The following is a 124,393-nucleotide window of genomic DNA, read 5'->3' on the forward strand; positions in this document are numbered from 1 at the left end:
GTTTTTGAAATCTTTCAGAGTGGGTAGAGCTGTTTCGTCTAAAGCTTTGTGGTGAAAAAGTTGCAGTCGTTGCAAGAGTTGACATTAATTTTGCAATGTTTCTGTTCCGGACAAATTATGGCGATCCATCCACAATTGCAATTCGTGTTGTAACTGGGACATCTCGGTCAAACTTGGATTGGGAGGCAACTGCGGGGTCCGTTGTTCTTGCCAACGATGGTATTCCATCCATCGTTTGTAAGGCACTAAAGCTAGCTTTCGTCCTTCCATTCAATGTCAAGGGTCACGTCTGAGATCTTGGGACTCCAGAGGTCATTTTATCTATCTCCCACGAGTCCCTCCAACATGGTTCCCAATACTCTTTTCAGAAAAGGTCCTAACAACAGAGGCAAAATTCCTCCACGTTGGACCAACATTTTCTTTTGACGAATGGGTATTTTCTTTTAAACCATTTGGCGAAGAACGTGACGATGTTTGCCTAACCATTGTTTCTGGTGTTGAGACAAAGGTATCGTAACTTTCAAGACGTTCAAACAAAATTCGCACGCGGTATCGATCTCATCTTTGGAGGCAGTTTCAATGAGATTTTTTCGAATGGGTGGAGAAGTTTTGGACAGGACGGACAACATGTCCCAATGTTTGAGTAAACGAGGAGGCAGTCCTTTCCTTTTCGTTCCTTTGGGTTTTCTGGAGGGTGACATCTTTCCTTGTTGGCGCAGGGACACTCATTAAAAATATACACTGACGTCGATGACTTAGCACACGCCCTTTAATCTTTTTTTTTTTAAATATCGCTTCGTCAGAAAGGTGACAATGTGTTTTCCGAAATCGCCAAAGAAGCTTCCCGTTTGATTACTCCTCTTTTTGTTTGGACTATGGTGTCGTTTCTTAGGTAACGTCGATGCCTGGCTAAGCGCTTTGTCGGATGACGAGACTGTCCTTGTCTCTTTCCTTTTTGGACAGGAGAATGACGATATTGACGGTGTGCACTTCCTTTTGAGGTGACATCTTTGGGCATTTAGGAGCACACAGACACTGATACCCATACTTTGTCTTAGGTCTTTTTTATACTGGAACACGTCGCCACTGATTGTCTTTACGTTGTATCAATTTGATAACAGACATCACACGTCGTGGAGGGCTTCGCAACGGACATTATCGAGTCAGTTCTTGCTTGGACAAATCCAGTAAACTTTGTAACATGCCCGATCTCTCTTGGAATTTAATTTTGGGAGCAGGTACTTTGTGAGCAGCTGCCACTTCAGTTAAAGAGGAGGAGGGTGTCAGCACTGGATGAGAAGGTCTTGGAAACACGGGTTTCCATGGCATCCTCATCTGAGGACGAACGGGTGTCAAATGGTGTTGGGCAGGCATCCCAACCCCTGCAACGGAGAATTGGAAGAACCTGAGGTTACCAGAGACGCGGTCACTGTCGTTATAGGTCGTGGTTTGCGAATGTAAGGTTGTTTCCTGGCCGAAGTGCCTCTCTTGCGAGTAGAAGCTGTTTACTGAGGGCTTTTCTTTTTCTGAGGGCTTTTGTTTCTCTGGGGACTTTTCGTTTTCTGGGGTTGTTACCTATTCTTGACACCACTGCTGTTTTTCTTCTTTGGGCTTCGTTTGACTTTTTTGGGAGTGATTTTTTCTTGGGGAGAACTTTGGGAGCATTAGTATCCCATTTTAAGAGGGAACGAAGGATGACACCTCCTAGAGTATTGCTCCCTCCAGGTTTCAAAATGATTTGCTTTTTGGTTTGAGTGTCAATGCGGAGATCGGCCAGTTGAGTCAAGGCTACTTTGTTTCTGTCAAAAAGCGTTTGGTTTGATGAGGAATCTGAATGATGCATTGCAGTAATTGGCGTACTGTCACCGTAAACCATCGTAAGACTTCTTTGAGACTGGTTTCTAAGACATGAACATGTATTTGTGGATTTTTTCGCGACTGATGGCATACAAGGCACGAATCAATTTGACGGGAAGATGAGACTGAAAGGACGCCATGTTGACGCTGTGTGTGTCAGACGAAAAGTGTCCGAGGTTTTTATAGATTTTTTTGATTAAATCGACGACGGAGACATGTACAGGACAGGCCCTCCGTCTTGACACCAGTGGTGAAACAAATGGTACGAAATCGCCAATAGTCAGGGGTAGTGGTTTTCAAACCGACGAGTAAATTGGCGTGTGGGGTTTGAGTGACATCGTCGTACGCATGAGTTAACCATGACGTTCCTAACTGTTTGGCTAAGACTTGCACTTACGATTTATCTCTAGGGCTTTTAAACAAGACCACGTAATGAGCATTGAAAATGATGGTGCGATGGGCTTTACTTGGTTGAAACAAATTTTGGGTAATGTAAATAACACTGGCATTACGATGATGCCCTTTGCGCGTAAACCACAGTTTAATTTCTTTTTCATCTTCTCCTAAGATGTAGTCGAAATTGACCAGATGGGTTTGACTGCGGTCAGCCACGATTCCTTCGTCTTCGTTAGGAATGCCTTCCACAAACACGATGGAATCACCTTGACTTTCTCGCAAGAGATTGTACACCGCTTGCCACTCTTTGTAACACCACACGATTCGTTGAGATGGACGATCGATCAAATGATGTTGATGTTCGATCAAACGTTTGACAAATTCGGTGTTGCCTGAACCACTAGATCCATCAATGAGCATGTTAAAAGGATGGCGAAGATACAAGGCCTCCCAATTGGCACGATCTACGTGTTCGTCGATGACTTTGAAAGTGGAGAAAGAGGGAGCAGAGACAGTAGAGTTAACCATAGTGCAAGGAAGGTCACTTGTGACATGAAGACAGACAAGACAAGATTTTTTATACTTTCCAGGACACGTTTATTGAGTTTTTAACAATAAACACTAAATACAAAAATACATGTAAGCCAAAGGGTTAAGTACAACGATATAATACACATAAAAACGATCAGAGTAGAATATAAACAATTCTCTGTACAACATGTTTATGGTAACCAAGATATCCTAGGGACAATGTTTAATGTTCTTACAGACTGTACAGGGGGTAATGTCACACAAGTGTGCTCCCGGAATGGTCTTTCGGGAATGTCTATGACAGTCCTGTCCTGAAGGGAGTGGTTGTCCTCGGTGACGGGTTCTTCTGGCACTGTCACCAACATAGGTTTAAAACTTACTTTTTTCCTAGGACATTGGAATGGAGGATTACAACTCTCGAGCATAATGGATCACTTCTTGTGTCCAAGCCTCAAAACCCCAATTTTTCCAGTCACGTACATCTGTCCAATGGGTGTGTAAGTCACAAGCTACACACACATCCTCATACACATTTTCGGAACCATTAAAAGGAACCACTTTCATGTTATATTGGGTGACAATTATTGTTCGTAAAGAGTCCACAAGGTATCGGCTGGTAAACGAAATCCCAGAAAACAAGTCACCAAGACACATACCACACGACGACTCCAATTGAATGGACACATTTTTCGTAATAAGTGTTGGCAATCTTCCAGTTTGAATATTGTCCTTGATTTCCTTCCACGGAATCTGCTGAATCACTTTTGATAAAAGTTGTGGCATGGTAGTCTGTTTTTATATCACTTTTTGTCGGAGACAATAATTGTACTTTCTGCACAGAGATGCTTTTATTCCAATGCCGAATCTAAATAGTTTAGTCACTAACTTGCACATCAAAAGACACAGTTCAGAAATTTCCTCGTCCACTAAGTTGACGTTGTGTAACAGATTTTGGTAACTCTAACTTTTCCTCTGAAATTCGTTGCCGTAAGTGTACCTTTTAGTACATACAAACAGGGGTAACAAACCAATCCTTCTCGCCCACGTCCAGTTTAACAATATCTGACCACTGGAACACTTTCATCTGAATCAGTCCTTTTATAGCATTCAGGTACCAGTGATTTAAACATCGGTGACGTAACGGATGCAATTGTTCTTTACGTTTCACTTAAATTTTGACCAGTTCTTGGTAAATCCGTTCTGTCAACTCCACGGGCAAGCCACGAATGTTCTCTTGTAAAGTATCCATGATTATGTCATACTAAACTCTCTTTTGTTGAAGGTAATATGTGTACTTTTTCAACAGCATCGGTTTCATTTTAGTTCCGTACCAATATGATCTAGTCACTAACTCACACACCACACGTCGTACAGAAGTTTCCTCTTCAACCAAGATTTCTTGGTGTAAAAGATTTTGGTAATCGTCTATCTCGTCCGTTGGAATTCGGTGTATTATGATCGTCTTGTAAGTAGAATTAGTGTCATTCAAAACTTTATGAATCTCACGAGAATCATCAAAGTCCGACCAATGGAACACTTTGAAATGAATCAGTGCTCTTATACTATTCAGGAACCAGTGGTTTAAACATCGGTGACGTAAAGTGTGCAATTGTTCTTTACGTTTCACTTGAATTTTGACCAGTTCTCGGTAAATCCGTCTCTCATTCCACAGGCAAGCCCAAAATGTTCTCTTGTAAAATATCCATAATTATATACTCCTTTGGAATCACTAGGTCGTGGCCAATAGCCTCGGTTACCTTTGTGACTTAAGTAGTATCCACTCATAATCAGTCTTCTTATACTTTGGAAAAGAGCATACTTTAAAAATCGAGAAATGATTTTGAGTTTGCATTTCACTTGTATTTTGACCAACTCTCGGTAAAAGCGTTCTAACAACTCCACAGGCAAACCACGAATGTTCTCTTGCAAATTATCCATTCAGGCATTACTGATATTGTCTCACTAAAGGTAAATAGTAACAATTCGGGGATCATCCAGCATGTTCCAGGTATGCCGAATCTTGTTGTTCCCACTGGTGAAGTGACACTCAGCAACTGAAGTACTTGACCATATCCACTTCGCCCAAGTAGAAAAATCCGGCTCTGGCTAATCCTTCAGGGGTCTGTCCTCCCAGATAGTCAGGCCATTTTCCATTGAACGATTGAAAACGATTTTCAAAGTCACAGTATGCAGGAAAACGCACAGGGAACGAATAGTCGTCTTTCACAGGTTCGTTTCGATGAGGGTAGGGTGACATCGACAGGAGTTTGCCAAGTGTTGGATGCCATCCGTAGGGTGGTATTCGTGAAGGTTGACATCCACATTGAACACCAGTAAAGAATCAACGATAACGAGTGGCATCGCTTTCGCATCCGTCAAGTTTGACACGCACAGCATCACTTTCTATGGTAGGTGTAGTGATAGTAGTAGTAGTAGTAGTAGTAGTAGTAGTAGTAGTAGCGAGAACAAAGTTCCCATGATGCTTTACTGCATAACTGAGGTCACAGCGTGCAGCATCGCTCTCATCGCAAGACACAGGATCGTACTCCGCAACGCAATTACAATGGTAACCGCATGGATACTTACAGTTTCCTTCCGGACATTTTCCGTCGCAATGCATGGGTCTTATCCATCCACTACTAGTCACACTATGGAAAGGTAAATTACTGTTACAATCCTCGGACTTAAATGATGTCTGTTTACAAGAATTCATCTTTCTCGCTTGGTCTTGGTAGCCACTATGAATTATCAATCTTGCATATTGTCCCATTTTATATGCTGACCAATATCGATGTCACCGTACGGTAAAGTGAAGTGATTGTAAAGCCACACTCTCTTCTGGTACACGATCTGATACATTTTTTCCAAAGGTCAACAGACGATTTGGTGAGTGGGTAAACGTACAATCTTGTTCAGTTGATAGGTGGTCACTTTAAAGTTTCCATCTTCTCCAGACTGCAATGCTTCTTTCAATACACCAAAGTTCACCACTTGACTGGTGCGATAATTGAGGGTCCTTTCACTTTACACTCCGTTTGCACCTCTCCTTGTTTGTCCCGGTATTCGTAGCCGTAATGTTTAGGACCACCACATGCAAAATTTAGAATCTTCTCGTCGGGGTTTTCTTCTGTCCAGGCTCCTAAACTGTCTCCTTCGATGCCAGGGTGATGTTAACCCGGGCGATCGATGTAGATGCAACTGTCCGTGTCAAAGTACAAGGCACGATCCCCTAACAGTTCTAAAGCTTCGTACAATTTTAAGCGAGCATGGGATGTCACGTAAGCCGCAATGATGACATTTCCGAATTCGTCGGCTTGTACAAAGTCCAGATCTTCTTCGTAATTGACTAAGATCAAATCCTCACGAACGACGTCCACGTGTTTCATATATTTGGAAGGTTCTGTCAAATACTCCGTCTTAGGTAAACACGGCCCTTGTGCCATTTTGCTCCACAAGCAATTTAACATCACTTTGGTAAACGATCGCATACCTTCGTTTTTCTCGATGTGTTCTAAGGTGATGCCTTCCTGTTCCCAGTATTTCTCTTTGAATGTTTTTTCATCTTCGGGAGTATGGGTCCAGGAAGGATAGCCAGTGGCTTCTTGCTTCAGTTTCAAAAAGACATCCATGTAGTCATAGAAAATGCCTTTCCAAGTCTCGTCTCATTGTGGTATTTTTCTGTCTTGGGAAAGTTGTAAATTTCGTACACTTCTAACAGTTGGTATCCCATGTCCAGAGCTTTGAACAATTCCACGCTGACCCACGTTCCCGTCAAGGCGCATTATTCCTGTGTGTGCTGACAAAGTTGGTCTTGGTTACACGTTTCGGCACAAGTACGGCACAAAGGAAACATCAGTTTGCCTTGGCTATGGTGAGGTAACACGGGATGGTAGGAGGCATAGTTTCGCACTTGATCAAACCTTCACACTGTCGAATGTTATCCAAGTCGATGTGTTATGTCAGCAATTGCGGATGCCCAGTAGGAAAGCGACAATATTTGCACACGCAACGATACAGTGAACACACGTACAAGTATTTGATTTTCTCTTCTTCTTCCTTGTCAGCGTGGTATAGCAATCAGGTGGCATTCGTCCGTCCTCCGTAGAAATTATCCCTCGGGTTCAGTGGGTCCATCAACTTGTAACTTTCCATGATACGTTTAAACTCGGGATCAGTTTTCAAACGGTGATCGTATTCATGTTCCCACATTTCCACCACTTGGTATCCTTGCTGTTCTAACTTCAAGCGTCGCTGACAAGTGGCCTGGTACAAGTCTTCCATGGTTCGTTGTAAAAACTGATTTTTAGTGCCACGTTGATGGTAACAGATGTTACATCCGTGAAATAATCAGGTGTTAAACTCGTACACGATCTTGGGGTTTTCTAAGTCCTAGCCATCCACAGACTACGTTCCGATAGTCTTTTCGCCTCCTCCGTTGCGGGCGTGCTGAATCCATTTGTCTTCCTTGTCGCACAAGTAATTTAACCAGTGTAGGGATTTCACCGAGTATTTACGTTTGACAAAGTTGGTCGTTTGGGGGCTGATGACAGCCACGGTGTTTTCAGGCATGAATAGTTGGAGGTACACTAAGTAACACGCTTTGGCAATGGTGCAGGCTTCTTTTAAAGGATCGACCCCTCCGTGTTCCATGAATAGTTCTCGAAATTTTCCACAGCAGCACCGTAAAATGTCCACGTCGGAACGATAATACATTAACACTTCTTCCTGAAAGTTGAAGGTGTCTGAAGCGTGAGCCTAGTGCCAAGCATATAAAGCTTCTCATTGTCGGGTTCGTAGTCGTGAGCCTCAAGCAAATGGGTTAGAACGACATGTTGATTGGCTTCGGTATTGAAAAAGTGAGGTAAATAACCTTTAGCCATTTCTGTCATTCCAAACGTTTTAGGCATACGACTTAAAGGCATGGCAAAGTAGCTTATCGAATCTTTAAACTGTACTTGTCCCACTTGCATATAAATGATTTTGGCTCCGTTCAAAGTAACTTTAAGACGCGCGGTGACTTGTTCCGTATAGTATCTCCAAAGAAACCGTCCATCGTATGCCGAGAAATTGTGAGCCATCACTGTGGCTTATCGATGACAATCTCCGTAACGTTCGGTGTCCTCTTGGCTCCACGTTTCGTCAATGGTCTAAGATCCATTGAGCGAAATCAGCAAACATGTTCGGTCCCAGAAATATTTTTTTACGTGCGCCAGGATTCTTGCTACAGTGAGGACACTGACTAAAGATAGGTTCTTGGATGCACTTTTTGCACGCTCTATGAGCCACGCAGAAATTAGGAATGTGAATGCCGGTCTCTTGCATGCATTCGAAATCGAAAAAGATGAAATTGCCTTTCTTCGTGTCATCTTCCTCTTGTTGGGGTTGGTATTTTTGAATGTAGCATTGATGTTCCAAGTCCACGATTTGGTGATAAATGTGACATCGTTTCTTTCCTGAACATACGTGTGCCTTGGCATTATTGGTAAATATACTTTATCCACAAGTAGGACACAATCTCAGGAGTTGACAAGCACTTTTCTTCTGTGAACCTTGCTTCTTCAAATGTTGTTGGTAACAGGCAGGGCTGACAAAAGATCGCTGACAAGCAGGGCAATGCACTCGTTCTTGTCCTTCTTCCAGACAGGGTTGAGAGGCCAAACATCCTGAGCATTTCGCTCCACAATATTTGTGTTGCTCTCGATTTTTATAGCCATAGTGACATTTCTCACAGTAATAACCATATACCGGGAATCCGGTGATACTGGTAATGAGATTATAATGCACATCATGGTAATAGACGTGAATGTATTTTCTGTCTTTGAAATCTTTGCCTCGAAACAACAGAGGCCGGCCCACTTCTTGTGGGTGCACTTTCAATGCATAACGTAGAGCTAGGACATCTTGCAATTTTTGCATTTCAGGAATGTCACAGGTTTTTTTTTGGATAACCCCGCTTGATGTAACAGGAGTTATACTTCATTTCGTTGTTTGGCTCGATTCGATTTTTGAATTGCTTGCCACCCTCTTTTCCATTCTGCCGTGTCGTTCTTGTCGGCATGCGTTCGTCCAACCACGATGGCGCGGGCTAAACACATCTGGTCTTGAGGGTTGTTAATTCGGATGATGCTCGTTTTGCTGCTGCGAAGGTCGTCCGCCAATAAAATCTTTTTGCGTCCTGTCCCTTGGGGAAGAGAAACGTGGGTCATCAACAGTGTCGCCTTTCCATCGGGGATGTGAAACTGGTCGTTGGATTGTTGTACGTGTTGGATCTTGTCGATGACTTTGGATGGTGTCAATTCTGCTGGGCTGCTAAACTCGATCCAAACGGGTGACTTCAAACCGTCGTGATGAATGGAAAGTCTCAAGCGATCGTCTTCTTTGGCTTGACATTGGCGTTTCAGAGTGGTTAACAAAGAATCCCACACCTCGGTGATGAAGCCCTATGCTTTTTCCAGAGGTATGTTCTAAATTTTGTAGTGGAGCGCTTTTCCGTCTCTCCAATGTGATAGCATTTGTCAGGGTTTACTAATGGTGGTGAACTTTTTCTGGGTGTAGACTCTCTGGGTCTGAATTCTATTTCACTCATGTCATCTTCAAAATCACTGGCATGAATCTGAGCCAAAACTTCATCTACTGTACGAGGCGATAAAGCATGTTTCTGCCTCTTACTTTCATCTCCTTCCTTTGCGAATTGATGCGATCGTTTCATCTTGACTGCGAAAAGTCAAATGACTGCATTTTAAACACCATGGGTCACTTGATATCCATGGCAGACCAGCGCATATAAAACGGGTGTGTGACTTCCCTTCCCATATTCATTTCACTCTCAACCCGAGCAGAACGATGGAAGAGCCTACACATATAGAACTTTTGATCAGAGCTTTGCGAGGTGTCATAAGAAAATTTTCTTTAGACAGGCCGACGAACTACTGACCCTCCTTTCGAGATAAAAGTCAAGATACTTGCTATATCTGTAAGAAGAAAGGACATTGATCTTCAGAGTGTCCCGACCGTCAAAAAAGCAAAACAGGTGTTAGAAGAGACAAAAGTCATGATACCTGTTATCATTGTAAAGTAAAAGGACATGTGTCTAAAGATTGCCCTAAGAACAGGAGCAAATAATAGAGCGGGGTGCCAAACAGGAAGAAGAAGAGGTACCCTCCCCAATGGAAGAACCCAGACACGTTCAGAAAGAGAAGCATGAAAAGAAAAGAAGACGAGGAGAAAGTGAGGAAGTGGAGAAAAACCTGTGAAAGTGAAAAAATTCAACAGCAAAAAAGAAAAAGACAACAGAGAGAGAATGAACACACAGAAGAAGCATATGAACTTTTTAAAGTGTTAGGTTGTGTTGTGAATTGGATTGTAAAATTTGTACCAAAATATACCAGGCATAAAACGTAAGTTTCTCTTGGTTTTGAGTTTAGAAAAAGAACCTACACTCACTCACTCACACACGTATATCATGGGTATAAGAGGGTTTTTGAGTTTTAATTGAATTTGGCAATTGAGATAGTATCTCTTTTCGAGAAAAGTGAGTGGCCGTGAAAAGGACCTTTGGGTATTTTCTTTTTAAAACAAACTCAGGAATGGGAAGCAATCAGCTTTAACTGCCTTAAGCCTTAGTCACGGCCAAGGCCTACTTCTGGACTGCCTCCTTCGATGATGATTTGGTCGAAATCACTAAGGGTGGTATGACAGGCGTAGTAACAGGGTTGGGTTGTTTGGCTCGGGAAGGTCTTTGTCTCTTCGGTCGTAATAAAGAAGTCTGATACATTTGTTTCCGACTTCATAACTCTGCTAAAATGTCTAAAGGTATTGTGACCGTTTGACTTTCATTATTCTCTCTTAGACCTTATTTCTTTTCTGCTTCTTCTTCCTGTCGTTTCCTTCTTGCCTCTTCTTCTTCTCGCTGTCGTTGAAGAAGAGATTGTTCTGCTTCCTTTTGCTGCTGTAAAAAGTGTTCCAATTCTTCTTTCTGTCTCTGTTTAAAATCCTTCACATGTGGTAAAGAAGAAGGTGGCGAAGGTACTGGTACCGGAATAAATTCTAGCTAAGAGGAAAGAAAATCGACAAAATCCTAATTAAAATCAACCTCTTCTGGAAGTAGGCATGTGTTGACTTGGGTAGTCGCTGCTATTCCATCTCTTCTCGTCTCCACAGCCGGTGCACCTCAAATCATCCTCTTCTTAGTTTCCGTCATGTTTGAAAACTGTGTCGCATGGATTGACTACGCACAGACGCTAACGCCTCTATATAGGGAATGTGACGTCACAGACTGCTCTCTTCGGATTGGAAGACTGACTCCGTGTTGTGACTGAATTTTGTAACGCGTGTTTGGATTGGTGAATTACCTCAATCCGTTTCGATCCTCTCTTCCCCTACAAATAATCGCAGTTCACTGCATTCCATTCACCTGTTCTCGTCACAAGATGTAGACCAACGTAGAATCCTCTACTCTCGTATCGTCAATGCTGTTCCGTACGGAATTACCCATGTATGTCAGATCATCGTGGACTACTGTCAGGATGACAGATACAAGCCTTTGGAAGAGAAGAATTTACGTCGAGAATCAAGGTTGTTTAAAGAGGGTTTTAATTTACGGCCCAGAAGTGAGACAAAGTTTAAGGAAAAGAAGGAGACCTAAGCAATGCCATCTATGTTAACATGAATAAGGTTAACATAAATCCAAAGGCCCTTTTCAGGGCCATTCATATGCCTTGAAAATAAATTGACTTTCTTGCCTAATTTCTTTTTTATAAAAAAAAAATGTCTGTTGTCTGTGTTATATCCATCTCCCATGTTAAATTCCCCTTGACGCTATACAGTCCCACGATATATTGTCATGTTTAATTTCCCTTGACGCTATACAGTCCCACGATATATTCCCATGTTGAATTCCCCTTGACGCCAAAGTGACGGTCCTGTATTCCCATGTTAAATTTCCCTTGACGCCAAAGGGCAAACTCACTATTTTAACGTTCAAGTCCCCTTGACGCTGAATCGTCCCATACACTACTGTCGGACACTATAGCGTGGATATATATATAGTCAACGGGTCGGCTTTAAACCGTCCTCATCAGTTTGATAGAAAAATATAACAGAACGGTAACATTTAACCTGTTTGGAAACTACTGAGAATTTTGTTTAAAAAAAATACCTCTTTAAAATGAACCGTAAACCGTTTATTCTGGATGAAGCACAATACGTTTTATCCCTAAACATGCTATCCATATGATTGCCAAATGTGCCCAGGGCATGTTTTCTTGTAGCTGAAAACACTTGACTTACTTGGTCCTTATCCAGTTTCTTGTATTAATATTCTGAAAACATTAATTTCATATTTGTTTGATAAAGGGGAAAAGATCACCGAATGTATTGTTTTTTAACTTTTTCATTACGCGACTTTATCCGCAAACAAAGCCTAGTCTTGTAAGGATTATATCTGAAACAGAAATAAGATGAATACCTATTACACCCCTTTTTAATATGGTCTTAACGTTTGTTTTTGTCTGATCGATTTATCACAGGGTTAGGGGCGATGCCCGTAATAAAATTATCAATGCTTTTGAGGTACTCAACTTTTCACCTAGCTGTTCTCTTCGTATTTATTAATATAGAAAGAAAGTAATCGATTTTCGTCTTATAATAATAATAATAATAATAATAATAATAATAAACAGAAGAAGAAGAGAAGAAGAAACATCAGAAGCTCTAAGCACTTTACCATATCAGATAACACAAAGACATATACATGTACAACGACAAGATAACAAAAACAAACACTATGAAATTACAAAGCAAAAACATGCTGACAATAATTAAGGAAGTAAACATAATTAAGTATTTAAGTTCTTCTAGTCGAAATAGGTGAGTTTTAAGAGCACTCTTAAATGAGATAAGAATGTCATTGTGTCTAAGACCTATGAGCAATTCGTTCCATTTATCTGGTCCTTAATATGCCAACGAACGTAGTCCGTATGACCTATACATGACATGTTTGTGTAATGAGAGCGCACGGTCAAGAGTGACACATAGGTTTCGTACTGACTGTAAATTTAATGTTGGCATTGTTGATACTTATTGTTTGAGGTAAAGGATATGAATGAGACAGTCTTTGTTTGATCGATCAATCAATATTCATCTTGCCAAACGTTCTTTAATTTTTCTTTTCCTTGAAAACGTACAAATTAAAACGAAACAAATACTAATTTTTGCAAAATAAGCAAAGAATCAATACAATTATCCACTTATTAATATGTTAGGTGCGAAGGAATAAATTTAATACGGTTTTTGTGCTTCAAGTTAGAATTGCAAATTAAAAATATATCTCCGAAATCACACACAAAATTCATACCATTACAATTCATAATAATGTCGAAATAGCGTCTTCTTCCTTTCCGGATGTCTCTGATATTTCTTCATAAGCATCGGTCCATTCATTATCATAGAGTTCGGAAAATTGCTCGACCAATTTAGTTGGTCGATTCTTGTCGTTTAGATTTGTTATTCTTGGATTTCCACTCTGTAACGTCGCGCTAGCCTTCTGACTTAGCCTTCCAAAAAAAAAATCATAAAACATTTAAAGCGATATAATTAAAACCAGGATTGGTTGCGGAATAATATTGTCAACATCATCAATCGCTGAGAGAGGATATTTTTTGCAATGTATTTTTTTACAGTGGGTTGTTTTCCCTACAAATTTTCATATTAGTATATATCAACGAAGCCATGACTGAAATAATATATGATGAGTCAGAAGGCAAGCTTAAGTCTGAAGAAATGTCCCAAAATATTTTCCTTAGCTCATTGTCCTTTTCTCTCTAAACATTGTCGAACAGAGAATAACACCTTTTTCAAAATTCTTATTTCCAGTCTAAGATGTTCAGTGCCTTCTGTTACTTCTGTCAACCTTGCAAAAGAAGACCAGACATAGTTGCATACATGTAATATATCTGATATAATATATTTCTATTAAATGCAAGCAGACACAAGACTTGTAATAAATTACTAATTATAGGTATCTTATCGTTACGCGTTATTTTATCGTACATGTTTAGCTTTGTTAATTTTCCTACTGTTAAAGGTGTTATTTTGTCACTGAAGATGACTGTTTATAGATCAAAGTATTGTTCGTTACCTTTCATTTGGATAAAAAAAATTAATCATGTTTTTTATTTTCAGATACATGGATACTGACAGGAAGTGGTGTTACTTAAATAATCCACTAGGCTCTGGAATATTGGAATATAAACGGGAACTATATAAATATATATATATATATATATATATATATATATATATATATATATATATATATATATATATATATATATATATATATATATATATATATATATATATATATATATATATATATATATTGGACGTGATCGTGTTTTTGCTAGTTATACATTTATCATAATCTCATTAGAAAAAAAATTAGTTAAGTTATTGCAACCTTTTAAATAAAGTTACCAGTTGGATGACTGTGATCGTTTCGTCAACGTTTGTTCCTGCACCATACCAGTACCATCGCTCTGCGTGCCCACCGATATCATTAACTCTCTAGCTGTTGGATTCGGCATAGACGACTTTGACATATTCAACGAGGTTATTGTATTGTCTCCTTGTACATTTACATAGTCAACAATGTTCTGTCCACGTGATGAGGAGCTTTGATGTTTTTGTCGTGTTCTTCTTGCAGACATTGTGGCCCGTGAGCTGTCTCTGTGTAAAGAACTTTCTTTTGTAGTTTGTTTCGTATTGGCTGATTTGTTTGTGGAAGTTTTTCCATTGGTCCTTTCCTCATCAAACAAAAATAGTACACGATTACCCTGCCTTAGTTTCTTCCCATGTGGTCCTTTTGTATGGGATGTTCCACTACTATGTTTTTCTCTTTCCCTTGTGTTTAAACGGTTGACTTCTGTTTTCGGATTTAAATCATAGTTCAACATTTCTGATTCCTGGCCCTCAGAACTCTTCATTGCATTTTGAGAGTCAATATGTGTATCTGCAATTAGATTTAAAACGTAATTTTTTTACAGAAGTATCAGTATTGTCCCCTTCAGGCCATATTGTTTCATCGCGTTTGTCTGGTTCATGATCTACCAATGTTAAATTTGTACTTTTTTCATTCTTTTTAAAATCCTTTTCTGAAACATGTATATCTTCCAGCTGTTTGTTCATCTATTCTCTCCTTCGAATTTTCCTCGTACAATACCGGATGTTTCGTTTGATCCACTAGTTTCTTTCTTTTTATGTTATTATGTGCAACTTTTGTATCTTCGCTTTCCTCGCTGTTTTCATGTCCTAAATTTCGCTTCAACACATCAAAAAATTTAGGAGAACTTGACTTCATTTTAGGATCTTGTGGTGGGTTTTTATTAAATTTGTCTAAATTTGCTTCCATACTTGAGGATGCTCGGCGATCAGATTGGAGTATAGTTTTTGCGGTCGTTGTACTTCTATGACTTGAATGGGAAACCTTTGAAACAATGTTTGTTTTGGCAGAATGGCTTGATTTCTGGCGAACTGAACGAACTAGTGTTGCAACCTTTTTAGAAACATCACCGTCAGAGTAAAAACAAGACGTTCGCTAGATTTGTAATTTGTATGGCTCACTTTGCTGCTATCACTGCTCGATGTACTGTCAGGAAGTTGGTCTTTCTGTGACAAAATACCACCAAACAAAATAAAAAGGTCATTATGGCAATGTTTCTAACAAATTAAAAATCAATAGCCAGATGATATCGCTTTTAGACAAAATAAAATATAAAACACATACCAATGAACAAGTTAATAGATTCACGTTTAGAACTGTGTTCATTCTGAAATAATATATGCGTTCACTTTTTTAATCTAGCCATTACAAATGTTCGAAACAAATTTCCCAAACTATTGCGAAATAAAGACTGCATATAAAATAAATTCCATAACTTTGTATAGGTTTCCTTTCGCTATTCTAACCATCATAAACATTACCAGCATTGCAAATACTACTAATACATTAATAATAATTATAATAATAATAATAATAATAATAATAATAATAATAATAATAATAATAATAATAATAATAATGATAATAATAATAATAATAATAATAATTATTATTATTATTATTATTATTATTATTATTATTATTATCGCCATTGATGATGAAGGTGATGGTAATGTTGAATTGTATGCATTTCATTTATAGGACACACGGTACTAACGATATGGAAAAATTGTAACCAGCCTGGAAATGGGTGAACATAAAATAGAGTATATATGGGTTAGGCTGATCAGGATTGGTTAATAATGTAAGTTATGTTTTAGGAAAAAATAATCTTTTGACAGCTTATCCTAGCTGTAAGTGAAACAAAAATAGAGACATTGTTTTATTGATCGGTTTTCAGTCATTTAACAGTCTAGAGTTTGGAACACTCATTACTAGAATTAGCACCTGACTCTTTGGTGCGGAAATGAAAGCACATGGTTCTAACACATGCATGTCCAGAAAATGACGCGGCTCATGTTCTTTTCTCTACACAGAAGCTGACATCCAGTTTTCATCTATACTCAAAAACTTTTAAGTTACTGAATTTTTAATATCATGGTGTTTGCACAGGTTTATGGGAACTGAATTAGTACCGTGAATCCTCTATTATCAATACGCAATTGTTAAGCGATTATAATGACATTTGGAGTTACCTCCCTTGTACTTGATTAACAATCAAAGGGAGGCAAATAAATGTTCAGCTTTTGCATATGTTTCTATTTGCCAAACCTTCTATAATCTGAGAAAAGGAAAGCGGAATCAAAATAAGCCAATCTCGACCTTAGATCATTGCTATTGTTAATATTATTTCGTTATAAAATAAAACATTTGAGTAAGCGATAAACAGGATTATATTTGTACAATTGTTGGAAAATTATATTCAGTAGCCATACCTTCTTTCAAACCTCATTCCTTTCTTAATCTCTTGCATTGCCTCATTCGAGTATTTCAAGAATATTTCCATCTTATCTCTTGATGTTCTGTTCGATGTATTCTGAAAAAATGCGGCCAGCAGGTCGAAAAGATTTTTTATTGTGTCCAAGTCGTTTCTGTTCACCAGGCCCACACCTGCAACGGCATCCAGTTCTTTCTTTGCCTTTTTTACCCGTTCCATGTTTATATTATTGTACCTCTTTTAATTGATTCTTTCATGATGTTCTCTGTGTCAACCAGCTCGAACATTGGTGGAGAAAAAATATATATTATTCATTGAATAACTCTTGGAATTGCCTCCCTTCTCCTTGATAAACAATCAAAGGGAGGCAAATCAATGTTCAGTATGGATTATGCAAATACTTAGTATCTGTAGTGACGAAATGTTAGACTTAAGTAATAATTAACATAATATGCATATATCATTTTTATCAAATTTGTCCCAAAAATAAAAAAATAGTGAAATAAGAGAAATGTAAAATTTCCAAAATACCATTAGAAGAGCATTTGTCTACATAATAGGATACGAAAAGGAGGAAATTTTAATAGTGCATTTATGCAATTATTTTTCAGCTATATATCTTATGTAAATTATGAAGGCTGGCGTTATTGTTCTAGGAAATTTGCTGATGAAGCGAATATACAAAGGATTACAAACACAAATAATATTATTGGTTCTGTGATATGCATTTCTTCTAAAGTACGTACTGCTGAGTAGGGTTTCTTTGGGGGTTGGGTTAAACCATATTTTTCAGCACATGATAGGCGATACATATCAGTCAGTATATTAAGTGATGGAAGAACCCAGGAAGAACCACCGATACATGCCAAGCTTTTTCACATACCCGTTTTTGTCGAACTGAGACCCGAACTCAAGCGGACAGCGGTAATATGTGTGAGTGTAAAGGCAAGCGCCTTAAATCACTCGGCTACCCGAGACACTCGTATTTGCTCTCTGAACAAGATGTGATACTAATACATGCTTTTGAATCAAACGAAAGGTATAGTCTAGACGTTTATCAAAATTCTATCTAAGAGTTAGCGTATGCTGTTCGAGATTTAGATACGCTACTGAGCACGATACATCAAATCTGATTAGTTAATGGCAATCATGTTCTTTCTGCGGCGGTTTATGGTATCACGGTACCAATTGTTTTTCCATATACCTCAATGCTAATGTTCTGTGAAATAAATATACTTTCTGTCCTACTTGGGCATGCATGTCACACACTGCCATATAGAACAATGCTAGATTGACAATTTGACAATGACATAACCAAGGTACTCCATTGCATTTAAGAGAGATAACTCTACTGGAACTAGACAGGGGTAAGAGTTATCTAGTCACAACAAGCACATTTTCAGCCATGTGTACCATATTTTAAAAAAAATCATAAAAAATACAAAATATGATCTAGATAGAAATTAACACAAACTCACATGTTGCCAAGAGACTCAACATTTTTTTAAGCCAAACAGAAAGTACAACTCTTACATAATGCACCAATCACAGCTAGTGTTGTTCTTTAATTCTGAATACAATGTTCCATACACCTTAAGCTTCGCCCACCTGGACTTGCGCAATTGGTACCGTTATACCTTATAGCGACGCATGTACAGTCTGGTGCAAGTGATATGACGTCAAAGGAAGGTAAATTTTATTTCCTGTCTGCATTGTGGTTGTCAGCGCCATATCGTATGAAATATTTGTATCGTTGTGTCCTCTTATGCCAGGGGGTAACTTATTGACTTCTGAATTTATTTGATTTTTTCCCCCAAATATAAAAAATAATATTTATGGTTTGTATGGAGACAATTATTAGTATCGAGATTTATTGCAGTTTTTCCTGATATGAAATGATTTTCCGCATTAAAAATGTAGTTACCATGAGAAGTCAAATACAAAGGACAGAAAGATCCTGACCCCCAGCCTACCCACCCACACGTTCTCACATTATTAACCAATGATGTTTAAACTGTGGGGACCACGTGAATGTGTTCTCCGTTCCTATTACCGTAAATTTATATGCTTACATCGTTATCTGTCGCAAAGTGATGGCGTTTTAAGCGGGAACTTCGTATGTTTATTACTGTTTATAATTTCATTCTTGGAAGATACACAACTTGATTAAGTCTGTACTTACCACCAGCAGTGTTTTTCTTCGCCAGAATTTGATGTCAAAGAAACTCATGTTTTATAAGTCAGACTGTATGATGCTAGTAACAATTTCAACTCATTTTCAGATTGTACATTATCTAGGATTATTACTGGATAACTTCCATGGTCGTTTCTATTAAATTATGAAGTACTCTTTGAAACTCGTTTAGTGTAAAATATCTTTTCATTCGAAGCCAAATCAAAGGACATGCCTAGTGAACAAAAACAAAACCCTTTCTTGTAGTCGATATGAGAAGTCGTTTGTGAGACCAATATTGCTCCACTTTTACTCCACTATATATAGAGTGATTTATGTAAACAATTTTTCTATATTCCTTGGACTAAATTAATGTCTATCAGTTGGATGCCATGTTGGGAATGATATAATTACCAGTAAAATGATAACGTTTGACTTAAAAAATTATAGTACATATAGACTTGATTATTCTAAGAAAAAATGACAAATACAATTAAGAGGACGAGACTCGCGAGGGGAGACAGCGATCGATAAACAGCAAGTCTTATTGATAAGTAACTTGGCACATACATAGATAGGTAGATCCTATAGAGTTGGCCTGGTTAATTGATTGGCAGGATGATTGAACGGATCCATGAAAGAATATATATATATATATATATATATATATATATATATATATATATATATATATATATATATATATAGAGAGAGAGAGAGAGAGAGAGAGAGAGAGAGAGAGAGAGATGGCGACTTCAGTACTTGAGAGATTATTATAATTAAAATGTATAAATATGCCTTAGAGGGATAAAACACACACACGCACACACACACACGCACACACACACACACACACACACACACACACACACAAATATATATATATATAGTGATAATTATGTAATTGAACTACAGGTTGAAGAAAAGATGGTAACATCACCAACGAACATTGTTTCCACTGACTTTTTTTTTCTATATTAAACATTCCAACGGATCAGATCATGCAAGATTTATGAAATCCGTTCATCTGTTATTAAGATATTCACATTTCTTAAGGATATAGGTAGATATAATCATTCTTTTACCAAACTGATGAGGTTCATAAGAGTATTGTCTTTATCATCGAGAATAAGTGCATATTAATATCATAACCCTTGAAGACGTTTGTCTTAATGTATACCACAATTTGTATCCAATGTCAACAATTGTATTTACAAGTTTGGTAATAATACCAACATTTTAGCTATACAGTCAATTGAAAAGCAACAAGCAACAAAAACTAGTAGAGAGACACATATACAATTCTATAAAATAATATTGTTTAAGGCGTTCCAAAAACTTATACATTTATCAATCTTAACTTAATTTTCTTTGGAAAGATCCTGAAGCATACAATGTAGGTCAGGGGTACCTCTTTTTTATTATGTAAGTAGTGCCATGTTAAACGAATATACGCAACGTTTCATGACTGAGTCAAAAGTGAATGCACTTAATGTAGTCACTGTAGCGAACAAGATTGGTCACTATGACATCATTCTTCCTGTCATGAGCAGCACTGTTTCACGATGAATACAACCATTCAGTTCACGACTGCGGATAAAACAGAATCAGATAAACTAAGCATAACGTTCACGCATACGCTAACAAGAACTATAATAGCAGGAAAGGGTGCAGGAGAAATGATACTCAATCATGCCCATGCTTCTCAGGTACGGTAGACGAAAGCGGAGAGTACCTGGCTCATCATTTTCTCTGTGCGATCCCTGTATTCAGGACATCTTATTTCTGAATTTTTTTAAAATATAAAATGTCGCCATTTAGGAGCATATATAGATAAATAGATAGATAGATAGATAGTCTCAAGATAGAAAATTATATATATATATATATATATATATATATATATATATATATATATATATATATATATATATATATATATATATACACAGGGAAGAAACAACATGCAACATGAATATTTATAATTAAATTTATTTTGTTTTGTACAATAAAAAAATCAGTTATTGCATCTGAGCGATTCCTTCATCTAACAGTGGTCCGTCTGCATGTAGATATAAGCACGGCCATACACAATATTTCACAATAGGACCCGATCGCGTGTATGATCTGAATTTGTCTTGATGTGCTATGCCTGGTTCACATTTAAACAAGTACATCGGAGACTCTTGAATACACATCAACCAAGTAAGTTCGACACATCGTTCAATGTACTGGAAGAGTCTACTGTTTTGGTTAACAGGTGATACGATATTCTTTTCTATGTGCCTGACAACCATCTGCAAAGACGTTTAAAATATGATGACGTAAGACAAAGTTAAGCTATTTGAATTGTAGAAAATACGAAATGTAAGGGAAAAAATAAGAAAGAAAACAATTTTAGCTGACACAGAAAAGCACCACATATCCCTAAACAATTACGTAGCCACTGTAGATTCGACCCCGTGCCCCGAACATAAAAATGGCACCGCAGGAAAGTTTCATCCCTACCTCTCTATTCTTTTTTTATAAAAGAGTAATCCAAAAATAAAATGGGAAAGTTAATAACGACGAGTTCTAACTCATTTAAAGTAAACAGCTGAGCAAATGCACAGACTCTCTTGTCAGTGTTTAGTTATTTCGATATGCATTAAAGTTTTGTCGTTCGACTGCATTTCATGTGAATGTCTCGTCGGTCAATTCAGTTGTATAATAACATTTGTGAATATGTTTAGTGCTTGCTGAAATAAATATTGGATCCATGCTAAATAAGAGAACGAATAATTAAATAAAAAATGAAATGATTTACCAATCGACCTCAATATAACACATTATGTAATGAAGTAAAACTGAAGTTTTAAGGCAACAGCTAGTTATGCTTAAATATGGATAAACTGTTTACATATCATTTTGAAATTAAAAAAATTGACCAGTACTGGCATGGTCTTCTTTTCTTGGTTTTCACTGAACGACATGTTTAACTACAATCAGAAGACGTAGCTTTTAAGAAAAGCAATTATTGTATGGTTGAAAATGGCCGAGACTACTTGTACAGATACTGCTCAATTAATACTGAATCCAAAAGCAGATGCAAAATTAAAAAAAAAAAATAAAAAAAATAAGTATGCACAAGTCTATTTCTATCTTACTTTTATCGCAAGAAATATGAATGATGGTTACACCGATTCCACCTCCTTTACAAAAGAATCGACCTTTTCTTGTTTTTATTGTAGAATAGGAAAGGAAGACTGGGCACTTACCGGTATCAATGCCGGTAACGATGTATGAGCTACTTCTTGCCGTAGGTTTCTTAGCGTTAATAGAGCATTAGCTATGGGGTCAAAAGAATTCACTTTCTCATTATTTCCCTGAAATAATGTTATTTTTTAAAGCTTGAATCATGTAATCGTGTATGTATCATTTCATACAACAAACATTATTCCAAAGACAATTAATATCAACAGTGTATCTTCTATTATCTTTCAAGGCAAAACATATATATATATATATATATATATATATATATATATATATATATATATATATATATATATATATATATATATATATATATAGTGACACAGATTTGATATTTTGTGTCGTAGTTTTGCACATAACTTGATTCATTTATTATTATTGAATTGTTTTCCTAGAGACATACTTAACGAACACTAATGCCACACAGACTTTTTAAAAATCCGATGAGAAAATGTTGTTCTCTTTCTCTCAAAATATGACCGCTCCGGCGGCCCAGTGGTTAGAGCGTTCGCCTTGGATGCGGGAGGTCGTGGGTTCAAACCCGGATCCAAACATATCAAAGACATAACAAATGCTACTAATCGCTGCCTCGCTAGGCGCTCAGCATGAAGAGCTTAGTGTTAGGACTGGTCGGTCTGGTGTCAGGGTGTAACATCGTGCTACGTGTCGGAGTCATGATACCCCAGTGCTAGACATCACTATAAACTGCCACACTGCATACATCTTAGAGATATGACTGGACAATTGTTAAAGCTACGTTAAAAATCCAAGTCACACACACACACGTTGTCTCAAAATCTGATAAGATATATTTGCTCTCTTTTGAACGATAAAAACTTCAGTATTCATAGGTGGACCTTCATGTGTAAAACATTATTAGTTTCATCAGTGCTGTTTGATGTATTGTCAATCGTAAAACGACGACTTAAGAATGCAATGTTAGCAAATGTTATTGCCTAATGCTTTGCATTAGACTTAGTAAAATCTACCAGATAGGTTTACATCTCATGGCATTTCACTTATTTGTTTTGTTGCTACTTTATAATGATAACAAAGTTCTAATAATCTTAAAGTATTTATCTTACTTATTTATCATCAACATGTATTATGTTTCCATGTAAGATGGACTTGATGCATTGTGTTTGTTATTGCGGATTGATGTCCAGTATGATATATATATATATATATATATATATATATATATATATATATATATATATATATATATATATATATATATATATATATATATATATATATTGTTCAATCCAGTGTAAGGTCTTTTGAAAATTCTATCAAACCATTAACTTCCACAGCAGCGTCGTAGCATGGTCTGACAATGTCCATTTGAGGGACGTTTTCTGGTATTCTCAGTTCTATCTGACAAGTTAAACAGTGGATACAGGAAATGATTGGTACAGTTTGATTTCGTCTTACTGCCCATTTTAAGCCGTTGAATGAAGATGTTAGTGTTGTCGCAGTTCTCTCTCATTTTGAAACGAAACCACATAATAATTGTAAGTTGTGTCATTGAGTACGACAGATAATATCATAGCCTCGTACGATACTAATATTTTCTGTATTATGTTCTAAAATGCTCAACTTTTGATATAGGTCTACCTTGTGCCTATTTAAAATATCGGATATATTTGTGTAGAATATTAGACGATTCACTTTCAGGATTCTGTAAGCTGTAGTTTGTTTGGTTTATCAGAAAGTCATACAAGTACGACCCGCTATGAGATGCTAAATCTTATTACGTCGCAATAAACAGGAACATATTAAAAAGACTCGACACGATACTTTGATAGATCAAAATCATGAGGTCTGGCGTTGCTAAAACTAAAATAGTCAAACTTCCAACTGAAGCGAAAACTATAAATAACTATGGCAACAAAACTCCTACCAAAAAATGGCTTTTGTTGCCTCCAGGACGATTTTTTAAATAATTCTTTTTCATTAAAAGCAATATTGAACATAAATGTGTCATGACATCTCATGGTGTGGATGCTGTTTGATGGGTATTGAAGAACCGTAACTACGAAATATATCAAAATATATGAACCTGTGTGACAACTTTAGAATCATTTGGAAACAAAATTTCTCTCTTAAATGCAGTTTCGAGGTTTTTCATCTGTCTCTTCGCTGTCTTTTCACAATACTGAAATGCGTACTGAAAAGAACAACATTAATGTAGATAACAGTTAACATTCCCACAAACAAAGTATACAGAAACAACTGCACCAATGCGATTGATACTGAATGTGTATTTATATTTTCTTTTTTTTATCTTTGTTTATGCATTATGAGAATGACATTTACGCATAAGCTGTAAATTTATTTTATTTTAGTAATGAAGTCAATATTTCTTTGCGACAGATACATTTTAATTGTTTGCTATCTCTTGTTTTGCAGTATATTTCTAAATGACAATGATAGTAACTGATTATATAAAATCCCGCATATATTACATTACCATTACAATATTCAGTAATTTAGAAATTATTTCCTCCTCGGACGGTACTCTCTCGGACAGCTCCACAAAGGCATCCATCCATTGGCTCTGATAAAGCTGTGAAAACTCTTTCTTCAGATTTGAGACCTCCGGTCTGATAATAGTGAGACGTTTTACTTTGTCACTGTGCACATCGCTTTCTTCACCGTTATCTGATAGTCTGAAATTTTGAATGGAACAAAATATATGCCTTCATGGTTCGATTAGGATTTACTTTTAACTCAAACAAAAATTTGTGTTATATGTACGTACATCTATGTAATAAACTGCAATAAATATTATTCATTCTTTCTTTTACAGTGACAAGAATTCGCCTAAAGTTTCAACGGCAAATTAGTGAATATATATATATATATATATATATATATATATATATATATATATATATATATATATATATATATATATATATATATATATATACTTTTCGTAGACATTGTCAAAGTATAAGCTTATAAAATTTGCACAAAAAATATTTGCTATAGTGAAAACGCTTACCGCTTTGCCGAAGACGCTTCTAGAGTGTCAGCCATTGGTTCTTTGTCTTGTTCAATTAATTTGGGTCCGCTATTGTTCGTAGTTCTCTTCTCTGATGGAACCCGGCTGCTTCTAGTTGAATCCCCTAAGGATGACAGAGGTGTAATGTCTCTAATAGCAAGGCATGTTTCCTCATCATTTTTCGTTCCCGCAACGTCCGTAGAATGGTCCTGTTTGTTCTTTTCAATCCGGGATTTACCAGAATGCAAAGCATTAGCATATTTCGAGTGATCTTCACTTCTCAACAAAGGCAAATGTGTAGATATAATTGAAGATACATATAATTTATCGCTAAAATTAACGTGTTTCTCCCTCTTTACTTCTGCAGTCTTTCCTTCCTGTCCTTGAGATATTTCTTCACTCACGTTTTCCTCTGAAAATGTATCAGAATCACTAAAATCAATGCAGAAGCGAATATTACTCGATACGAACATTTATAAGAAAATCCCAACGAGTGCATTCTCATTAGTATCTGATAATTATCCCTTAAATTCGGCTAGATGAAGAATACCCTTAAATGGATCTACCAAATACTGTGTAATTCTGGGGATATAATTAAAATAATTTTTATTGTTAGGTAATAGAAACATGATCCGGAGAACACAAATAGTGAACGGTTTGACATTTCTCATCTTTCATATTTCAAACTCGCATGTTAAATCTTCAATGCCAAAATATTATTACAACATTGCCAAAGACCTTTACATGTATTACTCACATGGCACGTGAAAACTGCTAACTTGAACGTTAGGATTAGCGTCAGGCTCTCTATTTCTAACTTAACAGATCTGCACACATTATCAGGTCGGAAGTCGTGTTGAAGCACTGAAACAGTATTATTACCTTCATTATGAACACTCAGTCACTTGTTAAACATCTTAGCTAATTCAAATTATAGTTCCAATGTTTCATTGTTTCCTTTTACTTTAAGGAGTTTTTATATAATATTCTTGAGAAGCACATAAAACTTCATTTTGTTTACTGTACCTGCATCATTCGACCTGACACAGCTTTCTTCTGGGTTTCTCGTTATAACTTTAACAGTTTGCTTTACAACTGTTTTGTTTGACTCTCTTCTAGTTTTTCCTACATGCCGTTGACTAAATTCATATGTCTCAGCAAGCAGATCAGATTCATTTCTCGCTCTTTTCCAAGACAATCCAGGCATACCAACGACTGTTGTTTTCGTTGTGGGTGAATTCGCGGGACCTTTATGCACTTTGGCTGCCTGCAACAGACGGGTAAGAACTCTTCTACAACGATCGTAACGAAACTTGAAACAATTATTAAATTATGTCCTTCCAGCCATTTAAAAGCTAAAATATTTGCAGATATCTTACGGACAAACCAATTCATGTTTGATTTTGCTGCGATAAATATTTTAGTTCAACCGTAACATTTGCGAAGAAAGATGTTCAGATAGTATGTGAATGTACTGTTGCTTCCAAGTCAGTACTAATACTAACACAAGTTATCGAAGTGACAAGATTGTTAGAATAGAGTATGAAACAAATCTGAGACTATAATGCTATCAGCACGACTCGTGAAAGTTTCCTTTATTATATTATTTTTAATTCAGTCGTATTTTTCTACTTGTTGCATGATTGAATGTTTCCACGTTTAAAACTATTATTGTAAATGATTTTGGTTATGTCTGTCATACATTAATGACAACCTTAAGAACGTATCATATTTGCCTTACACTGGTTGAGTGAAAATATCAAAAGATGATACTGATTCCCCCACCGCACCCCTTTACTATAACTTACCTGTTTTTCTTTATACCTATTCAAATCTTCCTTTAAAGATTCGTATGCTTGCATGGCGTGCTCTACATGGATATGCAACCGAAGCCTTGTACTCTTATTGCTTGTGTCCTCGAAAAATGACCATATGATATTCAATAATTCTTCAATGGAATTTACATCTGATTTTTTCACATGTACTTCTGATAATGCCCAAGTCAGCTCCTTCCTTGCCTTTCGCAATCTTTCATAATGTAGATTGTTGTATTTTCGTGCAGACACGTCTTTTAGGATCGCTCCTGTTTCCTCCATCTTAAACGATAAAGTTAGATAATCGGGCTGCTAAAGAGGCGTTTATGTGTGTGATTTATTTTTATCGTTCGTTTAAAAGAGATTAAAACGCCAATTTAGAATCAGCAGAAAGCAGATTGACCCGAATAAATATATCTCTGCGTTTTCATCGACATGGAGTGAGTACAAAATAATACACGTTTGCAGGAAAACTTTGAGCTGAAATAGCTGTGTCAACTCTACTACAACAATTACTAATTTTGTAAGACTGCATTTTCACCGCATCTTGCATTGCTGTAATTTAAATTTATATGTATTTTTATATTAAAGCAAATAAAGTTTTCGGAGTGTGAAGTTGATGGATATATGAGTGACATTTAAAAGAATACGAAGTAAATATGAGGAAAAAGAGGAATATATCTGAGTTTTAATTATAACAGAGACACGAGTTGCTAATTGTTCCGTTAATTCAAATTCATTGCCATTATTTAATAACTAATTGGCACAACCCTGAAAACTTTTAGTACCTAAAAGGGATACTTTAATGTGGAATCTGGCTTTCCATACTTTCCAACAATAGTGGTGATTATTATTATTATTAGTATTAGTGGTAGCGATAGTAGTTTGTAGTAGTAGTATCAGAAGTGGAGGTAGTATCACAAGCGGTTAATTAAGCTAGTAAATAGTAAATTTTCCTTTACGACCCTCGAAGATACGGCACTGAAACCTGTTAGAAATATATTTAAAAAAACGACAGAATCAAAATTTTCTAAGTGATACTAGTATAAAGAACTATTAGGGGTGAGGTTTTAAAAAAGAAAGTGAAGTTAATTTGCCAATAAAAACATTGAGATACATTTCCTGCCAGTTCTTCTACTTTGTTTGTCAGTAAAATGAATAGGCTGTATGTTTTTGTAAAAGTAAATTGCTTTCTTTGTGCGCATTACTAATCATATAGTTATTAAATATGTAACCTAATAATAACTGGTATCGTTAGTAAATATACTTTAGGTAGTTGCTAATATCTAATCGTTAATTGCTACATGTATTTTTAAAAAACTAACTTGAAAACCTACCAGACCTCCAAACATAATTTCCTATTGACGCTCTTTCTATTCAGACTCCTTCAAATACATAAAGAATCAATAAAACTTATGTTTAAAACAATAAAGCACTGAATATTTAGCCTTGATTCTTGTGTACACAAGGAGCATGTAACCGTGATCAGCTTGTAGCATTCGAGAAGTGGTCGTCCTTGCCTGTAAAATGAATTAACCTCATCCCCACCTCCCCCATTAAAAAGTTTAGCCGCCCTAAATTGTTTTAATTGAGGAGTAAATCATATATCATTTCAAAAACATATCAATAACATTATAATAAAAACCCACAAAATAAAATGTCTTTACAATAATAGGTGTTAAAATATACTTACCCTTGTTTGTATCGAAGATTCTTTTTTTCCTGATGTTTTTAGAACAAAGATGTTTGAATTTGAAAGTATTATCCCGATCTTTAACAGTTGTTATCAAGAGTTTCGCTAATATAATAATTAGCGATGTAAACGAATCTATACTTAACATTTAGCGTAAATATATAAACTGGACTTATAGCCGAAGTGAACTATTATACTATTAATACACGTCTGTAACGTGAACTCCTTAAGTTGTATCAATGCTGTGGACTTTGTATTGAACGTAGCTACTGGGGCTTTCAGTACACTACCAATTTGAATTTCAACTTAAAACAATGAAAGATTCTTTTCCATTGAAAACAAAAATAACTGAATGAGTTTCCTTTCAACTTGGACAAGCAGGTAACCTAATACACATACGGTCATAAAGTTAACGGTGCGGAATTCATCCCGCATGAAAACACGAGGCACATATATGAACACTTCTGTACTAGACTTGGACATTTTACATAAATCGAACACAAACGCACCACCGCTATCGTGCCAACGGCACATAAGTGTTTCGTAACATGATCTGAACATTCACAGCGTAATTTGTTACGAAGCTTTTTTCTCTTGATTTACGAAAAGTTGTTGGAACTTCAGGTAACAAATAAATGAGAGTTAGGAATCAAAAGAAACTAGCACCGAAATTTGGATATCCTATGCGCTACATATCCTCTTCACATGAATTGATACAGTACGAACTTTTATGGAAGGAGCTAGTGAATTACAAAAATGGGTTCATGAGCTAAGTAATAAAACAAACACACATAATGGGAAAAATTAACATTAAGGAGGAGGGCGTTAGAAAATGTGTAGCTATTTTCTCAGTTTCCGGTTTCAAGTGGTTAAGTATTCCGTGTCTTAAATCTCGTACAGTCTAGAGTAGACGTCTACCAGTTTTCATCGATTAAAGTGTCTCTCTCTCAAGGTCAGAAGTCAGTTTCATGTTATACTACCGTCCAAAACATGATAACCTTATCTGATAGAGACTGTCGTTTCTATATATATATATCAAAATCGTAACGTAGGAGAAACACCACGGTAAAGGACACATAAGAAATAAAGTCAACACAACGGCGGGATTAAAACTCATCAACTTTGAGTTCTGACTCAACAGCATGAGCTACTAATTAAAGCTGCATTGCATCCTATCTTTCGAGGTCTCTCGCCAAAAGTATATATACGTTAAAGTTTAGGTTGGACACTTCCTTTTCCTTAGAACGGCCCACAACTCGTCTATGCACGACATTATTAGCTTCAAATTCGATGAAACTGATTAAGTAAACGATTTTATTGGAGTCAACCTCGCTCGGCTATGTAAGGTAAGATGTAGTAAACAGACATACCCCACAAAATTACGAACATTACATTCATTCCGATCAGCTTGTGTATCATATATAATTATAATGAGATTTTGAGAGTTCCGGCTTGTTTTGTTTTGTTTTGTTTGTTTGTCTGTTAGGGTGCTTCTATGATTTAGAGTTTATCGTACCGGACTCGCTTTCTAAAAGTCACAGGTTATAATCATGCCTTGATTAGCCCGTGTCGTCTGCTGTGGCGTGTATCAGTGTAAAGAGCTTGACTCAAATTGCCGTTGCACTATATACACTTGCATGTGGTTATGTGTTGCTAGACCCCCAAAACAAACTTGCTGTTTTGTTTGTCTGTTTGTTTGTGTTAATGAAGTAACAGGGTTGCAACTATTGTTCATTAGGGACACACGGTACTAATAATACTGAAGAACTGTGAACCAGTCTAGAAATGGGTGAAAAACAAATAGAGTATATTCGATTAAAGTGGTCAATAATTGGTTTATAATGACAAATAAAATTTTAGTTGTCTTTTGAGAGCTTATCCTATCTGTAATTTAAAAAAAAAATAGACAAAATTTTATTGATGCAAATTTTTTTACAGACCTTTCATAGGAGTACTCAGTAGTGAGAGTACCACCTGATTCATTTAGTGCAGAATGGATAACATGTGTTTCATGTAGATCGAAAAAATGCCGCGGCTCATATGGTGTTCTCCACAGAGAAGCTTGCACCAAGGATAGTTCTGCATGAAGAAATATAGGTCTGATCATTAGGATCCATAAATTTTAAGTTATTGAATTTTGAATATCATGGTGTTTCCATATGGTTACTCTGGGAGTTGAATTAGTATCGTGAGTCCTTTAATCACACTTTATATTATAAATATATTATTTACATCGAAATACTCTTCCCAGTGGCACGACAACTATGTTTTTATTGCTTGATTCTGTAACTTGTATTTCAAAGTACATTAAAGGACACCATTCATTGTTGAACCGTGTAGTCATATCGATTATTTAGGACGCGTGAAATTGGGCACAATAGTAAATAAGTCGCAAAATGAAATCAGTACTTGCGCAGAGGTTTGTATTCGTTCCCCTTACCCGTTATGTGTTTTCTACGTGGAATATTATAGATACGGCGCCGAACGTAGCTTTCTTCCGTCTTTTTGTGCCATATGTATAAAGTCATATTTATATCAACTCCAATGTACAATCTGTTCTTCCTGTGCTATTGAAAACATGGCTATCGTAGGAAAAGCACAGGTTGTGTGTGCAAGGCTTCTTACCTTTAAATAAAGCCACGGTGGGGATCATATCACTTAGGTCATGAAGATATAAAACACATTTCTCCGAATTTAATTTGTTATAGCATACCCCTCTCTCTCTCCCTCGCGCGCGAGGTCTCTATAAAGTTCAAAATTTGTTTCTCGGGGCAGTTTAGTGCGATATATTTTGGCACGATGCAATACTGTTAAAGCATGTCATTTGATTCCCAATGGAAGACAATTGCAAATGCACATAGAGACCTACGCATTTAGTATTTAAATAAATATATCATAGGAAACGGAACTCACTTAAACCCATAATAAAAACACTAACGCCAACTAACAGTCATATATTTTAGGCAAATGTCTGTCATAATTTCTCCTCTGTCCTTATTGTTCAAGAAGAAAAGAAACTCATACATTCAAAACAGTTACAATTAATTTTCCTTTATTGGAATATCATTGCCGTCCAAAGTCACATAAATATACATGTTCCCAACGCCAGCAATATTATTCGGCTATATGATTCATTCATTATTCACGTCAACTGCGCAACTCCTTTCTTTAAAACTGGCCCATTGTTATGCAGACACAAGCAAGGCCACATACAGTAATGGACATATTTTCCTGATTTTGTATACGATTTGAAATATTTAGATGCTGGATCCGGTGACTTGCATGTCTCTAAGTGCATCGGCGGATCCAGGGTGCACATTAACCAGGTTAACTCCACACATCCGTCAATATAGGCCGCCATCTTACTCTCTTTACGATATGACAAGTCGTGATCTTTGGATAGGTTGTCCAATACCAGCTGAAAATTAAAAATCGAGTGAGAAAGCTTAAAGTGTATTGGTCAAAGTCAAACGCTAAAGTTTCATATTGCATTTTTGGGCTAATTTCTTCTTTGAATAGATTCACACAAAAGCAACAAAACAAAATGGGTATAATTATGTAGATTCTTCTACACTCTTAAAATCTGGATGAAAAGAAGTCATTCAGTTACTTCGAATACATACGATTACAAGTGTGCCATTGTTTGAATTACTATATCTGATTTCATCTGGTAACACAGTAATCATATTTCTTTATGCAATAGACCCCACTTAAATGTAAGTAAATAAATATAATATGATATTCATTTACATTAAACGTATCAATTCCATTTGCACTTGGCAGATTTATAAATGCAGCTACTAGCAGAAAAACAGACAAATAAACATACATTCATTATAGAAGGTATTGTAATCGGTGCCAGAATTTTCCTAAGGTCCTTAATATTGGAGGTGGCCAACTCATATAATGTCTTGTTGCGTTCACTCATTTCATCTAAGTGGACCTGGAACGTTGAAACATGACAAATGTGTAGCAAAGGAGTCTACAAAGGAAATGCTCAAAATACAAAAATAATTTTAAACTATTCATTTGAAAAGATCTCAGCTAAACGGTAGCTTTCCTGGTTGACAAATAAGCTTTAAATGATTGTGAATATTAATGTAATGTATATATTACCTGTAACATAATTTTTGCACTCAGCAGCTAAAACAACTATTCATTGTGCAACAACAGTGTAAATAGTAAAAGTGATAAAAACTATAGCATCTCTTTGATAAAACGGTTTAAAGGTACCAAAAGAACAAGAATAGTTGCAGAAGTAGTAGTAGTAGTAATAATAATAATGGTTGTAATAGTATATATTATAGGTTTGTATTTGCTGTTGTTTTTGCTGTTGTCGTTGTTGTTCTATTATGGAACGGGGAGGAAGAAATTCAAGCCAGAATGGGGAGGAGACATGTCTTACATCAGAGGAAGGAAAAAAAATTCTCCACATTTTCGTTATCATTTCATACACGAGGACAGTTTCCAAAATACTTACCTCATTTCCATCTAATAATAGCATATCCCGCTTCACACTTGACTGGAGATTCTGAAGTTGAAAGCCGGACATTCTCAAGCTAACACTGTACGACACCTGAAAAATGCAAAGCAATTGGTTTGATTATGCAATTCGAACAAAGTAATGCGATGTAGACAGAGCTAGTTTAGTCAGTTCATATCATTTCAGAGAATTATTCATTTTCATACTATTTTTGTTATTCCAAGACAAGCCCTGTTAATAAGAACGGATAGACACTTTAGTGAAGAACGTACATATACCAAAGCTGATTTGTATATTTTATTTTTGTATATGATTTCTACAAAGCTTCATGAAACGTGATTGATACTTATGTTAACTTAAGTATTCTCATAAATTAATTTAAAAAAAGAGATGGTATCAAGGTTTTTAGTATCTGTGAGTTAAGCTACTTTCATTCTGAAAATATCGTTTTCAAAACTATTGTCGCACATCGATTTGAAATTTGTTTCTAATAAATCAGAGCTCAAAAGCTTTTTACTTCAATTGACTCTCAACTATATTTGAATATCTTACTAACTTGTGAACTATGAAGTCATTTTTGTCTTTCGATTGACATCGAACGTAATTATATATATATATATATATATATATATATATATATATATATATATATATATATATATATATAGAGAGAGAGAGAGAGAGAGAGAGAGAGAGAGAGAGAGAGAAATATTACATTAATTAACGTTTTACAGCGTCGAATGTGATATATCAATACCAGCATGACATGAAACATAGAACATCGTCTATATTGCGATACAGATCTTGAAATATCGTTATCGTCACGATGTATATCATTACCATCGCGATATAGAACATAAAAATGCCGTAACCACAACTACCATCACGATATTTAGAAGAGTCTCAGCAATGCGTTCCTTTGATTCTTGCTGAACCGAAAGCTCTTGAAATGCGCTGCTCCACTCATTTTCATACAGTTCTAAGAATCGTTTGGAAATATTTTCTGGTTTGTACATATTACTCAGGTCTAGGAATTTAGGGTTATCCTTTTTCCACAATTCATTCGACATCTGGTTGACTCTGGAAGATGATAAATCTAATTAGCCATTTCAGGCATTTAGAAATTACTTAAAGTATTTAGTTTTATGCAAAATCATTGAGTTCAATATCTGCACAATGTTAAGAAAGCACAATTTGTGATAAATATAACCAATCAAACTGAAAAAGCCCATTATTCATAACATACATATACAGGCCTACTTTCTGTAACAATATTATAGTGCAAATTTGAACTTTAATGTACTATTTAGGTAAGTGCTCGAAGTTGCATTTATTTTTTATAGCAAATGGGAACAGATTTATAAAAGCATCTATTCATGGAGATATATACAATCAGTGCTATAAGTGTTTTAAATTAATATATTTTTCATGGTAAAATATACATAGAGCTAAAACATGTACTAGCCCATTATTACAATTGTTAATGTTATTTCATTGCTCTTAACATTCAAATTATTAATTACTTAACCAAATAAAAGAAGGCAGGCTTTCATCGGACAGCGTTATTTCGGAAGAAGAAACACAAACACAGACACCATAAATGTAATTACAGCAGTATTCAGTCTGTGTCGAAGGTTGCATTATAGCGGAAGAAAAACAAATAACACCGTATGCACTCAGCACATATACATAAAAAAATTGTATACCTTTTGGTCAAAAATGAATTCAACTCCTTAAGTTCTTCCATTTCTTCTTTTATTTGGGAATCGTTTTGGTTCAGTTTTACTTGCAGATTCTTAGTTTCCTTTTCCAGCGTTTCACTTAAGTCTGCGTTCCTGAAGAAAAAAAAAGCAACGTTCAACAAAGTAAAACAACATCATGTATTCAGTTTTACACTTTATTTCACATTTTTCTTCTGAACTTTAACGGATAGACGTAGGGACAAATAAAGAGACGAAAGAAACAATTTGCATATTCCTCATCTGGAGAGTCTGTAACGAAGAAAAACAATTGTGTTATGTTGCTACGATTTGATATACAGAATTTCCATATTTGAAAAATTAAATAACACCGTATGATGTCAAAATGTATGTCAAGATGTGATTTAGGCAAATATGATATGTAAAATGCCTCCAAATGCATTCTAGTGTCATTTTGAGTGTCATGTAATAAATACAATCGTACAATTGTGCTAATTTAAAGTTATTGAAAAATGTTTATCTTTTGCCCGCAAGGACTTGACCTTTTACATTAATTATGTAAGATCCACGGTTGTTTGAAGAAATTTTAAGTGCCATTTAAAGTAAAGACAATGTTGTCATAATTATTGGGCATTTTGAAATTAAATGTTACGCAATCTTCTTATCTCATAATGCCATTAAATGTAATAGACATCATTTCTGATCGTGATCAGAATCATACATGATGCATTGTCTTACGATAATAAACGGTCAAGGATCATTTATCTAATTTCACATGTGACGTAATGAAAGTACAAAATAGTCGGAAACTAACATATCCAATCAGAATTGTGGAAAATAGAAATATAATGTCATAATAAAATTAGGATAACATTTGCAACTTCAAATATATATATATATATATATATATATATATATATATATATATATATATATACCTATCTTTTAGCTGAATGTTTTTCTCTCTCAATCGTCTGTTTTCTTCATCTAATTCTTTGTTTTGCCGATCTACTCTTTCTTGAATTCTCTCTTGTATCTCCTTGTCCCTTTCTCGCAGTTCTTTTGTCTCTTTCAAACTGTAAGAAGATTGGGACACTAATCAAATTATCCCCTCGTGCATGAGCGTAGCTACCATATACATGTACACTTTAGATTGGGCAGGGGCATAAAGGCCCAATTACCCTAGTTGCGCCACTGAGAATTACGAACCACTTTGTCCGCAAATGTGGGGTGTTCGTGCTTATCAGAAACTTGCTGGCTATCACACATCGACTTTCCTCAGGATGGAGCCAGCTTACGTTATCTCAGTTTAAAATATTACTGATAATTATTTAAGGCTCTTTCAAGAACTAGCCTTATTGATTCGACCATGGAACACAATAACCTTGTTATTCAGTCAAGGGAACACAACAACACTGTTATCGTGACAGGGAGCGCGACTGTTCTCTTGTTCCCTGCGTTAGCAATTTGTTAATACACCGATCTATTAATTCATAATATGTTCTGGCTTAATTATGGACAATTCGGATCATAACGACGTCGTGCATCCGAAGTTTTTCTTATTCAAAATATTAAAACCGTCACTCTAACATTTTTAATGTCAACCGTTATGAAACATAATTTTAGGTGATATCTCAGTTCTAGAGAGCATTTCCTACAAATGAGCTCAAAAGCAATTTATATATATTTTAATATCATCTGCATATAAATTAAGAATGACAATGTGACAACCAACAGGCTTTAGACCCTTGAAGGAACACATTATACTCTTTCAGAATAAGAAACACATGTATACCTTTCATTAGTTATCGTGAGGATGATCCATCTATCGTGTCTAGTCTGTCCTCACTTTTGAGGTCAGGTTGTGATTAAGTTCGATATTATGGACATAATTATTCGTCTGTATTTCCTGAATTTGCAGGCACCTGCTTTTCTTGAGGAATGATAGATTCAAAAATGTTTAGGAAAATAATTTGGACTGAAAATGAATGTTCCCTATTTTGTTTGTCACTGCAAGCTTCTATTGTTGAAGAAATACATAACAAGGAAGCTTATCATTTCATTTAAACGTTTTGTGTTGGTTATGAAGTTGTATAATTTGGCTGTATTGGTTTCGTTCTAAATTGAACGAAGTCAGTATACGGATACATTTAACTAATTACCTATTTGGCATTTTGGTCTTCTGTTAGGTACATTTGATTTAATTTATATTTGATTTAATTTAATTGTGTGTAAGTTTTAAAATATTTTTATTTGTAATTTCATCACATGTCAAAATAATGTAGTTTTGTTTACTAGGAACTCGATATTTTTTCAGGAAATAGTTTCACCTTGATTCTTCAGTTGTAAACACCTAAAGCTGACTTAGTTCCCGACATTGATTTATAAATCAGTGAGAGAAGTAAACAACTTTACATATTTTTTTTTTATTCTCGGAGTAAAATGATTGGTTTTTATCAAGGTCATACTGGAGCTACGTGATTTGTTTATATGTAAACAGCCTCCATTGCTTACTTCTGGGCTTTCCGAAATTGCGCATTTGTTAGTTTTAATAGTAATGCTTAGAGAGATCTCTCTCAGTTTAGCTTATTTCTTTACACTAGAAAGTGTCTGCTGTGGCAGTTTGGAATTATATTTAATTTTTATTCAGATTATTTGGATTCTAAAGGATAGTTATTTTTCCTGGAAATATTTGAGTGCTCATACATAATTATTGCACAAAGATATTTATTTAAATTTTATTCGGAATTGAAACACCGGGATATTATTTTTTTTTTGGTTCGCAAACGACAGTACACATCAGCTCTATACTGACTACAGTATACATCATCGCCTTCCATGTTGGATTTTTATCTTCGGGTCTCGAACTTGAATTCATTAGAAAATTTCTTTACTAGGACTTCTAAAATTTATTTCGTGGATTATTCTTGGATTATTTTTGAATTTGATTCTTAAAACCGTAAGTTCTTATTTTTTCAATTTTTATAGTGTTTTTCCAGAGAAATAAATTATTTGTTAAATTTGTCAAAGCTTGTTGTTTTCACTCTTTCTTTTGTTACTGTTTATTAGAGCCTAAACAAGTAACGCAAGACTTCAAAGACAGATATAATTAAACTGTGATTCTTCTATGCTGGAATTGTCTGAAATGTGAATGTGTGGTTCATTGGAGGTTGCCAGTTAATTGTTAAGGAAAATAACTAAATAAATGTTGATAGAAGTTTATCAAAATCTTTAAATCTATCTGCAACATATGTATGTTTATGAAATATACATACCTTTCGGTCAATGACCAGATCTCGTTTTCTTGTGATTTACATTTTTGTTTCAGGTCGAGTATTTTCATTTCCATAACTTTCAATTCGCTGTCCAATTCCTTCACCTTTCCACTGAAACGAAATAAAATTGCACCAACTTCTTGAAGAAGCAAGTTACATCTTGAAGTATTTGAATGTTAACACAAATATAATGCACTAAATATTTAAAATAAAACTTCAACCCGCTATTTGAATTAATAGTGAGACTAGAAACTTTAGTGCTTGCCGACTCACATTTGTATCTATTTCGGTACTGGTCGAACTGACCGCTTACAATTTTATGGGTACATTACGCATGCAATATATTTTAAATATTTTAAAGAAAGATAGATAATATTGATGATGGTACAAGGATACTATATATCTCATAGATTTCAGTATAGGAAGCGGGGACGGTTTGCATATGCGTACATATATCACACACTTTAAGCCATCATTCGCATTAGTCAAGAACTGATAGTCCTTCTAAGGTTCATACCGAATGGGACAATTATGATTTTAGTAAGACGTAGTGGTCAGTTGTTGACTGCAATATTCTCAATCGTGACTATATTATCTCAATACATGTTTTAAAGAAACAAAGCAAGGAAGCTTATAGAATATTATTTTGAGGTCGTTATATTTACACTGCTATCTATGACATCCGGTGGATATGCATTTTGAGAGTTTGGCCGCCAAGCTTATGAGTCCATCACGCCCATCATATGACATGAGATAACTGTTATATGTTCAGCGGTTTATAGTAGTGTCAGCTGACATATATCTGAACGTTATAACAAGAATACAACATACAAATATTCAAATGAACATGTTCCTTTTGGTCTTTGATCATTTACAGTTTCAAGACATAGTTCATTTGGAGACTTAATAATGTAAAATGTTGAGTGACGTCATAAGATCATACATGAAATCTTATGGCCGTCATATACCGCTTTACGATGCATACGGAAATATTCTTGATTAATTTAAGTCAATGGAAAAAATGGAGTATGTAATAATCACTGAATATGAAGTATCTGACCGTATTCTTGAATTTTAGACTTATAGGATTATCGCGTTTTAAACCAAAATAAACCAAGAGCTAAAATGTTTTAAATGCTTTTCTCCATAGCTTTCATACCTTTGCAAGGATTTATGTTAATTCATGCGAATACTCCTGGTATATAATAATTTACATGAACGCATAATAGGAAGAACGGTGAAATCGTAAATGTCTACCCGTCGGCTTAACATACTTCCTTGATATTCAAAAATGGCACGAATATGTGTTCAGCAAGATTTGGCGAAGAATATTTTAAAATATAATAAATGTGTCGAGTTGTATGTACGTTTCGTGAAACAACGAAAGAAATACACAACATTTTATTATCATAAGGTGATCGAATATGTGTTCAGCAAGATTTGGCGAAGAATATTTTAAAATATAATAAATGTGTCGAGTTGTATGTACGTTTCGTGAAACAACGAAAGAAATACACAATATTTTATTATCATAAGGTGATCAAAGTAGGCAAAGTATGGAAAAATGTATTGCCATGACACACAACTGAGATGTCATTAAAATTAAATGTATACGTTTCCAGGTAATGAATCTTCTCCTCTTGACGCTGAAGTCTGTGCCTTAACTCCGCAATCTGCTTGTCTTTGTCATCATCGTCAACAAGAAGAGGAGCTGGGAGGGTTTTTCTGAAAGAATGGTTTTGAGAGTAAGACCAACACTTCAGTGACAGGTTGACTACTTATCAATATGCAATTTTTTTTTTTAAATTATGGTGTCATTTGTCGGATTTAAAATAGATTTCCTGTCTTCATTGTGTCGGTACTCATTATGCATTTATTTAAAAAATGCAAACATTGTTTTAACGGCGACATAATAGTTTTAATCTAACCAACCAGAACGCTTTCAAAGCGTTGTTAATATATTTTACAAGCAAATATAATTTTGTCCTTCTAACATTATCTGTCATCAAATAAATGTCAATACTTTATATACAATTAAACCTGACATTGCAAGAGTCAGCAAAGTTTAAATTAATTTGACTAGTTTTGGTTGAAGATTTAGAAATCAAGCACATTGACGATGACGGTACGGTTCAAACAGTCGCTTACATTTGTTTCTCTACTTGGGGCTCTTTGACTGAAGTTGCATGAATTTTGACCTTGGGCTCAGGAATATCCTCTAAAACGTGACCGCTCGGTATCTTTGCAGGCTTCGGTAACTGGATCGGAAGATCCGAATATTCTCTAATCTGTACGAGAAAATGTGCTTTTTTAGAGAGAAAAGTATAGTAATTCATCCGTGTCTGATATTACATAACGCCTGTATTCGTGATGACATTGTCGTAATGTCCAAACATCTCCTATATAATGACCTATGAATAGTATAGCAACTTGTTCCTGGACGTGTATTATCAGCCAGGGTATAGAAAAAAATCAATCTCTACAAAATTGTTAATTTAGAAAGTGCAAAAATATAGAGCGCTGTACGATGAAAAGGAAAAGTGTGAATGATCAGAAATGAGGAACCTAGACTTAGTGAGGGTATTGCAGTTTGAAAATTTGAGGGATTTTAAAACTATAATACAATAAATGTAGTTAAAAGCTTTCCCTCGGGGTTTTAACATTTGCATTTATCAATCGGAATCATTAGGCTTGTACAACATAAAACACCATGCAGTAGTCTAATTGGATGTTATTTATGATTTATCATTTAGAATGCTTACACTGCCTGCTTGCCAACAGAGAGAGAGAGAGAGAGAGAGAGAGAGAGAGAGAAAGAGAGAGAGAGAGAGAGAGAGAGAGGTGGTGGTGATGCAATGTACTTAACGCGGTGGTAAATATTAAACATACTGGATGCAGTATTATATGGTCGTGGGCATATAGGTTATGAGAAGTTATTTTTATTTCGTTGTTATTAACATTTTAAATCTTTGGAACAAATGCAGTTTAATTTTATAAGCAGTTAAGAGTATTTAAATTTTATCTCATATGGCATGACTCTGGACAATACAGAAGAGGTTGCCAAGAAACCTTGTACATGAAACATAATTATGTAATATGGCAAATTCAACTCATAGATTTATAAACGAATGGTACGGGTACTATCACCAGTCTATTCTATATACACTCGCTAGCTTATGGCTCGGGGTAAATAAAACATACTCAGGCAAGTGAGATTCATTATTATTACCTCCATAAGCAAAATGTTCGCAATATCTCTGTCAATTATTAAAATATACAATCCAGTATTTCCTTTAACAATTATTCTAGAGGTGTGTACAAACTCCAACAAGGTCATAGATTATGAAACAAACCATCGCTATGCAAGTACATTACATAACAATTGGCAGTATACAATCTGGTAAAATTATTGGCCGACAACCCCATCTTCAGAAAATAAGATGCACATATCTAAATTTTAGTAGGAATTGTATTCAAGCCCAAGTCAGATTTTAGCAAACAATTATGATTCGTCATTCATTCGACATGATTTGTTTCGGCTCAATAGAATTAAAATGCATCAAGTAGCACGCTCTTAAAGACCATATGCATAACCAACAATGGTTCTATGAAATTCACAAAGCGCACTAACAATGAAATTGTGGCTATAAAGACCTCGGTTTATGAGTTCAAATATTTATTACAGATACGTTTATCGGCGTGTACGGAATGTTATACGCGGCTTTTATCTCGTACAACCATCACTCATGAATAAATTTGCATGAGATGAGACCGTCATAAGATCCCGAACAGAAAGACAAACATATCTGTAACTAATATTATTGCCCGCCTATCAATCTTAATTAAAAATAATATAAATAAATTAACAAATATTAGTTTATTTCTTCTACAACAAAAGAGCATGAAATAAAAAGGGTTGGCATTGGTATAAAATATTCAAATGCATATAGAATTTATTAAATGTACGTGTTTGTTGGCTGAATGTATTTAAATCCCCATCAACAAGACCACGACAGAGATGTAAAATGTGTTTGGATCCGCTTCAAACATACCATGAAACAGAGGTGAAATATGTTTGGATCCCCTTCAAAGAGACTATGAACGAAAGGGAAAATGTATTTGGATCTCCTTCAAACAGACCAAGAAAGAGAGACATTATGTAATTGGATCCCATTCAAACAGACCATGAAAGAGGACAAAATGCGTTTGGATCCCCTTCAAACAGACCATGAAAGAGAGGCAAAATGTATTTGGATCCCCTTCAAGCAGACCATAAAAGAGAGGAACAATGTATTTGGAACCCCTTCAAACAGGTCATGAAAGAGAGGCAACATGTATTTGGACCCCCTTCAAAGAGATAATGAAAGAGAGGCAAAATGTATTTGGATCACATACAAACAGATCACGAACGCCAGGCAAAATATTGATTTCATAATATGTACGTAATGAAAGATGGTAACCAAAATCATGAATAAAAATGATAACGTTATACAGGCCTTTTCTAAAAGTAAATAAATACAGATTTTGTGTGTGCGTTCTTTGGTTTCTTTCATATCACATGCAATAGTTGTGTTGTACTTACGAAGAAGCTTTTGATCTTCTGTATCTCATTATGAGCACCGGTTGCATACTGATGTATAACCTTGAGAAGCGTCTCTCTGTTTTGACCCATGGGACTATTTCGCATGTACTCGTACAGGAAATCAACTAGGTAAGAGACCTTGCCCAGCTCGATTCCCTTGTACCGTGTGTCGTCCTGAGCGAAGAAAGTAGTTAGTTGCTGCACGGCCTTTCTGCCTTTTATGATTCTTTGTAACGAGACAGCGGAAAGGTCTTCGCCAGAAAGCTCAATGATAAAGCTGTCGATATCCTCCAGTTCATCCATGGATACACTCTACCAAATCCTGCGTTAATATTTTTCTTTCATGTTGAATATGTAACTCATTCTGATGTTACAATTTCAGAGTCCTAATTTTACCATTTTTATATATTTAACATATATCTGTACAACTGCAAGTTTTATGTACATGCTGAATAATTATTTGTTTTGGATTATTTTGAACCATTGCATATAAGCACATACGTATGAAAAAATACATATTCACGTACAAACGTATAGAAAGATAGACACAACTTTGTTTTGTTCCTTCATGTATAATGCACATGTTGATAGATGTGTGTGTGTGTATGCCCATGTGTGATGATGTGGGCATATTCTCAGGGATAAATCATTGAGTATGCAGTTAACGACACCAACATACCGGCTATTCATCTATCTAAATATACTCCTCCTTTTTTGTCTTTGTTTCCATACATTCAATGTAAATATACCTAAATACATAGACCTGAGTTGTATTGACATTGTTCCTAGACGTAAACACGTTCTTATTCCGCATGGACTCACTTGAACATCATACAAACATACTGTAACACATGCATACCTTCATAATGCTTTTGTTTACATATTTGTTATTTAAAAATCCTCTATTAAAAATAAAATTTACTGAGAGACAGGCAGACAGACAGAGACAGAGATAGAAAGTCAGAGACAGAGAGAAGGTTTTGATACATAACCCGGAATATTCAGTTTACCTACTGCTTTTTTGTTGTATGTGAATCGGTAGAAAGTCTGATAAAGTTGACTTTGTGTTACAACTAGCCTTAAATTTGTCAAAAGTTCAACACTGGTTTACATTGTCTGTTCGGATTTCCTCGCACCATATACTGAAAGAACATTCTTCGATAAATCCCAATACTTCTTTTAACACTTTCTTGACCTGTTTTGTTTTTATGAAGTTAAACGAATGCTGTCAAGAATAAAAGGAATTTGAGAACAACTGACGCGTATAGTCACACAAGTTCAAATAGAGACAAAGAGAGGATATCCAATACTGTTAATTCATTCCCTTTATCTAGTAGTTTACGGCCTAGCATAAAACTAAAACCTTCATGTTAATAAGAATAAATGGTCTCTAAATATACACCGTAGATTCATTATTCGTAAGTATGAATGAACAGTATCTCTTCCAATATGAGTGTTACTGCTGAGTGTGCAATATACATGTACGTTTAGACTGCAATAAGTGTTTAATTTGAATCTGAAATAATATTTATAAACAGCTTTTCACAAAAACTGTTGACCTTCAACGTATATTTTCATACTTTGCCTCTAAAAAAAATAATCGAATTAAAGGTTGAACCCATATTTGAAATCAACTTGACAGGATACAATTTAAAAAATAAAAACAATAAAAGAAAAACCACTGAAAATACAATGCACCCGTGATGCGTAAAATGTCCATATTTTCGGATAGCTATAACAAATCAAAACATATAAATATCATTAATTTCACTTGATTTGTCAATGGAAGCTCATAGCAAAAAAAAAAAAACGTTTATGCATCAAACACCCAAGTTCCTACGTTCATTTGTTCATGTCCGAACGTCATATGTGACACAAAGGAATACAGTGCAAATTGAAGACATGTCCCTGTGTGAAAATGTTGAAAAATATTGTGCAATAGACAGATCAATTAAGTTGAAAACAGTTGTCATCCAGTCCATTTGTTTATATATGTTCTGCTTGGTATGACCCCGGCAGATCTACTGTTATAGTCGGCTAGCCCTGCTTCCTGTGAAGTGTATAGGATGGATGTACATGCCCCACATTATTTCAAGAATAACACAAGCCTGAAATAAACAATTTACTATATATATTCATATTTTAATTGTTAAACAATAATAGCTACAAACTTTACATGATAGCCTTAAGTTAGGAAATTGGACACCGTTCATTGGACGAAGCTGTCTCCTGCTATTTCAGTCAATGCTCTCGTTCTATTTTACTTCCTTGTTGCCGGTCTTCACGACCTACTTGCACAAGGTCAGTTGACTTCCTGTGATATCTTGCATTCGTAGAGCGATAGATCTGAGTGGAAGTACAGGTACTTATATCAGTAAATCAAGGTAAGTTACCCTTTATCATGTACATTAAACGCATTCCTTTTACATGTAAGCAACTCAAGTGTTTATGTATTGTTTCATTCAATATTGTCCTTATCGCTGACAACACAGTTACACAACCAAATATAGAAATAATCTGCAAACTCTGCTTGTCCTCGTGTTCCTACATGTTGCAAAATGCAACGTGCTTTATGTAAAACGTTTAAGTTCCATTATAAACAAAAATCTATCTCAATAGCAATAGATCGAGTTTTACTTTCACTTTCGATTGGATTGTAATGGAACGTATTCGTTTACATCGTTCACAAAATATGTAACGTAAATCGAAATTGGGGGACTGAGTGAGTGACACCGGAATATCGGATGAAAACATGAATATGTAAAAAAGCAGTATACAATAGGACATGGAGATTGTTCAACATGTATCTATCCATAAACGGCACCCATCAAAGAACGGAAAATACTATCCCTGTATTCCATACTTGAATATGTGATACTACTAAAACAAATTATGATTATGAATACCTCCCTAAAACAGAAATCAAGGAATATTGAAATAACTACGGATGATTACAAAAATACACCAAACATATTTATGTCTTCGGAATCCGGAATGAATGTGTACAGAAGAGCATTAATAGCTAGGTCGACTTGTGGGTGTTTCTACTACGCATGGATGTCTATACCACCGACTCTGTAACATTATTTTTAAGATGTCTGCATGGTCGAGATAGTATAGGGATCGTTATTTACAGGCAAGGCGATGGGTACCGCGGAAAAGGTTGGAATCACCGTATATTACGAATTAAAATTGTCCAACTCGTATTATAATGCTATTTATCATTATTTGTAAAATATGTGTGTATGTTTGCAATTACACACACACACAGATATATATATATATATATATATATATATATATATATATATATATATATATATATATATATATATATATATATATATATAGAGAGAGAGAGAGAGAGAGAGAGAGAGAGAGAGAGAAAGAGGGGGAGGGAGTATATCTGGGAATGTGTACTATCCCTGACTATTCTAGGAAATGTTAACATTTCCTTCTTTAAGTTCAGTGGATATTTATAATCCATGATTTGTGCCATGTTGATGTGGTTCTTTTTAGAGGAAATGTACACATATTGCTGCTTACAATACGAGGGGCAACACTAGCAGTGCAATAACAACTGTAATTTCGAACGTTAATTCATTGTCAACATTGCAGCTGTCACTGTACATTTAAAGGCATAAAACCTAAGATTTTCGACTTTTTCTGTTCTTGCAAATGAATGATATTATGAAAAGTATATTACAAATAATGAGTAATTATACGTCATTCAGCTTCATAAAGTGTACAACTGTCAGTTTAATCAATGAAAATGTAATGATTTTCTAGTCACGGATTGCTAATTACTTATGCGGAAGCGGAATTTACCGATATTACCAGAAGTCGCAGTGTCACGTGACGCGTGTCAAGAAATATGGAAGTCGAGGTAAACATGTTTTTTTTTTGATGTAATTATTGCTTTATTCTTCATATTTATTTGTCTGTCCTTCTCCTTAGTTCTTTATAGTCATGTGCAATATATGTATTGATTATAGATTTCTTATTGTATATAATAAATTACAAGAAGTAGGCAAAAAAGGCAATATGATGGACTATCAAGACGATAAGTGATTCCTTTAAGGGGTAATTCATTGTGAGATTGTGTGTTACGTTGCAAGATAAACCAAATAAAAATATGATAATTCGTATCATTGCAGTCAGAACCGCTATTAAAATATCTCGATAAAGTCGCCTCTTTGGCTCATGATGAAGTTGATTATCTTGTAAATTTGCATCACCACCTCAGGCTCAGTATCCGATACTCGATGTGATTTGCGTATTTTGTTTTTACGCTTCAGTAATAATAATAGTAATAATAATAATAGTGTTGTGGGCAAGCTCCATTCTAAGTAAATATCCATGTGGTACATTGTTATGTGATAGAAGTATTAGCTTCGACAAAAGTGCAATTAAAAATAAAAATATTAGCTTCGACAAAAGTGCAATTAAAAATAAAAATTAATACCCCCCCATATTACAATTGAAAAACTTGTAATTTTTCTGCCTTTTATCACATATGATTTAATTATAGGTTTCTGATAACACAGAGTGAATCAGAATCTCAGACATCATCACTTCATAACAGTACTGACAGCCCAGAACAACATCAAGTAAGAGATGTTAGAAGAAGAGGTATTAGAGGAAGGGAGTCTACTAGAAGGGATACAGGCAGGGACGTATTAACCATTAAGCAGACTAAGCACGTGCTTAGGGCACCAGGGCCAAAGGGGGCACCACAAAGTTGAGACAAGGGTGAAAAGAAAGAAAACGAATGAAGATTTGTAAAAAAAAGTTGATAAAACTAGTGCAAATTGATCATAATGTTCTGTTTCTTGATCATGGTGCACCCTAGGGTTATCTTCCCAGGTGTACGTGGAAAGGAGGGGGGGCACCAAGATTTGTCGGTGCTTAGGGCACCAGTGAGCCTTAATCTGTCCCTGGGTACAGGAAGTGAGTCTACTAGGAGGGGTACAGGAAGAGAGTGAAGTAAAAGAAGTACAGGAAGGGAGTCAGGTAGGGGTAGCAGAAGAGTTACAAGGCAAAGGAGAGGAAGAGGAAATCAAGGACCATCACTTAGCAGGACAAAAGTGGCTACTACAGCTGAAGCCAGGGATCATCAGTTGAAGGTAAACATGACTTCTGTTACCCATTACAGTTAGCTTTTATATTAAGACTTGTAAATTTATGATTTATTTTTTTGTCAGTTTTTTTTCAAATTGTTGAATTCATTTCTTACAGGAACACATAGCCAAAATGACAACGGATGGAAAAGATAAACTTTAGGCTCGAATATGCCAAAAACACCCCAACATAGTCTTTGAAGTGATAAATGGCTCATCAACGGAGCAACAATGATACCATCCAAGACCAAGAGGTGAATCACCAGGTTGGTGCATATGTAGTAACTGCTGTGAAATGCCAGCTGATGATGAAAAGCAGTGCTGCAAACAAATAATGCCAAACTGCTATTCAAGGCTTCCTGTAAGTAATTTTTTGGTAAATTGTCTTTGTAGTTCTACTTTCCATAAGTCTCGTGACTGTAATCTGACTCAATTGCCCATCCAGAGTTAACATTTTTGTTATTTATAATGTACTATTAGTGAATTAAGCAGCTGATTGAAACACTTATTTATCATTATATCTTTGCTTCATTACATAACAGAAGAATCATTATTTTCCCACAGAACATTTAATGCTTTTATCTTTTCAGAATATTTTATACTGACAATTTTTTATAATTTCTGCAGGACTTCGACCTGGTTCTTTTAGATGAAGTCATGCTCCTTGTTGCACAGAGATATAGGCAATTTTGTTCTGGCAGCAGAAGAAGATAATGATTACAACTGGGGGGAAAAGGCATGATGCTTATAGGCAGTTCATTTTATGGATACCTTGGTGCTGGCAACAGATGTGTCATTCCAAGCTGCTGTGTATGGCGTATAAGGGATAAATACCCAGATTGTTTTGGCCAGTACTGTGGCTTTACTCAAGGAAGACTTGGGTGATCTTTCCAGTGATATGATATATGAATAATAGAATCTTTATTGGGGTTTGCACCAAGACAAGAAAATCCCAATCAAAGATTGGGATTTCATTGTCTTGGTACAAACACTGACTTAGATTATTTTCTCACCCAATTTTTCCAATTAAAAGAACCCTTCAAGTTTGTAATATAGTTAGCAGATTCAGCACATATTAGGCAAGTACTGTTATTGCCTCTCACTTTATATAAAGTCATCAGGTATTGTACTCTTGTATTAAAATAAGAATAATTACCTAAATATAATATAGCTTTATATGCTGCTCTTAGAAAAAGGAAATAAAGAAAAGAGTTATAATTGTTACATGTTGGAAGTACTGCACAATAAGCACCGGGAACAATGTGCTATTGTGTATAAATACAGCACATTGATACAAATATATGAATGAGGACAATTGGGTGACCTGTCAACACTAATATATGAGGAACTAGCCTACCATTACTATAACAGATTGATTACAGACATCCCAGTCCAAAATACTAGCCATTACATAGATGTTTTATTATCCTGAGTTGGTTTATATGCTTTTGACTAAAGTGATTACCATTTGCTCAATGACAAACTTTAGTACATCACCTAAACAAACTACTACACAGAAACAGATATTGTACTTAAGCCCACCCCCATGTGTGTTTCAGATTGCATTTGTTTTAATATTAGGGTAGCTAGGTACTTATATATATATATATATATATATATATATATATATATATATATATATATATATATAATGTGTACGTAATTATGCACAACAGTTTTACTTGAAGGAGTCAATGGTCACAAAATTGTTTGTCAGTATATCATATTTACCAAATATATATATATATATATATATATATATATATATATATATATATATATATATATATATATTGTGATTGTTTGAATATAACTTATTGTGATTGTTTGAATGTGGTTATCTTTCTAATGTAAACCTAATACTATTGATCACTGTTAGTGAACGCATGCAGCACAAACCAACATTGATGTGATAGGCGAAGGACATTAGAGGTTCAGTTCATTATCAGTCAAATGTCATGTACATAATGAAAGAGGGATACACATTATTTTCATGAAGTGACATTAGATTGAATTTCGATATTAGGTATTACTCAGGATGATGTATATTTCTGGCCAGCATTCAGTACATGTTGATACATCACATTTTTTATATTAAATTTTTTTATCATAATTTATATTTGTTGTTTATCAAGAAAATAAACATGCACATACATTTGGGTCATTTCATTATATCAGAATAATTAAGCAAAAACCAACTTATTCATCAGCGCAGTAATCTGTAAATGTGAATCTGTGACGACTTCTACAATTTTTATTTTATTTTCTTTAAGAAATTCAACACTTTTACAAAGTATGCCTTTTCTTAGTTTGTGCTTTTCCTGTCTGTCATTCTTTTGTCCATTGTTATGATGCACAAAATTTTCTAGCTGGAATTTTCCATGAATATGTATGTGCAATACTGGGCTGAATGTCCAGGGCTGTCCATTCTACCATCCTCATAATACCAGGATGCAGTTCGTATTGGCCCTAAGTTTCATACAAGCATTTGTAATAAATAATAATAATAGCTATCTTATAATAACAACTGCCATGTTGTTTTTGAGTAACCAATGATTAGAGCTGGAATTTAGCCTGAAATTAATGACTAAATGCTGAAATCCAGCTTTACCCACCTAAATTCAATTTTCCCACCTAAATTTAAAAATACGCTTACAAGCTGAATGATCAAATTTCAAGTCAAAGTACTAAGATGAGATAAGATACAAAATATTTTGTATAATGTTAAGAGATCCTGAGTAACAAGGTACGCACACTGAACACCTTGATTTGTCTTCATTCATCTTTGAGCAATAATACTGATTACAACTGATATCAAAACCAAGTGCTGAACATGACGATAAAACAACACCAATCGCTATGTTTTTTTTACTTGGGTTAAAGGTGTTTACATGATATTTGGGATTTTAAAGGACATGTATATCTTGGTTATAGCTATAGGTTTCAGATAACTTTTAGGTTTAGCTATATTAACTGAAATTTGACTTACCAAGAATTACAACTTCCTTTCCATGTAATAATTGTAATATGTGTTCCTGATGGTCAATCCAATATTGGTCAATGGATGGAATAAAATATGTCCTTTGAATTTTATGAAATGTCAAAACTTAAAATAGATAGCTTCAGAAATTTTAAAAACATGACAGTATTCTGAAAGGTACTGCTAGACATTAATTAGTATGGCAGATGCCGAAAGTAAATCACCACCATGTAGTTGCCTATTCAGCAGAGGCTGTGAACACCATTTCTTGGCACAATGTCCATTTACACAAACCTTTAGATACATATAAAACCTGATTTATTTTACATACAATAAAGAGTTCTTTTTTATATTTAGTGTGACAGTTTTGTGTAATAAATAGGGACTTCTACCTGCCTATATGTTTATTTTTATTCTGCCATTTACTAATTGTAAACCCACTGACATTAACAGCTAACATATATGTATGATCACCAGTACAGTATACATAAACAAGTCTAACAATTCAGGAACATTAGTTTATACCTTAACTGATAAGATGACAACATGTATAGTAATATAATGTGAGTAACATCCTCCAGTTTGCAAACTCTGATACATTTCAGAGCACATCTAACAGTTTTGCTGGTAATGGAGTAAATGTATCTTTGTAAAAGTAAAAGAAATATTGATAAATCTGATGAATCTTAGAAGACTTAGAAGTGCACTGTAATAAACTATAAAAGTACTGTCACCAACAATGTTAAAGGTATTTTCACAGTATGAATACGCCAAATATCAGGTCCTTATATTACTGGTTGATCACTACCATCATCCTCATTTGTGTCATCTTCTTAATCATCTTCCAAACAAATGTTACTGTCTGGTCTTAAAGATAAAAATGAAATATTTATGATATTTCATAAAATGCTGTAAGAAGAGAAGGTTATATCTTATGAAGTTTTAGTGTACAAATCAAATATTTGTTGGATTTCATATAAATATTCAGAGATTCTGATTAAAAACATTTCCAATGATATTATCAGGCAGTATGATAGTAGCTTCATTATCTTTTCACTATCTGTTACACAGTTACATACATTATAACATTTTAATCACATAAGAATTCTTTATTATAAAAGATACTAAAATTTTCATTACCTGAATGAAAGATTTAAACTTGGCTTATAATCTGGTCATCTGCTTCAAAGTTACTCTCAGAAACTTCCATTGTAAGACCAGAAAAAAACATAATATTCATTCCCCTCTGTCATACCAAGCTTTAAAATTTTGGTAGGTTGGTAGGAAATTTTTTTTTAAAAAATTTGTGTGTCGGAAAGTGCATCAGATATGGGAAAGTTGTTACTTTCGAAAGAAAAAGTATGCTTAAAAAATCAGAAAAATATAATTTTAAGTCAGTGGCTGTTTAGATCAGTTGGACAGGGAAGTGGAAACAGAAAATTCTTCAGAGGCCATCTATTTAGTACGTATGTAAAAATCCGGCAAAGCTTGGCCCCTCCCCCCCCCATCCCTGTACACATGCATACTTTTTTACACACACCCCACCTGCGTACGTACGCTTGCCGCACCACCACCACCCGAATTCTATAGAACGGCCTATATTTAATCCATGCAGAAATAATCAAGGATTAATAATTTTAACATGTTAAAAAAACAGATAGTCCACCGACGTTGAATGTCTGGCTGCATGAAAGAAATAAGCTGCGTAACTTTAACAAGTTTGTCTAGTGTCCGCTATAATTAAAATGCCGACTGAACCCTGTCAAACAGGTTATATATTAGACAAATTGTTATCGAGGTCCCCCCACCATTTCCTATGCGTATGTACATATCAGTAGACCGATCCCCCCCCCCATGTGTATGTACTAAATGGATGGTCCCTATCTAACGCCTTAGTGTGGTTTGTGTTTATAGTACAATGTATTCATTTCCTTTCTATGATAGCCACCTTCATGATTTCAATTATGCATCTATACTATATTTAAGATATACTGTAATTACACATTTGTAACTTGTAGAGAAAAGAAAGCTTTTGTAGGAGCAACTTTCTCATTCATACACAAATACCTTCCTATATATATATATATATATATATATATATATATATATATATATATATATATATATATATATGTACCATTGTTTTTAGTTAGGTTACATATATCATGCATGTATCACAATGGTGGTTTTTTTTTTGTTTACTACACAAATACTCTCATTTTATGTATGTATCACAATTATTGTTGTTAGTATACTTACTTAAATGGGTTGATAAAACTTTTAGACTTTCCCATCATAATACTTTCCTTCTTCTGAAATTATTCAACTCCAGACAAGGCTGAATCCCTAAAAACAAAATTTTGAAATTAATAATAATAATAATAATGAGGACTTTGTATAGCACCTAATCTTTAGAAGCTCTAAGCACTTTACAACATTAGACAACACCTATAAGATATATAAAAAAACATATATTATGATATGATTACAAAAACAAACACCATGAAATTAGAAAACATAAAAAAAACATGCTAAGAATATTTAAGGTAGGAAACATTGTTAAGTCTTTAAGTTTGTTCTTGCAGTCGAAATAACTGAGTTTTTAGAGCACTCTTGAATGGGATCACTGTTTCTTTGTGTTTAAGTTCAGTGGGCAATTCATTCCACGTTGCTAGGCCCTGGTATGCAAAAGAACGCTGTCCATATGACTTTGTTTTCATAGTGGGAATAATAAGTATACTATTGTCAGAAGAGGAGCGTAAGTATCTTGCTGGTGTGTACACATGTGTGAGGTTGGATAGGTATGTTGGACTTGAGTCTGTCAGTGAAACGTAACACAGAGAACAAATTTTGTGTTTGATTCTGGATCGAATGGATAGCCAGTATGGGGTACAGAGCAGCGGGGAGGCGTGATCTGGTCGTGGTACTCTAAGCATGATCCGAGCATCTGTGTTTTGATGTTTCTGGAGCAGATATTGAGATGAACCAGACAGAATTGAGTTACAATAGTCCAGTCTTGAAAGTACTAATGAATACACAAGTGTTTTAGTGGAATCAGCTGAAAGATATTTGTGAATTGAGCTGATGCGTCTCAGCTCAAGATATGCAGCCTTGCATATGTTCATGACATGTTGGTGCAATGTGAGAGTACTGTCCAGAGTAACACCTAGGTTTCGTACTGATTGTGTGAATTTAATGTTGGTGTTGCTGATATTTATTGTTTGAGGTAAATGATGTGAATGAGAAAGTCTTTTTGCTGTGATCAGAATGGCCTCAGTTTTATCATCATTCATCTGCAGCTTGTTACATGTCATCCATGATTTCACATCAGAAATGCACCTCTCTTCACCTTGGACAGTAGAATCAACTTCAGTTGGGTAGCTAGATTTGTACATTTGGGTGTCATCATCGTACAATTGGTGAGACACTGGATGATGATTTATGACACTTGAGAGCGACTGAGTCTATAGAATGAAGAGAACAGGTCCAAGAACAGACCCCTGTGGAACACCACAACATAGATCAACTGGGCTGGAGTGTATTCCATTTGCAGATACGATTTGTGTCCTGTTGACCAAGCAGAACTTGAACCACAGTAAGGCTGTATCATGAATGCCAAATACATGCTGGAGGTGGTGAAGTAATATATCATGGTCTGTTGTGTCAAATGCTGCAGACAAATCAAGGAGGGTGAGGACTGTAATCTTTCCGCTGTCCAACGCAGAAAGAATGTCATTAACTACTTTTAGAAGAGTAGTTTCAGTACTGTGGCATGGGTGATATGCAGATTGTACGTTGCTAAAAAGACTGTTTGAATTCAGATGAGATACAAGCTGGGATAGAACAACCTTTTCGAAGATTTTTGATATGAATGGGAGATTAGAAACTGGGCGGTAGTTCTTTAAATCGTTATAGACTAGTGTTGGTTTCTTCAGCAGAGGCTTTACAATGGCAGTTTTGAAAAATGATGGGAATTCCGATGATGAGAGAGAGGTATTAATAACATCAGTTAGTGAAGGCAATACTGGATCTAAGCACTCAAGTAGCAGTGATGTTGGAATTGGATCAAGTTCACATGACTTTGGTGTACTCTTCATCACGATTTTGTATGTTCGAAATCCATAGAGACAGTTCACATGATGCTAATTCTGTATCCCAACTGTATGGTGACGACGAGTCAATTGAAATTGTGGTGTCAAGCTTATCTCTAATGGTTTGTACTTTGTCACGGAAGAAATTCAAAACATGTCCGGAAGGTCGACTGGAGAGAATGTAGTTGGAAGTGGTGTAGATTTGTTCTTTGATATTAGCTTGTTAGTAATCTCGAAGAGCTCTTTGCAGCTGGAACTTTAGATGATTTTAGAAGTGTAGTGGGCTGATTTCACTGCATGGACTATATTTGTGACATTCTTCTTAGCGGCTTCATAGATTTGCCTAAGAATAGTGAGTTTGGTGGAAAGCCAAAGCCTCTCAGCTTTACGGCGGCTTTTTTTAGCAGTGCGAAGCTGGTCCCTAACACTGCTATACCATGGAGAACACTTTTGAATTGATACTCTGCACTTGGTAGCTGGGGCATGTTTGTCGAGCAATGAACGCAGGCAGTTATCGAATTGTTCTGCTGTAGGAGGTAAGCAAGTTGTTAGGTTAGCTTGGATGTCGTGCATCAGTTTGGTTCTATTTATCATACGGAGGTTTGTCTTAGTAGCAGTTCATTCGACATGAACAAAGCATTATCATTTATCATGGTTATTATGATGGGAATGAATAAGATATAATGCTTCAACAAATAATAATAATAATAATAATAACCATATTTGATTTACAGAGGGTGACTGATTTAGTTAAGGACTATTCTCCCTTGAGGCCCTATAACTAAAATACCCACTGCATGATGAGGAGCATTTAGTTATAAAGCAAATATCATTTGCAAAAAATGACACAAGGAACTTTTCTATCTTCTGCTTTAGTTACTTATGCACTCTTTTTTCCCCAAATGATTCATGTTCTTTGTTATTTGTTTACAAATTCCAGCAAATAATGTACAACAAAAATATTATTCTAAGTCATAGTCTAAATATATGCAAGTCGAAAGAAAATAACGTACATATTTTTTTAAAAATGTTTAATCTTTACCAACTGCAAACTATTTCACTAATATAGAATGATAAATTTCCATGCAATAAATAAATTCCTTAGATATGCATTTTCCAAAACATTTTTAAACAAGTAAATATACATAAAACTTTAATGAAATGTAGTAAGACTTACACAGCTGCCATATCTAATTCTGATGTGGTTATATCAGACACAGCAGGAATCGGTATCCGATGAACTATTGGCCCAGGTGTAGAAATTGTGACCATGTCTTCTGTGACATTCCTTTGTTTCTGATGAATCTTACCGTTTTCCTTGCACTGCCATTCAATTCATAACTAATGTACCCAGGTAAAATAAATGTTTCATTAGACACAATAATGCTATATACTTTACACAAATTTGCATGCATAAAATGTTCTCAACGGTATTGCATTACTTTACTTTACAATCATTACCATTTACATTATATATTTAAAAAAAAACAGTAGTGATTGCTTGCCTCTAAATAACGTTTTATGGTTGCTGCGAAAATGAAGATGATTCTTAATTCCCCTTTGGTAGCCTCAAAAACAGCAGCAGTACATGTTATGGTTTACACATGTGTCAAGCGATATGCTCTGTTCAGGCTATATTGATGCAGGGCTGAAAATTTTATTGCAAGATAAATAGAATAATGTCAGTTTATATAAAACATGTTAATTTAAAAGATATGATAAAGAATTAACTATAAGAAATAAATGGCGGTATCACAAATTGGCTGTTCATTGCAAAATTGTGACTCACCTATTCAGCAAGAATTTGGCGACCTCTGGATTAGTTTTCAGGTTTAAAGTGGACTTCATTTCATTCCATCATTCATGCTGGTCACCAATACATATGCGGGTGTTGCCGTAATTTTCCCAGCGAGCTTTTTTTTTCTTTCTTTTCCCTTTCAGAATCCGTAAGTTTTCTCTTTCTACCGACTTTCGATCTAGTTGCTTCCTCCATTATTTTTGTAAACACGCGTTTGCGCATGGCTGCAATTTTTAATCCTCGGGAGAGGCCAACTAAGAGGTTACATGAATATAGGCGTGGCAAACAGCGAATTTTTGTCTGCCAAACAATAATGAAGAATCGCGTTTTTTATCACAAAATTTCCGTTACTAGCCTGATTTCGGCCTCGGTAAGAACACGAATTATTATTATTCGTCTAAATAAGTAATTATGAACTGAAAAAAAACTATATAATTTTATTCGTTTTTACTTAGGTTGTGTGCCTTTAAGTTGTATTGCCACTAGATAAAAGTGAATGACATGCACTGTTGGCCTTATCTTCTGCTTCAAAGTATTTGCATCTATTATATTGATATCTGCTTGTAGCAGCACGGTTGCACTTGACAAAGTCTGACCAGCACACGTAGATTCCAACTGCACTGCAATTATCACTGCAACCGCCTGACCCACCAAAAGCTTTTGTACACACAGGTCGAACACGTTTGTAGAATATTTACCCATCAAAACGCCTGCCCGAATCACACTACGATATATATCGTTGTTATCGCGGTTTGTAATCACGCCATTACATTTCTCGAATCTTTGCGACATCTTTCATCAACTGCTCTGAAGATAGAGACGTTATTCCCCGGATTACCACCAACATTCTCAATGTAGCTAAGGTTTTCCATGTGTTCGGCTTGATGAACCATCGACTCAAGAGCGCTCTTTCTTTTGAGTTACAGTTTTGCTGGGATTGTTCTTCGTTCAACGTTGACGGGGTGAGGTCGGTGACTAACCCCAATGCATTCGTCATAGACGGTATAAAGTCTGTGATTGTGATTGCAGCTTCATCATTAGATGGCAATATAGATTGAAGAAGACCGCAATAAAAACATCTTCAGACGCCATGTGTCCTCGAAGTTCAGTTGGAAGAGCTGTAGATTTAAGTTCCATATCAGGAATTCCGCCAAAGAGTGCTAGACATGGCGACTGTTGGATACCATAGTGAACGCTAGTATTCTTGCTAGATTGTACAAATTTAGTCAGGCTGTTGTGTTAGTATAACCCATCCAAGCGATCAACAAGTTCTTCACGTTACAGTTTAGATATTCCACCAGTCTTTGAGTCGTAGGATGGCGAGGTGTTTCATACTCAATGAACAAACCTGGCCACAGCAGTTTTAGCTCTATAGGATTGGATGATGTTAACTATGAACGATTGTGCTTTTAAAATATTTGCGGTGCCCCAAAAGCAGAATAATATTCACGAGTCGCTGAGCTACTTCAAAAACACTGCGTCAAGATGCCCCAGTGCGGGACATCAAGATAAGCTGCCACACTACAGACATCGTAGCGCTATGACTAAAATTGCTAAAGCTACGTTAAAAAACCAAATCACAACCACACCCACACTAACAAACTCATACAAATACCTTTCACGTAAACAGTGTACTTTTTATCCACCCTGAATGGCATTGTTTTAATCAAAAAATGAGCGACTCCTTTTTTGAGGAATTCTCCAAGACCGATGGACCACATTCATAGCGCACACTGCACTATCAAATTTACTCATGATCATGACACAGCACCGAAACAATCTCAACGATTCTACGATTCTATGACATTAGTCTGAATTTTTCTGGTTTATCTTTTCATAGTGATATTATATCGATTTGCGTTGATGTATTGCGTCTATTTGTTTATCTAAATATTATTTTTGTCCAGTGTGTGTCTTTGACACTACACAACATCCCATCCTCCTCAGCAAACTTCGTTTTCGTTCAGTGTTGAATGAGAATCACTACATGTATGCGCGAGCCTCACTAATCGTAAATTAGTGTGTATTGCTGCGTGATTTCCAGGTTTCATTCATCAATTGAAAAACGTGTAAGATGTTCAATAAAACGTTGCATTACTCCATTTTGTTCAGTTGTGTTATACATAGAACATACAAGAATGCTTAACATGACTGTTTGTAAGTATATAACAGGAAGAATATTGACTGAGTATTGAAATATATTGAGCTCTTATGTGGTGTTGAATGCCCTCGCAAGCTATGACACTTTCCACCATATGACCTCGCATCAAATATTTTCCAATATTCAGTTAATAACCTATACATATAACGCTTGATCTTGACCGTTAGCAACTACTTTACACGAATGGGACAGTTTGGTGTGTGTGTATTAGACACACTCGCGTGTCAACGCAGTAATTAAATTCTCATCTAATACACAGCCACTCCGAATTCTATGACAGAAATCAAATATATGTGTGTGTGTGTGTGCGTGTATATATATATATATATATATATATATATATATATATATATATATATATATATATATATATATATAATACACCAATGTATCATCAGATGCACCATTTTTCAGTAGTGCGATATGGCAAGAGCCCAGCAGTCCGCAAGCAACAAAATTGTCGATCCAAAGAGTAAAACAATCGATCGTATTGCTGAAATATTGAAAGAATTGCGGAAAGACACGAAATACAAAGTAAATGCAGAACTTGCCACCGACCAATGGAACAGCACCTTGGAGGAGATGGAGAAATTAAGATCAAAGGTACTATCGAACTTCAGTAAGCAAAGATATATGTATGTATGTATATATGTATGCAGGTATGTAGGTAGGTATGTAGGTATGTATGTCCCTAGTGTAGGTGGGTAGGTAGGTATCTAAGTTTTTATGTATGTATGTATGTATGTATGCATGCATGCAAGATGACCCGTTTTATATGTCTTAAAGTTTAGCATAAAAATGGTTGATAATATAATTTACAGTTCAATATTTATAATTCAAATATTAATGAACTCACCTCTTAAAGAATATTGGTTTTCGTAATTCTGGTTTTTAAATATCCTGTATAGTTTCATTGGGAGAACTTCAAGGTTTTATAAAAGGCACGTTTTACAATTAAGGTTGTAGAGCCGGGGTTTTCGGGATCCATTATTTACTTAATGGTTTCATCAAAACGCTGAAATTTCAAGAAATTATCACATTCTGAGTATCCAAATTACACAGAGTTACTTATGTAAGATCTGAATTGATTTGAATAATTATAATAATCATCGTTATCTGACCTTATGAAATGGTTTCCGTACACGAGGATTCAGCAGTGTCATCAGTTTAAATCAAACTTTGTTGTTCGGAAGGAGGTATGTTAGCACGACTATGTTCACCTCATTTGACAGCTGACAATTTCTTGCGTACTTTCCTTTCATTTTGACAGGAATGTCAGAAATCAGCGAAAACTTTAAACGTTTTATCAGCACGTCAATAATGTCAAGATTAATACTAAACAACATAATCCTCAATAACAATAAGAAAAATTACAAGAACTTTTTAATTGGTTTCTAGACGTGTCCTTCGATTATACAAAAGTGTGTCTGAAATAATTTCTACCTAATTTGAAATGCTGAGTTTGAAAAAATTATGTGGTGAATGATTGTTTTGTTCTGAAGTACAGAAATATCTACAATTCTACAAAATATTTCATGAAATAATGTTATCTATGCATGATAAGCTATGATTTTGTAAAATATTAATGTAAATTAGAGTGCAATTCCACGTTTTCTATCACCATGATAAGCAATTCCATGTTCCCTCTATCACAATAGTAAGCAATTCCACGTTGCCCCTACCACCATTGTAAACATTTCCACGTCTTCTCAGAATCACTACGGTAAGCAGTTCAACGTTGTCCCCTTAACCCACAGTAAGCAATTCCACATTTCCCCCAATCACCATTGTAAGTAATTCCACGTTTCCCCCAATCACCGTTGTAAACAATTCCACATTTTCTCCTAATGACTACGGTAAGCGGTTCAACGTTGTCCCCTTAACCCCACAGTAAGCAATTCCACGTTTTCTATCACCATGATAAGCAATTCCATGTTCCCTCCATCACAATAGTAAGCAATTCCACGTTGCCCCTACCACCATTGTAAACATTTCCACGTTTTCTCCCAATCACTACGGAAGCAGTTCAACGTTGTCCCCTTAACCCCACAGTAAGCAATTCCACGTGTCCCCCAATCACAATTGTAAGCAATTCCACGTTTCCCCCAGTCACCTTTGTAAACAATTCCACATTTTCTCCCAATGACTACGGTAAGCAATTCAACGTTGTCCCCTTAACCCCACAGTAAGAAATTCCACGTTTCCCCGAATCACCATTGTAAGCAATTTCACGTTTCCCCCAATCACCTTTGTAAACAATTCCACATTTTCTCTCAATGACTAAGGTAAGCAGTTCAACGTTGTCCCTTTAACCCCACAGTAAGCAATTCCACGTTTCCCCCAATTACCATTGTAAGCAATTCCACGTTTCTGCCAATAACAATTGTAAGCAATAACACGTTTCCCCCCTACCACTATTGTAAGCGATTCCACGCTTTCTCCTAATCACCACTGTAAGCAGTTCAACGTTGTCCTCTTAACCCCACAGTAAGCAATTCCACGGTTCCTCCAATCACCATTATGGGCAATTCCACGTTTCCCCCACCACCACTGTAAGCGATTCCACGTTTTTATCCCAGTCACCACGGTAAGCAGTTCAACTTTGTCCCCTTTATCCCCACGGTAAGAAAAGCAGTGTATCATTAATGTAATACAACTTGCCCCGAACGTCTTGATATTAAGGAAGACTTTACGCAAAGCAATAACGTTTACATTAATGTTTTGCAGTATTAATATTTCAATCTCGTTCAGTTGATTTGTGTTTCAGTTTACTCGTTTCATGGAAAATGAACATTCTAAAAATATATAGTGATAATAATATTGTGTGTGTTCTACATTTAGTTTAGTGACATCTAAATTTCATGAGCTGAAATAACTTACAGTAATGTATTTGATTGAAATTTAATCAAATACAAGGTTTTATACGAGACCGATAAGTAGATACATTAAACTTGTAATGCAGTTTTAGTGAGTCAGATGTCATATGATACAAAATTTCTTAACTTTTCATGAATTTGATTCAATTCTTTTTAGTGCAAAACAAAAAGTTGTAAAACTTCACAAATTTGCTACGTATTTAGCGAGAACAAAGTATGAATTTAGTGATTTTTGAAAAACAACAGAAAATTGACATTATTGTATGTTTATATATATATATATATATATATATATATATATATATATATATATATATATATATATATATATATATGTGTGTGTGTGTGTGTGTGTGTGTGTGTGTGTGTGTGTTAAAAATTTGATTTTATTTTGGAAGACGCAGTGGCTCCATACTTAGTCTGCCTAACTCACGACCAAACGGATGCAGGTTCAAATCCATTTCGTAGCGTCGACCAGGATCAGCTACTGATGTGTGTCCTTGGACACTTCACTGCAGTTGCTTCAGCGCTAAATAACCTACTTGTGTTGATGTTCAGTATACACATTCAATATGGAGGTCGATAGTAGGAGGATTATCATGTTAAATTTCCTTTTGTCTCCACAATTTAATTATAGCAGTTCTACATACACGTATCGAAATTACCGTAGTATGCTAAAAGTGAATGTTCCTTTTCTTCGGGAGGGAAGACATTTATACATTCATAATTTACTCTGCATGCAGAAAATATGAACAATGCGACTCTGTTAAAATATGTTTTGCAGGTGTGAAATAATAATTAGCAATCTGATTAAAAAAGGATCATTGACATAATTATTTCAAAACGAATACGCCTAACGTCTCAAAACAATCCCATCTTTATCAAACTAATAATATATGGTTCGCGAATAGTCAGTTACGCAGTTTCGCCTTAATAATACTTTCGAAGAAAATTAAGTCCGTAGCCACCCTGAAACACCTAGTTGGTTTAGATTAATAAAAAATACCCATAATTCGTCACAACAGCAATCGACATAGCTATATTGAGGGGCCCTGCACTTCAGGCCTAAGATCGTCCTTATGAGTTTCTCAAGCTATATTCTATACCAATCGAGATTCAGATACTCTGGCCCCGCGCGGTCATGGTCGGCCCTAGGCCCCGCATACTCCTAACACCGCCTCTGATTGAATTATCCATATAGCTGCTAGTACACCTATTTATAATTTCACACTTAATTACTGTGCAATACGCGTTTACTTTTTTGTACTATTGTGCAAAATATATAAACGAAAGTAATCCAGAAACATTTTGCAACTCAGCAATAGAAAGTAATCTCAGTGACTGCAAGTCTTCCAATCATGGCGTATTTCCAGGTTTTACCTGTTGAGGTAACAGTCTTCAGAAATGACATAGTTATTGTCAGATGAACAAACAAACACATAGAAATTGGTAGTGCAAAAGTTAGCAAGTTCACTCTGGCAATGATTGTATCAACCTTGCTTTGAAAATTACACCTGATAATGGATTGCAGGGTAGTTATCTTACACCAGCTAATACACAAGTTATCCACACTCAGACCAACAGAAAAGAAAATGTTAAAGCTCTCAACATTATATTGATTGCGTGTCTGGTGTAAATATTTCAAACAATCAGTTTAGATCAGTTATTATTTTAAAATAAATAGCTTAAACTCCCACGTTTAGATAAATCTATCTAAAGGAACAGCATAACACGATACTCTGTGGAGTGACTAATTTTGGTTTAAATTGATGTTTGCACGAAACTTCATATATACTAAATATAGAAACAATTTGACAAATTTTCATCATGTCAGACTCTTTTGCTGTGCAAGAAATTAGATAGAAAATGGTTGTTCAAAAAGGAAAATGTGATCTTGACAGATCCTGAGGATACATTAGATAAGTGGTTAGAACTACCGGTTGGTGTTACCGTGGAATTAATAGTTGGTTTATAACTAAAAGGTTTTATCCAAGGGAATGGGAGATGCGGTTGAGTTTTGTAATCTGCTCCAACTGACTTTGGTATTGAATGATTAAGGATTATATCTCTTCGTTTTCACCTATTTAACTTGCAACAGGTGAAATATATTTCACACAAATATTTTAGAATTGTGAAATAAGTAATCAATTTTACTTTTGGCTTACTTTTCAACAAAAGCCTAAAGCCTGGCAGTCGGTACCAGTCCTGCTGAATATATTTTATTAATTTGGAAATATAAAAAAGAACGCGACCACCAATTCTGCATCCAATCACCAGTGTTGACAGCTTCAGAGCCTGGGTCCCACGAACCTTTTCAACGACCTGTGACCATTGCGACTACGTTAAATCGAACGTTAGGCTAACTCCGTAGCTCAGAGGTTCTGACATATGGTAGGCGTACCAATTGTGGTCCGTGAGATCCATTTAGGTGATCCGCGGAAAGATTGCAGAACAATGAATAAACAGAACTTACCTCAATACAACAGGTTAATCCATCGCATTAGCAAGGAAAGACTACTTTTATTACAAGTTGTGTGTTTTTATTTGTAAATCAAAATATGTTAATTAGTGTCCCGTTGTTTCATATATAATGCTTTATTGAAAGCCCTTTAAAGTAGTTAGCTAACTGTACAATCAACATTAGGAAAGATCATTAAGAGGTCCACTGAGACCAGCAGGAATTATTTATTAGTCCATTCACCACTGTCCTAGAGGATTCTCGTAAATTCGAGCTCTTCAATACTGACATGTACCCAACCCACCAAACCACTAGGCATTTCTGCAGCTCTGATTTCATATGAATTTGAATTTACGTCGTTTCTCATCAAATGGAATTTACGACGACTTTTATTAGTGTACGTTGATGTCGGGAATAGACTTTTCGAAGGTTTTTGCTAACAAGATTGACAACCACCATTGAGCTTGTTTCGTTGCAGCTGGCCAACTCATTTTGGCAGATTCCATGTGGGAGTTTTCTGTATCCTCTTATGTAGGTTGACTGATGCTGAACAGTCTGAATTCCAAGTGTCGTCGTAGGTAGTCTACGTCCCATTCCATCTTCCACAGATCAGATAACTCTGGGTATTAATTTCACTTGAACGATGGGTGGCAGACTGTACAGTTATGTATGGTTACATTATTTCGGAGTAAAGTAACTCGGGACAGTTAGTTTCACGTACGACTAAAGCTTTCTATATTATGTCTCGATATATATGTTTAGAATGCATAACAGATCTTTAATGATGTCGCAAGAAGTATATGTACATGGTATACGAGATTTTATCGTGCAAATAGAAGTGGTCTAGAGATTCTGTCACACTATGAGTGATTTTAAATTGCAAACATATGAGCAGTCTGATATTTCTTCTGTCAGTGTTGAAACATACAGTTCTTGAATCGGACTGATTGATGTATGGATGTATTTATTGCTTTGGTGAAGCCGAGATTAAACAAGGATGTTACTATTAAAAACTCACAAGTGGTCGAGAACTATTTTTCCACACTGCTACATTACACAAGGCAGTGCACCATCTATGCAGCTTTGTTATGTTTAACGTGTTTATAGTTTATATCTCAGGAAGAAATTAAGTCGTCCGAGAAAAAAGGGGAAAGGGAACAAGAAAAAGGTACGCGTAAGTCTTCCGGCAAAAAGATGGAAAGGGAACAAGAAAAAGATATGCGTATTTCCTCCTTGGAACAACAGGTGAAGGAATTAACACTTAGGTAAAGAACCAATCCACTCTCTCTATCTCTCTCTCATACACGTATTTTGTAATACTTTATTTCCTGATATTAGCTCATACCGTTTGTCTCTACCTGAAACAATAGTTACTAAGAAGTTTCTGTTTGGCTCAAGTTCTGAAACTGAATAAACAAAATCGCTAAAGTCATGTCTATTATGTCTACGTTACGAAAGTGAATGCATCTAAAGCTTCGATTTTGTAGATCTTTTTAAACAATAGGCTATGTACTTCTTCCATATACTTACTACATACTTTCAATCTACATTCAGGGCAGGAAAGTAAATGTAATGTCTATATCGTTCTAATTATAGGAGTTTTTAGAGCGTACAACAAGTACATCGTAAGTCCTTTTTCTGAAAACGTTATCTAGTATTAATTGTTATAGCTACCAAAAACATTAAGTGTTAAATATGCTTACAGCTATCAAAACATTTTCTATTAAATATTATTACAGCTGAAAAAGCAAGATCAATCAAAATACTTAAGGCTGCCAACAAATATATTAAATGTGATTCCATCTGTCAATTTTTAACTCTATTAAATATTCTTACAGACGAAAACATTATTAAATATGATGACTGCTGTAAAAGTTATATGTTTTATATGATGACAACTGTAAAAGGTATCTGTTAAATATGATTACAGCTGTCATAAGCAATATCTTTTAAATATGCTTAAAGCCGTCAAACAATTATGATAAGTATTCTTGTATGAAAGCCATTTATATGTTTATAATCTATCCAATTTAATTATCAAAATATATTTCGATTTAAAGGATTTTTTAATATTTATTCTTATGCATATGATCGTCGTCATCATCATCATCATCATCTCTTCACATACAAATTGACCAGGTAAACATAAATTGATAATACTACGCGAATATATTTAATGAATTAAAAAATTTAAAGATCAATCGCATTTTCTTTCAGACTGAGCACCATAGCTGGCAACCGAATGGCGGACGCTAATTCGGATATAACAGATCTGAGCGACCAATATCGGCCTACAAAACTTGCGGAAATGTTTAAGGAAGTTTACAACGAGGAATGGACAGACGCTTTCCAGTATTACGATACATTGGTAAAAGGTGAAGACAAAGTTTTGGATAATCTTGCTTCCATCCCTAAGGTATGCGAAGAAGATGATAAGGATTTAAGTTTGATTAATTTAACATGGTACAACTCCAGAAAGAAACTAATGTAATGTTTGGATGAAAGGATATGTATGCGTTGTTAATATTTTACATGATAAAACGATTCTTCTATTAATATTTTTTTCTGACAGACCAGAAATGAATCCATTGATTTAAGTCAGTTTACCTATTGTCCTTGCAGTTCCATAGACTGTCTTTCAAACGTATTCGAGAAAATATAGTAATTACGTGAACTAGATATGTTGCGCAAATTATAGCATAATGTCGTGAAAATGATAATTTTCTGCTGATGTATGATTGAATCATTTAAAATAACGAGCAAGGATGGCACACTAAATGTATTTGTAAGTCTCTGCATTCGTATGGGAAAATATGAACCAGTTTTTTTCTGAGCAATACTGCACGACGTTAGGAGAACAAAGTAATTGAAGGTACATTGGCATGCAAAGTATATTTACAACTGTAGGTTCCATACTACATAGTTCCATTAATAATACGCACATAGTACAGTCCACCATTATACATGGTGGCGTATAGTGCGCTCAATCATTAGTTTTAAAAAAATGCTCGTTTTGGTCAGCTTAAAGTTGAAATTTAGAGTCATATTGTGAATACATGCGCATTTAAAGACAATTCCAATTGGTCTCGAATGGTGGGATTTCGAATGTCTGTTGATCAAACTAAATTCTGCTTTCTATCTGTGATGGACTGGATATATTATCTGCTTCAATTCCGTACGATGTATATGTGACTGAAGAACCTGGCTTTAATGCAGCTGCTCATGTGGTTCTGTTCTGTCATTGATGGTTTGGAAGCATAATCAGGAAAAATATGAATTATTTTAATTGAAATTCTCAGAAAGACGCAAGATTAAATATTGTTTGCTAGGGAATATTGAATTCACTTCGTTTTTAGGTGCAGTAAGAAAATGCGATTTATGTTAGAAATATAGTCGAAATTACAGTTCATTGTCGCAGGATGGAGCTTTTCTTGAAACCCATGTAATTGTGATTGGCATAAATAATTAAGGAAAGTATATTTTAAGGAAATTCAAGACTGAAAAAGGTAAATATATTTATTGCCATTGTTATTACCAGCTAAAGACGATAGATGTATATGTCATGTCACTTGCATGATCTTTGTTTACATGTCCTGTATGGATATTACCCTCTAATATTTTTGAGATAATGTTTGAATTTGTAGTAGCTATATAAGTTATCGCTACTACAAATTCAAACCCCATCTCAAAAATATTAGACGGTAAAAAAATGTAAGCAGCTGCGGTGTGACAATCCATTTCGCGAGCGAAAATAAGACTTTATCGTCATCTTGGCTTATTTATTTTGAATGTCGGTTTTCTATCAAAACCCGCCTTCTTCACTTGCACTTCTGTTTCGAATTTAGTGTTTCGACTGACTTGCAAAATGGAACGTATCTGAGGGATACAGGATAGCCCTTGGAATTACTATGCCTTTCAATGCTATTTGTATAGACCCTTGAAAGCACCACTCATAGCCTGAGCCATTTGATTTGCTAATAGTTATGAACTTCTCATAAATAACTGTTTAAATGATCATAATGGTATTTTTAATAATGTGTGTCTCACGTGTGAGACACGTGCTTGGTTGAAAGTTTCTTTTGTGACTCGATGAACTTATCTATACCGTCAACTTTATCATCTTTACTTTTCAAATGGACAGCTCCGGTGGCCTAGTGGTTAGAGCGTCCGCCTCGGATGCGGAAGGTCGCGGGTTCGAACCCCTGCTGAGTTAGACCAAAGACTTAGAACATGGTACTAACAGCTCCCTCGCTAGGCGCTCAGCATTAAGAGGTTGGTGTTAGGACTGGTCGGCCTGGTGTCAGGATAATGTGACTGGGTGGGACATCAGGTTACATGTCTGCGGCATGATGCCTCAGTGCAGGACATCACTATGAACTGTCACATCGTAGCTACGTTAAAAATCTAAATCACACACACACACACACACACACACAGACATGGAGCAAACAGCATGTTTACTTCATCCACAGACAAATCTAAAACAAAAGCTCCGGCGTCTGCTACATGAGTGTACATTGTTTACAATCAGAAGTTGTTCCTAACAGATGATACTATTTTAGACGCTCGTGTCTTTTAGTATGAAGCAGTGCATTGTGGAAAAAAAGTTTGCACGATTCTGGCAATGCAAAGCTAATGGGGAAAACAATGAACAGGTAATAATCTATGTTGTTGGGCATTTGAAAAGATCCCGGATCTCTGATATGTATCACCGTCATCTGACCTTCTCAGAGCATTTGGCCAAGGCGATGCATTCTGCCCAGATCGCCCTCAAAATATCTACATAAATCAATGTAATAAGTAAAATTAAATATTTGTGAATTTAGCATTCTCGAATGTTTCAGTTACAGAGTTTTTCCTATTTGGGTTTGTCAGCTTCATAGTGTAATGTTTCAGTCTGCAGCTGATCAGTTCCACACCAATACCTGGTTCCATACCAATACCTGGCTCCACACCTATACCTGGCTCCACCACACCTATACCTGGTTCCACATCTATACCTGGCTAATTTGGAACATTTACTAACTCTACCAACGATTTGCAGTTCCACATCTATACCTAGCTAATTTGGAACATTTACTGGCTCTTCCAACGATTTGCAGTTCCAAACCTATACCTGGCTAATTTGGAACATTCACTAACTCTTCCAACGATTTGCAGTTCCACACCTATACCTGGCTAATTTGGAACATTCACTAACTCTTCCAACGATTTGCAGTTCCACACCTATACCTGGCTAATTTGGAACATTTGCTAACTCTTCCAACGATCTGCAGTTCCACACTTTAATCTGGTTTAACTGGAAGGTTAATATTGCAGTTTGCAGTCGACTAGTTGCACACCTAAAGTTAAGTGGTTAAGTTCTAGCAATTACTAACTGCAAGATTGACGTAACATTTCGTTTTATCTTATTTTAATATTTAGATTTTACTTATGTTCTCAGTTTAAATGAATTGCATTTTTGTCTTGGTTTGATTCGAGATAAAATTATAATATGGTTACATTGCTGTATCTGTGACATAAAGGCCAATTGATATATTTTTTGAACATATTTATTGAAATTAACATCTATACATTTAACAACAGACCACAACACAATATTGCCATACTCATATTTTGTGTGGTCCTCGCGAATCAGTATGACAAGTTGTTCTGGTGCTCAGATGCCAACGTAAAGCATTCGAGCATCAACACAAATTGTCTCAATCGTACTTGAGCGCAAGAAGGTATTGTCACAGCCACATCTGAGCACCTGAATATATGGTCATAATCACAGTTGTATCATTAAGAAATATTAGCCCCATTGTAATTGAGCACCAAAATATATTGCACATACCACACATGAGAACTAGAAGATATCATACTTTCAAATGTATAAAGGTTTAATTATTTTAAGTTTTATAAACTTTGATCTAATAGCACATAGCTTGCGGCCTGATCAATGGGCGAGGTATGTAACTGAATTATTCAAATAATCTCAAACATTTCTTATAGGAACGTTTCCAACTTTAAGCTCGTGGGTAATTTGGGTTTACTTGCCTGATTTAAAACGGATGCTTTCCATTTTATAGTGTTGATATCGCTATTTTCCGTCCGATGCGTAGAATATACGATTTTTCCTTTTGAAAATACACGTATTGTCTGTCATTCGCCTGTAGAAAACACTGGTACCTGATATGGTTGCAGCCGCCTTCGCAGATAACATTTTAGCTGCATGTTCCTAGTCATGTATAAATGTTAGAGCTAGTGGTGGAGACATACTGGCACCTTGACCGACTCCAGACATACAACCAACAATTCTGCAAACATGATAATATAACAGAAGCTATTATATACAACAATGACTAGAAATATTCTTCCTTAACCAAAAGAAAACATCGTCAGTACCATACGAGACCGCACTCTTTCCGTCGGTTCGGCGTGGCAACTTAGTGCACGTCGGCGTGTAATTAACCCCCACGCCCACACTAATCAGTTGTCAGTGAAGTAGAATTCCCTCAGTTATTGAACGAATTATGGTGATGTATACAATTCCTTATAAGGATGCTAAATTATTTATTGTAAATTTATTGATCGAACCTTGTCATTTTCCGGGTTAGGTCAAACTTAATGTTCCGTGGTGATATCGACTCCTACATTTATGTTCTGTTCGTAATGTGATAATATATGACACGCTATCACTCTGCAAAATAAGTTGTTGTACAAAATGGATTGTGTTCTGAACGCTGTAATATTTGGATGATAATACACCAATTGCGTCAGTATGATGTTACTATGTCTTATTATAATCTGAATCAGTAGTAAAATCATTGCTTTTCTCATTTTCCTGAACCTCTGCTGACCTGTGAATGCTCTTACTTGTATTCAATATAAAGCAAAAGTTATACCTTAATAGGAAACCAAATATCTACCGAATTCAGTGTCTTCAATTCTGCGCAGACTGGCTTAGCAGACAAGTGTGATTCGGCAGGTCAAGGAAACATTTTTGTACGACTGCTCCAGTCATTTCAGTCAAGTTCAAACTTGTCCACCAAAAACGAAACATATTACATCTTGACTTTTATTTCATGTTATGTCCAGCTTAATTCCGAACAAACAAATGATATAGCCTTGGTCATTTGAACTTAAAAGAAATGGAAATTTATCCAAAATGTAGAAAAAAGATCGAATCATACAAAAAATTTAAACATTGGAGTGATGCCTTTTAGGCGACCTAAGAGCAATAAGGCACATATATAATCACTAAAAGAAACAACAGACCAAGACTTTTTGATGCATTACTTACAAAAGTTACGTAATTTATAAAGTCGTAATGAAAATGTGCTTGGTACATTCGTGATAACCAACAATGCTCTGGGCATCACCTTTTTTAAGTGGTGGTCTTATCTCAGGTTATCTAGTTCGTGCAACTGAGTCATATGAGTTCTACTGCTTTCCTTTCAATTCATTACAGTCGTTGCAGACTGAATGAACCTCCGTGATGCACTGAGTGTTTGAGAAATAGATAATTTCTGGATGATTTATGTGTTCAAGTTAGCGTTTTCTTCTGATTTCCAGACCTTTCGGTCTCAATGTTTAAGAATCAGAAATAATAATAATAATAATAATAATAATAATTGACATATCACAATAAGAAAATATTTTTATTAGATTAAGTCAATACACCACTCTCGTTATGAATGAGACGACTGAGCCGTGCCAATGAAACTTTATAAATATATAACACCTTTTTCATTAAAAGGAAACTCGACAAGCCTCGTTTCCTTCTTAAAGTAAAATTTATACATATATCTGTTAGTGTGTATGTCTATGTCCTTTATCATTTTTTTGCAGGACATTTATACCTTCTGCAAAGATTTATTTAACCAACAATCAGACAGTTTAGAGATACACATGCAGTGTATGCTAAGTATCATGAAGGATCCCGTATTCAGAGTGGATGAGTATAACACTGTAAGTGTCATATGTTGTGTGCTGGTACGGTCAAAGTTCATTTTGCGGTTTTGACAAGTACCATTTTCGACTATTGTTTACAAGAGACAAACATGGAGGTCGAAATTCAGACAGCTCTAGCTTACATAATTCTAGATATTCAGGAAATTAACGTATAAGCTCAACAAAAATGTCATACATTCTATGACTTGCCTTTATAGTTACCGAGCAGCATGTATTCTTCATTTTATTTTCCTAAATGTGTACATCATGTGCTAACAACAAAAATGACCATTAGGTATACAAATGCTCGTCTCATCAATTTTTCACTGCCCTCTGTGACCTAGATGCTGTTTTTTCCCCATTGTACATGCTCATTTAATGTATGTATCGATATTAATGCAGATAAGTATAAATACTCTGTAGTCAGTGTCTACTGGCGACCGCTCCGGTTGCTTAAGTGGTTAGAGCGTCCGCTTCGGATATGGAAGGTCGCAGGTTCGAACCCCGGCCGAGTCATACCAAAAAGACTATCAAATGGAACTAGCAGCTGCCTCGATTGGCGTTCAGCATCATGTGGTTCGTATTAGGGCTGGTCGGTGTAACAGAATTGTAACCGAATGGGTTTTGGATTAAATGAATAACGCAAACACAATGTGATGGGCGATGGAAATTTATCAAATGAATTAATAAAATATATATATATATATATATATATATATATATATATATATATATATATATATATATATATATATATATATATATGTATGTATGTATATATTATAATACAATGATTCTCTCACGCTCTCAACATACGATTGATCCAGTCACTCTACACAAACATTCACAAATTGAGGAACGAAAATATGATTCATGTAATCTTACGTATGGAAAGTGAGATTCAAATAATCTCAAGGAATTGAAATACGTTTCAAATAACAGTATGCGCTGTAAGTGAGTTTCACATAATCTACTATAATACAAATAAGATTGAAAATAATCTCATGTAAATGAAAATGTACTCAGTTGAAACATCAATTGGAACAAACAAGACTCATAATACTTGTGCAGTTATATGATTCATAAACTGATGAACTGCACATTTTCACCGAATTCTTGGGTTGGCCCACACATTTATCGGCCGCTCACACGGATCCACCACATGTACAGACATACGTATACACATACATACAGACAGCATACAGCACCCTTGTATTGGCTACGTCTACATTCGTGGCTGCACCACGTGTACAGACACACGTATACACATACGAATAGACAGCACGCATCACTAAACAGCTACAGTCAGCCCTACACAGTTACAGTCATCCCTAAACATCTACCGTCAGCCCTAAACAGCTACCGTCAGCCCTAAACAGCTACCGACAGCTACCGTCAGCCCTAAACAGCTACCGTCAGCCCTAAACAGCTACCATCAGTCCTAAACAGCTACCGTCAGCTCTAAACAGCCATGAACAGCTACAATAGAACCAAACTGGTCATAATAATGAGTTCTTAAAAATATTTAGATATGTGCTAATAAGTTAAACTGTAATAGCTTCTTGTAATTCAAAGTTCACAACGTTTCAGATCTGCGTAATAGTAAATGCATCAATACACGATATAACATTAAAACCTCAATAAGCTTCACATATCAAATAAAATATAAATTTATCACTTACACCTATGGCTGGAGAACACAATGGAGAACGTTTACTCCTTGACAAGATCCAAAATGACTTGTGTCGGTTAGAAATGTAATCTACCTTAAGTCCATAGGAGAGTGTGTAACAGTCAGGGTAAAATACCCGTATATACCGCGCTATTACTGTCTGTCGCCGTAAGTAATTCTCGACGAGATACATGCTAGTACAGCAACGAAAAATGGTCAAAACGTTCTAAGGCAAAACCAGTTTATGTCTTGTGTTATTCTGTGACAGTCGGTCTGGTGTCAAGATAATGTTACTGGGTGGGACATGATGTTACATGTCTGTGGCATGTTGCCCCAGTGCTAGACATTATTATAAACTGCCACACTTCAGACATCGCAGCGATATGACTGAAAAATGTTAAAGTTCCTTTCAAATCCACATCGCGCTCGCGCGCGCACACACACACACACACACACACACACAACAAACACAAGGTCCACTGACATTTTGAAATGTTTGGATCTCCAGCAAAACGTTTTCAAATTGTCGTTTGGTGTCTTTTACAGGTGCGCTCTTCGTTCAATACAGGTGTACATGAAGCAATATTTATGAACACTGACGTGACTTCTTTATTGTGAGGTCTTAATTTATTTAAAATTTCGACTCAGTGTTTGCTCGTATAGATACATAGTGTTGAGATTGATTATCTGTATGCACCATTATTGTTATGTATATCTATATTGTGTGTGTTAATTGCCATAACTATAGATTGGAATTGTCATTTATTAAATAACATACTAAACACCAATTTTCTATATGATAGTATGCTGGTACTTTAGTAAAGATGACGACATTTGAGTTGAGTTCATGAGTTTTCTGAGAAACCACGATGATCTAATTTTTGTTTTACTAGCTGCTAAAGTGCCTGGCCTTGATTACGAGTTGAAATAATCTACAATGAATATTCGACTCTAATTTTGTTCTTCAAACTTCGTCTTTGTATTTATATAAGAGATATTTACCTGAAATTAGTTATTCCTCGCATAAACAAACGTTTTTTGTGACAAGTGCAAAAAATTTATTCATGTTTTATTCTTAATGCAAGTTCGTCTCAGCACAAGAGGATATATCGATGCTCATGTAAATGTTTCGATGGTGATATTTCATCATTTGATCATCATTTATTTAATAATTCCCGGTCTTCTATTTGTTCATAAAACTCTACCATATCAGATGTAAACCTATTTTTCATTTATTGTTTAATTTCTTTCCTACTGTGTTTTTCCCCTTTTCTTCTTTCTTTTTCTTCTTCGTCTTCTCTAAAGTGGTTAATTCGGGTTTATTTTTTTATTTTTTATTGCAAATTACCCACGTGCTGCATACTAGCCATCCAAGAAAGCTATTATTGTTGCATATAGTTCTAAATAGCAAATAAAAAAAAACGAATTACCATTCCTCTCGAACCAATTTATCAATATTAATCATAATTAACAGGAATCGTATATATGTACAATTTATACAAATGACGATGACGTTCCACCCAATTCGACATCTGCAATAGAAAAGGATATTGTTAACGACATTTTCATCGAACCACTCAGACGACAAAATATGACAGAAAGTGGCCAAACATACACGATTAAATGGAACTAAGTAGCATTGCATACTTTTTAAACACTTGTCATTTTCTATGAAATACCTTTTTGATGGCATCATGAGACATCTTTGTTTCTTATAAGCCAGCTGAGCTATATTATGTACATTTAAGCCTCTTGCTGACATTTCCCTTCTTTCTGAGTTCGGTTTCGAATAATATGCTTTCTATGGAAATAGGCCGTAAAGTCAAACGAAGCAATGGAATCTTTGATGAACTGAACCATCTAATTTTGTTTATAACTATACCTTTAAGGTTACTACCAAGAAAGAGCATTCAGCCAGAGATGAATCCAAAGAAGCAGAACAGGAGACAAGAATTCTTATAAAGAATTTTCAGAAAAGCATGGCAAAAGAGTCCACAAGTAATCTATTCAAGGTATTAATCTTTTTATATATAGATCAACTCGTAAGTTAACCAGAACTTAACACTTAAATAAATGCACGAACTCACTGAATTTCTATTTAAAAGTGCAATGTACATAAACGAAATTAAATATAAAATAAATTTTAAACCCATACACCAGATAGAGACAAACGTGGTTATCCTTTATCTCATATAGAACATTTGAATTTATAGTCTTTTATAAAAGATACTGATATAGTTAAACATCAATACAATCGAATATATTAGAAGAGAGTTTTAATTTGTTCATGCAGATGACAAATCCATGCTACGAGTAATTTCACATTATCACCTAGGTCTCGTGCACCATCACACTAATCCACCTAACAATGCGCACATTCATAAAAAAATACGGAAGAAAAGTATAAAAAAAATTGTTCGAGGAGCACGTGAACCAAACCGTCATACAAGTGGAAATTAACACTTATCTAAATGCTCGAATTGACTCAGTTTATATTTAGAAATTTGATATTTAGAAATTCAACCTCAATTTTATATCTCGAACTATAATTTTAAATAAAAGGATACAAAACAGATCAAATCTTTTTCCTTCTGTCTTGTTATAATAGTTTTTGCTTCTTTTGTTCCTCATTGTTTCTTTGGTTTTTTGCGGGTGGAATTAAAATGAATGGAATAGTCAAAGATGGCTGAATGCAGCCACACTACGATAACCCTGGACATACGATATTACGATTTATTGCCTCTATGTAACTGGAAGATTTCGATAAAATTATTTTAGACAATAAATTATTAAAATTGAGTTTGTTTATTCAAATTACTCTTTTCTTGCTATATTTCATCTTAAAGAATCATTTTATAGTTTTGTACTTAAAACACTCAGTAACTTATGGATACTTGGACTGCTACATCATCTTGACTTTCTCTTGGGTCTCTTGATATTGAATTGTCCATGTATTGTGCCTTTCATTTACAGTGATGTAGTATGGAGTAGGTTTATGCACGTGTAATATGATTGTCGACCCAGTGCAAGCATTGCAAGATGAAAGTAGGCTTGAACGAGACCTTTTTAATATATGACGTAGAAATTGGGCATTCTTTGATTGGCCAAAATACTGTACTTTAAATACATTAATTCACATTATTTAACATCAAGAGGTTAACATTACAGGTCTTTAACATAAACAGGTTAACATAACAGGTCTTAACTGAATCTGGACCTATCCTGAAGATCACATGAGAATGCGAGCGTGATATACTATTCCAACAGTTCGGTTAGCGACTAAGCGTCAGTTTTCAATCTTCAAATTATGCATTCCTACTTGGTTAAAAACTTTCACCTGAGTAGTCCAAGAGGACACAACTTATTTTGGCTATTTCTTTTGTCTGTGCCCCAGTCTGTAGTTTATTTCTTGTGACTGTTTTTCCGCTTGAAATAAAAGTTAATGACGTAGAAACGGAGGTAGAGAAAGAAGAAATGATCTTCGTTAATGATGGCATCTAGTTCCATTTTTTATTTTTATGAATATCAAATTCTTCAAAATTGGTATGTACTGACTGAATAAACTTGTCTGAACTCAGTTCAAACTTCAACATAGTTGTCGAAATGCAGTTACATAACAAATAATGCCAGAAATCAGAAGGCATATAGTAAATCATTAATTTTACTTTGGATGATACATCCACCCTAGCATATGGCCTACACTTCTGCAGGGGACCTCAGAAACCTCAGTACATTTAAAACATTCTAAGTGAGACAAAATTATCCTATTTACCCCATTACAAGTGTGTATCAACAAACTGTATTTTTTGTTTCAGCTCTACCGTGATGTGTCGTCATTTAAGAAGAAGCCGGAGTGGATGAAGGATGTGGCATCTAGTGAAGCTTTAAAAAAGTTCACATCAAAACTGTTGGAGCTTATATGGTTGATGATGTTCCAAGATCCACCTATTGTTCTAAAATGGTTGGCACCAGGCTCAAACACAGACAAAACTAGTTTTGCGTTCTACACAAAAAGTGGCGATATTGTCCAAAGGACCGTCTGGCCCGCTATCTATTTGTCCGAAACAGGACCGCTGATAGCCAAAGGTGTTGTTCAGACGAAATAGACATAGTGTGAAAGTACCAAAGTTACGTATATAATCCATTAGTCGAAGAAGGTAACTGCTTCTGTTTAGAGAATCACCTATAATGGAGTATTTATGTCAGAGAGAGAGAGAGAGAGAGAGAGAGAGAGAGAGAGAGGGAGAGAGAGAGAAACCATTTGTTTTATAGTATGAGTCACAAATCCTTATTTTATCATAGTCACAAAGAAAAGGATGCAATATATAACATTATGAGTGAAAACTGTTCACATTGAAACTGAATTTATTGATGTACTGCTATACGTACATAATATGAATCTCACTATTTTATATCATTATATTTCATAACATTAAGCTATTGTGTATTTTCTAACATTAACTTATTGCGACTTACTCGGGAAACAAAAAATTTGCGGATAAATTATATCTATCTATCTATATATATATATATATATATATATATATATATATATATATATATATATATATATATATATATATATATATATATATATATATGGGGGTGTGTTTGTGTGTCTGTGTATAAGCTGAATTAACATTTAATAAAATAATTCTATCATAAAGTTTTATCATTTTTAATTCGTACTTTACGGAAATTCCAACCCAGGTCCGCTGGTAAACGGCTCCAATCGCTTTGCCTGCACGCACCAGTACATGTACTATCACGACTAATGACTGTGAAGTTAGATGAGAGTTAATTACTAGGTCGATATGTGAGTGTCCGCTACTAACGACTGTATATGCTATCGACTTTGTCCAGATCTTTATCGAAGATACATATGGGGTAAAGAGCGAGGTCCGAAACAATGACGATGACGACGACGGTAGGATTAAGGGTTGCAGACTTGGTCATGTCAGAGACCTTCATGCGAAACTTAAGCATGTCAAATCGTAGCGTTCCCAAATACTTACTGTAACTGCTGGAACGATGGTTCAGGTCGTGGCAGTATAAGGCAAAACAAATCGCCTGTTCAAAACAGCGAGTCTTATGGTACTCGACGTAATGAAAGCTCTTTTCTGGATCTACTCGGTCCTGGGTATACGCCCCTTGCTTTGAAATGGCCGATATTTCAAAATATGGAGCTTTACCTTTTGGCATCTGACAAGTGAGAAGGGTATCATAAGATACAACAATTCATAAATGTAACTGAAATTTATTTAAATTGTGTACTTTAATGCAAGATGATGTTTCAAGAAACAGAACTTCATAATATTCACGAATTTGCAAGGTATTTATCGGAACAGACAGAAAATTTAGTGAAATTCAAACAACAACAGAACATCGGCATTATTGTATGTTATTTAATGTATATGTGTGTATATTTAAAATGTGTTTTTTTTATTATTGGAAAACGTAGTTACTTAGCAGTTTGTCTGCTCAAATCACGACCAAAGGGATGCGGGTTCAAATCTTATCGTCGCGTACGCCAGGGTCTGTTACTGATATGTGTCCTTTGGCATGGCACGTCACTGTAATTGCTTCGACACTAAATAACCTGCTTGTGTTGGTGTGTCATACAGCACCAGACCAATCCATTCAATTAATGGATCATTTTCAGATATTCACATATAATTTAATAAAGTAATTTTTTAGAACGCCAACATAACAAGAGTTTGCAATGAAATGTACTTTCTAATAAATATCATATATTTCTGTTCTGTCATAGTTATTTTCCTAAGGCTAATATTATAACCAAGGCTATGCATTTTTAGAATGTTCATTTTCCATGAAACGAGAGAATTTGCTTGTAACTTGTCCTTTAAAGAACACAGTTTCTATGTATGTATGTATGTATGTATGTATGTATGTATGTATGTATGTATGTATGTATGTGTGTGTGTGTGTATGTATGTATGTATGTATGTAAGGATGGATGCATATATGCATGAATGCATATATATATATATATATATATATATATATATATAGAGAGAGAGAGAGAGAGAGAGAGAGAGAGAGAGATTCATTGCACTTTTTAAGCTAATAATTAGTACTGACGTTTACTGCAAGTAAGTGCATAACTAGTCAAGAGCTGGGTAAGATACTGCAATGAGTTAAATAACTCCCCCCACCAACACACACATCACTGTATCATATATATATACCTATCAGCATTGCCAAGCATTACAGACAGCAATACAACACTAACTCCAAATATAGTGGGGGGTTTCTGGATATGATGTGTCTTCAATATGAAGGTGAAATGAGATGCTGAAATGCAGGGGTGAATGTCATGGATAGCATGCTTATGAAAATGATTACAAAGCCATATTGAAGTGATGATTTTTTTTAAGTATAATGACTAAAATGCATGTATGGCATACAAAGATGTGCTGCTGAATGCTTCTTTAGAAACCAAATATAACTGACCAGAACATAACGAGTAAATGTAATTTTTTTCCTAGTAGAAGCTTGTAATCTACAAGCACTGATACTGCAGCTATGTTATTTTGTGGTATACGGTAACAAGTTTAGAATACCACTAGAAATCCAGAAGATACAAATGGATACCGTATACCTGCACTCTTTCTCAAGATATCAGATTAAACAAAATGCTTTCCAAGTAATAGAGGGTGAGGTGAAAACAAGACTATAAACATGAAAATATTTTACTCCAATAGGACACGATCACCTGTAAATGAATTACATATTCTGCTATGACAAATACAGAAATTTCGTTATTTTTATTTTTTAAGACTATATACACTATGCAGAGAATTATCCAATGTCAAACTTAATTATCGTCTAATAAGTATGAACGTTTTTTTTTACTAATGCGCAAAAAAACTTGACGAAATCTATCCGGAAACATTTTGCTACTCACCCATATAAAATAATCTCAGTGACTACAAAAGGTCTTCCAATCATGGCATATTTCAACGCTTCCCAGTTGAGGTAATCGTTTCAGAAACAACAAATTATTGGATAGATGAAAGAACAATGACATAGAAATTGGTAGTGTATATATTACAAATTTCACATTAACAATGACTCTATCAATCTTGATTTGAAAAAATGAATCCGATAATTGAGTGAAAGCTAGTTATTTTATACCAACTAACATACAAAAAGTTTTCCACACTGAAACCAACATAAAATACGGTTTTATTGCTCTCAACATTATATTTATTGCATGTCTAGTATAAATATTCAAACCAATCAGTTTTGATCAGGTTTTTGTTTCTTCAACAATATAAATAGCTTAGTTTCTACAGTAAGTTAAATCTATCTAAAGAAAGAATACAATGTGATAATCTATGGAGTTACTCTTTTAGGTTTTAATTTATGTTAGGACTAAACTTCACATATACTGCATGCAGAAACATTTTGACTACGTTATTATCTTTCCGACTCTTCTGTGCTGGAAGTGGTTATTCAAAGAGGAAAATGTGATTGTGGTAGATCATAAGGATACATTATATAAGTGGTTAGAGCTACTGGATGGTATGTAAGGAGTAACTAAAGTGATTGAGAGCAAAATACAAGAACCAACCGCATTTGCCTTCCCCTTGAATAACCATTCAGTTATACAACTGATTTGCTCCAACTGGCTTTTTTATTGACTAATTAAAGATTAATGTCTTCATTTTCATCTGTTTAACTTCAAACAGGTGAAACATAATCCATGCAAATATTTTAGAATCTTAAAATAATTAATCTATTTAACTTTTGGCATACTTTCCAGCAAAAGCCAAGCCTGGCAATCGGTATAATAATTTCCTGCAGGGTCTGATTGCCCATTAAGCACACTAAGCACGTGCTTGGGGCGCCATCCCAACAGAGGCACCAGAAAAAATTAATTTTTATTTTGCTTCTAATATTGGGGTTTTGCTTGGTTTCACATTTTGTAGGAAGGGAGACCATACTATTTTCAGTGTTTTGGGCCCTGGAAGACATTAATCGGGCACTGTTTTGCTGAACATTTTAATGCCTTATTCCTATAGGAATATAAACAAGAACATGAACCAGTGTCGACGGCTTCCGGGCCTGGATCACTCGAGACCTTTTCAATTACTTGCAAAAATTTAGGCCATTTTCTACAATGAGAATTAGGATAACTTCCTACCTAAGAGGTTGTCTCCCTATGATACTCGGACCACATGTGGCCCGCGATCTCCATTCAGGTGATCTGAGAAAAGACTGTGGAAAACAATCGAGAACCTGAACTTTGCTCAATACAACTGGCTCATCTACCGCTTTAAAAAGGAAAGACTACTGATTTTAAAATATGAGTTGTGTGCTTTATAGGTAGAACAAACTGTTAATTATTATTTAGGTGTTTTATCTGAAAAGCCCTTTACAGTAGTCAGCTAACGGAACAATCAGCATTAGAAAAGATCGTTATGTAGTCCGCCCAGACCAACAGCAATTATTTATTAGTCCGGTGAAACACTCTGCAATGTTCTTTAATTAGTGTATGTTGTTATCGAGAATTGGCTTTCGGAGGTTTTCCCTGGCAGGATTGAAAATCCTTAGTCAGCCTATTTCTGTAAGTGTGTTTGTGTGTGTGTGTGTGTGTGTGTGTGTGTGTGTGTGTGTGTGTTTGGGATTGTTAACGTAGCTTTAATAATTTTCCAGTCATGTTGCTGCGATCTCTGCAATGTGGTGGTTTATAGTGATGTCCAGCACTGGGCATAATGCCGCAGACATGTATCATCATGTCCCACTCAGTCCCATTATCCTGACACCAGGCCGACCAGTCCTAACATTAACCTCCTAATGTTGAGCGCCAAGCAAGCCAGCTGTTAGTACCATTTTTATAATTGTCTGGTTTGACTCGACCGGGACTCGAACACGCGACCTCCAGCATCCGAGGCGGACGCTCTAACATTTAGGTCACCGGAGCGTTCTGTTGCCTTGCAGCTGGTTCGCTCAACTTGGCTGATTCCACGTTGCATTTTGCTTCACTCTCTTATGTAGGTTGACTGATGCTCAATTGCCTGAAATCCAAGTGTCGGCATAGGTAGTCTACTTCCCACCCATCTTCTACCTATCCTCTAACGCTGTGTAATATTGTCACTTGAACGGTAGACGGAAGACTGTTCAGTTGTGTATGATGATACTATTTTGGAATAATTTATAACAGTGGTTGAGAACTGTGTTTTCCCACACTGCCAAACTACAGTGCGCTCTCTGTGCAGCTTTGTTATCTTTAACATGTTTATAGTTTATCTCAGGAAGAAAGTAAGTCGTCCGAGAAAGCGGTGGAAAAGGAACCCCAAAAAGATATGCGTAAGTCTTCTGAGAAAAAAGTGAAAAGGGAACGATAAAATATATATGCGTATTTTCTCCTTGGAACAACAGGTGAAGGAACTAACACATAGGTAAATAATCCATCTTTTCTCTCATTCACTCTTAAATCATCAGTGACGTATAAAAATAACTATAAAGATTATTAATATTCCCCGTTTTGTAAATGAATTTAATATGGTAAACAATTTCATCGCAATCCTTTTTGCTTTTCATTACCCCCTCCCCTCTTAAGCATAAGGGACAAAATAGGCAGAAATCTGGAGTGAGAGAGGAAAAGAATTTGGGCTTGATGAAAACCTCGAAACTGAGCTTACACCAAATAGCCTACAAGAATATGGTTCGTCGTAATGGTATGTGCATACTTTCTTTGGGATTTATATACAGTCTTTATATAATCAATGATACAAAGCTGCAATAGCCTATCGACAATATACAGTTAATTTCTTGGTTACAAGACACACATGCTGTAATGTATTTAATGCATTACTGTTGTTGTTGTTGTTTCTCAAACCTATTATAATGTTCTCAAAAACGATTAATATTAATTAAATACGAAAATGTCCAAAGGCCGCCTCTGTGTATATCTGTCTGTCTGTATCTGTCTGTTTGTCTGTCTGTCTGTCCCTGCCTCTCTCTCTCTCGCTCTCTCTCTCTCGTAAACGTGCATTTATAACACTACAGGTAATGATCGTTACTCATGTCATTGATTCATACCTGACACAAAAAGTACTAACAAGCTTCACCTTGGTTGACGTTCCAAAGCTGAACTGACAAGATCGTTTAATTCGTGTCTTTACGTTACGAAATTAAATGCCTCAAAATTTCGATTTTTTACATCACCTTATCCAATAGGCGAGTCTCAAAAAACTTTGCATACAACAGAACTAATTCTCATTTTTAAGATATACTTCTTTCAGTACTTACTACATCCTTTCCATCTACATTCACGGAAGGAATGTAAATGTAATATCTTTGTTCTATTTTACAAAGTTATATATATATATATATATATATATATATATATATATATATATATATATATATATATATATATATATATATGTGTGTGTGTGTGTGTGTGTGTGTGTGTATAAGCGATTACAATATAATATTTCTTACGGTATCTCTGCTGATAATGTCAGCTTTTTACCGGTTTTGTTCTGCTGTTTTGTGTATACTCGCGCACAGAATATAAGTAGTAACATACTTGTCATTCTCATTCGAAATTCAAGGTAAAATGTCAAATAAGCACAACAGAAATTGAAGAAAAACAAATAAGCACATTGTGGGATTTGAACCGGGATTTCTACATGATATTTGGCCATGATTATCACTTCACTGAGTCAGTATCGAAACGGCGGATCAAAGTTTTCTCTATCATAGTGTTATCGATGTCTAATGACCGCAGTGATTAAAATATTTTGCCATTCACTTCAGAACATGTTCACTTTTATTTTTCTATGTAAATCCAGTATTTCGCGGTCTAGCAAAATATTTTTATAAACTTAATATGTAAGTAATGGTATACGTTGCCTAAATATACACTGTAGATTCATTATTCATGATTGTGAATGAAAAATATCTTCCAAATTAACAGTATTACTGCTTGGTGTGCAATCTACATTTACAATAAATGATAAATAATATCATCAACCTGCCAAGATAAAAAACAACAAAAGAAGCCCATTAAAAATACAATAAACCAGCTATGCCTATAATGTCCATATTTTCGGAAAACTAAAGTAAATCAAAACATAAGAATATCATTTATTTCACCTGACAAGTCAATGGAAGCTCATAGCCAAAAAAATTAAGCCCCCAAACCCCAAATTCATGTATGCATTTGTTCATGTCCGAACAACATGTTCGACACCAAGTATTATTATATGCTCATTTTTGTCTCCGTTAAATTTACATTGTTAGAATCGTGCAATATTTTATTCTATTGCACACCTTTATATTGCACTCGCGTGCATGACACGTGTGCCCAATAGTGTATTAGGAACAACGGTGTAAACAAATCATGTACACGCATGTAGTAGACGCTTTATGTTTTGGTTGATTAAATTTGTTACTAAATGAACTAAAGCAGATGTTTCGTGAACTGCAACATACCAGCTGCTTTGCAATATCCCGCGTTAACATTTTTGATACAATGTTTCAGATTTAGGCTAGCGATAGACGCCGGACAGGTCATAAAATTGCTGCGACCCTACAAATAACTTTCAAGTGACAATGCATAAACATGTATTCTTTAGCTGGTAATAAATAAAAAATATACTTACAGTTTTACATCCTGAATTTCCTCAAAATGTAGTTTCTTAGTTCTGCAAATCCAAATTACTTGAGCCATGTCATCGGTTCCAAAGCTTGATTACACATTTCGAGACTCTACTGAACTGTAATTTCGGCTACGTTCCAAGTGCAATAACATCTTCCTTACTGCACTCAAAATGAAATGAACAATATATTCCATAGCGTCTTTTTGATAATTACAATTGAAAGAGTTCATATTTACCCCACATTACAATTCCAAACATTCAATGGCATAACAGAAACACACTTGCAGATAAGTCAAGACGTTGCTCCCTCGCTGCACAAATCAGATGTTACTTCATGTAGAACTGACACAGATAAATCCAGTCATTAATCAAGCAGATGTCTAAAATCGACATAAATACCAAAATCTATTCATTCTAGACCAAATGGAAAACTTGTTGCAATGCGCGTTCATTCACAATATGACTCTAAATTTCAATTTTAAGTAGATCAAACGCCATTTTCTTTCGAAAGTGATGTCTAGCGCGCGACTAAGTTCAAATTTGTCTGGGCGGAGCTATGTGCACATTAATAATGTTGTTGTTGTGTACTGATGAGTCTGCGCTTGTGTATTTAGTTTCGAATAAAGCATTAATTCTGTTAATTTGTTCTTCTGGTGTATTTTTGCTTATATTATTAAGCCATAGGTAGAATAAGAAAATGAACATATAATAAAAATTTTACTGCATTTGTATGGGAAAATATGAACTCATTTTGTCGGATGGATATACTGCACTCCCAAGTACGTGTACTATATCCATCCGAAAAATTCGTTCATATTTTCCCATACAAATTCAGTAACCTATAAATACAGTGCAAATGGAAGTCACATGATAGCCTTAAGAAATAGAACACCGGTTCATTTGACGAAACTCCCGCCACTCCAGTCAATGCTCTCATTCTATTTTGCTTCCTTGTTCGTGGTTTCCATAACCTACTTCTTCAAGGTCTGTGTACTGCCTGTGATATCTTACATTCCGAGAGCGGTTGATCTGAGTGGAAGTACAGGTAATATATATTTATATTCAAGGTAAGTTACCCTTTACTGTGTACATTAAATGTATGCGTATCTTTTGATATGTAAGGAGCTCAAGAGTTTAAGTATTGTTTCATTCCAGATTGTCCCTATCACTGACAATACAGTTACACCACCATACACGTTAATAATCTGCAAACTCTGCTTACCCTCGCGTTACATGTTACACAATGCACTATACTGATCCTTTCTGTTAAATGTTTAAATTCCATTAAAAACAAAAATCTATCTCATATATATATATATATATATATATATATATATATATATATATATATATATATATATATATATGCATCTTTATTCATTAGTGCCAACAATCTGCAAAGAGCAAAAACGTCGATGGAAACAGTAAACCCATCGATCATATTGGTGAAATATTGGAAACATTAAAGAAAGATTCGAAGTAGAAGAAAGACGCAGAACTTGCTATCAGCCAGAGGGATAATACCTTGTTGGAAATAATGAAATTAAGATCGAAGGTAATCTCGAACTTCAGTAACCAAATGTATGTATGCATGTATGTATGTATGTATGTATGTATGTATGTATGTATGCATGCATGCATGCATGCATGTATGTATGTATGTATGTATGTATGTATGTATGTATGTATGTATGTATGTATGTATGTATGTATGTATGTAAAGTAGTGTTATTCTGGTTTGGTTATCGTTATCTCGGAAATGATTGACCACGGTTTTATTGCCCAGACTGAGTAAATAATAACATAAAATGAGAAATGAATGGATGGAATAATAGAGTTATAGAATAGAACAACCCGAGCCCCCGTATGGAAAATAAAACAATTTAATCACTTACATAACCAAAATGAAATCGAACATGACATGTGAATGATTATTTAAATAGAGTTACAAAATTATGCGATTTTCAATTAGACGTTTTCTGTTACTGATAGAACAAATTTGATCATATGATCAAGTTAATGATCGACTCAAATTACCGACATGACATCATCACCTGGTGCTTCCGATCCTTTCCCAATCGCTGCTGGTGATCGGTCACCTTTTCTGTCTCTGTCTGACTGTCAGTCTGTTTCTGTCTCTTTCTCCCCTTTATCCGCTCTGTCATCAACCTTCTGGTTGTAGTCTGCATTATCTTTCCACTGTGCAGCCCGTATGGATCTGTCTTGTTTTTCATTGTGCTTTATCCGAGATTCGCACCTCTCTATGAAGTCGGATCTCTTCCCGTTTCGTGTGCCCCACTTTTTGACACGAGTCCCTTTAGGACAATCTAAAGGGAATTATTTTATATTTCCCCTTGTCAGATACACTTTGACTTAATAGTTCTACGAGGTGGGGGGGTGGGGGGAGACTTTTTAAAACTCTGAATTCCGTCTAGGAATCCACACCCCTCGTTTAGTTTAGCTAATTAGGATTACTACTTTACCTGCGAAAAGTCTTTATCACTCCTAACCAAGTCCAAATAATTCTCTATAGTTCGCCTTTATTAATAATTATTCTGGAAAATATGATTTTATGACATGTATTTCAAATGGACCAGAAGATCCTAAAATTCTCCTCTGTTTATATCAATCCCGTCACCCACGCTACATGACCTTACATTAACATTGCACTCTTGTATGTTCCTTACTGTTAAACGAGCGAGTCCTAATTAAAATTCAATTCTTGCACCAAGTAGAACAGATTCTATCCCTCACAGTCAACAGTTTATTCCGGAACTAGCCAATACATCAGTCTTAATGGGTAGGTGTCACGCAGACTACGAAAGAATGTACTGGGAGATTTATACTACAGAGGGAATATCCTATAAAATTTTGCACCCTTACAGTATGTATGTATGCATGTATGTATGTATGTATGTAGGTAGGTAGGTAGGTAGGTAGGTAGGTAGGTTTATATGTAGAAAGAGAGAGAGAGTACCAGATTTTAGATCTTGAAAGCTAGTATAAAAATATTGGATAGTATTATCTACAATCCACTATATATAATTCATATACTTATTAACTCACCTCTTAAAGAATATTGGTTTTTGTAATTCTGGTGTGTGAATTTCCTACATAGTTTTCTTTATTAAAAGGAGATCTTAAAGGTTTCTGAGGTCGTGTTTTACAATTAAGGTTGTGTAGCCAACGTGTTTTGAATCCATTATTCAGTAAATTTCATAACCTTTCATGCATTTCATTTAAATGGTGTCATTTTTGTGCAGCATGATGTCAAAAGAAATAAAATTTCATATAGTTTCATAAATTTGCTAGGGGAATAAAGTGTGAATTTATTGAAATTTGAAACAATAACTTAAATCGACATTATGGTATGTTACTTTTTTGCCATGTGTGTGTGTGTCTGTGTGTGTGTGTGTGTGTTTTATAAAAATGAAATGTCAATACGAGAAACGTGGTGGTTCAGTATTTAGACTGGCTGGGTTCGAATCCTATCGTCGCGTCAGCCAGAGTCTACTTATACTTTGTGTCCTTGGACACGGCATTTTGCAGCAGTTGCCTCGGCACTAAATAACCTGCTTGAGTTGGTGTGCCGTACAACATCAGACCCAATCAGTGAATTAATACAGCAATTCGAAACATTCACTTCGAATTTAATGAAGTCGCAAAGCATAAAAACGCGAAAATTAAATAGCTAAAGGTTATTGAAATATTAGAATAATTACGTTTCTTATTTTTCCTAAACTTGTACCATGCCAATATAAAAAATTATAAAAAATAATAGAATTTGTAATGGAATTTACTTAATATATAATATCGTATACTTCTATTCTTTCATAGTTTTTCAAAGGCTAATATTACAGATATTACAGAATGCATACCATCAATGGTATATTAGTTTTAAACATTGACCGGCCGTACTTAAAAAATAAAGACCTTTTTTGTCAGTCCACACATTCGATAGTTTGAGGAAGTATTGAGTCCTATTTTCTCTTGCCGGGTTTACAGTTCTCCACTATTAAATCATAGAAGTTATACTTTCTCGTATAGAGATTACCATAGTAACTTAAAATGAATGCACTTTCTTCGAGAGGAAAGATATTTTTACATTCATCCTTTGCTTTCCACGAAAAAAGATTAAAAAATTAGACCCGCAAATTATTGGTAATGTGACTTTAAAACAGGGTCAGCTTGTTCAAGAGGACCATACCTAGCCTCTGAAAAAGGTCCCATCGTGATCGAACTTAGACTAAGCAGATAGATAAACATTTTCGCCTTTTTGACACTTTTGCAGAAAAATTAGGCATGTAACTACGCCCAACTACCTAAATGGTTATGATTAATGGAAAATACCCATAATTTGCCATGACAACAGTCTGTATAGATATACTATTTATATATTATTTATCAGTTTCAGGTACTTAGGGCTATTGTATATTTTGCATCTGACTTTAATTTGTAGAATAGTCTTTCGTTTTTGTCTGCGATACACCACTGAATTCTGTCTCATAATAGCAAGTAGAGATATAATTCGCAATATGTGTACATTGCGTTTAGTGGAAAAAAAGTGGTTTGTGTGCAGGAATAAATGTAGAGTTAAACCGTATCGATTACTATGGCCCCATTAATTAAATATTACCGATGAAAACAAAATAGCACGTGATATTTCAAGTGGGTTAAGCCTCGTCTCGTGCTTTCTTCGTTACCATAATGTTCTTATCATGATCCTTTTAATTCAACATAAAGAAAAGCTTTATGTTAATGTACTCCTCGTTGGGCAGGTTTTATGCCTGGTTTACGGGCATAGCATTTCTGTTCAAATGTCAAAATGAGCAAAAATGTTATTGGATCAGTGGTGTATATTGACATTCTCTTAGGATGCGATCTTTTGTAGCAGTAATCGTTTTGAACAAGCATTGTTACAAGCTCTATTCTGTCAGATAACAAACAAAACACGTATTGCTGGAAATGGTACTAAACGTAATGTTTGACAAAATTTGCATATAGTAAAGGTATAGTTTCAATTCGTGCACAGAACGTTTAATTTGACACTTTTTTGTCGCCTTGCCAATACAATAATATCTAATATATGTTGTCATTCACGTAGTAATAATAACAACTGTAGTATTGTGTTGATAATGGTGACGATGGTAGTGTATAAAAATGATAGCTCCAGGGCTGTTTGTTTCTATACTTCTCTACAATGAATAGGTCGCTACATTAGCAGTACAAAGTTATGTTGCTAATTACGTTTACGCTAACTCAGACAAATAGTAAGCTAAATATTTAAAGCCATGTTCATTTTCTTTCAATAAGGGATTAGCCTTGCAGTAGGATTGGAGAAGGTGAAAAAGAAGGAGTTCGAGACCGCCGGGTTGGGTTTATAAGAAAAAAAGTTGCAAACATATTTCTTTCTTTGACTTTTGCTACTGTTAGTATAACACTGGCATGCACTGCAACTAAACGTATTTTAAAAAAAAAATGTATTATTTACATCAAAGTTTGAAACGTGATTAATATGTAACATCTTCCTTGGTTAAACAGTATCGATACCAACATAATAAAGCATTTAGTGACAGGATGAATTTATTATATTATTAACTAGTACAAGAGATGTATTGAGATCGTGCGAGCATTTAGTAAGAATGATTACACAAATAACATAAAGTACATTGCGCTCTTAGGGAAACTACTGGGAACAGTATAGGCTAAAACAAACAATAAACATACATTTTTACGAATTGAACACGCACTTGCTCTCTCTCTCTCTCTCTCTCTCTCTCTCAATTTTGTAGGACTTGCCCGTGGGCAAGTATCTTGCAAACTTAATCGTGCCTTGCAAACTTGACCATTTCTACATTCAGGTCTAGACCATCACACACACACACACACACACACACACACAACAAAAACAGTTCAAGTTTTAATTTACTCTTCGGGTCAAATGCGATAAAGTATGTCTTGTAATATAACATCTTCAAACATGTGCTATCTCACTATTATGAAGACGTCGTATTGGGGGAAATTATGTTCTGACCAAATAGTGATAAAACTGAATATAATCAATATGTTCCATTATATGCCATATATGTGCATTCTTTTCTTTGATTGAATCTCATCCTGCAGCTTTTGCCTAAAAGTATCTTCACATCTCTGGATGAACACTCTAAGAAATGTATTTTCATCATTTACGCCTTGAGTACGTCAGAAATTGACAAATACAAATGTAAAACGCTTTTCATCAGTGTTAGCCCAGCAATTACAGTATTCCCCTATCTTAACTGCAAATTGTAGCATTATTTACGATATCTGTCTTTTCAAAACTAGTCAATTTTATTAAAACATTTTTATTTTTTTATACTAAATTTTATTAATAATTTCAGTATTTTGGGGTATTTTGTCTTTAATTTACATATATTTTGTTTAGTTTCATTAATGAGATTATATTTATTGATTGTTATTAAACTTGCTAAACATTTAGGAACAAAATGGAAAGATTATCTATATTTATGAAAGTTTGATAGATGGTTTGGCTTAATTTACTAAATGCTAATTATTTAATTGAACAATCTTTACTCTCATTATTTCTTATTGATTTCTTTCCTGAAGTCATTTTAGAAAAAAAACGATAGCTCTTTTAGAAACAAAGTGACACAGATCTATATTTTTCTTACGCTTAGGTTTTTTTATAAACATTTTACTGCATTGATTTAAATTTACTAATATTTACATACTTAGTAGTAAACTTCTTGAACGGAAGATGCTCATTTTAGAAATGTAAGGGTCATAATTCATATATTTTGCATTAAAATTGTCAATCACGATTAGTTACTTTTTGTTTTCTAAAGTTTATTTTAAAAGAAAAGAAAACTTTTTCTAAATGATTCTTACATTTGATTAAAATTTATATTTTGTAAGTGCCTCTCTTAAAAGAGATAAGGAGATTACACTTTCTCTTTAAACCCTTTTTTCTCCCACTGCCCTTTCCTTGGGGACGAATCGCTATGGCAGGGAGTTGACTTTCTATTTTTGTTTATTTGTGGAATTTGTTGTATGTTTCTAACTTTAATTTATATTATTTATTATTATACTTTTTTTTAATGGGAAGGGGATGGAGATGTTTTAAGGTTCTGCTTATACAACCGTTTTATCCCCTCCCCCCATGAAAACGTTGTAAAAACACAAATGTGTGCGTCCGTCTAATTAACATGGTTGCTATAGATTTCTTATCACTTCTGGTTTATTTTATGTGATATTTCCTATGATAACATTAATTTCTATAATTGAGCGATATCCTAAATCTGTGAGCGAATTTAACAATACAGTTCAAAGTTATTCGATTTTTCTTATTTGACCTAACCATAAATCCAAGCATATCTGAAAATTTTCATATAATTGAGTGATAAAGTCGACAGGAGCCCAATTTCCCTAGAAATCATGTTAAGTCTATGGGACCTAAAGGAACCAAATGCTATCAGTCATATCCCTATCAGAGATTTTATCATGAAAAAATATGAGTGATCTAGACATGTTGTCGTCCTATACTAGATTTTAAATTGCAAGCAAATAAATGGACTGCCATTTTTCGCATTTTGTGGAAACAGACTGTTCGATGTATTTAGTTATTGCCTGAATGAATCACTAAAAATGACCGTACTGTTCACAAACTAGTTAGTGGTAGAGATCTGTCTTATTAGAATACAACGTTATAAACAACAGCACACCCTTTATGCGGCTTTGTAATTTGTAATGTGTTCTCCTCTCAGGAAGAAACAATTTCGTCCGACAAAAGGATAAAAAGGGAAAAAGAAAAAGATATGCGCATTATCTCATTGGAACAAGAGGTGAACGAATTAACACGGTGGTAAAGAATACTCACTCTCTCTCTCTCTCTCTCTCTCTCGTTATGTTTTACGTATCCATAGTTTTGATTTTGTTATCACTTTTATTCGATTAGCGATGTTGATATTTTTGAGAGGGAGGAAGAGGATGGATATTTTCTTTTCCTACGTTAATACCGGAGATCAAATATATAGTTATTGATATCAAAAGATGAAATATATCCGATATTAACGTAGGAAAATAAAATTTTATTTTTATTATATACCAAACTTGCTCCAGAATCAAAGTTTAGAATATTAAACCCACGCTTCTGGAAAACACGCTCACCAACACCACTTTTTTTTAATAACTTCACCTCACTTTCATTGGCTGATTATGTAACCATACGTGACTTAGGAAAGCGGTAGGTTTGGGTTGACCTAATCTGTCGGAGTAAATTACAGTTTTGTCAGTTGATAAACTATTGACCATATCTAAAAACAATGCATGTCCGAGTCATCGCAGTTGTGGTTGTTGTCAAGGAAGTAAAGGACAATTAATTCAGAGAGACGCGAAAGACGTCACGGTCAGATTTCTTCACTAAGATTAACTTAAATGTCGAAAATGTAAGGCAGTTTCCCTTTATTTGTCCTAGCTCACAAAGTACTCGTTTCTTATTGTTGCAGGTACAACTTTTGTGGGCACGCACAATCAAGAGGTGCCTGTCATGATGGGGAATCTTATATTTTCACATGAAAATATAAGGATATTCTTTTCAGATGTGAACATATAGGAATTAAAAAAATATGAAAATAATTTCGCCATTAAGTCTATGTATTCGACACTTAAGCATATAATAAATATATATTTGTTATGCTTTTTTCTCACCATGCAATGCGACTTTAAGATGAAAGTTTACTAAGTAAATGTTGAGTGCATTAAGTAGACTGCATACTCGTTTTTCAAACAGTATCAAGTATTAAATATATTTATAGCTACCAAACCGTTGTCTACTAAATATGCTTACAGAGGCTGGAAACATTTTCAATTAAGTATGCTTACAGCTGCCAAAACAGTATCTATTAATATGGTTACTTATCTCTGCAACAATTTCTATTAAATATGCTTAGAGCTGTCAAAACATTATCTATGAAATATGCTTACAGCTGTCAATCTTTTTGTCTTCTAAATAAACTTAGAGCTGCGAGACCACTATGTATTAATTATGCTTATAGCTGCCAAAACATTATCTATTAAATATGCTTACAGCTGCAAAGTATTATCTGTTGAACACGTTTACAGCTGCCAAAAACATTATGGACTAAATATACATAGATGCCAAAACATTATGCTTTAAGTATACTAACAGTTGGCAAAACATCCTAAATACGCTTGCAGTTGTCAAAATCAGTATCTAATCAACACCCTCACAACAGCAAATTGTTTTTTATCCTTACACCTGCCAAGACTAGTATCCATTTAACATGCTCACAACAGCCAAATTTATGTGTATCCTAACACCTGCCAAGACCATTACCTGTTAAGCATATTTTACATCTGTCCAAAATTATCTTTTAAATATACTTACAGCTGGCAACTAATTGGATATTGCATTTGCTTACAGTTGTTGAAATTATTTATATTACCTTGGATTACGGCTGTTAAAAATTATATATTAAATATGCGTACAGCTGTGTAAAATATATGGTTAATATGATTATAGCTGTCACAAAGTATATGTCATATATACTTACAGAAACATTTGAGATCTTAAACTCTATTGAATTTAATTGTAAAAACTTGCTTCTATTGGATAATTTATCTTTTCTGATATTTCTTCTTACAGATTATCATCATCAACAACTCCTTTTCCTCTTCAGTTATAAATGATAAATCGATAACAGTACCGCGTAAATACTTTTCACGAGAAATGAATGTAATTATTCACAAAGATCAAGTCGTATTTCTCTTTCAGACTGAGCACCATAGCTGGCAACCAAATGTCAGACGCTAATTCGGATATAACAGATCTCAGTTACCCATATCGGCCTACGAAACTTGCCGAAATACTTAAGGAAGTTCACAACGAGGAATGGACTGAAGCCTTTCAGCATTACGATGCAGTCTTGAAAAATGACGATCAAATTTTGGAAAATCTTGTTTTCTTCCTTAAGGTATGCTAACAAGAAAAAGTTGATGATGTCACGTTGAATAATTCAGCACGGTAATTCAACCTGTCAGAAAAAGTAGTTGAGTCTTTGGACAAAAGGAACATGTACATAAATGGTCAACATTTCACATGACGTAAATATTCATCTATAATTGTTTCTTTTCTTTTATCTGATACACTATAAATTGAACCATTAATATGCAACTTTGCCTAGTATTCTTGCAATTCGATAGACTCTCTTTCAAATATATCAGAGAAAATATAGTAATTACGTGAGCCATACATATGGTAGTAAGTATGGCATAATGTCGTGGAAATTATAGTTTCCTGCTAATGCGTGAGTTAATCACTCGAAATTACGAGCAAGAATGTCAGACTGTACGTATATGCTGATGGTGTTGTTCATTTGAAGCGACCATGGATCTCTAATATGTACCTTCACCACTGACTCGTCTTTCGAGATTGTTTCTCTGAGAAGATAAATATTGCCACGATCACACTCAACATTGTGTATATAAATCGGTGTAATAACTATTACTGAGTATTAATGTATCTTTCATTTTGAAAACGTTTCGATCATGGAATTTTTGTTTTCTCATTTGGGTCTCTCTGCTCAATAATGTTATGTTTCAGTCAACATTTGATGAGTTTTGGCCTAAATCTAAAGTTAGAACACTCTGTAACAGTAGATCAACTTATCATTTTGTTTGTTTTTAATATTTAGACTTCCTTACGCTTTCAGTTTTATTGACTGCTTTTTTCAATCTTGTCAAGGCTTAAATTGCAATAAAATGCATCGATCATTAATATGTTTCGTCACCACGACTCGTCTTTCCAGATTGTTTCCACTGCAATATGAGTATTGCCAGGATCACACTCAAACTGTGTATATTAATCAGTATTAGTGTATCTTATATATATATTATATGCTCATTTTTTTCTTCGTTAAATTTACATTGTCAGCATCTTGCAATATTACCCGATACTGAACTCGCGTTCAAATACACAAATTGCATTCACGTGCATAAAGGAACTACTTTCTATTGTAAACAAACAATGGACGCAGACGCCAGCACTTTTGATTTGTAAACAAATCATGTACACTCACGTAGGAAGCACTTTACGTTGTGGTTGTTTGAATTTGTTTCTGAATGAAGTAAAGCAGATGTTTCGTGGACTGCCACATACCAGCTGCTTTGGCACATTCCGCGTGAACTGTTTTGATACAATGTTTCGGATTTAGGCTAGCTATACAACATATGCAAGAAAAGGTGCTCACAAATAACATACCAGTGACAAGGCATATACTGTCTGCTTTAGCTGGTGATAAGAATGGCAAAAAAATATACTTACAGTTTTACATCCTCAATTTCCTCAAAATGTAGTTTCTTAGTTCTGCAAATCCTAATTACATGAACCATGTCATAGGTTCTCAATCTTGATTACACATTTCAAATATAAGTGCAATTACATCCTCATTACTGCACTCAAAATGAAAAAAGCATTAAATTCCATAGCGTCTTTTTGATAATTGCAATTAAAAGAGTTCATATTTTTCCCAAATTATGATTTCAAACATTTATTTAAAGAAACAGAAACACATTTCCAGATTTCTTCAGTCCGATGTATTTCATGTGGAATTGTCACATATAAATCCAGTTCCTAATCACGAAATTTCGCAGAATTGAAAAAATACCAAAATCAATTCATTCCAGATCAAATGGAAAAAGTTGTTGCAATGCACATTCATTCACAATATGACTCCAAATTTCAATTTTAACTAGACACGGCATTTTCTTTCAAAATTTATGTCGAGTGCGCGGCTAAGTTCAAACTTCGCTGGGCGGAGTTATGTGCGCAGTAATAATGTTGTTGTTGTTTAATGATGAATCTGCGCTTGTGTATTTAGTTTGAAATACGGCATACATTCAGATACTTTGTTTTTTGTAGTGTCATTTGTTAATATAATTAAGCATTAGGCAGAATAAAAAATGAGCATATAATAAAAAGGTTACTGCATTTGTATGGGAAAATATGAACTCGTTTTGTCGGATGGATATACTGCACTCCCAAGGTCGTGTAGTATTTCCATTCGAAAAACTCGTTGATATTTTCCCATACAAATGCAGTAACATATATATATACATATATATATATATATATATATATATATATATATATATATATATATATATATATATATATATATCCGACCTCACCCATGTGTACACACCAGCAAGATACTTACGCTCCTCTTCTGACAATCGTATATTCATTATTCCCACTATGAAAACAAAGTCATATGGACAGCGTTCTGGTGCATACCAGGGCCCAGCAATGTGGAATGAATTGCCCACTAAACCTAGACACAAAGACACAGTGATCCCATTCAAGAGTGCTCTCAAAACTAACTTATTTCGACTGCAAGAACAAACTTAAAGACCTAATAATGTTTCCTACCTTAAATATTCTCAGCATGTTTTTTTAATGTTTTCTAATTTCATGGCATTTGTTTTTGCAATCATATCATTATATGTTTTTATCTTATAGGTGTTGTCTAATGTTGCAAAGCGCTTAGAACTTCTAAAGATTAGGCGCTATACAAAGTCCTCATGATTATTATTATTATTATTATTATTATTATTTTATATATATATATATATATATATATATATATATATATATATATATATATATATATATATATATCCTTTATGTCTCTTGCAGGATATTTATCATTTCTGCACAGTCTTTTTTGACCAGCAGTCAAAAAAGTTGGAGAAACACATGCAGGATATGTTCAGTGTCATGACCGATCCCGTTTTCCAAATAGGCGAACATAACTCTGTAAGTGCCAAATGTTGTGTTAACCCTTAACAATGAACATCCACGGGACGGGGAAAAAATCTTTGTTTCATCTTTGTCAGTTACGACTATCTTCTGTAAAGACAAAAATGATGCTCGACATTAAGAGGGTTATTGTTTCAAGAAATCTAGATATTCATAAAAGTAACGTTTACGAACAAGAATATTATGTTATGACTTGCCTTGACAACCACCAAGCTGCACGAACCATTCAGGATGTTCCCCTTTCCTGAAGATTAATAACTCTCTTATAATAATGATTATTTGGTGTGAAGAACTACTGGCCTCATCTGTTGGTCATATTACCTCTGTCTCCAAGATGGTGATATTTCTCTAGAGTCCTTCCCTATTTATTGTATGTATTGATATGCATGTAGATAAGTATAAGTCCATAAGGTATTTATTTACAAAGCCTACTGTCATTTTGAAAAATCTTGAACATACAGCAAAATGTTTCAAACTTGACAGTTGATTTTATTTAAACGATATATGGTTTCCGTTTAATCTGGCTGTGTCCCAATATTTAATGATGTCTTTAATGTGCTGTGTCAATTAATACTCTACCTTTACTTTGCAATGAGTTGTTGCTGTTTATATATATATATATATATATATATATATATATATATATATATATATATATATATATATACCATTTTTGAAAATGTACAAAAATTTATTAATTTTCTATTCTTTTGTAAGGTACCTGTCACTGCAGGAAAGTATATAACTGCTGAGGTAAATCTTTCGATTATCGTATTTCCATCAATTGGCCGTCATTTAGTTAACATATGCTGTTCTTATATTTGTATTTAAAACTCTACTTTATCAGTTATTAACCTAATTTTCACTTGTTCCTTCGTTTCTTTCCTATTACGATTAAACATTCTTTCTTCTTCATCTTCTTCTTCTCTACACTGGCTAGGCTAAGAGATAAAGAGATAAATATGCAAGGCATATTGTAGAGCGACATTGTTCCTTGTTTAAGGGCCTACCCAAGTTGTGAAACACATGCTGGATTCTATCCATCCCAAATGACTATTACTGTTGTATAGTTGAAACTAGCCAATAAAAACGACGAAAGACAAATCGTCTGTAACATATTTCACCAATATTAATCAAGTTTGGAAGGAACTATCGTTTTTACAAATGACCCTGGCGTCCCATCCATTGCGACTGCTGCAATGAAGATGACGAGCATTATGAATGACTTCTTTTCCGAAAATACTGAGTCAACAAAAAAGAAAAGAAAGCTTCAGAACATACACCAATAAATGATACTCACCTTTAAATATATGTCACCGCGTGAAACATTTAAATAAATGCTTCTTGTCAGCAGTTCCATGAAAATTCATTTTGATGGCATCTTATGAACTCTTGGCGCATTATTTAAAAGTTTTATACTTTTAAGACCTTTTTAACATTTACCTCTATTTCTGAGTTCATTGAAAACAAATGAAAATATTAAATAAAATGATGTAGTTTGAAGATAAATAAACCATCAATTCAACCTAGGACTCGAATCCTTCGCGAATTAAGAACTTAATATGGTCTAAAATTATACATTTAAGATTTCTGTCAGGAAGGACGGTTCACCATGAGATGCATGGAAGGAAGCAAAGAAGGAGGCCAGAATTCTAATAAAGAAGTTTAAGAAATCTATGACAACATCGTCTACGAGTGATTTATTCGAGGTATTGCCATAGTTCCGTATACAACTCTTTTAATCATCCCAACGTTAACGCTGAGCTTAATATATAAATTCATTGAATTTCCATTTATAATTGCAATATATAGCAATACAGTTATAATAACTAATCAAAACATATATTCCAGATGGAGTAAAAAGGGCGTATCCCTGGATCCAAGTTGCTTATATGAGTACGCGATTATATAAAAGAAATTTAAATTGAAATACACAAATATAACCGATATGTCAGAGAGTTTTTATTAGTTCCTAACAGAAAACAAATCCATGTCTCGAGTAATGGCGCATATCACCAAGCTCTCTGAACCACCATGTAAATGCTCGTAGTTTGCGCTCATCTCCCCCAAAAGATTTGAGCAAAGTCAGTGGAAGGGGTTGAAGTGTTTGTAAACCAAGTTGTTAGGCATGGGGAAATTTAATTCATCTAAATGCATAAATCCAATGAATTTATATTAGAAATCCCACATACATATATGAAATTATAATAACAAATTTTCACCTGGATACAAAACAGAGATTAAATCGTTTTCTTTCTATTTGGTTCCATCCTTTTCGGACAGTTCCAATGAATGGAATAGTCTAAACATGGCTTAATGGAGTGGCATTACCACAGTTATAACGATATCAGGTTATGATTTACGGACCCCTACCTTACTAGGTGGTATCGATATAAAACCTTTAGAAAATAAGTTAATAAAATTGAGATTTATTGTTTAGAAACTGTTTTCGGATTATAATATCATTTTACAACAAACATTTAATCTCTTGCACTTAAAATGACAAATGGGTATATCGTCTGTTGCATCCACTTAACATCATCTTTGACCTCTTGCCTTTGAAAATAATACTTATTACGCCTTAGGTTTACACATGTGTCATGGGGTAGGTGAATCCTTGTGTAGTGCGTTTTAAGACCATGTGCGCGCTCAGCAAGGTGGAGGAAGGCTGTAGAAATACATTTCTAATGTATGACGCAGAAAAATGCCTTTATCCGTTTGGTCAAGACACTGTTCTGTACTGTATCGGAAAATAAATTTATTCACACTGTCTAACATTGGTAGGTTAATACAACAGGTCTGAACAGGATTTGGGCCTCCCTACTTGATTAAAACCTCTAGCGTGACTAGTTAGAGACGAAACATTTATTTAATGTATTATTACATTTATTTAACTTATTTCTGTTTTCTGTACACCAGTCTGTAGTTTGCTTATATGACTATTTCGTTTAAAATAAAAGTTTTCGAATTAGAAACTACAGTTTAAACTATACTTCTTAACACCTGCCTTTTTTTTGTTGTTATTTTTATAAATTGTATTACCTCAGATTTACTTTATACTGAAAGAATGAAAACTGTTTAATTTTGTTAAACATTTGCCGTACTGTGCATTCAGTTAAAATTTCAACACGATTGTCCAAATTCTATTGACATCAAGTCATATAGTAGAATCAAGCCTATAATATGACCTATACCTCTGCAAGGGGTCTCAGTAAATCTATATCATTCTTAGGTTAATGCATACTTGCACTGACCTCACTCAAATCATTATGTATCAGCAAACTACTGTCTTTTTCTCCAGCTCTATTGTGTTGCATGATCCTTGAGAGGGAAGTCAGAGTCGATACAGCAAGTGACATCTAGTGCTGCATTACAGAAATTCGCTTCGAAACTTTTGAAGCTTACATGGTTGATGATATCACCAGATCCACCTATTTGTCTAAAATGGTCGGAACCAGACACAACAATAGACAAAATCAGCTTCACGTTCCACATGAAAAGTGGCGACACTGTGCGAAGGACAATCTGGCCCGCAGTCTATTTGCATGCGACAGGAACGCTGATGGCCAAAGGCGTTGTACAGACAAAATAGATCCGAAGTACCTCTTCACGTGTAAGAAGATTACATTAGACTATGACTGTTTTTGTCGTGAAGACAAGATTTGATACGGTACTCATCTATGCAAGAAAAACGGCAGGCATTTGATTCATATTGTGTTTAGCGTATCTTACTGTATAACAGCATCAAACAAACAATAGGTAATATATATTTGACAATATATTTATTGACGAACTGATGAGTCTGGAATCCAGACGCGCACAGAAAGTTATATATAAATACTGGGAATCACTATTTAAATCATAATTACATTTCCCTAAAATTAAGTCACTGCAACTCATGCATGAAATGAAAATCGATGCGGATGAATCCTGGATTGCACACATCCAATGCGTTTTAGTTCAAGACGGAAGACATGATGGATGGATAGACAGGTGAATTATTAGCTGAACGGTGTGGGTGATTACAGTTGGGCTAATTATACACGACTTCAAAAACTAACTTTGGGGAAGTTAAGGGAAGACTAATATGGGTCTCTAAAATCCAATGAATTTATTATGAAACAATTCCATCAAACAAATTGTGTTTCAGCATCGTAAGAATTGAAGCTACCAATCAGAGTGTTTATTGCAGAATTTTATTCAATCAGATCACCATTTAAGACATTTCCCTTTACTGGGGGAATGTACTCATAAAATTCAATAAAACACCAAGACACGATTCAACTGGTTTTTAAAATGGTGAAGCAAGTGTATTCCCTATATTTCATCCTAAGTGTTCAAGACAAACTACCCTTATCTTGTGATCTCACGTTCAACATTTGACAAGTCAGATACGAAGGGATTTGTTTATTTCTCTTTTACAGATTACCTATCAATAGTCAATAAAGCCTTTTCCATATCTAGTTCATTATCATTGTGAATCTTAATGTTTCATCCTGTTACGAATCCATTTGGTTTTATCATATATATTTCTCAATAGTACGATATATCTCTCAAACAATTTCATTTTATCAACTTTTTGCATAATCTGTTTTAAATTCTTCCTCTGCTTCCTGCTATCAACATACTATAAACTCTGCTTTAAATTGTATCTTTTTGGCAACGTTTACAACAACAAAAACTACTCAAATTTTCTTTTTCCCATAAGCATAACCTGTGATTTTCAGCTCGGTCCGACGCTGTTATGACGGAAAACAAAATGCTGGCAATGTTTTGGCTAAAAACTGACTTTCTCCTAGTTCTGTGTGAACTTCACTTGAACCTGCGAGTAACAGACCAAAATACGACTGTCACCACAACATAGTAACCAAATATAGTATCTCCACATTACATCATTTGAATTAAACATCTTCAAAACTATTTATTATGGTCAATTATATCAATGATACAAATTTAACAGCCTGGATGAAAACGTTCACATAAAACGACATTTGTCCAGATTTCTAACACACGCATGCTGTAAATATTACGGTAGCCCCGGTAAATAGGTACACTATGGAGCGAGGTATAACCCTGAGTGAGACCAAGTATCACGGTACCGTGGTAAACAGGTATACTATTGAGCGAGGTATAACCCAAATACAAAATAAAATACGTACCAACACTCCGTTATCCACGCAATAAAAGCTACTTCGTTATTCAAGACAAATGATGTTGACATTAAAGGCATAGATTGCAGCTGAGAGCGAATTTTCTTACGACCGTATTGGGATATTTGTTGTTGTTGTTGTAGGGTTTAACGCCATTTTTCAGCACATGATAGGCTATACATGGCGGCCAGTATTAATGGTGGAGGAAGAACCTGGGAAATCCCCAGAAAGAACCACCGACCCTCAAGAATATTGGGATATTTGTATAAAGTAACTAACTGAAAACAATATAATAGGCAAATTTTGGTTAATATGTGGTACATACAGTTTCTGATTATGAAATAAGAGCGCTCAGAAAGTTTGCATGTATTGCAATGAAGCTACTACCTCCATCTTGAAACTCACGCACGATATTGATGGGTAGTGCCCGGAAATAATTAAACGTTAATTAGGTGACCTAGAATGCATGCTTACATGCTAGATTGTGTACACAGAAGTTGACGACAAAGCGCAACCATGCTACCATCCAGCACAATATGTCGGCAATGGTAAGTACGATATTGAATTGATGCTATCTTTCACTGTTAGTTTTGTTTTAAGAGGAAAGAGTGCGTTATTTCAGATCTAAATTTGTAGTTAAATTTAAATCGATTTTGTGCTAAGAGAATTACTTAAATTGCCATCATATATTACGTACTGCAAAAATTGATTTCGTAGATGCAGGTGTCAAGTTTGATAACTTCAAAAGCCTTTCAGCTCTATACTTGTATTTGAATATTTGCAAACGCAAAACATGACACCGCGAAAGTTGATGTTTTTACCAACATAAGGTTGCTATAAGAGATAAAAAGATACGTGAAACTTATGACATCGACGCTACTTTAAAACTAATATTCGTTTGTTGTTTTGCTTATCTGAGATCGTACTTTACTTACACAAGGTATTCAACTAAAATCCGCCTGGGAGAAACAAAAGAGTTGAGGTGTTAAAACTTTGGACCGGAGAACGAAACCCAGGTCTGACATTTCCAGCAAAGTACAACTTTGGGTGTGTTAATTTATAACTCTCCATTAGGACTTACAGTCAAAATATACCTTGACCGGAACGTCAAAATGTGCTCAATAGTTTCAGGTTCCTTGAAAAACTCCACTTTTAGTCGTACGTTTCCAGCCTGTAACCCATCGAGAAACCTTATTCTTGCGCTGTCTTTCCTCTGCAATTTGCATATTCCTGTCTGTAAAGGCATTTTAGTTAAACTGCATATTCATTCATAGCTTCTCACATGATCCTTGATTTCTGTGCCGAAGCTGCACGCATGTGTTCTTGATTTCCGAAATTTGATACTGAGCTTAAAATTCTGTAATCACCATCAAACGATTGGATCATGCAGGTTATGATTATTATCGAAATACAATCTTGCCTGCGTTGATCTGCAATCTTAAAAGCATTTAATAAAATTTCGCATCATCATTCCATCTTTTTCATTCTGCAGTTTCCTTAAAATAATTATGGTGTACCTTACAAGACCCCTTCCGTGAAAAGGCTGGCAGATTTGCTCCATTAATCTTATGTGACTACACTCTTCTTGCCACAGTACTTTCTAAACTGTGACTTTAATTATCTGCATCATCCTCATCTTTTCTAAAGTATCTACTCTGACTCTTATACTGCTACCTTTCCTGACTTACTTCTCGCTGACTGAACTTAAAATCTTCATTTTCAGTTTCCTTTACATTTATGTTATTCATCTCGGATCTGTTGTTTATTACCGCGGTGTTATTGACGGATTTAATCTACGCTGATAATCCGCCATTTGAATTTGAATACAGCTGTTATGAGAAAAGGATTTCCACCAGCTTTTACGAGAAAAGATTCTTCATCAGTTAAGAAATGTCTTTGCCCATGCAGAGAGAGAGAGAGAGAGAGAGAGAGAGAGAGAGAGAGAGAGAAGAAAGAGTTCCGGGCTCTCTTGAAAGAGGGTGCCACTCATAACGGTGTAAATAAGGCTACACCTTGGGGAATTTGGCTAGCGGAGGTACTTCGGGATGCTGTAACGACACAAAGCTCTTTGAGTTTCTGACGAAAGAACTGGTGCGTCCGCGGATTGACGCTTTTTATATCAGTTTCTTAGAACGAAGCTAAATATGGTTAAACGTCTAGATTTTGTGGTTCGCCAGAATCTCAAAGTGAGGCTTCATAGTTTCTTACAGACTACTGTCTGCGTCTATGTACGTCATTAGGTAGACAATTCTACCACGTCAGCGCGTGGAGCTTACAGCTTAGTCAGGAAGTTTAGGCATCCTCAATGCGGTAACTTACACAACTTAGCGAGTGCAGTTTTTGCTGATTCATGATACAAGGGAAATGTATAGAGAGTTTTGCCTTTTGTTTACAAGGGCGCAATCTTTATTAAATAATATATAATTTTAATACCGAAATAAATGGATTTAATCTTAATATATTTTAATAGAAAATTACTTTCAATATAATTTAATCAAAAATTACTTTAAATACAATTTAGAGAAAATTTCAATCTTATTACTTGTACTAAACAATTCCGTCCAAATACAGCTGTTCATTGTGGCTAGTTCTTCACAGATTCTAAGGAGCTGCCGATTGGGAGCTGTGAACTTGCTTTTCTAAACAGACTTATCTTGCGAAGCCACAATTTGTTCCCTATTTCACTTGTGTGCACCTCGCCTAATATGTCCAGCAGAAAATCGATGTTTCCAAGGTTCTTAAAATAAAAGCCAATATCATATTCTATGTTATCAACATATTTCGTTGACATTAGATCAGAATGCACGTCTTAAGCATGCACCATTACTTCCCCATCTACTTCAGTATTGTAACTTTTGCTACGATTGGCTCTTTCCCATAGTAAATGGTAGGATTGTGGATTCATCTCACTGGATTAACTTTAGTTGTTAATCCCACTTCCAGGACACCAAATGAATCTGACACCATACACGTGCGCTTAAATTCCAAACATGTTTTTAATAAAATGATGCGCACAGAGTTCAGCAACGGATATAAAAAGGTGATATCGTTTCTAAATGGAACTAATCATATAACATGTAGCTTCTAAGAGTGATCAAAAGAGAATAAATAAATGAACTAATACAAATATGATTCATATATGGATCAATCACCAGAAATGATCAATGTATAGTTAAATACACAAATATGAACAATGCGTGATTCTATCACCAAGGTTTATATGATTTATATAACAAAATGAACAGTGTACCATTATATCACAAAGGGTGATCATAGTGTAGTCTTTATACACACTTATGAATAACGTTTATTGCATCCACAAGTAAGATATATGCATTATAGATTTTCAGTTATATAGAGATATTTAATTTTGATTCCATTCATATAGTGATGTTGGATAACATTGATTCAGAAACGACTACAGCGTATCTCGTGGAGTCCATTTGACGATGACGATTCATTTGTGTTTCCGCAAATCTCGTAAAATGGTCAAAATTCCACCAGCCCCACAGTATGCCGAAGGATTTCTCGAAAGCATGCTTATTCCTTACAGACCCGCTGGTCCCCAAACTTCTGTCCCTCACAGCGAGTATACCAATACCGACCTCGGATCTAACATCACCATCGACTGCAGCACCCGGGTCATACAAAACCCAAAAGAGTTCTACGAATCCCTGTAAGAAAACATATCTACATCGGAAGATTGCTTCCGTAAAGTGGACAGCTTCCCGACAAAACTCGTTGCATTGTGATTAGACATCGAGAATTTACTTTGGTACTCTGGTTGTGATGAAAATCTACAGCTAGATTACTCGAGAAAATCATGTTTCTCGCTGAAGGCAACTTTTTAATAATATAAATTTTCTTTATAATGAAATCAATAAAAGTGAGATCATTGCTATCATTATTTTTGTTAAATTTATGTCAATGACTGCGAAATTGCACTTTGTATACTCATGCTATTTACAACATCTAAAGGAATGCAGAGAGAGAGAGAGAGAGAGAGAGAGAGAGTCTAACAGATATATAAACATACAAATGCAGAGTCGTTTTGGAATGATGGTCGGTGGGACACACACACACGCACACACACACACACACACACACACAGGCATACATGCATGCATACATACATACATACATACTAGTAACTAAACACAAGTGTTTTCATAAAAGTCAATCTATGGGTATTTTCGTGTTTCTGAAGAACAAATACTTGGAACAAGCTTTCGCACATATGAGTATATTTATTTTGAAATAACATTACTGCAGAAACGCAAACAAATTATGTTTTTATTTGTTTTTTTTGCAACAGATGATGCATATATTAACAAGAATACCTGCTTGCAAACATTACCAAACATGTATTTAATATATGTTAATTTTGCTGTAAATGTTGCATATGTTCCTGGTCCATTTTTTATTATCACGCCATTCTTTAAATTTATCCTCCTCATACATTATACATGCAAACTTTCGCACAGTACATACATATTAGATATATATGAATGAGTTGTTTGTGTGGTTATATATGGTCAGATAGAAGGGCAGACATATATAATCAACCCCAAAACCTATTTTTCTCATATTTTACACTCAAACCATGTTCATGACAAATTCTAGTGATACGTTTAAGGGTATCTATATGACAGTATATTTTCTCTCCTTGCCACATAAAGCGATTAAGTAAACATTATTCGTTTCGATTAAATAAACATGCCAATTTCACATCTCGAGACCGATTAAATGTCTGTTTGGATGAATGATAACTGCAGCTGTCGAACGTTTCATGAGTATTTACCGGTTAATTTTCACCTGGATGCTATGCTATGCACATTACCGGTAGTGCAGAATGCGGGTGAAATCCCATAACTTGGCGAGACCTACCCATATAGACAAGACCTTTCAATGGGTTTAAACAAAACTTAAACACACTTGAAAATCAAATAGAATACACACTTGCTATTGACAAATCCACTTGGCCCCGATCTTCGAACAATGAGTGATATATTACCTTCAACACTTAATCGCTAGGACTGCGAGAGGATCAGTTTGGGTAATTGTGCTGAATCAGAAAACTTCTGTGTCAATTGATACGATTGAGGGGCATATGATTAAGAAATTATCCCTCTGGAGACCTCTACGTTGTTATTGTGTTTAAAGACAGAATGAAATCATATGGCTCAGATCTGAGAAGACTGAAAGTTGTATAGCATATATGAAGTACTCAGCAAACTTCGCATTGGAATTAGTCCAAAAAGTGTGTTAATTAAGAAACCAGTTTAGGACAGACGGACAGATTCTCACAAATTAACTTCAACATAAATGGACGCTGAACCGCGTATACAGTTGCAGGTAAGAAGCAGCTTTGATACCTCGTGACTTTATGCCTATGTTGTCTCAAAAGTTGTTATGAGGGATACATAAGTACAATTTAATGAAATGTACACTAAGATATATACATTATAATGTGGAAGGGAAACTGTTTCAAATTACACATATTTCTGAAACTATTTTGCTTGTGGCAATGACTAAGGTACACATCAAATTTACACAGCTGATATAATTTCTTAGATTGGCAGGTGTTGGTTATCAGAGAAGAGAAATTAGAAAACCCACAACCACACTGTAGTGCCTATTTGTCTACATGTTGACCTAACCCAACTATATGTCTTCCACATATATATACTAATATATTTACCTGCCGACCTAATTGTCATCCAACCTATCTATCTACCAACATACACGCATACAGACAGACATACAATCACAATCAACCATTTGCCTATGCATTTATCCATTATCCATCTATTTCTGGATGCATGCATAAATCTCGTCCATATTGTCAGATTCATATTTCATACTGTCTGTTGAGCCTCAAGGTTAGCCTTGTTGTGTGAAATGTTTTAGAATTAATAAAATATTATCGTATTGATATCAGTGGCGTAGCTAGGATATTTGGGTTCCTGTGCGAGCCGCTATATAAAGCTTACCGATGGTCCCCTGCCTAATCTATAGTATAAAAAATAATTTGTGGGCCCACATGCTTTGCATAGACTTGGCATATGGTAGCTACGCCTCTGCTTTGTATGTACGAAATATATACCTTTTCTATACGTAGTTGTTCTTGTTTTCTTTATGGATAAGAAGCTTAAAGGTACCATGGTCATGAAACGCTCGCGCGTAAGCAGTAAATAATCATAAATGCATTTATCCTATATCAGGTTCACGGTCACAATATTCATTCTTCTGTTTCGTAAAGAAAGACGAACTATTTATATAAAACCGGTTTTATTGTATGTAAAACACGAAGACATTTTGAGGTGTACTAAAGGTTTGCTTTTTAGCGATGTTGCAGTACACAGTTTCCAGCATTATTTATGTAAAGACTTGTACCGATGTATTGGTTGTTGCCATTCGTGTACGCTCTTAAAATAAAACAGTAATAGTCCATACCGTGTGATTCTGCTTGGTCTATTCCAGTTATGCGACAAGTAAACAATCGGTTGAAAGTGACGCGCAGATTTCTGTACATGCTAGTAAATTTTAATTTAATTTGAATTTAAAATGTCTGTCGTAGCAAGATCTGGGAGTACCTTAGTTGACATAACGAATCATTTATAGTTATCTTGCTGTTGAGAAAAGAACCAATTGACAGCTTTATGACAAAATTTCTCTTGTATCTCCAAAAACATTCATCTTTGTTAGTTGCTACGTAATGTAGCGTCATTGTTTTTGGTGATTTTTGTTCGCAACATTTAAAAGAAAACCTTGAATGCAACAGAGAATCGGTAGACGAATATATGTATATGACTGTATTGAACTTCAATTTAATTGCAGATTTTTAAGATGTTTTACAAGATTTTTAAGAAGATGTATATCTCAGTAAAACTTAGCGCAGTGTTTAAGGTGAACGATGAATTTTAAGTTATTCTATCCGGATTGAATTTGAAACACAAATGCGTTAAGATCAATCTCTAACAGCTTTCAGTGATGGTAATCATATTCTATTATTTATATCCGCTTCATGCCCAATGTGTATATGTATTAATCACTTGACATATATGATAGCTGAATAAATTGCTTGCTGGCTCGTTCTATATTAATTACCATAACAATTTAACTATATTTATATATTACAGTGTTCCAAGTATAGCTAATAATAACCCTACCCATGCTAAATGAGGTATATTTATATCTATTAAGAACATGAGCAAAATACAGACTTTATTTGATTATGTGGAAACTTCCCAATACGACAAAATCAAGCCACGCTTTGTACAAGAGGTTGAAAATGAATACCAGTCCAACGTTACGGCACTTCCTACTGTCGTTCGAAAGACTGCACATTTTGACAACCTTTTCTCTCTGATTGATTACTGTCGGAACGGAATGTGGACCGTGACAGATAAAGTATACCATGCTGCAATTCAGGAATATGACACGATGCTGCACCTTCTGGAAACATCACAGGTAAGATAATCGGTTAACTCGATTTATATCTACTTATCAATAAAACAACCATTCTGTTCATCAATGAACTAGTTAATATAAGGCATTAACCATGCTAAGTACAACGATGAACGAAAAATTGCAGAATTTGTTCGTATTATATATATATATATATATATATATATATATATATATATATATATATATATATATATATATATATATATAATGGGTCTAAAATGCAAGTTGGATCTATTTTCCCACGAAACAATAAAATGACATTGCACAGGCAACTAGACAAAAGTAAACTTTTGTACACATAATAATATTTTCAGAAAAAGTTTAAGTTTTTTGCAAAGGAAACGGTAGAAATGGACTGTTCGGAGAAAATTTCATCAATGGCTACAGTTTGCGTCTTTGCAGATATGCACACAGTCGTAACAAAAGATGTCCCCACTTCATCTGAACGCTAAGTCATGTGTATACAGAGTAATGGCGGTGCTCATTATTTATGCTGACGCTGGTTGTTGTTGTGATTGTTGCGGGACTTAACGTTATTTTTCGGTGCAAAATAGGACTATACATGGCGGCCAGTATAAATGGTGGAGGAAGAACCCGGGAAAATCTCGGAAAGTACCACCGACCCAAAAGAAGCTTCTCGCAAGCTTTCTCAGGTATCTACAATAGCCCGAAACTCGAACTCACGCAGACAGGGGTGAGAGCAGTGATCCGTAATGTTGAGCGGTTTAGACCACTCGGTCACTCGGGAGCCCCTGTTGACACTTGTGAATGTCGATTACTATCATAGCTGGACATTGAAATATCTCATATAAAAGATTTGTTATTTTACCAGTATTTATTCAACCTTTTTAACTTACATCTGCTTGACAATTTAATTACGAATTTAAAGGCATACATTTTTAACGGATCATTTAAATTTATAAATGTTTACATCAGGTTTTGAATGAAAAAATATTAAGCACACATTGTAATTATATATATATATATATATATATATATATATATATATATATATATATATATATATATATATATATATATATATAAAGTCGTCTATAATGTTCTGTCCGCAGTTCGATTTAGTCCAAGAGCGTTATTTCGGCCTTAAAGGCTTATATATGACTGTCGTAGCAATCAGAAAGAAACCTGAAACCTGTTTTAAAGCACTATTTTCCTACTGCAATCTTCCCCCTATCTTCAGAGAAACACCACTTCTGGCACGATGTCACCAAGATATAGGATTAAAGACAGTTACGAAACAGACCTTTTGTCAGCTTGGACACCACGACGGGTCGGACAGTCAAGGGAATATGAATCAAACCCCTCCTCACCTAGGTCACACAGACGCTCATTGCTCAGGAATGATCCCGATACAGATATAGTTTTATCATCCAGGTAGAAAAAAACTGCTCTCTCTCTCTCTCGATAAATACCAATTTCCAAATTGCGTCTTTTGCACTGGACTGAGACGATAAAAAGATGGAATTCGACTGACACTATATGCAATGTGTTCATTCGAACGCAACATACTAATGAAATGCATCGAATTATATCAAGTCGTTACCAACGATTTGGCCGAATGCTGCATATCACCTCTTTGCCATCGGTCGAAGGCGATATAATGCGTACTGCCATCTGTCAAATGCCAAGTTTATCGCATATCGTCTGAATCAAAGAAAAGTCGTATATATATATATATATATATATATATATATATATATATATATATATATATATATATATATATATATATATATATATATATAGTTAGTTAGTTAGTTATTTAGGTAGGTAGGTATATTGAATTTGCATTGTTTCTTAGATTTTCTTTCATTCTTTTATTATGTGTTTTGGGCTATTTAAAATTGTTTTTTGTTCTTTTCTGACCTTGTCAAAATCAAGTTCATCTTCAACCTGTCCAGAATCATTGACTGTTTTAATTTAATACGTAGCTAATATTTTGTCTATGATTGTGGGTTGAATATTATGATCAATATCAATGGCAGTATATATATTTATTTGTGTATTGGTTTAGGTTAGTGAAATTCCCCTGTAAAAATACATGGCCAGCGTGATTTATACCACATTCAATATTATCATTTTAGTTACATAATATTCCTAGGCCAACTAGATGGCTTTTATAATCTTGTTCATGTAGAAATTATCTATTATTGTTTTAAGATCTTGCAGAATATTTATTATTGTTGTGTTCAGTACAGTATTTGATATGGGTAAAATTATTTAATTCAAAATATCCTTTTGTGGAAACACAAAGTGATCTATCATATTCTTGGATAGGGACATTACTTGGGATTTAAAGTAATTTAAACAAGGAAACCTTGGATTATATTACAGTGATTCAACCAAAGACTGTTGGCACATCATTTCATTTCGACCCATTGGTACCTTAGAGACCTCCGGCCACTACAGGCACATCAGCACCTTCAACGCTGGACATTATTTTGAATGCCACTAAAGTTTACTCAGAACTTTATTCATAAAGACTATTTTATTAATTTTGTGATTAACTGGGATTTGATTCGCAATACAAGGCTTGTTTGGTATTTTGGAGAGTACTAATCTAATAATATCTCCTTTCCAAAAGTGGCTTCCAACATAGTTGTGGTACAAACGATCATTTGTTTAGACTTTAAACGTTCATTCGCCATGCTTTTATTAAGAAAGAGCATTTAATAGTTGTTTTCTTCGAATTGTAAATGTTTTATGATACAACATTTAGGTACGGAATAATAAACGACCTGCATGATCTGGGTCTAAATGGCCTTGTATCAACTTTGGTATAGAATTTCCTTTCAGATAAGGATTTCATTGTACGAGTGAACTCCACCATCTTTATGGGTGCGCTTTTTTAAGATCGAGTTAATAACACTACCAAGTACATGTCTCCGTTTGTGGATTGACCCCTGTATGTTGATAATTTCCTGATATCTTAGAGCTCTAAACACACACATACAATTGAAAGACAAGTGTAACAAAATATAAACTAGATTCAAAACTGAGCTAGTGCCAATGGTTTCAAATTCTCAAAATCAAAAACAGTATGCATGCATTTCTGTCAGCTACGAAAACAACATGATGATCCTAAACTCACGCTGGACGGAATACCTTTACTGGTTGTTTAGGAAGCAAAGTGCTTAGGTATTTACTTCGACGGAAAAGTGACCTTCATTCCACACGCAAAAATAATGGATAGCTAACTGATTCAAGGCCTTGATGTACTCGAAGTAGTAGCGCACATTGACTGGGATGATGATAGAAAAGTTGTTCTTAATATATATATAGAACCTTTATTAGATCCAAACTGGACTAATGCTGTGTTGGTTTTGGTTCAACCAGAAAGTCATATTCAAATATGCTTAACCCTATTCACCATCAAGCAATACGACTCACTTTGGGAGCGTTTAGGACATCCCGTGGGAAAGCCTTTTGACCTAAAGGAATGAGCCACATCTATCGCATCACAGATAAATATTATTTTTACAATATACCATAAAAGATAGATCCAACCATTTAAACCCTGCTTTGTGTCTGTTTTCAAACCAAAATACAAAATTTTATAACAAAATAAACTTAACGTCATTCGTACCTTTGACATTGGAATATCTCCGAGTCCTGACAATATCTTGTCCTTTCATAAATCAAATAGTCGTTGGTTTCTTTAACACTTCTCTGTCTTCTAAAACAACATAACGCACATTTTACACTGCATGAATGAAACAATCCGAGACAAATCCTTCCATTTTTCATAACCCTCATAAGGAACTTCAGTTCCAAATTTAAGAACTACACAACAATTTACACTCACGGCTCAAAGAATGGCGAAAAGGCTGGTGCAACCTTCATTAGTCAAACTCAGACAACAAAATTTCGCTTGTCAGATGTTTCATGGATGTTTTTAGCCTGAAACAGTATTATCCAGAAATATATCGAAACCAAACATTCTTTAAACTCTATCATCTTCTCCGATTCACTATCAGTAGTTGGGAAAACTGTTATTGACCAATATTCTCATCAATCATACTGAGCTGTGTACCTCTGACAATATATAGTATAATGTTAGTTACCCAGCCATGACGGTATTAAAGGTAATGAAAAAACACACCGCGCTGATAACATGGCCCTATATCTACAACCATCTATGTTAAAATACAATACACTAATTTTAAACCCGGTATAATAAAAATCCGTTCTAAGAGTGTGGCAGGCATCACGGAATGATGCTGGCAATAACAAGCCCAATGTGATCAAACCTACCTTAGGCGAATGGCCTCCATCCCACAGAAACATTCATTGGGACGTGGTCGTAATTGGTCATACGTATAAAATTCATTCCTACATGTTAAAGTGCAAAGACCTACCTGAGTGCGTTAATTGCAACGAACCGCGTGAAGCGCTTTATTATAGATTTCATCGAACCACAACCTACACGCAATCGTTACTACAAAGTTCAGAACATGAAGGGGCTTTATGATAAGGTAAATGTATCTTGCATTTTACGTTCTTGAAGGAAGGGAACATTTGTCCTAACAAGTATCCGGTCTGCCAGATTATTTCCTTTGAGCATTTTAACAGCATGTGTACTGTTAATCAATCTATTATCAAATTACCTAAATACACACTACTTACGAAACCCGTTCATCAGGAACCTTTATGTATTATCCTCTCCAAATCGTCGTTCTCTATGTACAATTACATTGCTCGTTGGTAAGAACGATTACTGAAAAATACCTTTATATGACATAATCATGTTTGTGGCGATATATAGTCTGACAGTGCTGATGCATCGTAAAATCCACAATCAACCAACCATTCAACTAACCAACTAACACATACCCATATATATATGCATATTATCTGCAGTTTGAATACAATTGTCAACAATCAGGGTCCGGATTACATAACCGATTTACTCCCACCTTATTCACGAGTCACAGTGCCTCATAATCTGCGAAACTTGAACAATATTATTTGATATCAATTTAGAACCCCTTTGTTAAAAAATCTTAAATATCTGCTCTCATTGACTCATGGAAAGGTCTACCACGATCCACAAGAAACTGTTAATCTACACTAACCTTCATAAAGGAAATGATCCAGCCTTAAACTTCTGTCCCAAGCTATTAGTATTTGGCAATTGTAAACCTTCGGTGCTATTATACCGGTTAAGAAAAATTCAGTTTCGCTGAATTAAGATTTATTTATGTAGGCGTAATCTTACCGCCAATCCTTCCTGTTTCTGTGGATTTCCAATAGAAACCGATCATCATTTTCTTTTTGAATGTAGGCTATTTAATAACGCAAGAAATACGCCTATCACAGATTATAATTAATGAATATTAATATTGATACTGATATGCATTTTGGCAACGAACTTTACACATTAGAAACAAAGATTTTGTTACAAAAGGAAATGCTGAAATGTATTATTAAAATACAAAGATCCAGATACATATTAATACCTTTTGTTCCATTATGACTACAGTTAAAATTTTACGTACCTAACCACAACAAGCACTATCCATCCGCATTTATCCTTTTTTATCCCTCTAGTATCGTTATATGTACGTACATCACCTGTATTGTCTTTTCCTGAACTCTTGCCTGTATGCTCGATAATTATGTTTATAATGTAGAGGAAGTTGTAAGTTGAAGAAGAAAAAAAACAAACATATTTATAGCCTTTAGTCCCTGTGTCTTTACTTGTAATCATTGCAATAAAAATGCTTACATTAAACTAATTTATCGCATTATTGAAAATGATATAAATCGAGACAAGGTCATTTCGGTCAATTCGTACCGTGAGGGTAGACTAATAGTGGCACATCTTCCTTGATTACACAATAGCAATTCTGCTGAAATAATGCATTGAATTTATTCACACATCAAGTCAACGGTGTTACATTTTGCAGATTTTATGAAGGTTTATCGAGTTACTGGGGAAACAACGAGCTGATCACGCCCAGTCGAATTGCTGACAAATTCCAGGAATTGTTCGAAAAAGAATGGTTGTTTGCCCTAGGTGAACTTAGCGTCCTCCTTGGCGAGAGGGAAGCTATATATTATTTGTTTAAGATCATAATGGTATGTTTTTCTTATTGACGATCTTTACAGGGATCTAAACATTTTTCACCTTTATGGGTGTGGCAAAGACGCAAGCATTAATTTTCGTAGATTGACGTAACTTAGTGATTATATTGAACTGTCTAAATTTATCATTAAAAATTAAAATAGATTTAAAGCTAAATTAGATATTGTATAATATATTCACTGCTTCTAGTTGCTTTCGATTCCCGTGTCTTGTTGGTTTTTTATGTGGTTGTAATTTGTTTAATTTCTGCCTTGTTTATAAATCACACACACACACACATACACACATATCCCTATTTGTATATGATGCTGCAAATTAGATCCCTATTTGTATATGATGGTATAAATTAGATCTCTATTTGTATACGAAGGTATAAATTAGATCTCTACTTGTACATGATAGTATAAATTAGATCCCAATTTTTATATGATGGTATAAATTAGATCTCTATTTGTATATGATGGTATAAATTATATCTCTATTTGTATATGAAGGTGCAAATTAGATCTCTGTTTGTATATGCTGGTATAAATTAGATCTGTATTTGTTTATGATGGATAAATTAGATCCAATCTTTATTTCAGTTTGCCTATGATTACTGTACAAGAACCGCAGAAAAACAACTCGCTGACTTGGCAAAAGTGGTAACTGTCGTCATTGTGTCCCCAGACAAAAATTATCACAGTGCAGAGGTAAAAATGTCACACAAATTATTTGACAATTATATATATATATATATATATATATATATATATATATATATATATATATATATATATATATATATATATATATATATATATATATATATAGAACCAACGGTTTTCTCATCATTTTCAAATAAGAGGACGAAATAATAACACACAAGAAAGGGAATTAAAAAACAGCATAAGAGTAACATAAAACTATCAGAGAAAGGGTTTCAAAACAAATTTAAATTGACGTCAAATTTACATTAATGTCGAGAGAAACAAACATTGACTTAGAATACAATACAACGTTATAAATGATCAAGCGTGAAAAAGATTCCTGTTCTTAATACATATTTTTTAAGTATGAATGTACACTATGTATGTATGTATAGGAATCATTACTGATTTTTAAAATTCCAATAAATTCACGACCTGGAATTTAATAATGTTTATAACAATGCAATGGAAATACAACGGGAACGTAGTGTTTCGGGATAATGAAACATTGTTTGCACAAAGGTCCAAAGCGCTGCAATTATAGCATTCAAGCATTGGCTAAATTTAGTTTTAAATGGCGGAAAATACGTGTTCTTTTAATGGAATGTGCAGATTGGCGTCATACCCATCTTACGTTTTAGAATATTGGCGAATATCAGAAAAACAGTGCATCGACTGTGGTCCGGGACAGAGGGAGACCGCATCTAATACAGCTAAGAAGAGAAACGGCGCACGCGTCTTTGCCAAATATTGTCAAGGTGAGCCGGTGATAATGATGACGATGATCATCATGATTATCATAATGATGAAAAAGCTGAGAAAAACAGCGACAATAATAAATTATAATAAAAGCAAGATATAATTGCTGTAAACATAAACGCTTCAGCACGCTGTTCCAAAAGATATCGAAATAATATTTTTAGCAATATAGAAAAAATGTTACATCGATAATCCTATTTCTCACTGAGGACAGTGGTGACACATTGTATTATTCTCGTCTTCTTATGTGAAATTATACTCTTGATAATTTGGCATAACTTTTTTTAATCAAAGTAATTTACTTTCAAGCATGTTCACAGTCAATTAAAACAGATTTAAATCCAGTTACTTTAAAAGTAATAGGAATCATTACTGATTTTTAAAATTCCAATAAATTCACGACCTGGAATTTAATAATGTTTATAACAATTAAATTAGACTAAGAGGAAGAAAATATCATGGAATTTGAATAATGGCGGGAAATAAGTGCAAATTTAACGCTGATGTTTATCACTTTTAAATTGAATTACAATATGAACTTAACGTTAAAAAACTCCCTTCAAAATAGTACGTACGATTAATAATTAAACAAAACAAAGATTATTTGCATAAAGCATTTTTATAACAATGTATCCCTTACTCTTTCGATTTCAGTGGTTCATGACCAAGCAGCTACCGGAAGTGCTTCCTCCTGGTTTCAAAGCGGAGAAATCCCTCACAGCGGGATATGCGCAAAAGTGTATAGAACTGATATGGCTAATGTGTGCTCAAGATCCTCCAATGTTTTTGGAACCGGCAGAACGCGGGCTTTCTTTTGATGATGAATATTTCAGAGTTTACTCGAAAACTGGTTCAGTCGTAGATTTCTGTGTTTGGCCTCTTTTAAGGGAATTCAAAAATGGACCTGTTTTGATAAAAGGCGTTATTCAACCAATTTAGTCGTCAAGAAATATATTTTGTTTTTATTTTATAGACGGAATTGCGAACGAAAGGCTAGTTTAACAATGTTTAATACATACAATATTGGTTCTTTTAGGGGGTATCCTTCAGCACAGCGCTGACAGATATATTACGATTTTGCTGGATACGGAACACTTATTTAAACTCCGACACAAAATTCCTAACCTTAATTTAATAGTCCAAAAACTGTAAAGGTTATTGGAACAAAGATGAGCTCTATGGTAGGTAGCTTTCATCATTATTGACCTATATGCTGGGAACTGATGGTATATCAGTTTTCAGTAAAGTTTACCTATGCAGGCTTACTAAGAAAACGGTACTGCCACGTTCCAGCTTATGCTATTTGAGAACAATGTTTATATATTTTTAAAAAACCAATTAAAACAAAGAGATAAATGATCAATTTGTTCTAAGTTCAATATGTTTAATATTTATTAAAGATTATAACCAGTTTATCATTTATCCTTGTGGGCGAAAGCCATGGCTTCTGGAAGAAACTCCGTTTCCGGTCATTGTATAGACACTTAAGAGGGTGTGTTTATGTTTGAATAAAGGTTAGTGTCGAATTCTGGTGTCATATCCAAATCTACTGTTGTGCATCATCGTTTCTATAACAGATGTTGATACATTATTTCAAAATTAGTATTGTTAGCAATGAAGAGTTTACATATTTGGAGTTTTAAAATCCTGACATATATATCTTTTCTGACAGTCAGACTCTTTGCATAAAGCTGAATCAAATACGTATGCCCCAATATATATATATATATATATATATATATATATATATATATATATATATATATATATATATATATATATATATATATATATATATAACTTGCCTAAACTGATCACCAAGTTGGTTTCGACAAGAAGACTTTAATGTGAATAAATGTACATGTATTTTAACCAAATGTCGTATGACGCTTTATACTGGGGTGGCTTTGGAAGGAATCGATTTTCAAAATTGTACGTCATCATTTACAATAGTTATGGTCCCTAGTTGATTTTCTCCTAGTGTTGGCGGTTTCCACGATAAAGATTGTTGGAATTTTAAAATATTTGGCATGCACCTTTATTGTGATTTCTCGTTCTGCTAATATCGTTTTACATAGTAAAGTATTTTATGCATCCGATTATTGGTGAAACCTTCAATGAATTCTTTTTTAGTGTTCCATGCTTTACATGAGTTACTGCCCCTGATTGTTCACCCTGCTAACTTTGAAATTGACATCATACTTTACAAAGGATTATTGGATTTAGTGTTATGTATCCACAATATTGAAGAGCAAATTCTAGCAAACATGGTGATTTTTTTTGCGATGTAACCATTGCATATAGCTCAAATATTTGCCAAGGGATCCCTAACATTTATGCTTTGGTCAAGTTAAATAAAATTGTTAAAGGTGTATTTATTAGGGCTCCACTCAGTAAAGTATGCGGAACACTACAGTAATCACGACTGTCCATGCGTCTGTCTGTCGCATAACAATTATGTTTCATTTTCAGCTTTCAAAAACATCAAGTACAGAAGTTATACCCTCATACTGTCTAGTCTCCTTAACTTTAGTTTCTGGAGCATTAATTTACTAGCTCGTGTAATTACTTTGAAGAGTTATGGCCCATGATTGCCCACTCTCATAACTGTAGTTACTGTAGCATTGCATTAACAAGGCTTATTGGATTTCAACCAAATCTGGCATATACCTTATATTTATGAGACCTTAAACTTGTTTAATTTCCAGATTTCTACAGTATAATTTAGAAGAGTTGGCACCTGATTCTACGCACCATTAACATTGGATTCCAGAGCATGGTTTAACTAACAAAATGTTGTAATTTGTTCATATTTATCAAGCATCTACATATTTACAGGAACTTGAAGTTTATATTTTTTAAAGCCACACAAGGCTAGTTGACACACATGCACACACATACACATATGCACACCCATACACATACACACATACACATGTAGATACACACACGCACGCACACACACACACACACACACATACAACACAGATGTAAACACTACATACTTTGGCTTAGGCTGGAATTTCTAAAACATCGTTTTGTATTCACCTCAAATTATTGACGTTGTATTAAGTGGTATAAGTTTCCTTCTCAACCAAAAAGAAAATTAATTGATGATTTTGGTTTCTCCGTATCAATATAGATGTATGTCTGTCTGACTGACTGTTTGTCTGTCAACTTTCCCGTCAGTCTGTATGCATGGATAATTATGTGTGCGATCATGTATGAGTGTGTGTGCGCGCGTATGGGTGTGTGTGTGTGTGCGTACTTGTGGGTGACTGTGTTTGTGCGTGCGTGCATGTGGGTGTGTTTGTGTGTATGTGTGCGTGCGTGTGTGTGTACGTGCGTGTGTGTGTGTACGTGTGTGTATGTGTGTGTACGTATGTGTATGTGTGCGTGCGTGCGTGTGTGTGTGTGTACGCGTGTGTATGTGTGTGCTTGTCGTAAGTATCAAATTAAAACAAAGACAGGACCGATAGGATATTGTGTTCCAGAGTGACCCAAATGTAGTGCAAGCGTTAAGGGCATTAAAAGGTTACTCGGTTATTGTTAGTATATACGAGTTCGTCAAGCCTCATGATTCTAAAAGAAACCGCAATAGAATATCCAAGACATGGTTGAAAAATATTAAATGAAAGTTCTACCGAGGAAAGGATTTTTGTACCTTGTTGTGACTCGCTAATCCCTTCTCAATTATATTTCGCAAACAAACCCAAACCTTTATCATGACTTGCGTTCGTAATATACAACTTGCTGACGTTACTTTATTCTGTACATATATAATTTTAAAATTACCTGTACCAGACTTTTCTTGACTCTTAGAACAGGTATTTCCATCTTATTCCAAAAAATTCGTCTTTCCGTGTGTTTACGGAGTCTTATATAGTATGTGTGATTTCTGGTAGGTTGGGTGCAAAAGTTTTTCGGGCACTATGGAGGGTGTTGAATTGGACTTCATAATGTTTAACTAATAACAGACAGATGAAACTCGTCATTGTTAGTATTAAACAAAAGCTTTCGATTATTGGAACCTCCACATTACGCTTAGTTTCTAAGACGACGTATGGCCTATTGTTTAAAATTCCACGCTCTCTTTAAAAAATAATTTGGGATTTGTTATGTTGCCTGGTGGAATATATATCATCGCTTAATGAAAAGGGTAAGTAAACTTTCGTTAATATATGCAGAAAGTGTTACGTTGTCGAAAAATAATAGTTTGTTATAATAATCACATATTAATTTACTTGGATTAGATCAAAGAAAACAAAAGATTTACTTCACATATTTCGATAAAAAAAACTGTAAAGTAGTAGAACCTATTTGTCAAAACTGATGAAAGTAAAACAAATTTTAGCACAGCAATCGCTCTATTACCCTATTTACTTGCTTGTAAGTTGATTCCAGCCTGCAAACTGCACATACACATATCCGCCAACGCGTAATACGCAAGCGGATCTGGGTCCATCCAGTTTGTTAGAATTAATCAATTGAAGAGACAATACAGACCCAATTTGACGGCGCATTAAGCAACGGTAGAAAAGGATCTATGTTGTTTTCAATTAAACATCACTTATAAAGGAGTATATACAGTATTAATGACTACATACAATAAATAAATGTTTATAAAAAATGGGATAAAGCTATACGAAATTCTTGGGCTAGAAAGACTATATGATCTGCTGTTGTAATTTTGTGCCTGCGTATGTATATATTTTTGCCAAATATTCCATAATCCTCAGCTGTGTCTTATTACTTCACTTACATTAAACAAAATTTACTAAATAATAATAATAATAATAATAATAATAATAATAATAATAATAATAAATTGTTATTATTAGTATGATTATTATTATTATTATTATTATTATTATTATTATTATTATTATTTGTTGTTGTTGTTGTTGTTGTTGTCGTCGATCCCACCTTAGTTGAAAAGAGATATTGCATTGAATTTTCCGGCGACGACAACAACGACGCCATCATCGTCAAGAGTTTCCTTAATGATCTGGTTGAAGTTTTTCATTTGTATGTGTGTCTAAAATTCATTAAATAGATTCACATCAAGTTTGTGACGAATCTGCAACAGGTACGCTCGCACCATTACTATGCTAATTGTTTTATGTAGTTGTAGTAGTAGTGGTAGTGGGGGTGGTGATAGTTGTAGTTGTTGTAGTAGTAGTAGAAATAGTAGTTGCAGCATTGGAGTTTATTAAAACCATTGTACGTCTTTGGTTCATACATTTAAAACAACTGTATGAATGAACTTACAAAGTCAATTGCAAAAAAAAAAAAATTAAAAAAAAATAAAATATTTCACTAATAATGGATTGTTCAGCCAGAATCCTTAGAAATCCACAGTCTAATGCTTTCAACCTATCACTGATTGCAGGCTTCGTTATTTAAAGAAGAAGAGCGCATGGTAAGTTCACCATCTCCCGAACAATTTACTTAAGTTGACATAGAACCTTATATACACACAACAATATCTCAATCTTCATTTCATTCTAACGTAGCCACCAAGACCTAATATGGTATAAACATATTAGTCTCACAATCTAAATTTAATACCGATCATCCAGCAAGACCTGTAATTTTACGTATTGTTGTACAGAAAACCCTTATAAACTGAAAAAGAGTAAATTAATTTTCTGCTTTCACATCCCTCGATAAATCAGTAAAACTACAAAATCAGCCGCAATAACGCTATCTCAATGGAAACTCCGCTATTTGCGGAGAAACAAAATTGTCCAATGTCACATTGAAAGTCTTAGAGAAGCAAAACAAGTGGTAAATACATACAATTTTGCAATAATAATCAGTACGATATATATATATATATATATATATATATATATATATATATATATATATATATATATATATATATATATATATATATATATATATATATATATTTGCCTATATATATATAT

General features: G+C 34.8%; 4 protein-coding genes and 3 long non-coding RNA genes across 11 annotated transcripts; 4 read left to right on the forward strand and 3 right to left on the reverse strand.

Moving 5' to 3' along the window:
* Positions 1 to 24,194: 24,194 nt before the first annotated feature.
* On the reverse strand, positions 24,195 to 28,889 carry LOC149795268 (uncharacterized). Its single transcript, XM_089964070.1, has 6 exons — positions 28,670 to 28,889; positions 26,971 to 27,258; positions 26,189 to 26,429; positions 25,163 to 25,574; positions 24,626 to 24,824; positions 24,195 to 24,322 (listed from the first exon to the last, which is right to left on the reverse strand). Exons 2-6 carry the CDS (start codon positions 27,256 to 27,258, stop codon positions 24,200 to 24,202), a joined length of 1,263 nt encoding a protein of 420 aa, XP_089820196.1. The 5' UTR covers positions 28,670 to 28,889; the 3' UTR covers positions 24,195 to 24,199.
* A 2,815-nt stretch (positions 28,890 to 31,704) lies between these two features.
* On the reverse strand, positions 31,705 to 43,838 carry LOC149795269 (uncharacterized). Its single transcript, XM_089964071.1, has 11 exons — positions 43,724 to 43,838; positions 42,710 to 43,031; positions 40,276 to 40,415; positions 39,742 to 39,852; positions 38,128 to 38,238; positions 35,791 to 35,928; positions 34,859 to 34,987; positions 34,034 to 34,232; positions 33,150 to 33,245; positions 32,499 to 32,612; positions 31,705 to 32,087 (listed from the first exon to the last, which is right to left on the reverse strand). Exons 2-11 carry the CDS (start codon positions 43,010 to 43,012, stop codon positions 31,812 to 31,814), a joined length of 1,617 nt encoding a protein of 538 aa, XP_089820197.1. The 5' UTR covers positions 43,013 to 43,031; positions 43,724 to 43,838; the 3' UTR covers positions 31,705 to 31,811.
* A 1,102-nt stretch (positions 43,839 to 44,940) lies between these two features.
* Positions 44,941 to 78,373, forward strand: LOC149795270 (uncharacterized). Of its 4 annotated transcripts, none has more exons than XM_089964998.1 (7): positions 44,941 to 45,093; positions 59,274 to 59,462; positions 65,301 to 65,458; positions 66,411 to 66,609; positions 72,027 to 72,146; positions 75,690 to 75,812; positions 77,616 to 78,365. In XM_089964998.1, the coding sequence occupies exons 2-7, from the start codon at positions 59,283 to 59,285 to the stop codon at positions 77,904 to 77,906; spliced, it is 1,071 nt and encodes a 356-aa protein (XP_089821124.1). In that variant the 5' UTR covers positions 44,941 to 45,093; positions 59,274 to 59,282; the 3' UTR covers positions 77,907 to 78,365. The 4 variants fall into 4 exon arrangements, with proteins under 4 accessions (XP_089821124.1, XP_089821126.1, XP_089821127.1 ...); XM_089965000.1 differs by having other exon boundaries at positions 65,313 to 65,458; positions 77,616 to 78,357; XM_089964999.1 differs by having other exon boundaries at positions 44,957 to 45,093; positions 59,277 to 59,462; positions 77,616 to 78,367.
* Positions 46,124 to 49,446, forward strand: LOC149795271 (uncharacterized). The gene is made up of 4 exons (XR_016422299.1): positions 46,124 to 46,595; positions 47,241 to 47,835; positions 47,948 to 48,190; positions 48,457 to 49,446. It is a non-coding gene; the product is annotated as an uncharacterized LOC149795271 (long non-coding RNA).
* On the reverse strand, positions 50,073 to 57,118 carry LOC149795272 (uncharacterized). 2 transcript variants are annotated; one of them, XR_016422297.1, is made up of 3 exons: positions 56,690 to 57,118; positions 53,069 to 53,155; positions 50,073 to 51,718 (listed from the first exon to the last, which is right to left on the reverse strand). It is a non-coding gene; the product is annotated as an uncharacterized LOC149795272 (long non-coding RNA). The 2 variants fall into 2 exon arrangements; XR_016422298.1 differs by having other exon boundaries at positions 50,073 to 51,676; positions 56,690 to 57,114.
* Positions 78,374 to 93,872: 15,499 nt separating the features above from the next.
* Positions 93,873 to 119,983, forward strand: LOC149795273 (uncharacterized). The gene is made up of 10 exons (XM_089963771.1): positions 93,873 to 93,883; positions 95,233 to 95,431; positions 98,155 to 98,274; positions 98,995 to 99,030; positions 110,613 to 110,900; positions 112,102 to 112,295; positions 116,831 to 117,002; positions 117,594 to 117,701; positions 118,340 to 118,456; positions 119,112 to 119,983. Exons 1-10 carry the CDS (start codon positions 93,873 to 93,875, stop codon positions 119,394 to 119,396), a joined length of 1,530 nt encoding a protein of 509 aa, XP_089819897.1. The 3' UTR covers positions 119,397 to 119,983.
* On the forward strand, positions 99,328 to 102,736 carry LOC149795274 (uncharacterized). Its single transcript, XR_016422300.1, has 2 exons — positions 99,328 to 99,986; positions 101,579 to 102,736. It is a non-coding gene; the product is annotated as an uncharacterized LOC149795274 (long non-coding RNA).
* Positions 119,984 to 124,393: the final 4,410 nt, after the last annotated feature.

The sequence above is a fragment of the Sinohyriopsis cumingii genome, chromosome 7 (genome assembly GCF_028554795.1).
Source record: "Sinohyriopsis cumingii isolate HCF-2022 chromosome 7, ASM2855479v2, whole genome shotgun sequence".
In the NCBI taxonomy this organism is placed as follows: Eukaryota; Metazoa; Mollusca; class Bivalvia; order Unionida; family Unionidae; genus Sinohyriopsis; species Sinohyriopsis cumingii.

Bases quoted from the DNA above. Each gene is read 5' to 3' on its own strand.
- LOC149795268 (XM_089964070.1), bottom strand. From the start codon at position 27,258: ATGGAGGAAACAGGAGCGATCCTAAAAGACGTGTCTGCACGAAAATAC. The intron at 26,430-26,970 runs GTAAGTTATAGT...CGTCTGTTGCAG, and splicing joins ATAGGTATAAAGAAAAACAG to GCAGCCAAAGTGCATAAAGG. The intron at 24,825-25,162 runs GTAAGCGTTTTC...TCAAAATTTCAG, and splicing joins GAAGCGTCTTCGGCAAAGCG to ACTATCAGATAACGGTGAAG.
- LOC149795269 (XM_089964071.1), bottom strand. From the start codon at position 43,012: ATGGATGAACTGGAGGATATCGACAGCTTTATCATTGAGCTTTCTGGC. The intron at 39,853-40,275 runs GTAAGCGACTGT...CCATTCTTTCAG, and splicing joins CCCCAAGTAGAGAAACAAAT to AAAAACCCTCCCAGCTCCTC. The intron at 38,239-39,741 runs GTATACATTTAA...ATTTCGTTTCAG, and splicing joins AAGATTCATTACCTGGAAAC to TGGAAAGGTGAAGGAATTGG.
- LOC149795270 (XM_089964998.1), top strand. From the start codon at position 59,283: ATGGCAAGAGCCCAGCAGTCCGCAAGCAACAAAATTGTCGATCCAAAG. The intron at 66,610-72,026 runs GTATGCGAAGAA...ATTTTTTTGCAG, and splicing joins ATCTTGCTTCCATCCCTAAG to GACATTTATACCTTCTGCAA. The intron at 72,147-75,689 runs GTAAGTGTCATA...TATACCTTTAAG, and splicing joins GAGTGGATGAGTATAACACT to GTTACTACCAAGAAAGAGCA.
- LOC149795273 (XM_089963771.1), top strand. The intron at 117,003-117,593 runs GTATGTTTTTCT...TCTTTATTTCAG, and splicing joins ATTTGTTTAAGATCATAATG to TTTGCCTATGATTACTGTAC. The intron at 117,702-118,339 runs GTAAAAATGTCA...CTTACGTTTTAG, and splicing joins AAAATTATCACAGTGCAGAG to AATATTGGCGAATATCAGAA.